Source organism: Bactrocera tryoni, chromosome 4 (assembly GCF_016617805.1).
Source record: "Bactrocera tryoni isolate S06 chromosome 4, CSIRO_BtryS06_freeze2, whole genome shotgun sequence".
Taxonomy (NCBI): domain Eukaryota; kingdom Metazoa; phylum Arthropoda; class Insecta; order Diptera; family Tephritidae; genus Bactrocera; species Bactrocera tryoni.
Genome location: NC_052502.1, coordinates 25,577,315 through 25,721,493, shown reverse-complemented (window position 1 = coordinate 25,721,493; position 144,179 = coordinate 25,577,315). Strand labels below are relative to the sequence as shown.

The 144,179-nt window shown below is 34.0% G+C and overlaps 3 protein-coding genes across 3 annotated transcripts in view; 1 reads left to right on the top strand and 2 right to left on the bottom strand.

Annotated features, from left to right (window-relative positions):
• The window catches only part of LOC120773460 (xenotropic and polytropic retrovirus receptor 1 homolog), a 3,895-nt gene extending 2,224 nt beyond the window's left edge, over positions 1-1,671 (top strand). The window contains exons 7-8 of the mRNA XM_040102360.1: positions 1,258-1,391; positions 1,470-1,671. Coding sequence (XP_039958294.1) covers positions 1,258-1,391; positions 1,470-1,671 — 336 coding nt within the window. The remainder of the gene's footprint in view (positions 1-1,257; positions 1,392-1,469) is intronic.
• Positions 1,672-1,928: 257 nt separating this feature from the next.
• Positions 1,929-21,432, bottom strand: LOC120774925 (dynein heavy chain 6, axonemal). Its single transcript, XM_040104802.1, has 39 exons — positions 21,134-21,432; positions 19,785-20,131; positions 19,607-19,714; positions 19,393-19,537; positions 17,725-17,908; positions 17,606-17,667; positions 17,436-17,540; positions 17,206-17,301; positions 17,015-17,145; positions 16,775-16,949; positions 16,197-16,596; positions 16,014-16,124; positions 15,642-15,941; positions 15,188-15,575; positions 14,659-14,935; positions 14,257-14,600; positions 13,914-14,187; positions 12,452-12,904; positions 11,561-12,384; positions 10,904-11,498; positions 10,689-10,838; positions 10,229-10,540; positions 10,044-10,166; positions 9,906-9,989; positions 9,116-9,833; positions 8,873-9,049; positions 8,542-8,808; positions 7,524-7,709; positions 7,111-7,460; positions 6,906-7,047; positions 6,498-6,839; positions 6,123-6,425; positions 5,700-6,058; positions 4,947-5,127; positions 4,327-4,887; positions 4,079-4,272; positions 2,952-4,020; positions 2,371-2,841; positions 1,929-2,285 (listed from the first exon to the last, which is right to left on the bottom strand). The coding sequence occupies exons 1-39, from the start codon at positions 21,430-21,432 to the stop codon at positions 1,929-1,931; spliced, it is 11,964 nt and encodes a 3,987-aa protein (XP_039960736.1).
• A 2,483-nt stretch (positions 21,433-23,915) lies between these two features.
• On the bottom strand, positions 23,916-122,641 carry LOC120775642. Its single transcript, XM_040105897.1, has 11 exons — positions 122,492-122,641; positions 58,192-58,368; positions 34,312-34,524; positions 32,122-32,940; positions 31,883-32,062; positions 31,435-31,815; positions 30,925-31,354; positions 27,332-27,433; positions 27,059-27,214; positions 25,341-25,408; positions 23,916-25,272 (listed from the first exon to the last, which is right to left on the bottom strand). Exons 1-11 carry the CDS (start codon positions 122,571-122,573, stop codon positions 25,154-25,156), a joined length of 2,727 nt encoding a protein of 908 aa, XP_039961831.1. The 5' UTR covers positions 122,574-122,641; the 3' UTR covers positions 23,916-25,153.
• Between the last annotated feature and the right edge of the window lie 21,538 nt (positions 122,642-144,179).

The window sequence follows — 144,179 nt, the reverse complement described above, 5'->3', positions numbered from 1 at the left end:
CCAACCAGTTTTATAGCGTCGGTTGGGCTACTTAAGTAGTTTGTTCTGAACGAAATTGGTTATAACAGCTTCAATGTTATTATGGCTTGAATGTTATATACTAAATTTGCTTGAAATGGGTAGAGCAGGTTCCGAGGTATGTGATTCCACCTAAATGTGAGCAGTGCCACTCCCTTCATCCGATTTTGATATCCGCACTAATAAAGCTGTCTCATAAATTCCAATTTTATGTCTCTGTTGTATTTATGTATTGATTTTTTAGTTGTTTTCAACAGTACCGTTATATGGGACGGAGTTATATTCCGATTTCATCAATTTGACTATGTCCGGAACGAATCTGGTTATTATAGCTTAAGCGGTTTACGAGATATGTACATTAAACCCATTACAGGGTGAAGTCACGCCCATTTTTTTAATGTTTGCTGCGCAGATGCCACTTGTTACTGCGCTCTTGTGCCAAGTTCCAGTTTCGTTTACATTTTATTGGGTCAAGGATCTTTTTGTATACATACTATGAGGTCAATGATCCTTTTTTATATTTAGCCAAGCGAACAACCTTTGTTTACATTTGGGGTCAGTGACCCTTTTGCTTACATTTTATCGGGTCATTGACCTTTTGTTTACATTTGCCTGAGATCACTGATGTTGTTAACATTTAGCCAAGTCAACAGCCATCATTTATATAATATTTAGCCGGGTTAAGAACCTTTGTTTACATTTTGGGTCAGTGACCGTTTGTTTACATTATATGAGGTCAATGAACCTTATGTTTACATATAGTCAAGTCTGCAACTTTACAATTATCCACGTCAAGAACCTTTGTCTACATTGGGGGTTAGTGATTTTTGTTTGTCAACAATCTTTATTTACATTTAGCAAAGGTCAATAAGCCTTTTTGTTTACATTTTATTTATCTTTAGTCAATCCTTTGATATTTCGGAATGTTGTCTATTTGTTCGTTTGAGTAGGTGGATGTAACCTCACATATATAATATATATGTTCATATAATCCAGCTAAATCTGTCAATTTGAAGGAATTTAAAATTTTTTTAGCACATTATACATAATTAAAAACTAACTGATCCCAATAATGCTTTCCGAAAACTCCTCTAATTTTTTGTTGAGGTGAGAAACTTCTTGGCAAGTATTATTATCAACTATTAGTATATGTATATGCAAGGATTCCAGGAGGTTTTTCGCCAATGTAACGGGTTATGCTGACTAAATTAAATTAATTTTAAAAACTTTGTATTTTAGGGCTTCTATTACTTTGCCATAATTGAGAACTTTTTTTCTCGCATATTTTGGGCTCTTAAGCTGTACATATATCAGCAGGGCTATATGACTGTTTTCCATAGCAATTCAATAGCCAGTGGACTGGAAATGTTTAGGTAGTTTCACATTATATACCCCTTGTACTTGGAAAATACTTACTATATATATGTATATGTATGTATACATTTCTTTAGACGTTATGTCTGGAATTACTTCCGTTTGGAGAATGAACATCTTTTTAATGCCGGAAAATTTCGTGCTGTGCGCGATATATTCGTAGCGCCAATTGATCCAGACGATGAAATCCAATTGCAACGCATAATGGATGAGCTCGATGGCACAACCAATCGATCTTCAGCTGAAAATGGTAATGCCATTGATATGAAGGAGGATTAAATGAGAAGGAGAGCGTAGCTACCAAAGAGCAAGGGAGATAAAAATCGTTTAAATTCTTTAAAGCGGAAGTAAACTACGGGCCCTATTCTGTATCCGAATTCGAGTAAATTTTTTTTGGAATCGAGTTACAGAATTGAGCCCCAATTCTTCTTAATGTTCACCATATTTTGTTCCTAATAAATACGAAAATATTACTCATTTAAGTTTTTTTTTATTAGATAATATAATTAAATCATATGAAAATCAACATAGCATATTCATGAAATATTATCTGCAACGCCCGAAACCAATGCGGTGCCGCGTAATATCCAGAAATCAGGTGGACTACGGCTCTCCAATAATATGGAGAGTATAAAATTGGTAGAATGGCCAGTTGTTGAGAGTACACCAGAACGTGCTTGGGTCTTATAGAGTGGCGCATCATAACGATCACCTGGTGTTAGGGATAGGCAGGGTATAAAACGTACAACTGGTAAACGGCTAAAGAGTTCGCCATGTTCGGCATCCCAGAGACCACCCTTTTGCGAGTCCCAACGTGCTGCCTCAATAAATATACCATGCACATTGACGCCAGCTTCAGTCGATTCAGGTAGTGAGCCATAAAGTGCTTCGAACTAACAGAGAGAGAGAGAGAGAGAGAATTATTAGTTTAAAGAAAATTTTCAAAATTCTTAAAGTTTTAGATATCTCTCGACCCACATCCTTTCCACTAACGCGGCGCTCAAACACCGCCTGCTGTATGATAACCCAATCGAAGACTTTAAAGTCGATCTTCAGTGAATCAATGGGCAGCACACGTTTACGCGCATGCGTCTGCAGTAAACCGGTGAGAAAAGATTGTGGAAAGTAGAAACCGCTAATCCAATATGAACGTGGTCCACCATTACGTGCCCAATTTTGTATGAATTCAATGCGACGCTGAAAATCTGTGATGTAATTTGGTAGTGGCTTGATGGAGAGAAAGCTTTTCTTAGCCCATAAATTGGGCACTACATTGGTGAGCAGAGCCTTGAAGACTTCCTCCAATTGTTCGGACATCACGACAAGACCTTTAATAGCTTTAGCGAGATTTATGAGACTGTCGTGTACCACTTTCAAGCTAATATTATAACGATCAATCTCTTGCACCAACACCGTGGTCAGGGAGGGTAATTGACCCTTGGCGTCCAACTGAAATGTTTGAAAAGAAAATTAGTAGTATTTGAAAATGTTACGTTGTACTTTGATAAACTATAAGCATCAATACTCTTACTTCCTGTTTCTTCTAAAAATTAACTTACTACTGTCAGTGATTCGTGTAGTTCATCTCGCTTTATCTTCGTCAGCAGCACGCCTTGTATATAACGAATGACATCCAACGCCGTTTCATTTTCCTCAGCTTGTCCTTCATCGGCCGCTGCGCGTGGCTGTCCCAACAACAGTGTGCTAATAAAAAAATTCGTTTCCTTCGTCTGAAATACAATATTTGCATTTTGATTCATGCCAAAGATCTCGGGATCCTCAATAGTTGGAAAGTTCTGTACATAATGTATGTATTCATCAACGGTAAATCTTTGTGGATCACAATAGTAGGGATCACCACGCGAGTATTTGTAGCCTGGTTCGATAATTCTCGGTGACGAAAATGTCTTCAATACGGTTTTCAGACAACGTTGATCCCAATAGTCGGTCACACGGCCACCCCATGTGATTTCGCCATTTATATAAAATATTGCATCCCATGGAATTTCTTCCACTTTCTGACGATTTATGAAAAACTCCAATGTTTTTAGACCACAATCACGATCACTTTCATTGAATTCGTACATAATATTCCAGCCGAGTGGACCGAATTTGCGACGTTCCAAAATGACCGCATGAAACATACATAGACCGAAGACGATAGCACGCCACTTCGCATGTAGCGCATGCTTTTCGAAGAAAGTTCTTTCCAAATCGTTGAGTGCACCCAAAACATTGGCTTTAATGCCCTTGGGTGGCTCATTTGTTAGTTTTACTGAGTTTTGTAGCACGCTGATAGGAAAGCTCTTTGTTGGCATAGACGAGAGGAATAAACGGAAATCGTCATGCGCCTTGCTTATGCCCAAAGTGATGTTGCGCACAATAGTTTCCATCTGACGCATCCACGATGTCGCCAAATGGCAGTTCTGTAAGAATACCCAGTGACCCAAACGTAGGCTCTTCTCAATCAAACTCTCGGCAATGGGTCCTTGTCCTTGTCCCAGCGAGATTGAATAGAATTTATCCATGTACTTCATTTCATCGGCAAACTTGAGGAAAGCAGCCATCGGATCGGAGCCGGTAGAGAGTACGAAGACCATAGGTGTGATGCTATTGGTATCTGCAAAACTATAAAAGCAGAAAATTTAAACAATTTCGAGTCTTTAGTTTTAAACACGCCACATACACAGTTTTAAGTTGACTGCCTGCCGCAGACGTTTCCGTGAAGTATTTACCAACGGTGGCCGTTAAGTAGAGTACAACGTGTAGCAGAAAGCGCTCGCGTCGGAAAACGCGTATAAACATGAGTTTGTGAAAAATTGTTAAACGTTTGTTCCACGTGTCGATTGGTGGTTCTCTTGAGGTAGTGAAGTTGAAAACCTGTAAACAAGTTCATCAATTCAGTAGACTAGCTTCAATATACCTAAATCGCACCTCTCTGGTTTTGAGTATTTCCAGATAGAAAGGCTTATTTAGCGCCGCCGGAAAGCCTTTGAAATATGCTGGCAATTCTTCCTCCAAAAATAGGCAAGTTTCCCAGTCTTCATCTGTTAGTGAAATATTGCTTGGCTTCTCTTTATAAGGCACGGCGCCCACACGACCGCGTGTCAGAAAATTCATGTCGGTTTGTGTTATACGACCCTCTTGTTTTTCGATTGCCGTCGCCAACAGAAAACTAAATATAATCTTATGATTCTCGAAGAGGCCACGTGAAACATTTTCGAAAATCGCCTTCAACTCATCTAATTTTAATTGATTTATGCGTTCTTCGATTGTTTGTTTCGGATGATCTTGACGTATGACATTGCAGAACACTTGCGAGAAGTACTTAAGGCTATACTGGTACATAGGATCAACATCAGCCAAACTGGCAACAACAAAGTAAAGTATGGCGCCACGTGAAGCTAGCGAACGGTACTTTTCGCGTGTGGCCGTAATGACTTTCTCTGTTTCTTCGGTGTCGATGAGCCGAGTGGCAATAATTAATGAAGTTTCCTGTAAGCTATAGTGTTAGGGGTGTGTGTCTATAAGGAGGAGTGTAAAGTGGCACTTACCTTGGCATCATTGAGCGTTTCAACCAGCTCCTCGTCATCCAAAATATTTCCTTGTGAATTGTAGAGCAATTTGAGCACCTTATCCTCCAAAGCCAATAACTGCTGCTTGTCTGTGTTTATTTTGACAATGAGATCATTACGCTGTACTTCCATAGCCGGTAGTTCAATGGCCACGATATCACTACAATGTTAAAAGAAAAGGAAAGGAAGATTAGAAAATGATAAGTTTAAGATGGACCGCAGCATTGTAAGTGGAAATTTGACGTGCACTATTTTTCGAGGCAATATTTTTTGAGGTTAAATTTGTATGATAACCTAAGGATGTGTTACTCTTTACACCAACTTTTATATGCCCGAGATTATTGCCTGATTTTCTATCTGAGTTGGTTTTAATAATAAATCGGTTTTGAACCAAGGTGAGAAGGTGAATCGACCGTTTATAGAGGATCAAGGAAGGCTTTTGCTTTGTAGACTTTCCCGATTCCCAAGTTAATTTAACAATCTCAAAATCGATATGTATTTTTTATGGAAAAAGCGTCCGATAATTACTACTCATTGTCTGGAAATTTTCTACGAATATTTATAGCTTAAGTTTAAGTGTCGCAAAACTTCAAGAATTCTTTGAAAAATAATACCCAGACGTTACTTTTAAATGCCTGTGTTAAGTTAAGCATTTTAAATATTTCCTAGTGCTGTAAACTTTGTTAATCTTAAGGAACTCACAAAGAAGTGCCAAAACTTCTAAGAACTTACGCCAGCAGTTGATCCTCCAAACCACTTTCTGTTACCAAGAAATTCACCAACGTAACATTAATACAAATCTCGGGTAGATAATGGGGGTTCGCTAATTTCGTAGTCATGTAAAGCTTGAAATGTGGATCGTAATCGATAACTACATCGCCCAACTTCAAATAGACCCGTCCTTCATGTACATATGTCTCGCGTTGCAGTATCGGACGTATCGATGGATCAATATTTTCGTCAATATCTTCAAGCAATACCGGAAATCCTTGGCGCACAGCATTTTCCAGCGTACGCAGTAAAGTGCCGTCAGTCATTTTGCATACTATAAGGCCGTTTGCCTTTTCCATATTGCGTATCCAGCGATTAGCCTGCAATTGATACGTGAAGTCACAATCTTGTACAGACAATATATTTGTATTTATTATTGCGCACCTGCTCTTGTGGATCGATCATAAGTGGCCAGCGTAGTGCACGCGTAGCGTAGAGACCGTTCTCAATTGAAACCGTGTCTTTGGGCAAGCCATCCATGGTCCATTGACGCATTTCGTATGGATCGCCGAGTACTTTGAGTAGAAAGAATTCACCGCTTGAAGGTATTTGTTGCTCCTGACATTTGGCAACCCATTGTGTGCACATTTCGTCGCGATACTCCGTCGAAAAGGCGCCAAGATAGGCGACGCAAGCCGCTGAGACCAACACATCACCCGGCACACATTGCAGATCTTGTGTTAGGGTCTGATGAAATGTGTAGAAGTGTGCCGATGTGAATAATTAAAACTTTTAAGTATAATATCAATCTATAATTACCTTCACAGTTTCTTTCCAACGTATTTCCTCTTCTGATAGCGCCGACGTTAGACGTCCAGCGCGATTGATGCGCCCATAAGTCAAGTCGACAGCGTCTTGTATGGTTTTAAATTCACGATTTTTCTCCTCCAAGTCTTCTTGTAGCGCTTGTATTTTAGCTTCAACAGCAGCTAATTCCTTTTGTTTCTGCTTGAGTACCGTCATGATGGCTTTGAGCTCAGCATCCGCCGCTTCCTTGCGCTTCAATTTCGGCTCGACCACTTTATAAACTTTGGAGAATTTATCCATAGCGATAACCCACATACAAACCGACGAAGCAACTTTGCTGACCTTTTCCAATTTCTGTAGATGAGGAAGTAAAAGATATACATAAGAGGAAGAAGTTTAAGTAGTTTTAAGTAAATTTACCGCTGGCAGAAAGTCTTTGTGCTCAATATATTTCTTTAGTTTCTTGAGCACATCTTCCTTAATGTGTTCCTTATCATACTCAAAGAGGCGTTTCAAGAAATTCACATCGGCCATGATACGCTTAGCCGAAGCCCAATCGGTTCTGAAAGTTTTTTTTTAAACTATTATATTAACTATTTTTATACTTTTTATGAGCAAATAATACTTGGAGCCCAATAAAATGCACACGGCCTCCATGGTGAACTGTACCAAAGCAGGCGGTGTGGTGAAAGACTTCAGTTCATTGATATCAGCTTTAGTCAAGTTCTTTAACGCTTCGTCAGCGTCACGCAAGGCCGGCATCGCGATTTCCAAATCTTTATTGGCATCGTCTGATATCACTTTGCAGACGGCGGCTTTCTCTTTCGCTACATTCTCATCGCGCATAACGGCCTCTTTTACTTGATCCGCTTGTTTCGTATCGAAGTTGAGACGATCAACCAACTGTTTCATAATTGCAGACTTTTCGTCTAATTGTGGCACCATTACTTCCAGTTCTTTTTGCATAACAGCAATCTAGGAAAAAAAAATTGTTCAAAGAAGTGGTTATGACGCGTCTTCATTAAGAGGCAAGCTTACAATATCGTTGGTCGCCAAAATTTTATTCAGCCCATTGGCGATACGCTTTCGTTTAGCGATTATCTCATCGGACTTAACCTTCAATAAATTTTGATACAGCTTCAGCAGTTCCAAATAGCTGCTTGGTGTGGTGTAATAGTGTCGCTTCATTTCCTTGTAAAAGCGTACTGAAGCTTCTTCAACAGTCTGTGGAAACATAATAAAAGTAATAGATTAAATTTCAAAGAACGAGCTCCAGAATTGCAATTTAGGTTAATATTTTGAAAACAGTTTGGTGATTAATTTTGGGATTTGGAGTCTTGATAGGTTCAAACCTATTACGGAGGATTTCGAAATTGATCAGATAAGTACAGAAAATGATTTAAATATGAATTCCTAGACTTGGACTGTCAAGACTTTTTCGATGAATAATTTTGGGATTTGGAGTCAAGATAAGTTCAGTCCAACCTATTGCGGAGGATTTCGAAATTCATCAGATAAGGACGGGAAAATGGTTTAAATATGACTTCATAGACTTGGTCTGTCAAACTCCGTTCCTCTTTAATGAGCAGGTCTACAGATCTGCTTAAGGTAATGGGCTATAATTTTCGAAATGAGAAAGTTTGGAGAGTTGTGAATAAGCTTTATTACAACAGAACTTTAACAAGTGACCCAGGGGGTCAAAATTCTCCAATTTTATAAAAATCGCGGTATAAGACACTTTATTCTTAAACCATTTTATGAAGAAGAAGAAAGTTCATCTTTACTGGCGTAAACTACGCTTACGCTGTATAGCCGAGTTAACTACAGCGCGACAGTTGTTTCTTCTTTTCGCAATGTGCCGCCACTTCGACATTCCAAGCGAAGCCTGGTCTTTCCAATAGAGCAGCGGGTTTCCTTCTCCTCTGCTTGCCCCAGCGAGTACAGCGTCCAAGTCTCACGAAAGGGACTTGCCTTGTCTGAAACCTCGTTTGGTATCGAACGGTTCGGAGAGGTCCTTCCCGATCCTAACGGAGCTTGGAGTTAAAAATTCACTTACTTTGTGCATAAAAACCGTCGTGCTAGCCAAGGCGACACGATCCTTTTTATCTCGCGCAATATCTTGTAACACGCCCAAAGCCACAGAATACAAGGCCTCTGTGGGCCAATTTGAGAACCAATCAATCGTAGTGCAGTTCACTAATGACGGAAACATGCGGCAACGTCGTCGAAAGGCGTCACCAACCGGACTCATAGAGAGCACGACATGTAGATTATTGCGTACGCGATTGATGAAAAACTTATAAATTTCGTCACGACTGCAGCCCTGCAAAAATAAATGATAAGAATTTTAGAAATATGGCTCAAAAAGAAACCAAAGATAAATGTACCCCAGCCATTGCGGTATTACAAGCTTCGCGTGCATCTAATATTACTTTCTCATAGTCGTCGCCCTCAAAGAGATTCGGCACCTCACCCGAGTTAAGCATGTTATTTATATCTTCTAAGAACTCTTCTTCGACAATTTGTGTGTCGATCATTAGAAAGACTACCGGATTGTTTTCAATCTGGAATATGTTTATATTTAAGGGGTTATTAATTAAAAGATCTAATACATTATTAGAGGAACTCACGCCCGCAAAACGATAGATGAGTCTCAGATCCTCGTGAAATCCATTAATATCATAGTTGCGTTTCAACTCAATTTGCAGACATTTATACTCATTAACATGGGCCGCGAGCCGTGTCAACGACTGCTTACCCATACCAGCCACGCCAACCAACAAACCATAACCGCGATCACTGCGCAGCAAACGCGCTAGACGCACAGTGTGCTCCAAAGCATCCTGAAAGAGTATCAAGCGCATACTCTTGCCCGTCATCGAGTTGTAATCCTCAATGTAGTCGTTGAGTATGCTTTCCAACTTCTTATGATCACCGATCTCTTCATAGATGCGTTCGTTTTTGGGCTTACCGAATATCATAAAATCGCCGAAGAGTATAGGTGGTTCGTCTTTCTTCAAAACTTCCTTATTGAAGTGTTTCAAACAAACTTCATGCATTATATTATTAAATATGCCCTTATCTTCATCGTTGATCAAACGATCGTGGAAGACACGTGTAGTCTCATGAAAAAAGAGACGTAAAATTTGTATCTCCTGATTATAATGCGTATTGCTCGCTTGTAGAATGCCCTGCACACACTTCGATAAATCTCTCAAGTTAAATATGTAATGTGATTTATCCGGAGTTGGCAACATTTCGTTGGCAATTCTCGAGTAAACATCGACACAAGCGTTGACTATGGGTATGGAGAGCGGACGTATGACAGATGAGAAGGAGTCCAGGAAACTAAAAAAAAAATAATAATAATTTCTTGTAGAAAAAGACTAAAAGTAAAACAAATGACAAAATTATACACACCCTGTAAGTATGCCAGCGAATATAGTCGTCAAGGTGTCATTATTCGGTTTAGGCAGTGAGAAGAGCGCAAAGTGGCGCACATAACTGCAGAAAAATATAGTTTAATGAGAGCTCTTGATACGACTATTACTTATTTACCGCGGCGTTAGAGGATTTCGACCACCACCTGGCGGCGCACAGGCGCAACCAAGTACCACATCCAATATCTCCTTCCAAAAGAGTTTCTCACGATCATATAAACCTTTGAAATCCAAAAATTGTCTATGGCAAGAAAACAATGTTATGGAAATGAGCTTTCTTGTGCACCTTCTCATGCTTTTTACCTCAAGAGCTCAATCGCTGGTTGACTGCCGTACGTATCCAACTTTGGCATATTCACATCGTCTATGAAAACGATCACCATTTTACCGAAGGGTGCACTAAGCTGTGTACGCTTACGTTTTTCTAGTTGCGCCTCAACCATTTCTTGGGTACGCAAGCTACCCGTTTGTGCCGAGAAATTCAGGAGCACTGGTACCACATTGCCTTTTGAAAGTTTCTTTAGTACTGAGATTGCTAGCACAGATTTGCCGACACCTGTGTCACCCGTAAACATAACGGGAAATCTGCGCATGAAAAGCAACTCTGAGACGTAGCTAAGGAATATGGAGAAATGGAACACTTTAACAGATCTAATTGGGTACAAAGACACTATAAGTGCCGAATTTTATATATTTTATAGCACTTGAAGAACTTCTTCACACCTCAGAACTTCAAATAAGCTTGTAAACTCACTGCACTCACCCATACTTGGTTGTATCCACAGTTGGTACTTGCATATCGAAATACTTCATTTGAGGATCAAAAACAAATGTATCAATTATGGCATTCCAGTTTTCCCACTTCATAGTCTCCATACTGATATAGTAATCCCAGAGTGTGCCAGAAGGAAAGCTGTGTACGTAGAAGATTATTCATTCATTAAAAACATGCTGCAAGACCAATGCCTGTCAACTTACTCAAAGTTCGTATCATCTGCCACAATTTCTCTAATCTTTCGTTCGAAACTGTCCTTTTCGGCGTCTTTGAAGTTTGAAGCCACCGCCCACAACACAGACCAACCAAACATTTTACTCAGCAACGGTTTATACTCATTCGGCGTGCTATTAGTCCACTTTTTCTGTTCGATTAATGAAGCCAACAGTTCACAGAGTAGACAAACCTTGGCACTTGTGACCTGATGTATCATATAGGTACCATATTTGTTGGCCCATTTCAATTTCTTATCGAAATACTTGATAAAGAGCGAGTAGAGAAATTCCATTTGTTCAGCGGTCAGTTTACTCTGAACATCGCTTGCTTTCCACGAATCGACTAAGGGCAGCCAACCCAAATCATCGGGATCAACATAAACCATGCCACAGCGTGAGACCGTAGCAGGCGAGGCTTGTGCCAAATCTTGTACTTCGAAAACCATATGTACCCAGGCGGTTAATTTGATGCGCTCGGAGTTCGCTAGACACAACATTTTATTGTCGTCCAGTACGGTATTTAAATTCTCAATCCAAACTGCATCGACGGGACCATCGCATATGATCCACTGATGTATTTCCTCTGCAAAGTAGGAAAGTATGTGTTTATGGTACATTTTTGGTGTAAGCTTTAGACCATTTTACCTTCACAATTCACCGCCGTACGCACAGCCAAGCCCAGCAAACCGTCTTGCCATTCGAGCGTCTTTGAATCAACATACCCATACAGTTCATTGATATGTACCGCTTTTGGGTTCATAGTTTGCATGGTCACTGGCCGAAAGTATGGACCGGGAACCTCATTTTCATACAAGTAATTCAATGCGAAAGCCAGGTTATGGAGTACCGCTGTTTTACCGCCTCCTGTCGGCCCCACCAACATGACACCCCAGCGTACGCACATTGTCTCATATAACTGTATGCCTTTACGCAGCGTGATTGCTACTGGCTGTAGATTCTTCAACTTAAGGCCCTCGATCATACCTTCCTCCAAATCGGGATGTGATGAATCCGGTAATTCGACACCCGGAAACAAATCGCTAAGTATGCCGCGAAAGAGCCCGGCATCCTCAGCCAAAAACTTCGGTATATTCGAGTCACGTAATGCGGCGATCAGTGTTATGTCTTCACGTTGATCGGGCGCGGCACGTTTCAGCGCTCCCGCCATGACCAATACAGACTTAACCGCACGCATGCCGAAATCGTAGTGATTCTGCTGACTGAGCTGCTCGCTACATAGTTTGTACATTTGCACCATTTTGTGTGCGAGTATTTTCGGATATTCGAAACCCTCCGAGTACAGAATAACCTCAGAGATGAGCGCATAATCCGGCACCATCATCGACATGGGACGGAAGAGCGCTTTTAGATTATCGGGCAACTCTGTGCGTCCCGCATAGCCTGGATTCATGGTGATGAAAACGGCGCAAGATTTGTTCAGCTTGATCTCACGTCCCTCAAAGATGAAACTGCGTAGATATTAAAACTCTTTAGTACATATGTATAACTAGGACACAAACTGAGACACATGATTACCGTTTGGCATTTATTACTTTGGCATTTCGTATAGTAATCAACTGCTGCGCAATGACGGACAATACTTCGATATCGATACGATTGAACTCGTCAAAGCAACACCAAGCGCCACATTGCGCCAAACCAGAGAAGAAGCGTCCCATCATTTTATAGTCCAGACCCTCCGAGCAATTGAAGACGACACATTGTTTGGCCACAGCTTTGGCTAAATCCTTAGTTGTTTCCGTTTTGCCCGTACCTGCTGGTCCCGCCGGTGCACCACCCAGGTCCATTTGTAAAGCACCCATCAAGCAGAGGTAACAGCGATCTGTTAGTGGTGTCAATACTAGTACACCACCGGCGCCCAAGTATTCATAGTAGTATGGTATATTGGCAGATGCCATGCGTGTATAGACGCTGTCGGTGTCAAAGCTCCAGTAGAAGCGCAACATCTTCAGCCAGTTGAAGTCAGTGCTGAGAAAAAAGAACTCAGTTAATGTTGGTAGAAAGAAGAGTATTAATATTTGTCGGTTATAAAATACATCCCACAAAGGGACCTTAGTTTTGACATAATATACTTATATTGGTTAGTCGAAAAAGTCTTTTCGTATTTCTAATCAAACTTCAAATTATTATTTTTTATATTTATAATGAACTTTAGTGAATCAAATGTGTACCGTTTTGGTCGACCACTTTTTTCGATTTTCCGCTAGATACAAGGAGTTCTTCATTGATTGAAAAATGATAGTCCGATGGTGCAAGGTCAGGGCTATATGGTGGATGCATCAAAACTTCACAGCCAAGCTCTCCCAGTTTTTGCCGAGTCATCAAAGATGTGTGTGGTCTAGCCTTATCCTGATGGAAGACAAAGCCCTTTCTGTTGATCAGTTTGGCCGTTCTTATTCCAATTGCTTCCTTCAATCTCATCAATTGTTGACAGTAAAATGTCGAATCAATCGTTCGACCAGGCTGGAGCAGCTTATAGTGGATGATTCCTTTCCAATCACACTAAAAACTCAGTATAACCTTTCGAGGCGTCTATATTGGCTTTGTGTTCATTTGTTGAGCTTCACCACGCTTGGACCATGATCTTTTTCGCACTTTATTGCCGTATTTGATCCACCTTTCGTCTCATGTTACTATAGGTCGACCAGAGCGAAATGCATCTCTCACATCGAAATTTCCACAATGGAAAGAAGCTTAAAATCTCATCTTTCCAACACTATATGGTATGACACAATGTGATTGGCAGTACTGGAGGTATACGACTGCAACGACATCTATTGACAAAATTCGAAAGGAGTTTTTCGACTACCCAATATTATACGAGTAGTAAAGGTCTACCAACTTTACCGCCCAAGTGGGAAATCGAGAATAGTCTCTATTCCAAAAAAAAAAGTACAGAAAGCGGTTTCTAGTAGATAACCTAAATTTGATTTTCAAGAAATCCCAAGTCTATTTTGTATATATTCTATAAACTCACTTTTTCGTCACCTCCTTATCGATTAAAAGTGTTACCGAATCCTTAGCATGCACATCGATTGTTATGAGCGCACAAAGCACTTTACGCAGCAAGGAAGTTATGTCCTTTCGAGTCAGAGCCGCTAAGGCAGCCAAATTTTTGAAACATTTCTTTTCGAATTCTTTCATTTTTTTCAGCTTCACGGATGGATCGGCTCTTGGGCTATCCAAAATAAAATGAACATCAGCAGCCCATTGTTGCTGGGATATAGTTAACACCACTTGATTTGGATGGTCTGAAAAAACAAAAATAGTTTTTATTTTTTTTAGTTTATCAAATTTAAAACTCGGAATCCAATATTTACCCTGAAACCATTCATCTCGCTCCTTAGCCGGATAACACTGATAACCGAAACGCATATACCGCTTGACGGCAATAAACATTGCCTCTTCGACCTTGCTGAGCCACTCTTCGACGGCACCGCGTGCTTTGAGTCCTTTACCGAAGAGCAGCTTTTCGCCTTCGGGCGAAATGAAGGCAATTATATCATTGGTCGGTATCATTTTGCCACCATCACCGCTCTCCTTCTGACCGAACTCCAGCCGATATATAGCGTCGAAACATTTGCGCAAATGCGGCTGTACAGCCTGTGGCACACGTGTCTGCGCCAATATCTCGAGCAGTTCATCATTGGATAAGAAGTAGAATCTGTAATGAAAAATAATAATATTTAATATCCATAAAGAAGTCATACAATTTGTATTACCTTGGAAAGACGACGCGCTTCACTTCGAGATATGCCTCCAAACCGCGGCTAATCAAGTCCAATAAGCGATTGTTTTCATTGATTTCATCAAAGGTATTACGATCGGTCATCACGGGCAGCGCTAGTGCAACCTTCTTCGCATGACGCATAATATTTTTGAAGCTCTTGTCGACAGTGAAAAACATTTTGGCCTCTTGCGGCAATTGCCGTTGTATATCAGGCGAGGAGAATATTGCTTCCAAGTAAATCCATGTTGTTTGACAATTCAACCAGACCTCTTTAGATGAAAATGAAGGGTAAATTAGTGAATGAAAAAAATAAGGAGACGGTTTGGAGACAAAAGCAAAATGGAAGGGTGGGGTTAGGGAGCAGGATTTAAACTTAGCTGGTTTTTATGTTCATGAAAGGAATAGTTGTAGTTAGATTATGCTATGGCCTTCCTTGTCTATAACTTTAAGTCGTTTACGATCCAAAGTGGTTTTATACTGGGTTCAGCAAGTTAGAAGCTGAAAAAGTGCCATATTCTTACCTAACATCTCATTGAACAACTCCATCAGCTCAATCCACTCTTCTACTTTAGATTTAATTGGTCCGACAAACTTCGAAGCCGCAATTGTGTTGATGTTCACCGTCGAATCGTCCAAGATCACTTGCAATTCCTCCGTACCGGCTAATATAAATACGTCTTTTTGATCGTGATGGTTGACGATCGCCAATTCCGTTTCCTTCCAAATATTTTCAATAGTTTTAAGCATGGCTTCGAGCTGTGACTCGCCGGTAGCCTGTGAAGAAATTTCCATCAGTATAGCGGCCTTCTCTGGTTCGAAGGCGCCAGCCGCCTCGTAGGTGGATATACGTATGCCCTCTTCTTGAAATACGCGTATGTTCAGCGCAGTCTCTATATCGGTCCAATGACGCTATGTTTAAAAAATAATTTAAATATGTAAAAGCATATCGAAACAGAAATAAATGCATAAATTTACGGCCTTTAAGTTGGGATTTCGTAGGAAACCAATAACTGGCAGCTTTTGTCTGAACTCTTCGGCGGAGTTTTTCATCTTCGGCACTATATTGTTTGGTGGTAAATATTTCTCGAACTGCAGACAGTTTTTGATTATTTTCATATTCAAATTATTCATATCTTCCACATTTAAGTTATTGAATTCGGTATCAACCCAAGTGTCTAAAGCGGCAAACCATTCGTCCAGCGATTGCCATAAATTGCTGCGTAGACGGATTTCTTGGAATGTGTTGTCCATTTCGAAAAATTGCGATATGTCAATCTGCGTTTAGAGAGTAACATTAAGAAGTTAGCCACAATATTCATAGACTTTTTATAAACCTGTTGCCATTACCTTAAACTCCTTCTGATAGCCAATATACTCTTCAGCGCGCTCTTTACAGTCGCTAAGCCGCTTGAACAACTCGTCCAACATGCTCTTTGCTTTGGCACTGCCGGTTTTTAACTATTCATGGGAGTAGAAACCAATTTAAGTTATTAAGAAAAGTCTTAATACTCTTTCTTCCTCCTTACTTACATCTAATAGTTCTGGGACTTGAACCGAAAGCGCTATTTCATGTATCTCATGATACAATATCTCAATATCGGCTAGCATGCGTTCGTCTAACTGTTTTATGAACTCGGGTCGCTTCCCTTGTGCCTCCTTCAGCATATCATTACCTCTATTCACAAGATCTTCGCAATCCATATAGTCTTCGCGCCGCTCATCATCGCATGGTATTTCGAATTCTTTAATGATCATGAAGAGATCATGCGCATAGTCGATATCGGCGAAAAGCTTAGTAAAGTCTTCATCAATACGCTCCAGCATGCGTATATGTTCGACAATTTCCAAAGTGGTTTCCGGTTCGGTGCGTATGAGGCTGATGACATCGTGTGCCTCTTGAGTAATACGATCTACCTCGTCGGCGGCTAGCCTGTAAAATATTGTAGAAGTTTTAGTAGAGGTTTTACATAAGCCAATCTGAACTTAAACGAATGTGTTTCAGAGCTGCAAGATATCGCAAAACTCTGAAGGAATATTTCGAATCTTAACCTCAAATTTCACTTGAGTTTAGTATCCACATCTTCTTTGGCTCTTGAGTCCATACTCACTTTGGTATATATGTAGCAAGCACATTTGTTAGGCTATGACAGATCGGCGTAACGGTTTCTTTGAAACTCGATTGGGTCAACTTTAAGAGCCCCAAATTAACAACCGATAATATGCCATCCAAAGCGCGTACATTATTGCAGTAGCGATTACAGTAAGCCCTCAATGCATCCAAATCTAAAGAAGGAAATAAGAATTGGAACAAAAAAATAATATAATATTTGATTTTTGAAAACACCTACCTCGCTCCGATGTAAGCAACTTCGGATCTGTCGTCATATCTATCTCATAATTGGTGCGTATAGTTTCGAAACGTTCGGCATAGAGCATCGCCTTTTCATACGCATTGCGTATGTAAGCGAATATAAGTTTACTGAGAGAGAGAGATAACCGAATTACTTCGAAACAAAATTATATGAAGTCGAATACCCACCGATCGGTTTGAAATTGGACATCGGTACGCAAGAGGAAGTTCAAATCTGGTGCGGTAATTGCTAAGCGTTCCTCCTGGCGACCCATGATGGAAGGTCTAACATAGATGTAAAGTGATTGAGAGCGAAAAACGGAGTAATAGAAGAAAGAGATATGGGATTGCAAGAGTTTAAATTAAAAAAGAGAATCACAGTGGGAGAAATCAACTTATTGAATCTTTAAGTTACACACTCTGTATATTGGTTGAAAAGCTTGTCATCCGTGTAGTTTTCCATTTCGGTAACTGTCTCCAAAATCAATGAAGATATACGTTGGAAAATATGCTTCAGTACCTCTCTAGTGAACAAAAAAACATTTGTGAGCTATAAAATAAATATTTCACTCTACAGTTTTATTCATACTCGGAGGGATCCACATCAATACGATCCGTTAGCATATATAGCTCTGCGATGAAGAATGGATTCTATAATAAAAGAAGACTACATAAATACCGACTTGGAGTTAATTTTTGTTCTAGTACCGCTGGTATATTTTCCGGGCGTGGAACTTCGATTTGTTCGTCTAGTCTTTGATTTTCTTGCAGTTCTTCCATAGTTGGTGCGATTTTGTGATGCATCGCCATGGATTCAACCAATGCTCGAAAGCTCTTTGCGGTTAGTTGATGCAACATATGATACATTAAATTGTCACAATAGCTGAGAAAGCTGAAAACGGATTAAGAATAGTGGCTTGATGCAACAGAAAGTAAAAACTATTGCCGAATAATAAAAGAGATCGCTTTTGAGATTTGAAAAAAAAAATCATGGCGTTTTTGTAGGGAATGAGTAGGAAAGTTCAAGAGTAAAACGAATCGCGATAACACATTCATCCACTTCCGAATTGGAAAGTACCTTTATGAGTCAAACGATACTAACCGAGGGTTTATGATAGATGAAAAAAAGGTTTCTATCCAATGTTAGAGAAGACCAGGTGGAGAAGGACCTGGCTTCGCTTGGCATTTCCAATATTGAAGAAACGACTGGCGCGCTGTTGTTAACTCGGCTACAATCGCGTAAGCGGTGTCTACGCCAGTAAAGAAGAAGAAGATGTTGGAGAATTGATGAAGACTATATAGCTCTAAATGAATTCAAGGCGGTAGAAGTTGGGGATGATATGACCGAGAGCCTCTTTTACTGAAGGGACCGAAATGAGAAAAGCTTGGCTTTGTTTGTTGTCTTCGATCCGTTAGATTTGGTTATGTTCGAGGGCTGATCCAGATATCGCACTTGATTATACGTGTTCCTTTGTGAAGGCATAAAAATAGAACCCGATCTAACAAATCGGTAAAGCACCTTGTGTCTAACAGAAATTTGCTAAGGCATTTAATTTCTATTCCCACCAGCTCGGTGGGATATTTGAAAGTGTGTGCTCCCGAGTGTTTAAGTCTTGATACTGCAAACGAGAGACCATGAAGAAGGAAGTGGTGATATGTTTCCACCTCGTCTTTTTACATACAGTTAATGTAGCTGGCATCTTACAAGTTTTCCAACAGTTAATGCCGTTAGAACCGCACAGCTGAGGACAAAGAGCTCACTGAATTGATCTTTGTATAGCTCAGCTATACTGTAGTAGAATATACGAGGAAATGACTCGATGCCATTAATTGAGTGGATAGTAATTTCTCAGAAGTAGGCTGCGATTCCAAGTAAATCCATTAAGGCAGTGGCATTAACCACGACTTGGAAAACATTTCAAAGGTCAGGAAGTCTGAAGCTGAAGTTGATACAGACTTTCTGACAATATATCTTTTTACCAAGCTTTGGTCCATCCATAAAGAAGTCTCTTTCTTTTAACGGATTTTTCTCATTTCATAACTCCCTCACATGTAGGTGAGACAGAGACAGACTTTGGTTTGGCGACTCCATGATCCAAACGATCGGAAATGAATTTCAGATTCTCTCAGTCTGTTAGCAACACTAAATCTAGAATAGCATTATGTGCCATGGTTGGAGTGGACCTCAGTGCAGCTCACTTGCAGATGAACATTGTTATCGATTCGAGCTAACGAGGAAAAGTTGAGGCTAAAGGTGGACTTGGCCGAAAAGAAAAAAAACCAGACTCGAAAAGAAACGATATCGGACCTTTCCAATATATTAAATTGACTTCCGAATAGATAAATATCACAACAAATACAATTTCTCGAACTTACTTCGAAAGCATTTTGCAAAAATTCCGCTTCTTCGCACGGTCCGTGAAATTCATGGCTTCCTTCATTTTCTTAATGGATGGAAAAAAATTAATTTCGTCCGTCGGAAAGAAACCGCGCTGTACTATAGCTGCAGTGCAGGCTTCAACTGTCGGCGACGAGATAAACAAAATTAAATAAAATACTCATTTTCACACTTCGGTATACGAAAACTCACATAACATCGTCTTTGAGCGATCGTGGAACTCGCGCAGTGTCGCTTTCATGCGTTCGTATACACGCATTTGCGTCTCCAGAAAATAGAACGGATGCCATTCTTCAATAACTGAAATTTTAATTAAAATAACGGTACTACTGAACACCAAAAACAGCATAAACGATATAAAAACGATTACCTGCGACATTGAGAAAGGACAACTTGTTCAACTGTACAATATCTGCGCGAAACTGTAGTATCGCCTTGGCTAGTGGTGGTATGGCAATGAAAAGATGTTCCCTCAAGTAATTGCGCGCGTCATTCTGCTTGCGCCATTTCACCGTTTTCTCCCAGACTTTGAAACCCTTCCACACACGAAACACGGCAAAGCTATGTATCTTAATGATGCTCAGAAACTGTTGAAACTCCTGCTGCCATTGTGTGAGTGGGGTGAAAAAGTTCTCGGACAAATGCCAATAGGTGACGCCATGTCGGCTCATCGTGAAGTATTGATGTTTATTCGGTAGGTCTGCATATTCCACTTCCCTGTTCGAAAGATGGTAGAAATATAAAGGGTGTATGGAATAAGAAGGTTTTTCAAATAAAGTTTTATGGGCAATGTTCAACTGAAGTGGTCGCAAAAGGTATCAATCATGCCTGAACTTTATAAATTCAGTATTCGAAATTTAAGAGTATTGTTTTATTAAAATAATGTCTATCTAAATTTATTAGACTAATATAATACATATATTTCATTCGTAGGGGTGTGAAAAAATCCAAAGATAGCACACTGTTCTTTTTCGGTACTCATAAGCCCTAAAAATCCATCTAAAACCACTTTCAGAATGTCATAAAGCATAGACTTTCCAATCACTATGGAGTACTTTATAAAATAATCTTAATATTTTAATTTCCTGAAATATCTCAGCCGCACAGAGAGGGTCTTTAAAGTTAGAATGAACATTTCGTTGTTTAAAGACCAACCTATTCTTATACGTATTATAAATAGTTTCCAGAGAAGGAACTGATTTTAGACGACCTTCACGAAATTTGTCTTTGCGTAATCCACAAACTCGATTGAATCCACCATACCATCGATAAACATTGCTTTTTAATGGAGCTTAGTTGCCAAAAATTGAATTAAGCTCATAAAAGCACTGTTTCGGAGCTAACCTATGTCGAAATTTACAAAAATAATTGACCGAAAATGTTCGCGATTTAATTCCATTTTTTCGCGGAATGAATATTTACTGTAAGCAACACAAATATTGTTCGTATGTCAAATGTCAAGGTTTACGATAAAGTTGTGGCCGTCATACTTGAATATTGGGGTTCCCAAATCCCGAAATATAAAAGGCAACCTACGTACTCAGTATAAATTAAGGCGCATATTCCTCTATAAGTTTTAACGGCAATTGCGCTTGTATACATCCTAAATGTAGGCAACATTTGAAAAAAAAAATATCCTATCTTCATTAAAATTTGAATACCTCGCGAACGTTTTAAATTTTTACCACAAACCATATTCCACTCTTTGCAAATACTCACATCAAACTGTAGGGCGTGAAGTATTCGCTCGACTTGCTGAGCATATAAGTCAAATAGACGAAGCGGTCATCGGGATATTCGCGCGCACGATTAATTAGTTTATTCAAATCCGGTATGAGCGATGCACCTGTCTTCATGGCGACTGTTGGACGTGATGTTTTGTTATCTATGGCGCTCGCGCGTCTGCTGACTTGCGGTAAATTCGCGTGAAACGTAGCCTTTTTTCCCTGTAACGGTGCATATCGTATTTGCATTTCTTTCGCTTGAGAGCGCAACTTCTCCATTTTCCTGCGATCCATGATTTGTTATACTCCTTTTTTATTTTTTTTCTTTTTTGCTGTTGCAAATATTTGCGTTATATTTATATATTTATTTGATTTTTCTTAATTTTTCCGTATATCAATATATTCTCATAATTTTTCTTTGTTGAAGAATAATTTTCTTTTTCTAACAATCAAAAATCAAATCAATCAAAATTCGATTGTCGCTTAAGTTGTACAGTGGCTTTCAGTGAAAAAATATTCTACGAATTGAAAGTATTTCTTTACAGTTGCTTTCAGTGAAAAAAAAATTTCTGAAATGAAAGCAAATAATTTCTTTCCAAGTTGGCTCGCTTATCAGTGTTCACCTCGTTTTATTGGCTTTGCTATGGCAACATTGACGTTGGGAGGCACCTGTTGATTGTTTGTTTATATTTTTGTTTATTTTTCCTGAAATTGTGTTTATTGTTTATATTTTGATGTCACTTAGGGATTGCCATAGTTACGGAAGTTTGTTTAATTTGATTTTTGGTTTTTTTAGCATTTGTTCGAAATGTGTTTATTAGGGTTTATCGTGGTTGTTTTTGGCAACTAATTACTTTTGTCTATTTATTTAACATAAAAGATTTTGAGATTCTTCAATATCTTAAGTTGATATTATTGATTCGACTATCGGCATTTACAGCTCTAACGTAGAATATTAAAAAGGGCAACAATCATCCCGCAATCTATTTCTGCTTGAGAAAATTTGAATTACATAATTATTTACATAACATTTGGGCGTATGGATTATACTCTTATACTAAAAGAGTTTTTTGTCTAAACACCATTGAACACAGGAACCAAATGTGAAAGAATGTCATATGTCGTACATATGTATGTATCTTACTTTTGATATTTCGTTAAATCTAATCGTTTTGGGAATTGGTGTGATACCTGATGTCCAAGTTTTGGGCAAAATTCCTTAACAGTTGATAGTGGAAGTCCATTTTATAACCCCAGCTATTCAAATTGACCGGCATTCCTATACTGAGTTTATACCCCTACATACAATATAATTATAACGGGTGACCCAAATAGAAGTACTTTTTTCAATAATTTTTTTTTTGACAATCACGCGTAAGTTGTTTGAACCTGTCAACCTATTTTTGTTCAGTATTATTTGGCATTTCTTCGTGGAAATGCAATTCTTCAACTTTATTACGAAAATTCATGTTCTGTAAAGAATGTGTTTCAGCGGTTCGCTCAACGCAGGGTTAACAAAATCGGCCTACTGAGATACAATACAATCAGCATTGTTGAGATCCAACATTCATTATTGGATTATATTCGACTGAATAGAACACGTCCAGCACGCAGTTAAGAAAATTTAGCAGCCGTAGCTGAGAGTGTATATGAAGACCGTTGAGATTCGATTCGGCGCTGTTCGCAGCATCCCCTCATAGAAATTTTCACCATTTACTATATGATGGAAATCGCAATCTCGATGGGTTATTGGCTTCAACTCTGTTTTTCTTGGGCTAAACCTTCCATAATTTCACTAATCGTAGTATAAAGGTGACGCTACTTGTCAACATTATCTGTAGATGGTACTACTTTCAATTATACGATGTAGGGTTCAATCATTAATTCAAGTAATTCAGTGAGCGCCGGGGACTGATGAGGGACGCTATTAAATTTAATTAATCGATACATAACTTACCTTTAAGGAGTATGCTGTTCTGCTTTGGAGGTCAAATAATTGTGCTAGTATTTATATTGTTCTAGGTTTCTTTCATATTCGAAAGTTAGTCATTCTATGCTGTATTTGATTTGGGAATTTTTCTAATAAACATATCACACTTTGAAAAACAGCTTTCGGTGATTAGTCTCTCATATATCAGACGTATTTGGCTGTTGGGTGAATTGTCTCTATCTGAATTAGCCTTCCAAATATTTAACCTGGAAGGAAATGAGGCTTATGTGTCTGAAGTCATTTACTTCGTTGTGCATTATGATCTTTTGTTGGGTTAAGAAATCCATTTAGAACGCAGAGAAAAAATTTGTATTTCTTTTTCGATCAAAAAATCCTTGGTTTCTTTAGCTCCTACAAAATTCAAGGATTTTTTCACCCAAATTAAGCTCAAATATAAATAATAAAAGAATTATTTCTGGGAGCACTTCCAATTATTATTTAAGGAATTGTTACTAATCCTGCCGCTGTAGCAGCATAGATCATCTCGAAAGCAGGAAAAAATTACAAAAAATACTTACACATCTCCCAAAAAGTTATAAATGGCTGATCGTAAAACTTTATATTTTTAAAATATATATGTATATTTATATAATTTATTATATTATTTACATAAATTTGTGTGTTAAAATTTACGACTTAAATGAAAATAAATTTTTTTACAAAAACAAAAAGGTCAAAATAAGAATTACTATTGACAAATGCATTCTCACATTAAAACTTATTGTATACATAAAATATATATTTACGCTTACATACATATTTATCTATGCATATATGTATGTATGTATGTAATAATATGTATAGCGCTTTATAATTAATGTGTAAGTTGCCGGAAATGGCACACTAATTAACAAATAAATATATATATGTATTCTCTTTTATCTAATTTGTTAACAACTAAATGCATGTGAACGTCGTATGGGTACGTGTGTGTGTGTGTGTGAAGGTTGATTGTAAATAAATACATAAAAAGATTAAATGTGGATTTTCGTTTGCTAATAAAAGACTAACAGATTTTCCTTTTTCTTGTATGGTTACTATGAATAAATCGATTCAGCTTAAAAATATGCAAAAAGGAAATTAAACTCAACCAAGCTACTCATAATTTGTGGAAAATAAAAGAAGTAGATATAAGTCGTGACAGGATATAAGAAAGTAAGCAGTAGAATGAGTGATTGGGTGTAGAGAAATTTATAGACACATTTTTGTGGAGAAAAACTTGCTGTTACAGTGACTGTCACTTTTCAGTTTCTGTTACAGATTCTGCTTCTGTTATAGTTGCTGTTTTTGCTACAGTTGTTGTTGCAGTTTCCTTTGCAGTTAAATGTTCCGTTTTAGGTACAGTTCAGAATTTGCCAAAGTTTCTGTACAATTTTGTTTTCACTTTAGTTATAGTTACAGTTACATAGTTTCAGATAGAAATCTGTTTCTGTTATAGTTTCTGTTGTTGTTATAATTTCTTTTTCTGTTACAGTTTTTGTTTCCATTTGCGTTACAGTTACATTTTTCAATGCAGTTACACATATGTTTCCGTAACAATTTCTGCTACATTTTCTGTTTCTGCTACATTTTTACATTTTCTGTTTCTATTTCTGTTTCACTTTGTGCACAAATTAAAACTAATTAAACTCGAACTAAGTTAAAACAAAAAAGTGAGCTATAAATAAAAGCACTAATCCAACAAACAAATGGAGTTGCATTTTTTCATCTCTCCTTGCAACTGCTCTACACGCCTTTTCAAACCAACGCTTTTACTCCTCCAACGTAATTTTTAGGGTAATCTACTGACTGCTTATGTTTTTCGCTTTACATATTAACTATTAGAAATGTCAGCGCTAAGCATTTGCTTTTCGTACTGCCACTCACTTAGCTTAGATTGCACATAACATAGCGGTAATATTAACAAAATACATTTACTCTTAATAATTTGTGCTTAAAATGAAATATTTTCGTTGTTCATGTGTAAATGTATCGCGTAAAAGTATCGGCTTCTCGGTCCACATTTATGGTAATCACCATGGTTGGTCAATAATGTTCGCCGCTATGTCTATGGTGCTCCCGTCTGCCAGCCGATTGATCTCGATATTCACCATTGCGTGTGCTGCTCTTGTGATGATGGTGATGGTGGCGTTTCTTTTCGCCAGCTAATGAAATAAAGTCCACATCAGATTAGGTAAGATTAATTAATTCAGCAAAATATTTATGAATGTACCTTTTAGACGGACATCGGAAACGACCATTTCAGAGTTATCACGCATGCCGTAGTTCTCACGTCCGACACTGTAAAGAAATTTAAGTTTGAGTCAAAATTAATGTTTAGGAAATGTTGTGTTGTTGAAGTGAGTGCGAGATTCTGTTCAGAAACATTTCTTTCAGAATCATAATTGTGGATTATTGTTCTTGAAGTGGACCATTTTTTATTTTAATATTTAAAGAAGCTAAATTTAAGTTAGTTTAGTTTCTTCCTGAGATACTAATAATCCTAAGATATCAATCAAAAAGACCCTCGCATATCGAAAGATCGCCTTGAGCCGTTCAGACATTTATGCAAGCTGCTAATGTTAATGCCCGTCAATTCGACGGGTTCGTCGAAAATATGCCAGCAGAGATGCTTTAACCTTAGTCTGGCAAAAGCTGGAGAATGTGCCTAGATGTTTTCACATAATCTTCCTTTTTGCGACTTCTAAAGTTTTTAGCTTCACTGCGTAAGTGCCAATGGGACAGGGTTTAATAAAGACCCCTATCAGTGCGACAATGTGAACTTTGTTAAGAATTAATAGTTCAATGAACCATTTATGTCTCACTTCGTGGCAGAAAGAATTCGCAACACCGAAAGTTCTCATTTTTGACCAACGGCTGCTGAGCTCGCGCGAAGCCCATATCATACCTCCCTAAAAGAACCCACACTTCGGAGAAGTATATACATCTGATGCAACCTTGATGACTATCACTTCAGCTTGAAAGACACTACAGTGATCCCGCAGTCTGAGGCAAGAGTTGATTGAAATCTCTTGGCAGAAGACTCCCCCCTCTAAATTACCGCTTGAGTTTCGCTCCATCCGTGAAAAAGCTCACTGCGTCTACACTCCAGCGACTAAACCCCATCACATATCTCTTTCAGGTTGTGTATGGATAAGATGTCACTAGTAGTAGGGTCCATGACGCAGTGGTTCAAGCTTTAAGAGATGCAGTCGAAGTGAGATGGTTTCGGAATGTCACTTTCTGGAACCGTGTTATTGTTGTAACGATTATCTAGTCTCCGTTAGGGTCCTAAGGTTCGGATAAGTTGTCAATGAGGTCATTAAACGGTAGGTCGTGCTGTTTCGTCGGGGTTGGACCAAAGAGAAAGAGGTATCAGATGTGTAGGGTTAGCTGTGCATGCAAAGAAGTGGTTAGAGTCATGCGAGGACTCGCTGCATGCTAGATATTTATTTGCCATTTACTAAGAGGGAGTCGGTAAGTGTTAATAGCTCTGTATGGCGGTCAGTGCATGTCTGATGTTAGTTGCGTCCGAAGTTGCTCGGCGTATTGTCTTATGTAGTCGTAATAGTTGAGGAAGGGCCTCTTGATGCTCCTAGGAGGCCTCTCTGGGACCTTAAATATGTCAGGTATTCCGGAATCTAAAAATCATACACTGAATTTAAAAAGAAGAAGAGAAGAGAAGAAAAGACAATAAGTCGGTTCTGTCGCACATGAACGAAGTGATAAACCAGGAGGGAGTTGAAGTAATTTATGACACTTCGAAATTTTGATGAGTTTAATCAATTCCATACTATGTGATTGTGGACGATGAAGATGATGGTTTAAGTATTCCTACTGACGTCTCTTTAGCTATTACTCATAAAGTTTGCCTATTTCATATTTTCGGGTTGGAAATTTGTAGCTTGCAAGCCGTCATGCTCACTCAAATTAAACAAAAAACATACTCACCGATCCAGATTCTCTCTGGAACGCTGCATATTATCGCGTAAATTGTCACGGGAATGCATAGTTGGTGGATCAAGCGTATCCTTGCGGCGTAAAGCATGTTGTGTGCTGCTCTTCGAAGCAGATTCATGTAGATTTTCCCAAGCTTGGCGGTAGTAACTGAAAATATTTTAGAATTTAAGTTAATATATTTGATAACAGTCATTGTTTTCTCATAAGAGTTCGAACCCCAACAGCGTGGAATATTTTTTTTATTGAGTATATAAAAAAACTTACCGATTTAGACCATTACGTGAACCCGAAGTAGAGCTATCAAATGAGGCCACTGTATTACAGTCGGGCGAGGCGCGATGGCGATAGTGCTGGGTAGTGCGATTTCTGAGGGAAAAAGAGAGCAAACAATGAAGGGTGCAAATTAGTGGCTAGTGTTTCACAAGTTCAACGTAAACACACATAATACAGTACACATAAGTATGCAATTAATACAGGACGTGCTGTGGTAAGTGGATAACAAACACCTTAAAAATGCAACAAAGTTAAGCACAACACATTTTTCGTGAAATACAAATATTTGTCTAGTAAATGCCATAAAAGTAGAAAAAGTACAGGGTGTTTGCGATATTTAATTATGCAGTTTCACAAGTAAGAAAGCGAGAAGCTGAATTTTTGGAACAAATTTGCTCTCTTAGTTGACTTTTCTTTAATTTTATTTGCAGAATTTTCATTAAATTGTACGTATTCTTATTTGTGGAACTGCATAACGGTACATATAATATGAGAATGGTGAGTGTTGCATGTTTGCATGCGTTCGATTTGCGTTCAGAAGCCTTTGCCATTGGGTACAGTGTTGGGTTGTGAGCTCTCAGGCCACTTTGAGCCTCTCTGGTGGTTTGATATATTTAAACATACATACACACATACATATATATATAATGGGGTTAGCATACATATACGTGCGATATGATATGATTTTTTTTTTGCTTTTTGTTGCTGGTTTGCATGGATGAGTGGGTGACTGGAATAAGTGTGGCTATGCTTGGATTATTTACTGATTGTTTGGATGGTTGGTTGTATGGTTGGATGGTTGTTTGATTGCGTGCACAGACAAGACAGCAAGGCGGCAGCATTGCATTTGCTTAATACGAGTTGTTTTTGGTTTGGCATTTTTATTTTAATTATTATTATTTTCTGTTTATTTATTTAATAATAACATTTCCCCCACTTGCATGAGTACATTTATCCTTAGTGAATCAGTGACGCTATTGTATGGTGTAGATATGTAAGTAAATGTTGTTGTAAGTGGCTTACATGTCTGGTGTGCTCTGCTTAGACTTAACGGTTGCTTCTTTTATTTCCCGTTTTTTTTTTGTTTAATTTTTCGTTGATTTTTTTTTAATTTTTTCTTCATTAAAATATGGCCTTTATGTTGTACTTAAAAATTCGTTTCGTTACTTGTCTATTTTTATATCCTTTGCTTCACATAAAATTGGTGTATACTATTTCAAGGTTCTTTGGCACGTTAACTCGATTTGCTTCCGTTCGATTGCTTATTGCTTTATACATATATATTTAGCATAACTTGCTTCAACTCGTTACTTTTTTACTATTTACTCGTTCAATTTTCTTCTCCTTTTCTATACTTTTACTCCCTTCCTCCTCCTCTACGCATATCGCTCGCTATCATCCTCATCCATGGCAATGTTCTTTTGCGTCGCGACTTTCGGCTTCTTTTCCGTTCTTTCTTGCGTTGGATAATTACTAAAGTAGCCGGCACGCGCCGTAAAACCTCGTCCATAGGTGCTTAGCTCGCGTCGTCCCAATTTCTGATCATCGAAGGGCAGCGCCAATACACTGTACCACAGTGAGGGTGGTCCGGCGTAGCGTGTGGATGAGCTGATGCTACTGCGCTGATCGTAGAAACGTTGCGGGCTGATGTAGCCATTACGTGCTATATGCGGCGGCGCTCGATGCGTTGACGCTGTACTATATTGTGTGCCAGAGGTACGTGTGTTGTTCTTGTTCTTGTTGTTGTTGTTAGGTGGTGGAGGGAATGCTAGGCGTGACCTGTGGACATGGTTGACACAATAACATTTTGCATTGTGCCGCCTGCTGTTCGTGGTGCTAAATGAATGACAACAATATACAACAACAACAATACGAGATTACAAATGCATGATTGCGAATTGTTTTTGTGATTTCTGCTTTTTTCTCTTATGGTATTTGCATTGAATTTTATTGCGTTTGTGCAGGTTTGCTTTGATTTGACGGTTTGGTTTGGTAAAGGATTCTTTTTGGGGTTCTTTGATGAGAAATTTCCAAATTAATTGTGAAATGTTTGAGGTTATGATCAATGAGCGCTAATCTAGTTTGAGTTGAAAACCTTTTCGGAGAAAAAAGAGATGCGCTGAAAAACCTTCTCGGAAGAAAAAGCGATGAAGAGGGGTACACAATATGAAGATGTGGGGTTTGGAAAAACAATGACTATGTGGAATGAACTTAATATTCTTCTGCTCCTCGTTTTTAGATGATCTCACCTCTGTGAAAGCTGGTTTGTTATTTTGTTCAAGGCAGTTATCTCGGGGTGAATTTCTAGATATGAATATTTTTGATGTGCTTTTGGGTATATAAAGCTATCAATCAGAGGTTTGACTTAGTCAGTCGAGAACTTACAGTCGTTACTAATTTCATTAATTTAGCCAAAAATCTAAATTTCTCTATATTTCTATCTCTATTCTATTTTCTATCTCTTTCTTTCTAAATATCACTTTCTCTCTATCCATCTGTGCCTTTTTCTTTACTTTTGATCCAGCAAAAGCTCGATAACCCTAAGTATTGCGTAAACTTCTATCTTTGATCGATTTAGAAGCCGATCCAGTCTAGTAGCGGATCTCTCTCTTTCTCTCTATTGATCTCTCACTTTTTCTCTCTATATTTTTCGCTTTCTCTCAATCTTTCTCTCCCTGTTTCTTAACCTTTGATCCAGTAAAAGCTTGCTAACCTTATGTCTTGCTAATGCTTGTATCTTTAATTTTTTTGATTCGTTCGAATCATATAAAAATTGTCTAAGTGAACATTGGGGCTCAGCTTTGTTCAAGAGTTAATTAAAGTAAATTAATTAGAAAAGTACTTCAACTGAACTGAAAGCTTAGCATACTCTACCACACATTTGAACGCTTAAAATACACAGACATCCCTCTTTTAGTTTTTGTTTTTTTATTTACATTGGCTACCTTATATGAAAATCATTACTAAACTGTAAAGTTTTGAATACTTCGGTTTAATTGAAGAACTGCTATAAACAGGTTGAGAATTATTAGCTGATCGGAATGAAATCTACTGAATACTTATAATGCTATTTTAAATACAGAATTTATATATTTAATACTTCCTGAAGACTACATGGGTCATATGAGTTTTGATTTACTATAAACAGGTTGAGAATTATTAGCTCATCGGAATAAAATCCACTGAACTTACTGTTAATGAAGCTGTAGTACATACCCGAACACGACTCGTCGTTGTCCCCCTCATAGCTTCCATTCAATATAATCTCATAAGTTTGCAAAAAAACGAAAACTGAGTTGGAAACCTTATCGAAACTGGGACTTGGTTAATTCGGTAATTTTTTTTTCAAAACAAAACCAAATTGGGTCTGATGAATAAAAGGAAGGGTCTCACAAAGATCTTAAAATTAAATACAAACATTATTGAGGTGCAGGGTAGAACTCTGTCAAGGGTATGTAAAACACTGGTAATCTAGTTTAGTAAACAATATTAATATTTACATATGTATTGAGAAACTCTTATATTTGAGGACATTTCTCGCAATCAATAAGAAGAGTTAAAAGTTAACAAGCTCTCTCACTCACCTTCTCACCAAAATGATAATTGTCGTGATGACGGCAGCGAGGAAAACGAAACCGCCGAAAGCGCCCAAAGCAACAATGGCGCCCAAATTGAGTTTAGCCTCCTTTGTCTCCTTGCGATCGGCATTGTCCACAGCGAACGGTACATTGACATTCGGCGATTGATTGTGTCGTATATTGACGCTATCGGCGATTTCATTATCCTGTGGATGTGCGTTAAGTATAATGTTCTGAGTGTTGCGAGTGGTGGACTCCACGGGCGCATAAGGACGTGGCCGGGCAGTTGTGGTGGTTGTAGTCGTTGTAGTTGGCGCATGATATGCCGGTGTGGTGCTGGAACGTTTCGGTATAGACACAGGTCGTAGGGTGCGACGTGGTGGGAATTCTTCACGCACCGTGCCGGGTACAACATAGGTGACCTCTTCATCAGAGTCTGTCGAGGTTGAAAAATAATAAAGAATTACGAAATTATTAAATTATTCATCGCTGAGAAGCTTTTATATGATGACTTACCGCCGCTAAGTAGATCCAATTGCGCTGTGGTGCTGGTGGTTTGGGTAGTGCTGGTTGTGGGTTTATAAGAAGGCTGTCTTGAAGTAGAGGTAATGCGTGGTTTGTAAGAAGTGGTCGACGGCGGAGCCGGTGATGCTGTGGGCGGTTGAGTTGGTGGACGTGTTGGTGGTAGCGTCGGTGCTGGTGTAGAGGGTTCGAGCCGTATGCAACGAGGTAAAGCACTGCTCCATTGCCCGGTAGCCAAGCAGGTGAGCACTTGTGGACCTTCGAGACGATAACCGGGTGGACAGGAGATCTCGGCTTTAGAACCGTAGTATGTGCCATTGGGTGCGGATATGATGGTGTTGTAGTAGTTGCCTGGCAGTGTGTCGCACTCGACGACTATGGAAAGAAGGAAAGGCACAAATTAAATATATTTTACGGAATATAACTATTTAGTAGAGCTTACTTTCACAACGTGGTGGTGGTCCGTTCCAGCGCTCGTCAAAGTCGCAAGTAAGTACGGCACGTCCGATCATCTCATAGCCCTTAGCACAAGCATACTTCACTACGCTGAGATAACCGACGGTGCCATTAATCAGATCATATGAGCCATGCGGGATAGAAGCGGGCAGTCCACATTCGATATCTGTGCAAGACGAATAATTTTACTTGCTTTTTCTTTGAATCGAGTTCCCAATTACTTACATTTACAAACCGGCGGGAATTCATTGTAGAAACCTGTCTCCAAACACGTGCGTGTAGCCGGTCCCACAAGCAAATGATTCGCATCACAAGAGTAATTGATCTGAGCACCCACTTCGAAGCCGTTTAATGCGACCATAGTTGAGTTGGGTGGCTGCTCTGGACGACCGCAGGTCTTTGGCTGATGTTGGCATATGAAATTCAGCAACATATTGCAGTTGGTGTCACTCCAGAGCCAACCCTTCGACCCGTCGAAACGTGCACAATCCTCATCACCACCTGGATGATTCCAAAATGAGACCGCTACTTCCTCACCATTGACCCACTTCCAGGTGCTACGATCTGTGCCATCACGTACAGCACCCATCCAGTATTGTGAGCTAATATCGGTACGATGACGACGCCACAATTCCCAACTAATGAAACCCTGCAGCGCCGGGTTGCTCTCGCTGATCAGTGTGCCACCGCGTGAGCGACAGAATGAAAGCGAATCCAAGAAGTTCAATGGCTGGCGATTATAGAAGATGTAACATTTGCCATTGTATGAAGCGAGCGCACCAGGTGGCTGGTCGCGGAAGGTGGGACAGCGTTCAATAGGCAACGCCTGATCGGTGTAAACGAAAGCCTCGCAAATGGACAGTTGATTTGGTGTGTTCGTCTCCAAGTGTACGGAGACAAAAGCACCGGGCATGGGTGGATTACAAGGCAAAAATAGTGGTTGACCCTCTTCGAGTAGACCCGTGAAGCGATTACAAATCGGATTAGTGCCAAGATCGGGACGATTGTTGCCGACGCGTACCACAATCGTGGCGGGTTTGTTGCCTGCAAGCAGAGAAGTGAGAAGAAATTAAAGTTAAAATAAAAACTTTGTGAATATATGTAAATAAAAGCAAGCAAGTTTCCTTGCAGTTCATTGACCGAGCTGCGCTGCTAGAGCTCAGAGCTCATACGAACTTAGTGGGTTCAACTAAGTCTTGGCGGCGCCAGCAAAATCTGCCAGCATTTGTTTTGGTGCTACTTGTTTCAGCAACTGTAATATCAACGACCACAATAACAACAACAAAATCAATGAGAAACAGCAACCACATGACCACAGCTTCATTACTTAGTGAAAGTAATCATAAATTGTGTGGAGCAACCACAGACACCGACAGTTGCGACTGCGGCTGCGGCAACTACGACAACATCCAAACTCACAAGTGGTATCGACTCGTCGCGACCTCAACACTTCATTCAGCCAACTGCGCGTATGACTCACAAACCCATAACAAAACGTAGCTTTGAAAGCGAACAGCCGGTGCAGACGACAATCGCGCAGACGGCAACCAGCAGCCAGCAGCTGCTGCTGTTGGCTTGTGGAAAATCGAATTTTTGCCATTTGAGAAAAAATTCAAAAGGCACGAAATAGGGACCAACAACAATGTCGTTGTATAGAAATGAAGCTGGTGTCGCTGGCGGAGCTCCGAAGGTAAACAAAAATCACATAACTCCGTTGACAAACTGGCTGCTTGGCTGGCTGGCGGAATTTCTGTTTGGCCGACTGTTTGTTTGGTCGCTTTGTGTGATTAAGTGAAGTGAAAGCTAAACGAACGCTTTGGTGTGCATGTCTGATAACGCTTTACAGTGTGTCAAAGGGAGATTGTTTGGACGAAATGAAGACCCGGTTCAGACCGTACGAAATGCATATTTTGGACTGCAGTGCATATATACCATGTGAAGAAACTGATGATGATCTACTAAAGAAAGTATTAGCAAGCGACTAACTATTTCTAGAAAGAATTGTTTGGATCGTGGACGGATCTTGGAAAAGCCTTGTATAGATTGATGTAGAGAGAACATGAAAGTTCTGATCTTTAGCTCTTGGTATTAAGAATAAAAAAGTATAATTTGCCTGTTTGCAATATGAAAACTTAGAATATGAAGACAAGCCGTCTATGTGAATAAACTGTGTTCGTGGACACAACGATATAAAGATGAGCGAGCATTCAGCATCCTCAAAATGTCCAAATAAATTTTCAAGTACTATCATAGATCAGATATTAAGAAAATTATTGGAGGGAAACCCAAAAATGAGAAGAAAAAAATGTGAGAGAGAGTGTCATAGCACCCAATCTCTTAACTTCAAATTTACCCAACATAAAAAGCTGCTATAGCTCTGGGAAATTTCTTGAAGGTTCTACTTCTGCTACTTACCACAGCATGACTTGCCAAAGTCCAAACGCACTAACTGCACCATATAAGGCTCCAGTAAATTCACATACCACCAGGGTGAACGTTCTGGTTTGGTAAGTGAGCAGGTTTCCGGTGTAAAGAATGCCGATGTTGAACCGTCGATAGCTTTTTGTGGTGCACCGGGGCCATCGGTAGAGATTTGCATTGGCGCTTTGCCGGCGGCGACATTGAGAACTAGAAGAAACAAGAAAATAACGGTATATTTAGTTAACAAACCAAAATAAATATATTTTAATTATTTTGAAAAACAATGTATTATTTATATATGGTATTTCTCCGAAATACTAATCTACAGATACAGTAGACTTCAACTTATGGGTATTATTACTAAAAATTAGCTAACTTATCTAAGGGTATATGTTTGAAGTTATTTCTGGACAACAGGTTAAGTTAGGTTAAGTTTGGTTAAGTTAATCTAGGCCAATAAGCCACGCATAGACCAGTTTTGGTCCTTTGCCATACCAGATGGATTTCAGTTGCTAGTTCCAAGAGGAGTAGTCATCTTATAGGATGTCTGCGCCTGACGTGAATTTTAACAGACTCTGCGGCCTCACTATTGATACCTCCTCCAGTGTATTCAATACCGTGGAAACCTCCTATGCTTACAGCGTAGTCTTGCCAATGCGGGACAAGTGCACAAAAGATGCTCCATTGGTTCTCTGCTCTAGGCATTTATTGCTCTCTTCTTATTCTATCAGCCCCATCTTGCGAGTGTGTGTCGCCACCAGTCAGTGACCAGTTAGTATTTCCATCATGTTCCTACAGTCTCTTTTATCGAGCGCCAATAAAAATTTTATGTACTTCCGATCTATATGACTTTTGCGGTTTTGCACCCAAGTAGCTCGTTCCATTCGGCTTTGATTTTCTTTACCATACTTCTGCTGAGATCGTCATACAGGCAATGAAAGGGTTTCCCAATGCTGATCACGTTTTCAGATATTAGCCGTACACCATTCTTGGTAATCTCGTCCACTATTTCATTGCTCTCAATGACCTGGCACCCAGTAGAAGTGAAGTTGCTTGCTTTTGGCAACACTTTCCACTGTTCCTGCTACCCAAGACACCTCTGGCCGATATGCGATACGAAGTTACTGCCTTGATTGATACTTGGCTGTGTATGTAGATGTTGACTCTAGAACTACCTGCAGGTGCATTAGAGGCCAGCTCTGCGGTTTCGAAGTAGCAAAGATTTCAGTTTGAAATATACTGCAGTGGTCCGGCAACTTAAAAGGTTGCCTTATGCCTAACTCTGGACAGTATATTCTCGGAGCAGCTCCATCATCCATTTTCGAGCCATCCGTATACAGAGATGTTTAGAACGTTGCGTTTAGCTAGCATACCTTCACGGCAGCCATCATTTTTTACGTTTACTTTGAACCTTCTTTCCCAGTTGAAAAGTTGGGTAATTTGTCGGCGTTTGCCCAACCGCCATTACCTACCGAGCTTTGCCCGAAGGTTCTATATGTAAATTCTCTTGCAGCCAGCAGTCGTCCCGCCGATTTTGCTGCGCCGATAGATGGTTTTTCGTAGACCTGACCACCATACTACTGCACCGTACAGCAGAATTGGCCTTACAATAGCAGTGTAGCATGAGAGAGGGAGAGAGCTCCCAGGTTGTGCAGCTTTCCTCACTCTTTCTTCCACGTTTTGCTTCCACGGCAGTTTGGTGTCCAAGTCTACCCCAAGATATTTGGTGAGGTCTTTGAGAGAGAGAGTTGTGCCTATTTTTTTGGACATTGTTAAGATTGACTGAAGAAGTACTCATGATTTATCAATTCGTCTAGAGATTTTAGAGACTAGTATCCTAATAAGCTTTTAGAATATAACTATAATCCTAACTGTTATATGGATCCTAAGATTAGACCTCGACCTTATGACTTTTTCTGAATAACATACTCTAAAGTCTCTTATAACATCCTCTGTGATTTGGACTGTTTTCTAGAATATAGTGTGGTATGTTGGATGAAGGTTGTCTTTCGATAAAATTTTCTTCAACTTTAGCCTATTGTTTCCCACTACTAGATAGCTGGGCTTCGCAGAAGCATGGTCAGCGCTAGCCCATCATCGATACATGCGCTGTGGAAAAAGTCTTTTGAGCTAAGATCAATCGCAAGAGATCTAGTGATCTCTTTGCCTGTTGCTGTATGGAAGAAGAAGAAGTGGAAACAACTCAACCCTTCCTTCTTGACTGTCCCGCGTTTGGGAGGTCTAGACTTAAGCACTCGGGAGCACATACCTTCAAACATCAACCATCGAACTGCAGGGAGTGGAAATTAAATGCCTGTGCAAATTTCTATTGGCTACTAAGGGTTTTGCTAGTGTTAAGTTCGAATACAGGAGTTCTTCTTTTCTATGGCATAATAAAGGACTGCATTTAGTAGTCCACAACCGATCTTTGGTCAGCCATCTAACCTATCCTATACTCCTAAAATTATTTTTTAATTTCTATACTGATTTGTATGAAACCACAAGGAACCCCTAATGAATTATGGTAAAAAGAAAGGTTGAAGAAAAAATTGTTAATGTAACAAGTTTTCAATGAGATAAAATTTTCAAGCTGCTCCAAAGCACTCGGTTATCAGAAGTCATAGAAGAATCTTCTAGGAAAGATAAAAAGTCTACATACGCCATTGAAGTAAGAAAAAAACCTTGCGCATATTTTTATTTTTCTTAGTAACTTTCATCCTTTACTTAAAATTTTTATTCTGAATATTTTGACTTTAGAAACTAATTTCGAAAAAAGTGAAATTACTTTCTTTACTTATGGTTCAGTTATTTGAAAAAACTCTTCCAGAAAAAAGCTGATTTTTATTGAGATGAATTTTTTATATTTCTAAAGATAAAATTTCATGGTATTACTACTTTTTCTTTTCTTTTAGTGAAATATTTTATAATTTTGAGGTTAGTTTGGTTAAGATAAGTTTACATATGTCTGAAAAGTCAGTGAAAATCGAAAACATTAAATTACAAAGCCAACAATAGCAGCGATTAATTACAATTAAATGTTTAGCTAACACATCATTAATCAGTTAGCAGCGCATAAAACTGCAGCCAAGATAGATGCTAACCACCCACAGGCCGCGTGGCTTTTTGTGCGAGTCGTAAAGCAAATCCCTATTGAATTAGTGGTGGTTGCTGCTTTTGTTGACGATGTCAAGGCTGTTTGTCATACTGAAGACAAATGTATGTATGAATATACACCTGTGCATATAAATATACAAAACCACATATGACTGCTTATTAATAATTACAGTCTGCTTGTGTTTTTTTTTTTCCTCTGCGCTCTGTCAACGCTTTTTGTCACACACTTATTCATAACTGCCATTGTTTACCGTTTCACATGATGGCTTGCAAGAATATTTTAATTTCGCTCGTTTTTTCAACAAATTTTCATTGCCAACTGTATTTTCCTTTTCATTACAATGTTTCTGCCTTATTATTGTTGTTTTTGGTTTTTGTAAATTTGTTGCGGTTTTTCTGCATGGAAAATCGCTTTGAGTGAAGCAAGCTTGCGCTTTCGCTTTTCAAGCAATGCTTCTGACCTACAGTCGAGGATGTGGCTGTGTGTGAGTGCTCACATGTCAGTGCTCATATGAGTGGATGCAAGTATTATATGTATGTATGTGTATTTTTGTGACCCATCCAAATCGCCGAAAGCGCAAGCGAAAAACGAATTGTTTAATTGTCATTTAAGTTTCCACCAATGCAAACAGACAAACAGCGTTGTCCTTGCCTCTCGTTACCTCTCGTTGCATTTATGCGTTTTGTAAACGCTTGTAATGAGCGTGTCTTCACATGTGCCCGTAATAAATGCCCCTTTAAGCGTTTATATTTCATAATTATCTGCATTTGTTTCTTAAACTTGACGAATTCAAAATTGCTTGGCTGAACTAACTAATTCCGGCTGAATTCGTGTGCTTCGTGTTTGAGGAGTGTGAAATGTGTCAGGGTTATGGGTCTCAAAATTTTAGTGTCTTGACGCGTGCTTAGCGCAATTTTCGAACTTTATGAGGCTTTAAGTGATATTTGCTATTCAAATTAATTTCTTACATATTATTACCACATTAAATGCTATTAAGAAAATAAATTGGTTAAGAAAATAATTTTAAATTTTTTGTGGATTGTAATAAAAAGTAAGGAAAAAGCTTGGCTTTGAATTTTTTAATTTTGAATAATTTCAAGAGTACTTTTACAGTGTTCTTAGAAAAAAAGTCTAAAGAATTAAGTCGAAAAAATTAAATTTTAGTATACTTGTAATATTTTACTTGTATCATTGCCTCTATTAGCGAATTAACTAGTGCGAAAGAAGTTAACAAAAAAGTCAACTTTAAAAGAAAAATTATTAAAATTAAAAAAAAGATATGAAATGATAAAATTTAAATTAAAGGTAAACATAAAATTTTATCTTATATTTTTATAAAACGAAGAATTATCATATAAAAAAATTAAAAATAATGGAAATTATAAAAATTGTATTAAAAAAATAAAAATATGTACCAAAATTTATTAAAAATAATTGTTTATTTTTTTTTTAATTTACATTTTTGGCAAAAAAAAATTATTAGATTAAAAATTTAAAAGTAATGTAAATTAGAAAAAAAATTAAACAAATTAAAATTAAATATCCAAATTTTATTAAAAATAATTTTCCAAAAAATTTAAATTGCTATAAAAACTAGAATTAGTAGAATTTTAAATATAAAAAAATATTATTAAAAAATTTTTATTAAAAGTAATTTTAAAAACATTATAAAAGATATAATATTAAAATTTAATTATTATTAAAAAAGAATTGTTGAAATTTTATTCCCTCTTCTGAAAAATTAATATCGAAAATTATAAAATTTTTTATTAAGAAAATTAAAAATATATGTATGTTAAATTTCTAATAAAAAATCGTAGTTAAAAATATTTTTTCAAATTATATTAAAATATTTATTTTTCTAAAAAGAAGAAATATTCAAATAAAAATTATAACTAATGAAAATTCCAACATTTTTATGAAAAAAATTAACAATAAATATTGAATTTCTAATAAAAAGTGTTATTTTAATTTTATAAAAATTTAAATTTTAAACGAACAATTATAAATATGTATTGAAGAAATTGAAAATAAATATGCGATTTATTTTCAATATTTTTTTTATTTGTTAAAAAATTATATATTTTATATTAGAAAATTTAAAATTTTATTAAAAAATTAAGAATAAATATTAAAATCTCAATAAAGAATATTTCTTTATAAATTTTATTAAAGTTTAAATTTTATAAAATTCGAATTATTCGAATAAAAATTGTTACTTTTGAAAATTTTAAAATTTTTATTAAAAAAACAATAAATATTAAATTTCTTTTAAAAATTATTTCGTTATTTCATAAAAATTAAAATTTTTATTAATCGAATTAATTTCAGGATAAAAAAATTAAAAATAATGAAAATTATAAACTTGTATTGAAAAAGTTTAAAATAAATATTTAATTTCTTTAATTTTTTTTATAAAGAAATAGTATATTTCGTATTAGATAATTGTTTAAATAGTATTTAAATGAATTTGATCTTTTTTGAAAGAAAACAAATGGTTTGGCGTATATTGGCATAAAATATTTTGAATACTGTTTTGAGAGGTTGAAAAATGGAAAAATTTTGATAATATAAGGTTTTCAAAATGGATAAAATTTATTTTAAAATTTTTTCAATATTTTTCTATTTGTTCTTATGGAAATATTTTAAAATTTTGGAATTTGTTTGTGCAGATTAAATTTTATAAATTTTAAATTGGTTAAAACTTAAAGTTTTTCATTTTGTTGTCATTTTAAAATATTAAAATAAAAATTGGATATATCTTTTTATCGATACATATTCTTAGAGCATAAAGTTTACCAACTTGCAAAATTTTAATATTTAATAAAAGAGCATTTTGTAACAAAAACTTTAAGGGAAAAAATTTTCTTTGAACTCTATGCTAAGCCTTCCTATAAAATGGATTAAATAAACTGTCTTGATGGAACTTGCTGGTTGTCTAGCGGTTATGATAAATTTACAGTTCGTTTATATCAGAAGTCAAACATCAAAATGTGAAATTGGTTCTTCGAAGATCATTTGTAGTAAGTTCGCTGCTTAAGTCGTTTGTTTGTACTAAGAAAATTAAATTTTATATGTTAGTGGAAAAACTGGAAGTGTGTGTTTCTTCATTACTTTAGTTTATTTTAGACATTTATATAAATTTTCGAATTGATATTGGTAAGCTTTCAGCTTATACATATTTCTACTGAGTTTACTCTTCAAATATTTATTAACAAAATTCTTTGACCGATTCAGCACTTATACGCAGGCAAAAATTAAAGCTTAATCCCACACAGCTGACATTTGCCGCTCCATAATTTATTACTAAATAACCGTTATTAATTAATTCCACATAAAGTCTGACTAATTCGCCTAAAATGCGTATTAACCCATTTCACCTCCGCAAATCCGCATAATTTGCATATTTTCTCTTTGACAGAATAAAAAAATCAATTTATTTTCTTCACTGCGCGCCAACAAAATAAATTTATTTAATTATTAAACTACTTCTTCCACACAAATGCAGTTGAGATCACCACTGGCCGCACATTTTAGCCGCTAAGGCGCCACAGCTGCCGTCTAACCACCGCTTTAAGCCAAATTTGTGTTGGATTAAGTTGAGCAGCAGATTTGTCATTGCCAACGGTGTCACACTCGTCGTAATTCGTTACGGAAATTAATATCAAAACCATACAAAACCACGCAAATTAAAAAAAAACACCAACAAATTGTGCAAAAATGCGCTCAAGCCAAACACAAGTGAGGAAAATGACGAAGATAAGCGACCGTGAATTTCGGCTTGCATGACGAATTGCGAAGCGTAGTGCGAGGCAGAGTGGCAATGAAAAGAAATTTCCATTTTCGTAAATAAGCAAAGCGAGGCAGTTGCGAAATGTGTGCGCAAAGAAGAAAGGCGGTGTGTCAAAATATGTCAACGACAAATACAAAAGTGACTGAAAATAATAAAAAAATCACAACAACAATGTTGGTAAATGAAGTAGTCACAGCGCAGTTGACATGGAAACGTCAGCAATTAAGCACAACGCAGGGCCTGCGCAGCCGCAACACTTTATAAGCTCTTGGACCGCATTCATTGTGACGCATACAATACTTACAAAACATTTGCTGGTGTATGTGGAAATAAATAATAATACATGTATTGGCAGAAAAACTTTGTAAAGTATGTTGTTGTTGCAAGTGACATGCCGGAAAGCAGCAATGAAATAGTTTCCTATATAACTATAACAAGTGTATGTATATCTGTGTATTTGTAAACATTTATGTGTCAGCTGTTAGAAAAAACTTTGAGCAAATTTCACTTTTATGCGAAGCTAATTTTTTTATATGCCTATTGCACTTTTCCGCCATTTTGCTCATTGCGCTTTTTCATGCGCTCCTATTTTTTCGCGCTGCCACAACTGTGCATCTTAATAACAAACACATATTATAGTTTGAGTCAAACTACGAGAAAATGTGTGCAGAAACGTACTACTTTGGAATGGAGAAAATTATTTGAAAATGTAACGGTACCTGAAAAATTTTTATTTTTTAACTAAAACAAAAGTTCAACTCAAATTTCAAAATTTGTTTGTATTTGTGTATTAAACAGTTCTTTTCTTCTTCTTCTTTTATTATGTCAATTGTATGTACTTCTGCAATAAAATAGATCTCGCTTGTAAAAATATTATATTTAAGGCTCGAAAGTGGGTGTCAAAACTGAAAAAAAAAACAAACAGTTTTGTTCTAAAAAAGCGAATTACGATAGTATTAGACACTAAGTTTTACTAGCAAAGAGAGAAATCTTCTTTAGTATATGTATTTCTAAACCTTTATGTCAATATCGAACTACCCAAATGTGAAAAATTATTTTAGAATTTGCATTTGTAACAAGTTCGCTGCTTAAGTCTTTTGTTTCTACTAAGAAAATTAAGTTTGAACTGCTATTAGTGGAAAAACTGTAAGTGAGCATGTTTCTTCATTACTTTAGTATATCTTATACAGATATGTTAATTTTCGAATTGATTTTGGAAAGCTTTCAGATTATACTTTTACATATATGCCAATATTGAACTACCCTAATGTGAAAAACTATTTCAGAATTTGAATTTAAATAAATTTTATGGAAAGATCACAGCCATACAAAATGTGTTCCAAAAACAAAAAAGAGAATAGTAGATTTATTAGATTTAAAGAACCTTCTATTTAAGTTATGAGGTATTTTAAAGAATACAGAGCTCTGGTGCATTGTCCACTGGCCATGAAAATTACGTCCTAGGTGAAAACGCTGCTTAAAACATTTTTCCTTGTTCTAGTAACCCTCGATCTCACTTCATACTATGGAGGGACCACAACTATACCGGTCTATTCGCTGGTGCATGCTTAATAATGTTCTTAAATAAATTGTTATCCTCTACTTAACTCATAGTGGAGGGATTTTAATGAACTTTCTAGTCTATAGGTAAGGAGGGAAGCAGCATATTCAATTGGAAGCAATTTTTCGTCTTCTGATTCTTTTTTAAAACTATTAGGTTACTTCAGTAAATATTTTTAAAAATTTTACTTTGTTTACTTATTTGCATAACCTAAAAATTTAATTTGACTTGAAAGTTGGTCCAAAAATCTATAACTATACAAAAGCCTTTTTATCAAACAGAACTTTTATGGTCAACGTAAACGGATATAAATCAAATTTAAAGAAATTAGAAAATGGAGTACCACAGGGTTCTCCCCTATCGGTGACGTTATTTCTAATTGCATTTGAAAAAATTAATGCTTTAATGAGAAAAGTTAATAACATATCACACTATTTATACGCGGATGACATCTATTTTGTTTCGAAGATTAATGATGTAAATACTAACATTCATGATTTGGAAAAGTTGTCTACTTTATTTACAAATTGGTCCTTAACATCGGGTGCTTCTGTTAATTTTGAAAAGTGTAAGCACCTACATATATGCAAGAAGCGGAACTGCAATCTTCCAGATCCAGTATTTCAAAATCATTTAATAGAAAATGTGCGCTATCTTAAAATCCTTGGAATAACCTTTGATCAAAAACTGACTTGGAAATACCAAATTGAAGACTTATGTCAAGACCTCTCAAAACGTATAAATCTACTCAAAATCATATGCAGCTTGATAAGTGGTGCACATACAAAGTCTCTATTAAATATTATGAAAGCTTTGATATTGGGGAAAATCTACTATGGCCTTATTATATATGGCAAAACATCCAAACGCTGTCTGCAGAAAATCAAAAAATATTACCACATGGCAGCGCGCATAATTAGTCTCGCGTTTCGAACAACTCCAATTGCAAACATACTTTTTGAACTGAAACTCCCTACTATTGAAGACTGCATTTTTAAATTAACTGGGAATAAAATATATAACTGCATACAAAACTCGGATAACATCCTGTACAAAGACTTTAAGGCTTTAGCTCACTCGAAAAGATACTTAAAAATTAATTCTACAATCTCGGAATTCTTCAAAATGGCAAAGAAGATGGATATAGATTTTTCGAAGCTAAAAACTTACAAAGTTTTCAGTCCTCCCTGGAAATCTGCAGAATCTCTTTTCATCTCCAGTGGTTTTACCAAAAATAGCACGAACCCACTTGCTTTAAGGCAACTACAAGCTGAGGAAGTGCAAAAATGAAAGCAAAAGAACTGGCTATTTTGGTACTGTGATGGTTCAGAGAAAGTTGAAAACACTTTTGCTATTACAACAGAATCTAAAGAACTAATCAAAAATGGACTTTTGCCTAGCTACACCGCTATATTCACCTCGGAAATTACAGCAATTGAAGAAGCTGCAAAATTAAAACCTAAAGGCTGTAAACTAATAATATGCACCGATAGTCTCTCATCTATAAACGCTTTAAAATCTGCAAATATTAGTGATATTCTCACACGTAGGGTTAAGGAGACTCTCATACGAGGCAAAAATATAAAAATTTTATATACGCCAGCGCATGTAAACATTACGGGTAATGAAAATGCCGATCAATTAGCAAAAGACGCACACTCTCATCCTACTTTTTTATTAAATAACTACACCGAAAAAGATATTAAAAGGTGCCTCGCAAACTTCATCAAAAAACAACGTGTCTCTAATTATGAAAACAAAATTAATGCTCATTATAAAACTATGCACCAGTTATCTCAACAGCATGGCAGTAAATCGAATTTTAAAACAAAACACCAGCAACTTGTTTTGATGAGACTTAAACTCGGCCACACAAAATTAACGCACGGATATTTACTTTCAAAAGATTCACCACCACTTTGCATGAACTGCAATGATACCCTGACCATGCAACATCTAATAAACTGCTACAATGACACATCGCAAAATGTTGATTTGCATACCGCTATAGCCACACTGGACTACGTAAATATAAGAAAACATCTACCTGCTATATTATTAAAATTAATTTAATATTGAAATGTTTATATAAGTAAATTAATATGTACTAAATGGGACGAAGGCCTAAGCAGCCAGTTCCTTTTTTTTTTCTAGTATGTTTGTAAATTGATTTACAAGTCATATTATAATAAATAAATAAATAAATAATTTGACTTGAATTTCATATCCCTAAATGTATGCTACATTTTTTAAAATGATATAATACAACTTTGCCTACATCTAGGATCCTCTGATTTTTTTATTAGGCGTCTTCAGTAAATAATTTCCAAACGTATTACAGTACTTACTTCATTTCATACCTAAAAATCGAATTCAGCTAGAATTTCTTATCAATACATGTATGCTACAATTTTTAAATTAATATAAAATTACGTTGCCTACATTTAGGAGCATTGTTAAAGTATATTAGCATTTATATTAGCAGCAAATGATAGTTAAATTTTAATATAAAAAGTAACAAAATATGGCAAAAATATATATAAAAAAATGTTTAATGTTTCTAAAAATATATGAGTTTTTTAAAAACATTTCAAAAATGCTTAAAAGTCGATATTAAGGAATTCCAAAACATTTTTTTAAATACCAGAATGTGGAATTTGGCAAATGTTATACAATTTCTATAGAGGTTTTAGAAATATTGTTTTTCTTGGATAATAATCTAAAATGACTTCTTCGAAAATTTTTAAAATTTTTAAGTAATTTTTTTTCAAAATATTTTCGACATAATTATAATTGTAACTGCTTACTATAAGTGAGTAAATTGCACCGTGTATTTTCCTAAAATTCGGATTCAATGTAAAACATTTAAAAACATGTCATAAAAATGATTTTTTAATTCTCTCTAATATTTATCTAATAATTTTTTTTTTAATTTATATAACTTTATTTTTATATTGTCACAAAAATATTAAATATTTTTTAATTCTTATTAATATCCGATTATTGTGTATATGATTTGTTTATTTAATTAATTTAATAAATTATTTTTAATTCAAAATTTATTTTTTCACCAAACAAAAAAATTGTAATTCTATTATCGATTTTGTTTATATTGGTTTAAAATGCCTTAAATTAAAGCAATAAGAACTATTGAATTAAAGAAAAATGCATAAAAATGCATATCCAACTCTCTGTGCTCCGAAAACGCCATAAAAAGAAGAAAAATCTATCTCCTTCCTTCAATTATAATTTCCCATCATCTTCTCCACATTAGATTGCTGCATTTACAGAAGAATCTCTCCATCACCGCGGCGTTATATTATAATTATATGAATTTGCCATATCTCCAGCTGATATTTAGACAACTTATTGTCTGATTGTTTGTTGTTATTTGTGCGGCACAAAAGAGCGGTTAGAAAATCGTGCGCGCTTGAACAATTTCATTGTCAATGGCCATGCACTGCTGTCTATTATAAATAACAGACGTAAGTGTGGCAACATGTTGAGGCAACAAAGCAATGTTGCTAAGCTGCCATTTACTCCAGCAGATCTAAGATATAAATTTTCTTTGACCAGCTACTTTGACTTGCTCTTATTATGCATTCCGCCACTGCATAAGCAGTTAGATTACTTTACTTATATAAAATAAATATGTATATCTACACATGTATGTATAGCAAAGATATATTGCACAAGCTTCTTGCACTTGCTTCTTGCTTCTTGTACGCAACCACTTACAATCTCCTAACACATTTTTATTGCAATGCCAGACAGTCGCTACCACCGACTTGTTGCCACTTTGCTGCTCGGCAGCATTACCTGCTATGCATAGTTGTTGTTTTATTGCTGCTTTGCCCACCGTTGGCGTTTGTGCTTTGCACTTGCAAGCCATTTGAATTGTTCGCATACTTTTCGCGCTGTGCAACATTCGCCATATATGTTCTAATGCTAGACTGTAGAGTCAACTTGATTATTATTCAATACTTTCTGGTTTAAATACCGTTAATTGCATTCTTATCTAACCGTTTGGATTTGGTCAACAATGCCATGCGTCGGCAAGCAACCGCTCGCTACGAGACTGGTGTATTATATACTAACATACTTATGTATTATATTTGTAAATATGCTTGCTCCTGCTTTCTTCAGTTAATGGCAATTTATGTTTGTTGAGAGAGGCGGTTGTTTTCAGAAATTGCAACTCTTCTGATGTCTCAATACTTTATAATAGAAAATTGTGCTTAACTATTTTTAACTAATTTATATATTTTGATACTTCATATTTGAAATATATAGTGTTTTTCATTGGAAATATCGTTTTTTAATTCGATGTCTTCGTTTAAGTTGGAGGAGCGCTTAAGTTCTGCTTTAATTTTGGGTGATTTTGTATATAAAAGAGAGTTCCAGGACTAGATTGACTTCAAAAATTTTTAAATAATTGCAAAAAAGTAAAAATTTTTGGTAAAAAAAAATGTATTTAAATATGTATATTATTATAATATGTATTAAAAAATTTGAAAATATTTTTAAAATTTAAGTTAGAACTTTATAAATATTTATTAAAATTTTAGTAAAAAATTTTAATCTAAAAATATTTATTATAAATTTTAAGTAAAAACATTTTACTTTTAATATAAAAATTGTAAAATTTTACACATAATTGAACAAAGCTATAATTATTAATTTATTTAGTCAAATCACAAATCTAGCGAGTTCGTTGCTTAAGTTTTTTATATATTTCTCTTATGAGCACCTTTAAGAAAATACAAACAGTTTTTAACCTATTTTCAATAGTAAAAATTTGCTTTTTTGTTATTTTATGAACATATTTAAATAAATATATTTATAAAATGAGAATCGCCTGCTTGTAAGGATAAAAGTAATACTATATATGGGTAAGGGAAAGGTTATAATATCAGCTGTGGTCTTAGCCTACTAGAATATTAGAAAGACAAGTCAGAAGTATCAACAGTTGATATTAAACTTTCAACAATGCCGATTCGAAATTAAATATTGCAATAAATATCTAAGAGGACTTTACCGCCTATTCAGAATCTGTGTAAGCTGTTACTTTTGAAGAAATTTACACCCCAACTTACAGCACGAATGTGAAAAGAACTTTGGTCAAGTGTACACAAAATTTTAAGTACATCCTAGAATAATATAGACAAGAAACTACGATGAGAATCATCATCATCATAATCAGTGTTGAGATAATGCCTCATGCAATAAGAAAACAACTTTCCTCCTGATATCTTCATTTCTAACGTCTCAACAAAGCAAAAATAATGTTTTATATATGAAAAATTATCCGTCTCGAGATTTCTACCCATAATTCACACATTCAATTCTTTTCTTCTTAAAAATGTATAACATAAGATATATATATTTTACTCTCTATCCGCTTAAAATTTTTTATTAAATATTATATATTTAGGAAAATCGGCACCGGCACTATTGATATACATCAATCTTCGACCAAAACTATATGATTATGTTCCGTCCTGTTGTAACAATGGGTGAGTAATAAACCAATACTATATTTTTCTTTGAGATGTTCAACAATGTTTTTCTTACATAAAAAATTAAATATTTTGTTAGAATTTTTTATTGTTGCAAACATACACTATTAACAAAGAAATTTTGAAATTTTTTGAAAAAAATATTATAAACTCGGTTATTGCGAAGCCATTTACGGTGACCCCTCGATAAAAAGATGGGCCCGCGTTGGCAGAATAACTTCTTACAGGATTTTTATTCTACAATAGAATTTTTTTCACATATCATGAGGTATATCGTGGAGTGTATAAACAATTTTTTTCGGAATGTTTCGATGACATCTGTAGGAGAAATGGCTAGATGCGTTTTTTCACTGGCGGACACGATTTCTCATGTTTGAATCATCTGAAACACAGAAACCCAATTTATTCTTAAGAAGTACGTGAATGGTTATCGTCCCTACTAGAATCATAAAAAAAAATTTGATAAATAAAAAAGTAATTAACGTTTTTTATTTTAATTTTTCCCCATGTTTTTTTACATAAATTTTGTCATTTGATTTTTGGCAGACATTTTTTTACAGAAAAATGAAAATTTCTATGAAAATTTGGCGACAGTTTTTTTGTAAATAGTTGTAATCGAAAAAAATCCTCCTTCGGTTGATTAGTTCTCGATAAATCTTGCCAACCAACTTCAAAAACACTGTTTCGAGAAAAATGCGTTTAAAGACGGCGCACTTATCCTTGCTAGCCTCTAGCGCACAAGTTCTCAAAGCTGTATCTCCGAAACTATTACTCAGATAAACTTGAAACATTAGGACAATATTCTAGGATTGTGGAATTTAATAAGACAATAAAAAATTTGATTTTTTGGAACCCGCAAACCTATGTAACCCCTTAAATTACAGCAATGTTTATATGAGAATCTTCTGGATCAGCTATTATGATTTGCTGGTCATTCTATACTAATCCTCTACTTGATATACAAGATTTGTTATTTCACAAAATTATTGAATATTTTATTAAATTTATATACCTATATACAATAAAAAATATATTCAAATAAAGATTTCATCTCCCTGTGAGTGCAATAGTTGACTCTCCACTCAGTTAATGTAGTTACCATAGGTAATGACAAACGCCTGCAAAGATGGATATGTAAAATGAGCCAAAAAAATTCAGCAACAACAACAATTCTTTTACAGTTGTGTTCTCAAAATGTCGCCGATATATTATTGCTACTCTTATTGACAATTTCATAGTTGCCGCATTTTCGACTCTAACTGTTGATTGAGCGATACTTGAATGAGCACTTGATTGCTCCACTAAAGCTGCGTAATATTTAGATATTCTATTTTAACTTTTTGGCTGTTGTTCTTATTACTATTGCACGGAAAATGTAGGCCGCAATCTCAATGCAATTTTAAGCAGTCATTTAAGCATTTGCTGTTGCCGACTTATTTTAAAGTTAGTTAAACCGCTTAAGAGTGGCAACAATGCGCGGCAAGTGCTGGCTGGTCAGTTTGTTCCAAGTTATTTATGTGTGTTACTTTGAAAGAAATATAATTTTTTGCAACTTTCTTCATTCTCTTTTCTTTACATTTCCCGTTTTTATTGAATTTCTTATGATTTCTTCTTTTATTACTTTCTGCTTTCCACATTTCTTATACTTTCCTGCACATAATTTTTTAATGTGTAGATTTATTATTTTTTCTTTATTATTTCATTATTATTGTATCTTACATTCTTCTTTCGTGTTACCATGTATCTATTTGCTCTCTCAGCTGCATTAGACGACCTCTTTCTTTTTTGCTTTTTTTCTGCTTTTTTTCTAATTTATTTCCGCCACTTCCTCCACATCCGCATCTTCTCTCATCCTCTTTTTTTGTTGTCTTCCGTCTTTTTTCACTTAAATTTTTTTCTTGTCTTCATGCACTTGCTCCAATTTGTTCTTAATTGCCAACTTGTCTCTGTTCTCCATTTATTTTATTTATTTTGCTGCCGCTTTAGTGCGCACTTGCAATTCTGTTTTTGTTGTTTACTTCTTCTGTATTATTGTTGTTGTTGTTGTTCATGTTTCGTCTGTAATCGATTTTCGTTGTTCTCCAAAGCACACACTTAATAAACATATTTACAATTGGTGTTGTGCGCTGTTCTTCGTTTCTGGTTCTATGTTAGCTGTCAAGTTGCTTAGTTGTTGTTTAGAAACATTGTTGCACTGTTGACAGCAACACGTATGCGATTGAAATTGTGTTTTTGGTATAATGGATTGTTTTTGTTCTTTTGTGATTTTGGATAATCTACCTCTGGGATGATTTGAGTGTTTTTTTAATGTTAAACATTTTTATTTGGAATTTTGTATTATTTATTTATTTTTTATGAAAAAGTTATTGCGAAAAAGAAGTTGTGTTTATTCCGAAAGAAAAATAGTTGGTTAATATGATCTTTTGATAATTAAATTAGGTGAACTTTTGGAACACCATACAATACCTTTTGAACATATATTCTTGTATGAGAACTTTGAGATTGTTTCTAGAATCCAAAACGATGCCTTATATCAGAAAAAAATAAGAACCAGGGGTTCCCAATCTTGACAACCACCTTCACACAATAATCGAAACTACACAGTAGATCCGCAAAGCAAGAGAGGAGATGCTTTGATCGGTATTTCTTGGAAATAAGGCAAGAGAGCAGAAGCTTGGGCCCAAAATGGTCTGGCAATACTTTGGATTAAACAGCAGCGATTTTAGTTCTTAAAATAAAACAAAGAATTAGTATGAATCATACTAAACCCCTACCATAGTTTATATCTAAATTTTTCACTCTTACCTTCATGTAGTGGGTAAAACTAAAAAAATATTATTTTGATTCTGGGGACTTTATTATTTTTGTTATATAGAAGCTCTGAGGTTTTTAGTAATATTTTTGTGATATGCCTACGGACAGACACTTTCCGATTGCGTTTGTTAAAGTAGGAAGAATTTTTAGAAAAGTTGGGGCTCTGTGTAAGGATTTTAATGAAACTTCTTTCCATCCCAGGCAAATTTATGTAAAAGTTTGCTAATTTTGATACGACCCTAGAATTTCTTTTATTTTAAACCACGGCATGACCCAATGTTAAGGTTTTGTCATCAATTATATTATTTCTTGAGTTCAATAAAGTTTTTGATGCTAGTTATGCTACACTTTTCTTTTCTGAATATCATTGGTACAGATGAAGCTTTAAGCTCCTTCAGAAACTTTAAGCTTTTATATGACCCAATGGGCGCTTAAAGTTTTGATATCATTATTTTTCGTGGTCATTATTGATTTTACTGCTGGAGAGGCTGGACTATGTTTTTTAACAGAGTCGTGGCTTAGGAGCAGCAAAAAAATATATTAAAATATATAAAATATATTCGAAAGCTTTTAGCTTTTTTAGGATCCAATGGACGCTCAAAGATTTGATAACATTACTTCTTTTAGGACTTTTTGAATCTAGCGCCCCCTGCTAGCGCCATCTATATGTCGACTGCGTTTGAATCTGCTATCTTTATCGATTTTTCAGTGAGAATTTCATGACATTTCATCGATTAGAAGTGAAGTTATTGCGTTTTAAGTGTCAGTATGTTTGTGTTATCGGTGCGAAAATGAGCTTCGAACAAAGATCCAACATTAAATTGTATTTTAAAATTGGTAAAACTTTTACCGAAACGTTTCAATTGAATAAACAAGTTTATGGCGATGATTGCCTATCCCGTAGCGGAGTGCACGAGTGGTTTCAACGTTTTCAAAGTGGTTGTGAGCACACAAATGACGATCAACATGTGGGCCAATCAAAATCTGTAATCACCGGAAGTTCCATCGAAACTGTGCCTGAATTCATCAAAAGTCAGCCGAAATCGTCATTGAAATTCATTGAAATGGAATTGAACATCTCCAACACATCGATTTATCGCATTTTGACCGAACATTTGGGCTTACGAAAGGTGTGTGCACGGTTTATTCCGCACAAATTGACTGAGGACCAAAAATTGCTCAGAATCCAATATTCGAAGGACTGATTATTTGACCAAAAATCACATTTTAACCATTAACCACTCCCCGTATTCACCTGATATGGCACGGTGAGACTTATACCTTTTTGGAAAAATGCATTTGCCCATGAAAGGAAAGCGTTATGCAGACGTAGAGGGCATTCGAAAGGCATGCACCGGCATACTGGTGGCCATACCAGGCAACGAGGTAAAACACTCGTTCGACATGCTTTTGGACCGTGCAAAAAACTGTACTGAAGCAGAAGGAAACTATTTTGAATAAAATAAATTGATTTTTCCGAAAAAGCAATTTGTTCTGTTTTTGTTTTAAGTCCTTTGGAACGTACTGTATTTCGATGCTATATAAGATATACTTTATTCTGATCCCTGGTGTAGGAAATGAGACATTTTTTCGGAAGCTTTAACATTATATGCCCGTGGTCACTATGCTAGATAAGCTAAGCTATGCTTTCGAGTAGAATCGTTGTATAAAGAGAGTAGACAATTATCTTCGGCAGCTTTAAGCTTACATATGACTAAAGTTTTTTTGTGGTTTTGGCGACAAGTCCAGAATTCCTCGAGATGGTTGAATATTTGAATGTTAGGTGGGTTAGACTTTACTTTTAAGAAGAGCCGTGAAAGAATCTTTCAGAGACATTTATATACACCAGTAGTAGGGTGGGTCAAAAATAACGAATACTTGTTTTTCGCTTGGTACTCTGAAAAACAATGTTTCTAGATATGAGTGTGTAGGAAAATTTAGCGAAAAATGCATTGAAAAAAAGTTCTCTCATTTTTCCTATTTCACCAAATAAAAAAGTCTAATCTAATAACTCACTTTGATGGCAATTTGGCTTATACTCAGCTTAACTATTACTGCCAAAGCTATTATTAAGGCATTAGGACTCATCATTACCCAAACAAAACACCACAAATTATCCGTTGTTGAAGATCATTGCAAATTTTCATGATTTTGACTCAAAGGCAAGCAGATTTGTTTTTGAAAGTTCTCATAATTCCGACCTAAACGCAAACAGATTTTTTCCCATACAATTTTAGGCGGATTTTACTTTCTAAAAACAATAACAGAAGATAAATAGGCAATAACAACGCAAGAATCGACAGAATTCACATAAAGGCAAAACATTCACTGTGCCACTTGCCACATTCGCCAAAGAACATTAATAAATTTATGCATACAAAGGCAGCTGCGTCTAAGCAGTGATGTGCTGTTAGGAAGCATAACAACAACAAGCATGAAAGTAACCGAGAGGCACGCTTGCATTCCCACAAAGCATAAATAATTGAGTGGGAGTTATTGTTGTTGGCGACACAGCAAGCGCTGGCAGCACTGCAAGACAACAACACGACAACATAAAAGCTGCAATTGAAAAGCAACAACAACAACAATAGCGGTAAATACAAACAACGGCATCTGCATATCAACCTTGACCTTTTTCGAGGCTTGCACGTAACGGTGCATTTGTATCTAACTGCCTGACGACAAGTACTTTCGAATTAACTGCGCTAATCCCGCAATTCTTCACTCAATTCTTCTCTCTTTCTTTGTACTTATGATTGTTGTTGCTGGTGTTGGCAATGTGTGCCGATTTCTGCCCAACGCGACTGCCTGCTCGCTGTGCCACTACTGACCTACTGCAGCCCGCCTCCGGGCGACACAGCATCGTTTTGTACATTTTCATGCTACTTAGAATAATTATATGCAACATACGAGCACACGAATGCAGCTGAGTGCAAGTGCATGTGTGTGTGTTGCAGCATTGATGGTTACAAAGTGTCAGCGCGGTCCTTCGTTATTTGTATTCATGCCGTCAGGTTCGGCACTGTTTGTCTGCTTGTGGTGTAATGTCGCCGTGACAGATGCTTTGATGGCTTATCTGTTGCATGCAACATGATTATCAACACCATCAACGGTGTAAGCTTAACGGTTGTGCTTGAATGCAAGTGCAATTTATGTGCATAATTTGCGAAATTTTCTATCTGAAGCGTATATTTTAGGTTACATTTTTTTTTGTCTGGATAAAGTGGGAGTTTCTTGGAGGGAGCAAATGCTTTTAGGTGTGGCAAACATAATTGAAATTTTTTTTCGTTCAAAAATTGTTAATGATTTTTTTTCTGTAAAATTATAAGATTTTGGCTTTTGACTTGGAAGACGAAAAATGTGCTGAACGGCCAAACATGTTTGTAGATGAGTAATTGAAAGCATTACTCGATGAAGACTGTTAACAAGCAAAAGGAGAGCTCGCAGAAGCTTTGGAAGTCACTTAAGCCACCATTTCAGAACAATAAAGGCACCCAAATATATTCAAAAGCAAAGAAATTGGGTGCCATATTCATTAAGGTGATACTGAACCTCCATTTTGCATATCAGAAATGCCGCTTGAACACCAAAAAAAGTCGTTTGCGTATCGGATTATAGCTGGTGATGAAAAATGGATCCATTACGACAGCCCTGAAGCAAAGAAACATATGTGAAACCGTGACACCAAGGTATATTTGGTGAAAACAGCATGGTGTGCTGTTCCTTTAAACTTCTATAACTGGGTGAAAACTTTAATGGTGGACGTTACTGACAACAACTCAACAAATTGTTGCTAAGATTGCCGCTTATTGTGCGGATTTGCGAATAGACAATAGGGCAATAATTTTTCATCATAACAACGCTTGGCCTCATTTTGAAAGATCCTTTAAAAGCTATTTGGAAAACAGAGGCTGGGAAGTTTCGCATCAGCTACTATATAGCGCATATCTTTCGCCTTCGGAGAACCATTCATTCCGTTCGACGCAGAATCGCTTAGCTGGCATACGGTTCATAAAGAAGAGGGTATAAAAGATTCGTTTGATTATTTTGAAGCTTAAAAATGTATAAAGTAACCCTTTTGGAATATAAAAACGGGTTTACACTTTTTTCATTTTCATAAAATCATTTAAAAATTAAGAATTAATAAAAACATACAAATATTAATATATTTTTTGCTTAAATGTTTTAATTTTTTTAATTACTTTTACGATAGCAGAAGCCGAAAAATTACAAAAAAAATACAAAACCAATTGCCACAAAAATACAATTATCATTGAGATTTTTATATGCATTACAATAAATTATGTTTCCGTTTGCTCTTTAATCATCCACTTAAGCTTAATTGCGCAATTAATTGATGCTTCAAAACATTTAAAAATTTACTTGCTCTACAAGTTTCCCCTACTTCCACCTGTACACCTCATTTTTTTGCATATTTTTTGTATTTTGAAATCCATTCGTTACTGTTTTGAGCTCATGCATCTCATAAAATTTCTTACACTCACTATCTCCGCTCGCTGTGGTGAATCGCCACCTGATTGAAAGCTTTAAAACGAAACCAGCATACACATGTGTTTGTCTGCAGTGAATCAACTGCCTTCCGCAATCACTTTGCATTTAGCACATTTAACACCTTTTCGCTTTTAGCGTAAACTCAAAAGACATTCTTTTCTGCTTTTTAACATGCTTCTTCGCCAAGCAATTGCATTCTATTAAAAAGCCAGCAACAAATTGGCCTCTTTTAACATATTTACATATGAATACGAGCGCAAACGAAAATTTTGTGTACCAGTAATCTAATTCTGGCCAGACACGAGTGAAATATTTAACACATTTTCAAAGGCGTTTATGTATTTGTGTGTGTGTGTGTATTTGTGCGTGTCCACATACTTAAGTTTTCAATTGGCGCTGTTCTAGTTTCGGCTGGCAGGCAGCGTGGCTCAGAAAATTGTTTTTGCGTGCATGCTCTTTTATCCTTGACACTTTGATTGCAAATATTTGTGTTAATCAAGCCAACAAATAAGTCAAGTGGATGTAGAAATGGCAGCAACAAATTGTGGAAGAGCAACACATGTAAGTTTATTTGGCTACTTTGCGTGATAAGTGTGCTACGTTGTTATTGCATTGCTGTGGCCCGTTAACTGATCCGTTAACGGAAGACAAAATTGCATTTAGATTTGTGGCACTTGCGTGTGGCCAGCACAAAAAGTAAAGAAATTAAAATAAGTCTGTAAAAATTTGTACGATTTATGGTGCGTGTGGCGACAATTGTCCTCTTTCTGCCACTCAAATATCTGAACAACTAATTGCTAGTTTCATTGCCTCAAGTGGCGAATATTTCATAGTAATATTTGTTTGCTCATATATATGTATGTAGGAGTTTTTAGTTAATATATATGTATATATATGTATATGTATGTTATATATGTATATATATATATTCTTTATCATAAGAGAGATTTTAAATTTTATTTGCAAATGAATTTTGAATTGACATCGCTGGAGGAAGTTGGTATTTTTCTCCCTCAATATTTGTGGGTCTAATTTATCTGATTGCCTTTGGTTAGTTTTTAAGTTTATATTATTTATTTGAATTTTATATATCACATTTTACGATTTAAAATATTTATTATTTTCTCTTTTTCTTTATTTAAAGGATTTTTAAATATTACTTTGGTAATTTATCGATTGTTTATTCGATAAAATTGATATTTAAATAATCTCAGTAGAATTATTGCCCTATCAAAGGTTTAATGTACATTTTGCGGTAGAAGTATCAGTTTAACATCGATAACTTATCGATTTTTTATTCGATAACGGCAATAATTAAGAAATCTCAGTAGAATCAGTAGAATCAACAGTTTCATGAGGATTTTGCGAAAAAAGTATCAATTTATCATCGATAATTTATCGATTTTTTATTCGATAACAGCGATATTTAAATAATCCAGTAAAATTATTGCCCTATCAAATGTTTAATGTAGATTTTGCGATATAAGTATCAATTTAACATCGGTAATTTATCGATTTTTGTTTGATTATTGCGATATTCTCAAAATTTCAGTAAAATTGTAACATTATTCAACGATTTATGAAGATTTCGGGATACAAGTATGAAAATGGTGAAAGCATATCAAAAATATGTTTTTTTTGTGAATAACCGATAAAATATAGATATTTCGATAAATTTCCAATTTCAGATTGACATTTCGTCATAAACATAACACTGATAAATGAATTTATCTGCATACAAAATATCGATCCAAAAAAAAAAAAAATTTTGAAAAGTCCAAAAATATAAATTCATTATGCTTTCTTGTCAATTATTTTTCCATACATTAATTTTTTCATCGGCAAATTCTTTTTATATCATTTATCGATAATATTGTCGTATGAGATATATACATAATATCTGATTAAAAATATTGTCATATCTATGCGCACCCTATATATTTTAAAGAGCTTTAAAAATAGAAGAAAAAGTAAAATAAAATTTATAAGAATAATCGGTTTATAGCTTTTTTCCGATACATATCGTTTGTTTCATTGAATTTCAACATTTTGAGTATCTCTACATTGTTTAGCTTAGTTTAAAACCCGCAAATTTTGAACAGTTTAATTATCGATTATTCCCACAAATATGAGTTGTATCGATATTAATTTTTATGCTTCCAAACTTACTAATTACTAAATAAAAAATATATTATGTTAATTTTTTTTCGATAAATATCGTTTGTTCTGTTGATTTGTTTTTTTTTTTGGATTTTTCAACAAATTTGTAAGTTCATACTTCAAAATATAGAAGTTGTTTTTTAATATTTTAGTATCGATTATTTCGATAAATAAGTGTTATCGATATACATAGTATAACATTTGTTGATATAATCGATAATTTCCATAAATATGATCTTAAGCAATGCTTAAATTGTACATTTTAAGCATTTTGATGTTATCAATTATCTCGTTAAACAATAATTTTTCGATATCTTTAGTGTAAAATTTCTATTTTATCGATAATTTCGATACATATTTGTATGTGTATGTAATTAATTTTTGTTGTATTTTAACTTACCACAAAACGGTATGCCGTCTGGCACCCAAGTGCCTTTATCGCAAACACGTCGCGCCGGTCCCAGCAGCTCGAAACCGCGTTCGCATGTATAGGAAGCAACAGTGCCATGCGTCAAGTTCGCGCTGGAAAATACGACTGTGCTGTGGGCTGGTGAACCAGGAAAACTACAAGGTGGTTCTGCAATAAGAAAAATGAAATAAGATATTGATTATTAAAATTTGTTGGTATGCAAGCGACAAATGAAAAAATTATATAAAGCAAGTCATCAAGTAATTTAAAAAGCCAGAAATTTAAAAATTAAATAAAATAAAGAAAATCCGCACACAATTTTTATTTCGCTGACTAAAAATTGTGAATCCAGTACTTGTAATTCAATTATGATTACCATTGCAGCACTTCCTTATAGGTACCCATAAATTTTGACATAAATCCACGCAAGTCAATTTCTAAAATAAAAATTAAAAATTCCACACGAATAAAGTCACTTCTCAGTCGCAATGTGTGTCCAATGCATAAATTTCACTTTTCCTGATGAATTACGCATAAAGTTGCGTAACAACGCACAGCACACAGCTGGTTTCGGCGCAGAAGTGAACTTCCTTGTGGCTGTCAGCAGTAAAGCTTTTAAGCTGTGCAACATACACCCAACTCGAATTAATGGTAGTTGCTGACGCTAACACACTAACTGACTGACAGACAACGCGAGCATTAAAAATCCTGCCTTGGAAGTGCGCCACGCGGCGCTAACATGCATTTGGAGCGATAAAACAGGGAAATTATGCACACAGGTATACCCTACATTAATCGAGAAATAATTTGGTTGTTTTAGACTTTCGTTATGTAAGTCATATTAGGCATAAAAGTCGTGCATACGCAGTAGTATACGCTAATTTTGAAAATTTCCCACGCCCCTTGGCGCTGGCGCAGCAGGGCATATATGTATGTATACTTTACAACTTTGAATATGCATATATATCTGTGTGTGTGTGTGATAGATGTGCGCAATAGTCATGCGCGCAGCAGTAACTGCGAGGTGATTAAGTCCAAGCAATTAGTTGGTATTGTCAAGCAACCCAAGCAAATTGCAGCAACAGTTGGACTAAGTACTACATACATATGTATACATAATTTACAAAAGTATATATACATAGCTATACATTATAGTCTCATAAGTCTCATATGCCTACCAACTGCTTTGGCTTTCAATTTCGTAATAACTAATTTGACTGCCTACTGACCATTTTGACCTGTGGGCCGCCACTGCGTATGAGTAATCATACGATTTTGCAATAGTAAAGTATAAATTTCATATATCAACAATAAAATTTAGTTTCTTTGTATTTTTCATATATTTTCAGCATTTTATTATAGTTAGTTCCTCTTGAGTCTAACTCCAATGCATTTGCTCGGTTTCACTGCAATTTTTTAAGCTCTTTTGGTCTGCTGCGGCAATCGTTTGTTCAAGCTTCTTCAATTCACTGCCTTGCTGTGCATCGTAATTGCTCGTAACTAGCACGGAAGTGAGTTGTATAAGCTGATAAGTTATAGGTTATAAAAAGAAATACAAGTTTGTGAATATTAAAAGATAAGTTTGTTACTTAGTTGAATTTTCTAATTCTTCGATTTTAATTTTTAGTTTTTATTATGAATGTTATGGGATTTATTGTGAAATTTAATGGTTGGTCAGGTAGCAAATTATTTATGGTGAATGATAAAGACAACTGAAAGGCTTTAGAAGAATAAAAGAAGGTTATCAAGCGCCAATTGAGCATGAAGGGTAGCGCTTTTTTCTTATTATATGTAAAGGTATTGCACGGTTCCTATTTGAAATGAGGGAATATATATTTTTGTGTTCAGATATGGTAGATATATTGGATAGTCGAAAAAGTCTTTTCGTATTTTGTCAATAGATGTCGTTGCAGTCGTATATTTCCATATGCTACCTATCGCATTGTATCATACAATATAGCGTTGAAAAGGTGAGATTTTAAGCTTCTTTTAACCCGGAAACAATTAAATTCGAGGAAGTTCAAAAAAAAGTTACAGCTGTTCAAAAATGAGTGAAAATAATGAAGAATTTCGCTACATTTTGAAATTTTTGTATAAAAAAGGGAAGAATGCCACGCTAGTCACCAATGAAATTTGTGACGTTTTGGGAGACGATGCTGTATCAGGTCGTGTAGCACAACAATGGTTCGCTCGTTTCCGTTCTGGAAATTTCGATTTTCACTGATAAAAAAAATTGCAAAAAGTGGTCGACCTAAAATAGTACATATTTGTTTATTTAGTTTTTAGTATTAATATAAACAAATTAGTCGAAGTTTGATTAGAAATACGAAATACGAAAAGACTTTTTCGACTACCCAATATTTAGTAAAAAAATATAAATAATTGTTCATATTTTTAAGAAGTAATGGCGATTTGAGAATATAAAAGCTTCTAGGGCTGGTCATTTGAGCTTATTTCCAGTATCAATTATGGAACCGAATATAAAATTTGTGAATGAAGTAGGTTTATAAATTTCTACTACAATTAGTGTTCTTGAATTTCTACTACTTAAAAATTATCAAGAATTTTTTTTATTTATGGTCAATTACCCCAAATAAGTATGTCTGCGCAATGTTGGGCTGCAAATGAGATAATTATTAGTTTAGAAACACTTAAAAGGCACCGTCAGCTATATACTTCCAGCAAATTACAGAACTTGCTTAAGTTTTTGTCTAGGCTCCTAAATGTAGGCAAGATTTTTTTGCTTGTAAATTTTGATTATTATTCAATTATGTCAATTCTAATAATTCAGAAAACGGATACCAATTTTTTATAGATTTACGCTATTTTTTATTTATTATTTTGCCTTGACGTTGTTTCCACGCCCCTGAGTTTAGGCAATATCTTACTAGTTTTCTGATTACTACACTCCCGAAATAACACTAAAGATAACTCACTAATAATAGTTCTGGAAAATTTTTATAAGGTTGTTATTAAGAATTTAAGATATTTAAAATATATAAATTTTTGGAATTGTACAGATTTATACTATATTTTTTTTTTATATTTCTTTTGTGCTCAGATGTTGTCTAGGCTTCTAAATGTAGCGAAGACTTTGTTGTTCGCCAGATTTAATTATTATACACTGTACCCCGAATCTATACCATAACTATTTGGATTCTAGTAAATCTGAAATCTCAATCTGAACTAGTTTTTAAGATTTTAGAATTTTTTAAAATATATTCTTTGAAATGTTTGAGATTTATAAAATATTTTCTCTGTTATTTTGTCTTTAAATATTGCCTAAGTGTAGGCCAAAAATTATGGCTAGCCAGATTTGAATACTATACTCCCGAATTTGCGAAAGTTTTAAAATAAATTTTTTCGTAATTTTTGATATTTATATTATATTTTATCCTTTATTTTGTTTCGAGATTTCATATAGGCTCCTAAATATAGACAAGAGGTCATTTATTGCCAGATTTCAGAACTATACTCCCAAATTTGAAAATTTGTTTAGGTTCCTAAATGTAGGCAAACTATTATTGGTTGCCAGATTTAATTACTAAAACATATTATAAATATTTAAATTTTGATAGGTTTGTTGACACAATCACTTTTTTATTTCAAGTTTAGAAGAAGAATATATAATAAATATATTTTTCTTGGAAATTCTAGGGATTTTTATAGGCAAAGTAGCTTTTTATAAAATAATCCAACTTTTTTGTTATTTTTTTTTTATTATGCTATCTTATAATGAATAAAATTTGCGTAATTTAATCACCCGCATATACTAAAAATACAATAAACCACTCAGTCTTTATTATAACATAATATTTCTATGAAGGAATGCAGAAATGTTACATTTCATCCACCAAGCACTGCCATAAACCTTAACAGCAGCAGTTTGTACTTAATTCAGCAATAACTTGTAAAGTATTTAGCTTGTAATGTTTCCCGCGCAAATAGTAAATATTCACTGTTACACAATAAAATACTTAACCAATGAGTGGTGAGCATTTCTGCACACATAGTTCGAGTAATACATACCTTCACTCGTATATATGTATATTTTTATTAGAGTTTGTGTAGAAATTCATTTCCTCCTACCAACCGGGCACTAAAGACTTAAGACACAAACTTTCAACAACAAAAAATATGTACGTTTGTTTGCTGTAAACTGGAAATTAATTGCAAACCGGCAAACGATTAGCTTCGCCGCCATGAGCTGTTAAGCGTTGCAAGCCATACCCGTGCCATGGCGGTGCTGCAAGAAAATGCTGATCGGCTATGGCTGCGCGCACATTTTCAAGAGCAGCTAGGGGAAGAGCAAATTTACCGTTGCGTGTACAAATGTTAGCGTGTTGTTGCTGTTGTTTTTTGTAGTACTGCCCATGACGCCGTCATTGGCACATGTTCTCGCCAACCTGATGGGCGATCAGTGTGTCTTCGTAGACATACACTCATAACAATATGTTTGTATGTTGTGTGCGTTGTAACCGTTATGCAGTTATTGATTGCTTGATAGCGGAAAAATAATTGTTGTGAAAAATTTATTACCGAAAGTTCAACAATAAAAATTATTAATAATAATTCACTTCATTCTTAAGCGTTGGGTGGCACGGTATTTGGGCTGAATAGAGTGATTGGCACTGAAAATAATTTATATTTATATAAATTTGAGAAATCGCTTGTGCGGTAGAGGGCAATTAATTCGATAAAAGATGATTTAATAGAAAAAACTTTTGTGTAAAATTTTTATTTTGAAAAAAAAAAAACATTATTTTTTGTTAAAAATTTTTACTTTGACAAAAAAAAGTTATTTTTTGTTAAAAGCTTTATTTTGACAAAAAAAATATTGTTTGCTCTGTAAAAATTTTTACTTTGACAAAAAAAAGTTATTTTTTGTAAAAAGCTTTATTTTGACAAAAAAAATATTGTTTGCTCTGTAAAAATTTTTATTTTGAAAAAATATTATTTTTTGTAAACAAGTAAAAAAAAAATTATTTTGAAAATAATTTAATTAAAAAAAATTTTGTTGAACAATATATTTGTTTCCATTTTATAAATTTACGGAAAGATGATTATTGTAAAATAATTATTTTAGTAAAACAAAGCAATTTGTAAAAACTTGACAAATTTACCAAAATATTTTTTACATTTTACAAAAAAAAATATTCTGTAAAAAATGTGATTTTGTAACAATTTAACAAAACATATTTTTCTAACAATTTATTTTTTGAAAAAAAATGTAAAAAAAATTCAATTTAAAATTTTTGTAAGAAATTTTATTTTAAAAAACTTGTTTTTCGTGAAAATTTCTATTTTGCAAATTATAAATATATGATTTTATATATAAAATATATAACATATTGTTAAAAATTTGACAAACTTAATATATTAATATTTAAAATGTTAAAATGTATTTAAAAAAATTGTAAACAATTTAACTAGTTCAAAAATAATTTTTATTAACTATTTTGTTTTGTAAAACATTATATTCATATAAATGACAAATTTAGCATAAGATAATTTTGGAAGTTCGTTTTGAAAAAAAAAGAACTTGAATGTATGTATGTATATTGTAAAAAAATTAATAAAAAACAATTTATTTTACAAGGAAAAGTTTAAAAAATTTGGCAACATTACAAGAAAATAATTTGTTTGTAAATTTTTTTTTCATCAAATATTATTTTTTTGTAAAAATCTTACAACAACATAATTTTTTGTAAAGTTTCTTAGAAACGTAATTTTTGTAAAAGTTTTCTAAAACAATTTTTTATAAAACAATTTATTTTGCAAAAAAAATTAAAACTATTTGGCAACTTTACAGAAAACAAATTTTTTGGTAAAATTTTTGAAACAAATATTATATTTTGTAATTTTTCTTAGTTAAAAAATTTTACAATTTTACGAAAACATTTTATATAAAACAATTTATTTTGCATAAAAAAAATTTCAATAATTTTACCAACACAATTTTTTCCTGAAATTTTATTTCTTGTAAAAAATTTTATTTTAAAATAAAAAAATATTTTATTTGTAAAAAATTGACAAATTTACCGGAACATATACATATGTAACAAAAAAATAAAAAAAATTTTTTGTTAAAAAATAAATTTTCCTGAAAACTCTCTGATTTATTGCATTGCCTGTTTACCAACTTTCAAAATTTTAATTTTTTTTTCTTCATTGAAAATTTCCTTAAAATAATTACACAAATCATTTATTCGAGTCCTAATTACCAAACTGAAATCCAAACCCGCAATCAAACGATATTTGAATTTAGAGAAAAATAGTGCAATAAAATGTTTTTTGTTGAAAAACATGCAACACTCGCCCGAAAACCCAATATTTTCCGCCTTTTACACTAATCACGTGTATCAGCCTACACACACATACACACATGCACGCGCACACATCAAATCCAACCCGCTAAGCCCGTTCGCCATTCACTAAGTACGCGCAGTAACCACCGATAAAGGCAATTAAGCCGCTATTTATTATTATGTAAAGCACTTGCACTACTAGACGTTGGTCGCCACATTAATGGGGACGACAAGTGGCCACTAGCCGCCGCCATCGTGGCATAAACGCCACCGCTGACTTGTTACAATTCTTTTGTTTTACTTATGTGCATTGCTAAATTTTGCTGTTGGCATTCCGGTGTTGAGGTTATTGCTTGGGTGTTTGTTGTTTTTCTTTTTGTTGTGCGCTTGCTCCTTATTTGATGTAAGCGGCGCTGAATATCAGGTTACACTACTTTTCCAGCCAAGTACTTGCGGTGGTTGGGATTTTTTAGTGCCTGTTATTGTTGATTTTGTTGTTGTAACAAGCCTGCGGCAATTTAGTGTCTGCACTAGTTTTAGCCACTTCTGGTTTGCCGTTAATCGGAGCGGCGCAAGTGTTTGATGGCATTTCACGTTGATGGTGCTTTCGTGTTGTTTTTTTTATTACTTTTTTTGTTGTTTCTACGTTTTTTGCGTTTTTGATTGCGGTGATTGTGCTAACTAAAGGTGACTAAGAGTAGGTTGTATGGTAGTCAGCATCGCTGAAATTGCTGCTTTTGATTATCTTAAAATGAAAGTTGAGTCAATTTGATTGGTTGATTATGCTGAAGTTGCATAGATACATACATATATGGTGCTGTCCTGCTGATTTAGTGCTAATCTTATATAAGTGCGGTATTATCTGAAAAAATACATTCTGCTCATCTAAACCACTTATTTGCTGCGTATAAAATGTGGTTGTCTACTTTTGAAAACCTTTTATATGCATAAATGGATTTTTGAATTAAAAAAAAATTCCCTGAGTTTGAACTTTTAGGAAATCTGAAGCTCTATAAGAATCCTCAATTAACGAAAATATTTGCAATATTTTCAAATATTATATTATAAATTTTTTTACACTTATATGCAATATTAGTTTTTTTGGGCTCACCCTAATAAGTATTTTTTCCTTTCTCTTTTTTCTTTGAGCTTATAATCTTTAATCTATTACATGTTATCTTTTACCCAAGTTGAATGTATTATGCCATTTACTGTTAGGCACTAAAAACTGTGTTTTACTTTTAGAATATAATTTATTGTTACATTTTGATCCTAAATGTATACTACGAAAAATATTTAAAAAATTTGTATAAAAAAAATGGACAAAAATATATTTAAATCCTCTTTAAGTTGATAAGTAAAGATTTTTCAGCGATTTGGAAATAATTTTGTGCTTTCTAAGCGGCTTCTCATATTTTGTAATCGTAAAGTAGACATTATTATTTTTTTGTGCGTATAAGGAGGAAACTCCTAGATGTATACTACGAGAAATATTAGAAAAATGTTTATAGCTAAAAAAAAATTAAATAGGTATTATTGGTAAATTCTTTCCCCAGTCTGTTAAAATTACTAAGCCTTCAAAAGGGTTGCCTAATAATTGTGATTTTGTAAATTTAACGCTAAACAAGCATTGGGCAGTATAATTTTTAAACACGAATGTATGTATGTATGTTTTGAAAATAAATATTTATTTTTAACAAATTAGTTTGTAAAATTGTTATGTGCATTCACAAAGGTCTACATATACCAGTCGACGTGCGATCTTCGATCAGCCATCTAACCTAACCTAACCTATTGATGACATTTTAGTTCTACCTAATCCTTTTCTTTCTAAAAATAATTGCCATTACGGCGATTAGTAAAGTCAAAGGCCATAGAAATGTATTAGCACATCGTTTTAGGAATGTATGATATAAAAGTTTCTAGTAATTTTGAATCAATATGCAATTTTTCTAATTATAATTAGGCTACTTGACATTGAAGGACTGCTAACCACAAGTTTCAGCCCTCAGCGATCAGTCAAGTAGGCCTTCTGCACGTAGAATTTCATTACGTTCATTGTTACATTAGTGCAACCTCTAACCATATGCAAGTACTATATATTATTGTTTTAAATACGATTAATCGACTGAGAAGTTCTATAATGTACTACGAATGACATTTTTACATGTCGCCTAAAGGTATGCTTTGTGTATCGAGATATACTTTATTTAGTATATATACGTATAGATTTGATGGTATCTTCAGCACAAATGCCGTAAATAAGCATCTAATGATAAAAGCTCTGAATATTACTGTAAAATTTAGAACTTTTTAAAATTTCAAAAAATTTAAATTTTTTGTTATTTTTTAATATTGTGATATGTCTAGAATATTTTCTCAAGATTTCAAAGCAACCACAGTAAAAGTGGAGGAGATAGAACCTTTGCAAGAGTGGCCCGCCAGGCTAGACCAGTCGGCTGCTTCAATCTTTGATCGTGTTTTTCACGAAACTTTATTTTCTAATTCCGTGATCAGCAGCTAGTAAAGCGATCTTATTGAAATTTTTACAAAAAACAAGATGACCTTGTGATTTAGTGCAGAATTTTTTTCGAATACAACCAATTTTTTCAATGGAATTCGCGATAAGTGTTAGATTTAGAAGTATATTGTTTCATTTGCCGCTTTTACAAAAATTATTTTTTCTTAAAACTTGCTATTAATCACGACCTACCACATATCCATCTACTAACCAATAAAGTTTGATATTTTGGTTTTAGATGAATCCTTCGTCTGTTACACCGACCACCGCCAGGAGACGTTTCTGAGTGGTGTCTCTGGAAACCAGCTGTGAATGCTTGAATTTCCAAAAAATTTAGGAAATATTAATGAAATATTATTCAAATGCATATCTTTGAAATGCTTAGAAGTTGTAATAAAGTAACTCTTTTATTATATGAAAAAATGGTGAAAATTGCATTTTTTGGGCGTTAAAACTCACGTAATCCCTTAAGTGGAATTATTTCATAGGAGGCATTGTGCATACTTCACATCTCTAATGAAATCAAATATACAAATTTTTTTAAACTTAACTCGAATTTAGTTTTTCTGGTATGTAGGTTGCCTGCCTACGTTCAAATATGTAGAGAATTTGATTGAGAATATTTTAAAAACAATAAAGCCCTTTGCGAGGATTAAAATTTGTTTTTGTTCTCTAATCCCGAAATATAAAGGCAACCTATGTACTTAAATTCTTAGTAAGATTTTTTCGGATACTAAAAATTCTACCAAAAAAAGCAAAATTGAGAATATTAAATTAACGAATGAAAAAAATTTAAATACAAAAAAAAAAATATTTGGGCTAATTTAAATTCGAAATTAGTTACAGTTCTGATGTTCAAATTACAAAGCTTCCACTTGCCCTGATCTGATATGCTTGCTGTTGTTGAGCATACACTGTGGAAATTAATTACATTTGTAATCGTAAATTTCTGACAGCAACTCCCACGCTGTGCAGTCACTGAAGCATTTAGATAGCCAGCAACAGACAAACTATGTTTAAGGGAGATGAAAAGTAAATGGTGAACACAGGGGTTCCAAAAATATTTATTATTAATTTACAAAAGTATATGTAAATTAAAAACTATCGTTCTAAGCGATATTTCTGCTAAAAGGTTACAGCACTGACAAGTCAGAAAAGCGTGTTTTTGTGAATTTTGTTTGAAGAGGCTTTATAAAAAATAAAAGTAGTATACATTTACGCAATTTAGTGAGCTTTAATAATCGGCTATGAGTTTTAAAAAAATTTTTGATTGCCCTGATGCCATAGCCGATATCCAAGAAGACTACCGAAAAAGGTGTTTAGCGGTGAGCAAGATTTTTCTGGTCAAAGTTATCTCCAATACAAAAAAATTTATTACTAAATGTGAATATTATATTATTGATCAAAGCACTTTTCAAAATTTTGAATTTTGAAAAAATGTTGGCTGATGTCGATTTTGCTTAAACAATTTACATTTTAGAGTATCCAAAAAGTTCTTATCCACAAAATCTTCTGTCCTCAATCATTATCCGACAAATTTATCTTACAAAGTCATTTAGGAATTCAAGTCTTTCGGTCCAGTCATTTCGGAGAAACTTTTCTCACAGACTCTGAAAACAGCGTTTCGAAAAAAAATCTACCAAACCATTTTGTGGTTTCGATGAAGCTACTAATGTCAGATATGCTTTTTGTAGACATCCAATTGGTTTGGTGCTTGATGGATTCGAATTGTTCTGTGTCGGATCTGCGATAGGGCTGGACATTCACAGACAAAGTTCCACTTGGTGATTTCCTTATTCTGTACTATTTCGCAGCCTCGGCAGATATTGTTGTAGGGCATACCCATTTTGGACGCATGTTTAAAATGGCCAATGCCCTGTTATGGTAGCAGTTAGTCTGCAGGTACTTTTCCTGGACCTATTAATAAGTCATTAGTTCTTTTCTTGTCATATATTGGCCACAATTGTTTAGTTATATTGCACTTTGTTCTGTTTTTTCCTTCTGTTATTTGCAACTTGTTGAAATTTTATATTGAGCTCTCTCCTAATTGATCCTAGCGGGCTTGGTATCATCTCTGCCTCGGATTCGTTTAGAAAAGCTCCTGCCTTTGCCAACTCGTCTGCCGTTTCGTTGACCCAGATCAAGCCTAGGTAGATCTTGTCTTCTTGTGCGCTCAGTGCTTTTTTGCAGTTAAGTACTATGCTGGAGTTAGTCATGGGCGACGACAAGGCCAAGAGAGCCGCCTGGCTATCCGTGTATATTTCTGCTTTTTGTATCCTTTCGTAGTTATTCAATAGAGCTCCGTAGGCCTTCTCTATATCCAGTGCAAATACAAAAATACACTCATACCTTCAAGACTATTTGCCTCAACATCAAATTGTTTGAGAATATTTTTAAATATTTGTTCTTTTGATATACTACTTGTATGTACGTTAGAGCGGGTTGGTTTACACGGAGCCAAAAAAAACGAAAACATCTCGTATGTGGAAAATGTTCAACAGATCACTCTGCGATTTTCAATGCAGGTGCTTTTTGTCCGAATCAGATCATCATCATTAGAGTCAGATCGTACAACTATAACATGTATCTCTTATATAACCGATTATTCCGATTTTTGAAACTTCGTCATAAAAAGCGCTGGCTCGAAACTGGTTTCAGACCCATAGTTTCTTATGCAAAGTTGTTTATAATGAACATAGAAAATTTATCGAATACGCGATTTTAATCAAAAAATAATCGACAAGGTCTTATGTACAGGTATATTCAAAAAAAAAAGTTTGAAATTAACTAGTGGATATAATCCTGCAAACTATATATTGAAATTAGGAAAAAAAAATTGAATTAACTAATCCCACAAAAATGTTGATAAAAATGTTCTTTCAAATAAAGATTTTCAAATTTTTTATTTTAGTCGATATTAGTCCACTAGGTAAATAACCAAATAAACTCCAAACGTTGAGCTTTCTTCGATATGATAGATATGTATATAAATATATCTCAAAATTTCTCATTTCACTTTATTTCAACTCCGCATTCATAAATACAGACAAACAAACATACGTGTGCGCATGCAGATATTTCCCTTTTTATTGAACCGAACCTAAACTTGTTGCCACACAAAGATCACATCAGTAAAATCATCACACTGATGACTGCGCAGATGGTACTTGCTCGAACACAAAAATATTCCCAACTCAATCGCGATGTGAAGCAGCAGTGAAAGTGATATCTACACCAGAGAAAACAACAAAAAAAGAATCTACAGAAACAACCAGCAGGAGAAATAAAAGAAAAATGGAAATGAAGAAGAAAAAAAGCAACTACAAAGTCTTGTACAACTCAGAAATAAACTGGAAAAGACAACAACTGCACAGCCATAACGAAAGACGCACAACAACAACAATGCGAGAGAGAGAGGTAATACTAATTATGATTGTTAACCTACGCAGCTTTCTTATTACCCACCGAGACGACTGCAGCTGGATTGTTGGCTGCCAGACACAAACACAAGCACACACACAAACATTTGCTGCTTTCGTATTTGTAATGCTAAAGCAGTTACTTTTCATTCTGCTGTTGTTGCATTTTCTAGTTTTTTTTTTGGTTTCTTTTTCATTATTGCGTTTGTGAAAAGCTTTGTGCTTATGTGTTTAGGTTAGCTAACGGTAAGGTGACGATTGCTATTGGATTTCGGTCAGCAAGTGCTGGCTTACACACACAATCGCCTATAAATAGACGTTGACAAAACGGTACATATGAGCTTAATTTTTTTATGTGCGACGTGTATTTGTTGTACACGCATTCCATAATGTGTATCGAAGTATTTGCATAAATTATTCTCGTATAGGCTTTTATTTAAGGAATTTGATTTGAGGGGGGCATTTTGAAAGGAAATTTCTGACAATTTCTTTCTTCGCGAAATGAAGCCAAATTTTATTAGATATGTATTAAATCTAAGAAATTTTGTGGATTATTGTGTATCATATACATTAGGGTGCACCCAAAGCCAACTTATCGAATTCATCGATGAAAATGAACAGAGAAAAAAAAATATCCCTAAAAGAAAATTACTATTTTGTTAATTTTAGAGTGCGCTTAAAGCAAACTTATCGAATTCATCGGTGAAAATGAGCAGATAAAAAATTTCCCTGAAAGGAAATTATTATTTTTTCAGTCTTAGGGGTGCGCCTAATGCAAAATTACCGAATTCGTCGGTAAAAAACAACAGAGAAAAAATATCCCTGAATGGGAATTATTGTTTTATTACTTTTAAGGCTTTGCCTAAAGAAAACTTATCGAATTTATGGGAGAAAATAAATAAAGAAAAAATATCCCTGAAATGAAATTATTATTTTATTAATTTTAAAAGATATCGATAATCGTTCAAAGGTTTCATATATAAATAACAGGTAAAAAATCTGTTTTCTTTACAAATACCGCAACTTTTTGTTAGTTCGGAATTTTTGGGACATACATACATACATATATGTATGTATTCTAAATTATTTTAAAAATTTTATATGAGAAATTTTGTTTGCTCACCGATACCTTTTATAATTAAGTGCAAAATTTGCCTCTGCAGGAATATTTTTTTTTAATTCTTTTCTGATGTAAATATTTACCTTAAATCAAGAAATTTCATGAGACATATTTTTTGCTCACCGAAACCATTTACACTTAAGTTTAAAAAGTTTCCCTGCAGGGATATTTTTTTCAAATTATTTTCTTAAATGTATGTATGTATGTCTCAATTCAAAACTTTATATGAGAAGTTTTGTTTGCTCACCAATTTCCAATGCAGGGATATTTTATTTCATTCTTTTCTAAAATATATACCACAATTCAAATATTTATACGAGAAATTTCGTTTGCTCACCGACACCTTTTACAATTAAACTAAAAAATTTCCCTGTAGGGTTATTTTTTTTTTAATTCTTTTCTTAAATATATACCTCAAATCAAAAATTTATATCAGAAAATTTGTTCAACACCTTTTACAATTAAGTTTAAAAATTTCCACTGAAGGGATATTTTTTTCTCTATATACGTTAATTTTAAGTAAATTTTCTGCATAACCTTATTTCATAATTTCAAAATAATGCATCAAATCTCATCTTCATTGCTCTCAATGTAAGCTCACGTTTGTTTTTTGCTTTAAAACCAAACAAAAAGAGAAGCAACAACAAACAATTAAATGCGCACATGTAAATTTCGCAGTCCTCAAAACTAAAAAAAAAATCTTTATTTACCAAACCGAACAAATGATAAAAGTAAAAAACGGCATTGCTTCGCTGATTACTTTCTTTTACCTCGTTGATCTCGAACGCACACCGAATCGGGTCAACAACTGGGTCGGCACTTGCACTTTTCAAGAAGCTAAATTGCAGACACACTCCACGACGACGAAACCACACAGCCTAGCCAAGCATTTGAAGTATAAAAAACCACATCAGATAACCAAAAGTAGACTAAGACATTGGAATCAATTTGGCCGCACAAACCAAAAGAACAAAGCTGCCTCTTGCTGGCGGGCATAATAAAGTTCAAGCAGTTTAATTGCGCCAACTGTGCAGACAAATTGCCGGCGAGTAAACACAATGGACTTGCCTGTGTATGTAGGAGAATTAGAATAAGTGCGGGAGGGGCTCAAGTCGCACAACAACGAAATTAATTGTGGGAAGTATGATTGTTGTTTGTATTTAAGGTATTTCATATGAAGTTGAAATATAAAAAAAAATATTTGTTTTATATGCTTTTATTTTTATTTTTTAAAGAATTTTCTGGCGAAACTTTAATGGTAAATATTAAAAATTAGGATAATTTTACAATTCAATAGAGTTTTTTTTAATTGTTCAAATACTTAACTCTAAAATACCGGTTACTTTACCATATATATAAATCCCTGGTATCAGTGCTTTGAGTTAATATTTAAGAATTTACATGCTTTTGGATCCATAAATCCAAATAAGTCCCTCCGAATTTGGAGTTTCAGTTTATAATCGTCTTGGATTAATTACGACAACGCTTCTTCTTCAATTCAAAGCACTTTTTGGTATATGTATATTTTCTAAGTGAATAAGTTCCCACACATTCTTGACTTTTCGAACATAACCCGATTGGACGTTTTTACTTAGGTTTCAATATTAGAATTATACATTTCTCTTTCTACTATATATGATGGTTTTTCTGATCGAAATTTGGAGTTTCAAAACTGAGAAATGCCTCCGACGCAAAGCAGTTGCAATGCCAGTATCATCAAAAACTTCTTTACTGAATATTGAATGATTTCTGAATAATATATTTACACTCGTTCAAGATTTTCAGTACTTACTGTTATGACGTGGTAGCCAATATTAACTTCCGAAAGGTTACGTTCACGAAAAAATTGTTTTAGGCTTTTTAGGTGAGCATTCAATTTCGACCAAAAGATCTACATTATTCTGTTTGATAATAAGAACAAAATAGAAGTCTGTTAGGTGGAAGACTTACTCGTTACAATTAAAACTTCATACTTGGAGTGCATTTCTTAGAGGTGTCTATCAGCTAACTTTTCAAAATACCAGTAGAAAAAAGACATTTGTATTTTTAGATATTATTATACCCGTTATTATACCCTTCTTAGTATACGTTATTGTAACCGTTATTATACCCGTTAATATTATGACATATTTGTCAGTTAGTATGTGTTTTCCGAAAATTAATATATTATTTCCATAGCTGTAGCTAAATCTAGGCTATTTCTAACCAGCCATTTAATAATTTTGCTTTTGAAACTGAAAACAAAGTATAAATTTCAACTCCTTTCAACGGTGCTCTCCTGTACCAAAATTAGTTAATTAAATTAATTATACATTTCTTTCTTGCCCTGCTTACATGCCTTTCTTGCCTGCGTAACCACCTACTTAAGCAAATAGTGGTTTATGGCTTCATGCCCCTCTTTCAACTATTGTTGTTCCACATTTTTGTATTTCCACTTTGATGAGTAGCGCCTAATTACCGACATTGACCACACAAACCGGGCGCCCATCGAAGTAAAAATAAAAAAAAAAAATCAGCACGTGTGTTAGTAATTTAGAGTTATATAGTTTTGTATAAAGGCACATTGAGGTAAGTTCTTGCAACACGCCTTTTGGCCACCAAACCACAGACGGCAACACAGCGTTTGCGGTTAAATGGGTGAATGCGGCGCAACAAGTGAGCGAATGAATGTGATTGTGCAATATTATTAGTGCATAACGTGCTGTACATTTGATAGAGAGAAGTGAGAGGCGGCAAGAAGGAAAGTTGGATGAAGCAGAAGGCGGTGAAGGAGAAGAAAAACGCAATTACTAAATGAAAACATTAGTGACTGTGAGGTGTGCAAAGAAAGTCATTGCAATATGAGCGCATAAAAACATACACCCACACATCTACATATAAAGATATATACACATATATATATAAAGCAAGTCTTGGAGCATATGGAGTAAGCGAGCATGCGCTGGATACTAGAAGGAGCCAGCCGCAGCGGTGAAGTGCAATAAAATGAATTTGCAGTTGCGATTGTTTAGGTTTACTGCTTTGTATTTATTCATGTTGTGGGTGCTTCCGTTGAATATATGCAATTTGCTTAATAAATAGTTTGCTCGCTACTAATTGCGGTAATTAAAATAACTGATTTATGAATCATATATGCACAGTTAAGAGTTTCCTATGAGTGTGTAAGTAATTAGAATGAAATTTCACACTTATTAGACGGATATTTATTATATGTATGTATATTTATTTATATCTACATATTTGGCATAGAATTAAGGTTAAGTGCATTATAAATTATTAACATAATAAAATATAAAAACACTTAGATCTGATTATAAAAATAATATTTTTAAAATATAAAAAAAAAACTTCTGTTGAACCTTCAAAGCTACAAAAGATTCCATATAAGAACATTGATCGGCCAGTTTTTTCTTTCAGCTGCATGCTATAGTGACTCGATCTCAACAATTTCTTTGTAGAATGTAGCATTGCTTTATGCAATAATCCCTGCCAAATTTAGTGCAAATATCTTGTCAAATGAAAAAGTTGTCCATACAAGCTCTTTATTTCAATTATTCTGTTTGTATGGCAGCTATATGGTATAGTAAACCGATCTGAATAATTTCTTCGCATATTGCTCCTCTGCCGTAGGCAACAATCCCTGCCAAATTTAGTGAAAATATCCCGCCAAGTGAAAAAGTTTTCCATACAAGCTCTTGATTCCGAATATTCATTTTGTGTGGCAGCTATATGCTATAGTAGCCCGATATCGGCAGTTCTGGCATATACACAACTTCTTCTGGAGAAAAGGACGTTCGCAAAATTTCAGATCGATGTCTCAAAAATGAAGGGAGTAGTTCGCTTATATACAGATAGGCAGTCGAACATAACTAAATTGGACGGATGTGCTTTTTAGACTTGTGGTTTTTAATAAGATGGTATTTTTGATTGCTATTACTTTATTTGTACTTAGTTTGTTTGCCATTTCAAAATTAACAGACTTAGTCCGGAACAACTGTCGAAATTTATTACCAAAATCATGATTAGACTGTGACCAGTAATCGGTGAACATAATCGTCCAGCAAAGTTCGTAATTCGACTTTTTAATCGATTTCGTACCACGTTTACTCGAGTGAATAATAGTTATTCGCAGTAACATCGTACAGTGCGCACCGAAGACGCTAATGCTTCTGCGGAACAGAGTATCGAAGAAGACCAGAACGAGTTCATCCGCCATCCCTCGCAACAACTTCATGGGAAATTTTGCGAAAGGATCTTTTGCAAGAATTGAAGTTCAAAGACCAAAAAAGATCCGAACGGGTCCATCCGCCCTCCCACGTAATAATCTAGTTTGAGGCCATTCACTTCATGGAAGATTTTGTGGAAGGATCTTTTACAATGGGCCCAAAACGAGATGTTATTTTCACAAGAAAACTATGTTCAGCGATAAAGCTTACTTTTGGCTTAATGGATATGTTAATAAATCAAATTGTCGCATGTGGATGGATGATAATCCACGAGCCCTTGTTGAGACGCCGTTACTACATCTTCAAAAAATCATTGTTTGGGGGGCAGAGCGATATTTCTTCAAAAATGTAGCGAAATGAATGTTATAGTCAATGGGGAACGCTATAGAGCCATGATTTAATTATTTTTCGTGCCTGAATTCGTAAATGTTGTGAGTATAGTGATGTTGACGACCTTTTGTTTCAACAAGACGGCGCTATATGCCTCACAGCCAACGAAATCATCAATTTATTGAAGGAAACTTTTGCTGAGCGAATTATTTGGCATCGTGGGCCTGTGCCGTATCGTATGATTTAAGACTGTTGTACTACTTTTTGAGATGTTATGTTAAGTTACTTGTGTACGCAGATAGGTCTGAGAGGATATCGTCTTGGAAAAGGTATCATTTGCTGCAAAAAGTGGTCTAAAATTCCACTTGACTAGAGTTTATACGAAAAAAGGTTAGAACAAATTTAAGCGAAGCATCATTCTACCATATCAGTATGAGTTGAATGCTTTCGATCATTTACCAAACAGTTAATAGGTTCAAAGAATTGTAGAAGCAATAATTTCTGTCCAATTTTTGCCACTTTAGCATATATCCATCCATCCTTATAGGTAGAAATAATAACTCGTGCTTGAAAAATTTTTAAAATTCATTTAGGAACTTTGATGAGGCCAACTTTCATCAGCGATGAGGATAATAAAAATATAAATGTCTAAATCGATACTATCCTATGATTTTGCAGGTAACTTATTCACTATAAAAAGTAGACTAATAAGCTTATACTATTTTCAGCTTTGTCCTATCAGTATCTCAGTAACGCCTTAAAAAAGACGCTCTCTATGGGAATTGTTTATAATACTATAAATGAAGATCTAGTAGTTATAGCAAAATATATAGTTTAAATGATGGATAACCAAAAAATTAGAGAAAAAAGAGAAACGACTTAAATAAGTTAAAATTGTCTTTTATAAAAAAATTTATTCTTACTTACATAAATGGTTACAAAATGGTTATAAAATTGTTATAAGGTGGTTATATATTGGTTATATACTTTTTACAGGTAGATTATCATGCACTCATATTGATAAGAAATTTGAGTTTTGCTATATATTGGTTATTATATCTGACAGCGATTTTTGATTGCTGTTTTTTTTGATAATACGTTGTTTTGCTTCTTAGGTGACAATAAACAGGTAGGCTATATTGTATGAAAAGCCTATTTAATTTCATGAGATATCTTCTTACTTAGTATGGCTTATTCCCTAATGCAACAGTTAATTTCCAAAGAAATTCTTCAGAACGTTTTTGGTATGTCAAAAAACTTAAAAATGAAATTGCATCCAGCACAAACCCTCCTCAAAAATTACTAAATAAATGTAGCCAATAAAAAGAGAAAAAAATTGTGTCAATTAACTTTCCATTGCAACTAATTCTATTCAGCAAATAAACGCATTTATTGAAATCTGCTAACAAAACCCAAATTAACCCATTTCGTAGCGCTGCTAATTGGATAAATGCTTTAAGTTTATATACATTTTGTACTGCCGACAAACGAGTCGTGGTGCTAATGAACTTCCATAATTGTCGGTAAACACTCACACACACACAGCCACACATACACGCTACCGTGTTTATTGACGTTACTCCGCGCCTATAATTGAGGCAAAGATGGATTTCCGGAGCAAATGCACATGCACTTGTCGCTTGCCATCAGCTGACAGCTGTCAGTTGTTGGCCAACAGCAAGCGTTTGGCACTTGCGCAAGCACACGAGGAGGAAGCAGAACAAGAAGCAAATAAGAAGTTGCCGCAATAAAAGAATAAACAAACAAGTGAACGTCAGCCAGCAGCCAATTCACGCCTCTAAAGTGAAAAACATATACATATGTACATCCAAACACACCAACAAAAATGTTAGCATGCACGGTACTAAAGCCAAGAAAGAAGCTAGAACGCATTAAAAGCAAAAAAGCTGAAAAAAAGAAACAAAGACAACAACAACAAAACTGCTAAAAATCACACACAACTAACAACAATGCTTAAGTCGTGCTTAAGCACCACCAGCGCCACAGGCAATAAAGTCTGAAGAAGACTTGGAAGACACGGTAAGAAGCGGCAGCAGCAGCAGCAGTCTCCGAACCGCTACAGCTGCAGCACGTCAGCGGCAGTGGCAGCGTTGGTATGAGTAGATGACTGTCGGTTGGACAGCTGGCTAAGTAGGTCAACTGGTGCGCGCGCCGGCAACAGCAAGCTGCGAAGAGCACAGCAAAAGAATAAAAATAAATATGCGCGAATACATGCAAGTGCGCACAGCGATGAGCTGGCGGCTGTTTGGGGGGAGCAGCGTGGAGTAGTGATGTTAAGAAAGAAAACGGTGAAATAAGAAAAGACATTTGTAGCATGTTTGTGGCTTGGAGGCACTCGGCATAAGCTGGAGAACGTCATACCTGCATACAATGTTGTCTAATATGCAAAGAATTCCAGCTTTGCATTTACTAAGAGATTGCATGGGTTTCCTCGAGTAAAAAATGGCCCATTTGCAATATTTTTTTTTTCATATAAAAATAAAGTATTTTTTCAACATTTTTTATAATGCCAAAGATAACATATTTGTGAAAGATTTTGTAAAATTTCCAAAGGTAATTACTGAAATCGGTAAAAAGGTGCCTCCGCGTTGACAATAGAGCTTTCTATAGGATCATAAAAAGTAAAAAATGCCATTTTAACTACTTAAGATCATAAACGCGATATTAGACAAAGGAAAAAACAAAAAAAATAAATATTGCATTTTTTGAAGATTTTTTTTTCAAAAAAAGAAAAAACAGAAATTGGAATTTCGAATTTCGACATTTTTTTTTAAAAATGCTTTCGAAATTCGAATTTCAAAAAAACGAAAAAACATTTTTGAAAAATTTTCGAAATTCGAATTTCGAAATTTTTTTAAAAGTTGTTTTCGAAATTCGAATTTCAAAATAAATACTGCATTTTTTGAAGATTTTTTTTCGACATTTTTTAAAAAAATGTTTTCGAAATTCGAATTTCAAAAAAAGAAAAAAAAATTTCGAAATTCGAATTTTTTCAACCGATTTGGCAAGCACAGTTTGGAGAAAAACGACTTTAAAGTTGTAAATGACTATAAGTATAGCTGACCTTGAGCGCGCAACTTTTTAAGGACGTATTACCATAATTATTATCCCCATTTAGGACAATATTCTAGGGGTGTTGTAGAATTAAATGAGATATTTAAAAACCTTCATTTTCAAGCCGTGAATGCCATGAGCCCGATTAATTTAATCAGGTTTTGGACATTATTTCTGGTGACTTAATTGGGTCTTTCATCTCGGTTAGACTACTTTCGGTATACAAATTTCCCGACTTTTTGTGGCAAGCTTTTTCATCATCTGTAGGTATCTCACCTTCCTTCAGCCTATAAGCGAAAAAGCTATGGAGGTATACAACTATTTATTGCTTATAAAATCGGCTGAAAAAAAATGATGGCGACTCGGGCCTTTTGGTCGAATCGTGACTTTAGCCCAAAAATAGATAATGATTTGTTCTGGTCGAGCGAGTCGAACTCGGTTGGAACCATTGATTTTTAGTCATATTTTTTCTAAATTGAGATACTTTCGTGTTTACTAATAAGCCAAATGAAATAATGACATAATTCATCAAAAAACCGTGAAAATAAAGAATCTTTTAGCAGGACATGCACTCGAAAATGGGTTTCCGAAGTTAATAAATCTTAAATTCATTATTATTATACCCAAAACTACCTAAAATTTTGCTAGTTTCTATAAGAATTTCCCTCTGCTTAGTCAGAAGCTTATGTTTTACTCTTCAGCGAAATTTTAATTTTAGTTTTTTTGTGTTCTGTCTTTTGTTTTCTTCTTTCTCGCTTTATTACTTTTTGCTCATATTTTTTATAGTCTCTTCATTTATATACTTTCTATAGCTTAATATGAAAGTGTTATGTGTTGGCAAAATCATATGTCTTGGCCGCCAATATGTTTACTTTCCGCTGAAATGTCGGCTTAGCATCTATTGTGTGTAGTCAACGGTAAAAGACAGTTAGCCATGACTTTGAATATGTCTGCTGTGATAAGTAGTTTGGTGAAGTCATTTTTATTTATTGCGCTCTAAAAGCAGCTTAGCAAAATCGTTTTACACTTTATTGCGAAGGTGTGTTTATTTGTATTCATTTACAAAAAACATTGTATTTGTTTTTTTATTATTATTATTTTTTTTATGTAATTTTGACTAAATATTTTATTTGAATTTTTATATTCTTGCACTCAATTAATTTTGCATCACTCATAACCTTAAAATGGATTACCTTTTATATATGTACATATATGCATATGCGAAAAATTGCCTGCAAAAACAGTCATCAAAATAAATGATTGTCCCCTTTTATTCTGCTTTTTTGTTCTCCAAACGTTGCTCAAAAAATATTTACCAAATAGCTCTTTAAGCCCTTTTGCTCACTCTTAAACACGTATAAATCACTTAGTTTGCATGGCTCAGCGAATTTGAAGGAAATCCATCACTTTACCGCTAACAAAGCTAGCGGCAACAATTTTTGCGGCTTCGCTTGTTATTTTGCCACTTAATTTGCGCGAGGAATGTAACACCTCATTCATTCAAACACTCAAAGCGACACATGTGAAGTTACCCAGTAAGCGATTTGGAGATATATTCTGTAATATTTCTAAAAATAAGTATTAATAAATAATAGTAAGAAAATTTTATATTTTTCTCAAAGCCTGAAAAAAATTTGTCAAGCAGTTTAAATTTACAATATTCAAGAGTCTTGAGATGATTTGAGAAATATTAAAAGTGGAATGAAAAATTCCATCAGGACAACTCAAAGACAACAAATTTGATGAATCGGTAAAAACTGGGAGAGCTTGGCAGAGAAGTTTTGATGCATCCACGATAGAGCCTTGACCATGCATCATCGGACTACCATTTGTTTCGGTTAATGCAGAACTCCCTTAATGAACTAAAGTTAGCTTCAAGAGAAGCCTGTGAAAATTACCTGTCGCAGTTTTTCGCTGAGAAACCAGAAAAGTTTAACACTGATGGAAAAATGTCCCTAGCAAAAAGTGGTCGACCAAAATGATACAAATGTGGTTCATTAAAGTTTATTATAAATATAAAAAAATAATTTGAAGTTTGGTTAGAAATACGAACATATTTTTTCGACTACCTTATATTTCCGATAAATTTAAGGATTTAGCGATAAGTCTGACTTAATTATTAAATTCTTGAAAGGAAAAACAATGAAGTTTAACTGGAAAGGCTACTAAAAATGTAAAAGAACCATGTAAGATAAATTAAGAAGTGATGCTCTTATTACAATGAAGAAGTTAGGAATTTTTTAAAATATTGAGAATATATTTTCTTTTGTTAAATCAATTTCACAAGCGAATGAAACTTAAAAACAAAAAACAAATAGGTGGAATCTGTTAAAAAATAGTGGTTTTAGAAAATGTTTAGTAACAACAATTTTCTCACCTCATATAATTCATGAAATCAATTAAAGTGGTACTTAGGAGGGTAGAAAATAAATCTAAAGGACTTGAGAATAAAAAAAAACAACGCTTGAGCAATTTATTGCCAATAACAAAATTCTCAAAGCCAGACAAATCAATTATTTGTCGCTTGTGGGGTAAATCAATGCGCTAAAACTCATATGTGAACACTTGCTCTGCATATCAACCGTTTATGCTTGGAGCAGCTAAGCGTTGAAAAGATTCACACGCTGTCCAAACGTGCCACGATCAACTTTATCAAGCGCTAAACAGATTTATTCGAATTTGCAAATTAATTGCGCATAAAAACTTGTGATACATCTCTGTTAAATGCAGGCTTGGCGAGCAAGTGGACTGACCACAACAATGGCAATAACTACATTAATAATAGAAACAACAAAAACAACAACAGCAACAACAATAATAATAGCCACAACAACAATAACAACAAAACCAACACTAATGACAGCAACAAATTCAGTTGAAATAAATGCCAAAACAAAGCAACAATTTCGAAAAGCAGCTGTAAATAGACAAGTGACTGAGTGCCGCGCAGAAGCAGAAGACGTGAAATATTTAGCCAGCGTCATTGGCCGTTAAAACAAACGAATTCATCATCGTAATGGGCAGTGCGACAGCTTAGTAACGGTACGTTAGCGTCCGAACACCTGCAGACGGTTTTCGTGGACACAGTTGTGGGCTTGTGTGTGTGTGTTTGTAGCTGTGGCGGCATATGAGAGAATGCTTAGCGCCACAGGCTCTTCACTGCTGACAGAGGCTTCTCTATACTTTCCGCTACAGTTCCCTCTAAACTCCGCTCTATACTCTACTCTACCCTCTTTTCTACACTCCTCTCTTCACTTCCCTCTATACTCTACTCTTGTTTACGTTTCTTGCCAAGTGTCTACAGCTTTATTTAGCAGCATGTTATTAATGTTTTGCAGCGTTAGAAATGTTCTACCATTCTGTGGCACCTGCACACACCGCTTGCTCCGCATTTCGTGCCGCATCCACCTGCTGGCTGGCTGGCTAGCGGTCAGTTTCAATAAGCATAAATATTTCGCAAACAACAGTTACATAAAGTGTTCGAGCAGAAATAATGGCATTTCACGTTGTGCCTCTTTTGTTTGTTTGAGCGCATGCGCGTGTTTGCGGACGCGTGTAAGCAAACGGTAGCAGAACAGAAAAGCACTGGAATGTGTGTGTATATTTGCAGCAACAATAACAACAAGAAAAAACGTTAACTTCGTTTGCATCAAAGCTATTATACCCTTTACAAATAAAAAAGTGACAAAAATTAATTTGGATCGATCAGTTTGTATGGCAGCTATATGCTATAGTTGTTCGATCTGAACAATTTGCACGGAGATTTTATTGTTTCGTTGGACAATAATTTGTGCGAGTTTTCGTAGAAAAATCTTGTCAAATAAAAAGTTTTCCATACCAAGGCTTGATTATTATTGGTCAGTTTGTATGGCAGCTATATGCTAAAGACAGCGGATCTGAAGAATTATTTCGGAGATTATATTGTGATCTTAGACAATAATTTATGCCAGTTTTCGTAAAGATATATTGGACAATAAAAAAGTTTTCCATACAAGAACTTGTTTTTCATCTACCAGTTTGTATGGCGGCTGTATGTTATAGTTATCCTATCTAAACAATTTCTTCGGAGATTGCGGTATTTTGTTACATAATAACTTGCAATAAATTTCGAGAAGATATCTTGCCAAATGAAAAAGTTTTCCATACAAAAATTTGGTTTTCGCCTACAAGTTTGTATGGCAGCTATATGTTTTGGTAAGCCGATCTAGAAAATTTATTAAGATATATGTACCTTTACTTTGGAAAATAATCTGTGACTAGTTTCGTGAAGAAAGCTTGCCAAATAAAAAAGTTTTTCATACAAGGACAAAATTTGTATAAGCCAGTTTGTATGGCAGCTATGTATGTATGTGTTATAGCAGTCCGATATCGCTGGTTCCGACAAGTGTATATATTTTTAAGAATCTTGATTTTTTTTCTTCGGTAAACTTTGCTGCAAAGTAAACATACCCTATTCAGGGTATAACAAGCACCACCATCAATAAGCACCAATAGCAACATGTTGCCGGCAGAATGTTGCTGATGGCTTAACTACTGTGTTTTGTCTGCTTCTGCCGCTGTTATTTTATTATTATCGTTTTTGACATTTGTTGTTGTTTGGTTGTTGCCAATGTTGCTTGCCATAAAAGTCTACGCATAAATAAGCGGCGAATTCGATGCAACAACGCTGGGTGACCAGCCGCGGCATGCTAGTAAATGGCTGGTCAACCAGAGGCCAGAGCGTCCAGCGCTATTGAGTAACAGGTTCCTTGCAACAGCTGCAATTGTCAATGATTTTGCATTGCCAATTCTGTTTGTTGTTGCGTTTGCTGTTGTTGTAATGGCATGTGCTGTAATCAGCAAACGAAGTGGTAATCGACAGCGGCAAACAAACACACGAACACGAAGTCAAACGATATGGATGCACGAATACGCACAAACACACACATGCATACAGTCACATATACACATATAAAAATAAGCCTATATACATACAATCATACACATCTGCAGATACTACAAACCTTGCAGCTATCTACACATTAGCAACCGTCTGTTGTCTTTGCAAACAGGCTTCTAACGCCGATTTCGGTCATTGGATGCGGTAAATTGGATTTGACCGCATTTTCCCGTTTAAGAACGGTGCGCGCGCCGCCGCGAAACAGCTTTAATAGCGGTGCATGTACGCATGCTGTGCAATGCCAGTGAAACAACAACAAAACAAACAGCAAAAGGTATAAATAAACGCGCGCTACAACAACAAAGCAGCGTGGAATACAGTAGGCGCTTAAAAAATGAAAATAAACACAAATGCGCGCTGGCACATGAAACGACTTTTATTGCGCCAATAAATTTTTACTCTTCGCAGATTAATAGATTTAGTTGGATTTAATTTAGCAAAAGAAATCAAGTTTAATTACCGTTATTTATTTTGTAGTCTATTTTTAACTAAATAATTTATGAAAAAAAAGATATTCGTAGTAACGAGTGAAAGATACCTTTTTCAGTAGCTTTTTTTGAGTCGAGTCAAGCTGTCATGTTATTTTTGTTCAGTATTGTTTGGCATTTTATCATGGAAAGACTTACGCCTGAACAAAGTCAGCGATGAGAACAATTTTTGGCTCAATGGGTATGGGAAACAAGCAAAATTGCTGCATTTGAGACGAAGAGCAAACTGAAGAGATTCAACTCAACTTTTTCATTCAGAAAAAAACAACGGTTTGTTGTGGTTTGTAGGCCGGTGGAATCATCGGTCCTTTTTTTCCAAAAATGCTGCCGAGGAAAACAGAGCCTGAAATTGAAGCTTTTGATCTCGGCGGCATTTCGATTCAACAAGCCCACTTCACACATATCCCATCAATAAATGGTTTTATTGACAGAAAACTTCTGTGAGGAGAAAATGTAACATTTTGAGACGGTCGATTGGCCACCAAGATCATGTCATATCGCAACGTTAGACTTTTTCCTGTGAGGATAGGTAAAGTCTAAAGTCCTTGCGGCCAATCGCACTTCAATTTAGGCCTTGGAGCAAAACATCACGCGTGTCATTCGCCAACTACCATTCAAAATGCTTGAACAAGTCATCGAAAATTGGACTCAACGGATGAAAAATCTGAGACGTAGCCGCGTCCAGCATTTGAAAGAGATAATCTTCAATATATAAATGCCAAAGAATGTCCTTTCGAATGATAATAAACATTCCCCATTAAATTTGAAGTTTTGATATTTTTTCTTTCAAAAAGTAGGAAACGATTATGGAAATGGATTACCCTTTATATTGAAACCCATCGGTAAGGAAAGATAAACAAGCGGACTTATAATTAAAAGTTAATTTTCTCTTAATGATAATGTAAGGATGCACTGAGGTCGGAAAAAGGAAGCGAAGGGGCGTAAATCAATTTTTAAGGTTTGATAATTTTTCATCTCAATTTTCATCAAATCTACGGGTCCTATAGAAAAAAGTTTTATGACAATGTTGGAGGTAATGAAAATATCTATAGTTTTTATATACAGGCTTTTTTCACATAATTTCAAAATTTATGTTTTTTGGAATTATTATTTTTATTTTGTACAGAAAGTAGTATTCTTGCATGAAATTTGGTAGTAGTATTCTTGCATGAAATTTGGGTGTGAAATTTCATTCATGTCCCGGGTACACTGTATTATTTACTATAGTTTAAATTAAATCATTCTGAATGGTCTGAAGATAAGTCGAGTTTTATTTAAAAATGTCGAACTGACAAAGTTTAACAAAGTTTTCTCTATAATTATTGAACTGAATATAAATTAATATATGTAAAACTCTTCTTACATTAACCTAATATCGAAAAAAACAAAAAAAAAAACAAATTTTCAAACAAAAATTTTCAAGTCAAAATATCTAATTTTATTTTTAAAGTCAGTATTATGTTCGCAAAAATCCATAATTTCTAAGAGAATTAATTATGCATGCCTCATATAACGTAATTCGGTAGGCTGTTCATAACTGGCATAAACTCTTTTTGATTTTTGCATTGATATAGACAAATTTTCGAAGTCTTATTACATTTTGAACTTGAATGCCGTAAAAATTTTTGTATATTTGTTGTTTTAAATTGTTTTTAAAGTTAGGTATTGTTTAGGTTACCTTTCATTAAGAAATAAATGACCAAGTTGTGGCTCGAAACATACCTGTAAAGAAAAGAAGCAAAAGTTAGTATCTTTTGACAGAGATAGGTTTAAATCACTGGAAACCAGTTCAAAATTATATATATTGAATAAAAATTATAGTAATTGAACGCAACTTGTGTGTTGACTATAAGATATTATGCATAGTTTCAAATATAAATAAGCAGGGCTGTGTTAAATAACCAGTGTTAAGAAGTTTACTAGTAATGTCTTAAAATAATAAACTGTAAAGCATTTTTTTTTAATTTTTTATGCATATCACATACATAAGGAACCAGCGTGACACTTCCAAAAAATCGATTTGTTTTTCTTTGCTTTTTCGATAGTTTATATTTTCAGAAATATCATGTGAAATCGGCAAGACCGTATCTTGGATGAAATTTGAATGGCAGTGTTCTAAAGAGCGACCTTTCACGGGTATAAATCGATAGTTGAAACTTCAAACGCATTTTTCTCAAAACGACAGAATTGCGGACATCATAACTCAACCAGACATTGACCGATCACTTCAAATTGAAACTGAGTATTTTTAAATATATTTATTATAAAATGACATACAATTTTTTGATTGGTTGAAAATTGTCAATTTGGCACTAAAAAAACGACCAATTTTACCTAAAACATTTTTTTGAAAAGTCGTAAGTCATTGTATAGAAAATATTTCAACTTTAATAACGTTTTGAATTTCTTTGTTTTAGCTGCTCACTCGGCCGGAATCATGCCAGTTGGGGCACTTTTTTTTGGCCCCTCCGAAGACAGCACTTAACTCCGTTATTTTCAATATTTTTGTAAAAAAAAATCTTAAAATATAGTTGAAAATATACCTTATTATGTCCAAAAAACTTCGAAACATACGATACTCTCTTTTGAAAAAATTCCCAAAAATCGCGTAATTTTTCATGGGTTACAAGGGTATAGCCCCTTAATAATACAATGTTTCCATATTCTATATTCTATATGTAGTATATTTATTATTTAATTTATTTTTAAGCGTATTTTATTTAAAAAAAATTTATTTTTCCAATTTTCTTTCAGGGTTAAATCGGAAGTGAAAATTTGTGTGAAAATTGTGGAAACTAAATATTTCTAATAAGATTAGGTTAAGTGTAAAATGAAAGTTATGTTGTTTTGAAATTAGTGTTATAGTGTGAAAAATTCCAAAGTGTGTGCAAGGTTTTTTTTCATTTGTGATAACAGTTTATGGAAATTATGGATTTTGAGTGAAAATCGCATAAGAATGGATTGGACACCATGTAACTTAAGGACTAGAATATTCATAATTGGCGATCATCAAAGGTGAGTGTTTTAAGTTACAGTACATATATTAGTTTCTCGTAAATATTATTCTCAGGTTTGAGGGTAAAATAATTAAAAAATAAATAACTACAACAACCTATTTTGCAAAAACCTTTTAATGGTAACAAAACTAAATCACAACTAAATTATTGGCAAACATACGATTCTTATGCAGAAAATTCTTATGTTTAACACCCCTAAATCCTCTTATAACGGTGCTGTCAAAAACTACATTAAATTTTCCCCCGATATAATATGATAGGGCTTTAATGGTTCGACATTGGACGACGGGTGCGGCACCCACTTTTAGACGAAATCATATATCCCGAGTCCCGTCCGCCTACTTCCCATATAACACAATTTCAAGTTTCATCAGCTTCTTTCCTTTCTGTTGTACAAATCAAGAAACAGTTAATATAACGGGATAAACGTTGCACGAAAAATGCCTTATGTCCAAAACTTATCCAAATCCAACCAAAACTGTTCAAGCCTCTGGGTACCAAATATGTAGACCCCAGTGCTTAAAGTTGACTTTTTACCGAAAACATCGGTCAATGCATAAGGTTGTATATCATTGAAATTCAGAGAGACTCTTTTCCTGATAGTATTATAGTAAGTCTGTGTGCTAGGAATGTGTTGAATTGGGTAATAGTTCCCTTAGCTCCCATATACCTAATACAAAGATTTTCGAATTTCCAGTTGTCCAGGAGTTATCTTAATAAAGGAGCTTATATTTCTTATAACGGTGCATATTTGTGCTTAGAATGAGGAAAATTGAATGGAAACTCCTCCTAGACCCTATATAACTAACAGGTCAAGTGTTATGTATCTGAAGGTATTACCCCGACTTTAATCCTTGCAAGTTGTAAGAGTATGGAATTTCGGTTATAATCGAACTTAGCTCTCCCTCACTTTTTTTTAATTTATTTTAATACAAACATTTATCATTAGAAACGAGTTTTTTAAAGAATTATAATTCACTATTATTGCTTATGAAATTGTTAGGTTCAGGCAAAAGACTTAAGCGACAAACTTCTTCTGTTTTTTGTATTGGAAGGTGCATATTTTATATTACTCAGTAGTGATATGCTTTGTGGCTTTTCAGTTTAGAATTTTTCTTTTGATTATGAATAATTTTAAACTAAAGACTTAATTTACAATCTTGAATAATTTTTAATGAAATTTTAATTATTTCTTATTAATTTTTTTCCAATAAATTTTATTACCACATGTTTCCAGTATAGCAAAATCGTATAAAAGCTCCCAACAATGCCACATATTATGTAAATAATTACTTATTTCTGCATTAGTATGTCATTTCTTATATAAATCCGTAACTTGTTTGCGCTAATTATGCACTTCAGCTGTCAACTGTCAAACAGCGTATACAACAGTAACAGCTTCATGATATAATAGAATATTTTTATTACTTGCAATAATGGCTTTTTGCACGCGCAAACATAAATACCACTTCAATGGCAATGCAAAGAATGTGCAAACATGACACTCAAAGCCAACAGCAAAGCTGAGAACGGTGCACGAACCGGCGGAGGAAGCTGAAAAGTATACAAAATCAATAATTAAAGAAAACTAAAGCACTGGACATGTGTGCTGACATGTGAGCAGCGGCAGTCAATCGCCATAAATGCGATGCGATGGGAATGCAAAGCCAGAGCAACGTCTAATAAAGGTGCCTGGGAAAATCTTCGACGAGAATGTGATTAATTTTAATTTTCTATTATTGATTATTTTTCTCGTTTTATGCTTGCGTTGATTTGTGGTTGTGCGCCGTCAAACGATTGCAGCTGACCACAGATGCACCCCTCTCCTCTCTAGTGCTTCAATGTAAAGCGTTGATGTTGCCATATTTTGCGTTTTTTATTTAGTTTTTAATTTTTGAAATTTTCGCATTTTTCAACTTACTTGGCTTGCCGCCTACCTTGACAGCGGCAAATTGGCTCTGCTGCGAAAACCGGCCGCCAAATAGTTGCCAAGGCAGCGCATTCCGCGATTTGTTGTTTTTTCTCGCTTTTTCTCACTTAGCCTTACGGTTTTCATTGATGCTTCGCGTGCGCACACACACACTCATGCACGCGCCTGCCTGAAAACACCTACTTATTTGCGTTGACTTGCACACTCTTGTGGCATGCCGCAAACATTTGCAACAAAGTCTAAGCAAAGATTCTAGCGCATTCTACTCGTTTGCTTACATAAGCTTGATTTTGTTGTTGGCAGTGTGTGTGTGAAATTTTCGCAGGTGGCTTGAATTGACGGCAACAGCGTAGTTGCTGACCTAGTTTTCTCCCGATATGCATTTTTTCATAAAATATTTGCGAAGTGGCTTTAGCATGAGCATAGAAATATTTATGGATATGTTTATGCATAAACATTTATTAGCACATACATATATAAATATTTCATATTATATACATATATGAATATACATTTGTGTATTAATGCAGATTTGTCTGATTTAAATTATTAGAAGGCAATAAATATTCAACAATTAAGGTTGCCATGTCGCATAAATAAATGTTTCACTACGAATATCATATTTAATATTTTTTTATAAGTAATTTTTGTCTTTAATTTTGTTAGTGTATTGAAAAATTTTAATAATAATTGAAAAGGGTTGCCATATGTATACAAAATTCAACCTAAAACTAAACAGGCGTAAATAAAGCAATTCGGCCTTAACCTTTAACTGGTGACATGGTTTTTGTGTAATTTAACTGGTGACAAGCGGCCGCGGTTAAGTTGATTTCTTTAGTTTTCATAGTGAAGTTTTAAATTCGAAAAAAAAACAGAGTTGCCACTTATTTAATAATTGTAACATGTTTTTCATTGTAAAAGCTCAAAGATCACTGCTTACAATATTTAATATTGAAAAATGGTTTTTATTTAAAATTAAAAAACTAAATAAATTTGAATTTTTTAATTAAACAATTAAAAAAAAATTATAAAAACTTTTTTATTTATCTAAGACATATTTTCATACAGAGTTGTCAAAAAAAATTAGAGTTTTTGAATTAATTTTTTTTTAATTCAATTTTTTTTTTATTAATTAATTTAATAAAAATAATAAAAAAAAATTTAATTTTTTGTAAAAGATATTTTTTTGTACAGATTTTCAAAAAAAATGTAATTTTTAAATTAAAATTAGTTATTTTTTTTTACTAATTTTTGTTTTTAATAAATTTTTTAAATTATTAAAATAAAAATAATAAATTTTCGTATATTCTAGTACAGAGTTGTCAAATATGACGGAAAATTATTTTACTTGAGATTTTAAATTGAAAAGGTTTAGTAAACAAAATTTAATTTAAATTTTAATTTAAAATAAAAACAAATTTTAATTTATGTTTTAGTATTAGATAATTTAGTTTTAAGTTTATTTTATTTATTTTTTTTTATTTAGGATATAGTATTTTCATACAGGAAATTCAAGTACATTTTGTAAATAATTTTTTTTTTAATTTGGTTTTAGTTTTATTTAATTAAAGTTTTTTTTATTTAGGACATATTTTTATACAGAGATTCAAGTTCAGTTTTTAATTTAATTTTTAAATTAAATAAAATTATTTTAATAAAATAATTTAAAAAACTCGTACAGAGTTGTCAAAAAAAAAAATTAATTTTTAAATTAAAATTAAATATTTTTTATATTAAAATGTTTTCTTAGATTTTTAAATAATTTAAATAAAAATTATAATTTCTTTTGTTTGTAATTTTTTTAAATTTAATTTTTGTTATTAAGTTTTTTTATTATTTAAATAAAAATAATAAATTATTTTGTAAATTTTTATTTAAGTAATATTTTTATAAAGAGTTGTCAATTGAATTTAAAAAATTAAATAAGAAAATTTTATTTAAATTTAAATTATAAAAAAGTGAGTTTTATTTTAAATGTTGTATTTAAAAGTATGGTTAGGTAGCTTTTCTTAGCAGTCTAAGATAAAAAACCTACATATTAAATTATTTATCATAATATTTTTAAAATAAGCATATAAAATAGTCAAACTTAGCATAAAACATCGTTTTCTAGCTAACCGCATATTAGACTAATCTTCGAATAAAAAAAAAATAATCTAAAACTTCCCTCTTCATATTCGCCGGCATCGAGTAACCAACTTTCTCGCGCTTATTAATAATCTTTCAAAGCAATAAATTGGTTCGAAAACTTAGCAACTAACAAAAAATAAGAATATTCTAACCGATTTAGGACACACAGACGTACTACTGCACACATACAAACACACATAAACAAAAATTCCAAATATATTAAACTGCTTTACACTGCTTGCCCAAATACTTTTATTTCTCACACTTGCTTGATGACTTTTAATTGGCTTTGGAAGCTGCGACACAAACGAAGCTCGCTCTTTTTGGACTCACTTGTGGCTTGTGGCAAAAGCTAATGTCCACTCTAGCTATGCTGGCAAGCTACTTAATTATTACACCCATAAGTGTGCTAAGCTAATCGATATGTATACATACATATATTTACACACAGGTAGTAGTTTTGAAGACATGTGTAGTTTAAGTAGATTTGGGTGTAGAAGAACGAGGCGGCATTTAAAATAGCGACGGAGGAATTTTTTTTTTTCAAAAGTGAAGATAGAAAAATATGTAAATTAGCGTCGATTGGGTGACATACATATATGAGGTGAAGAAGAAAGCAATGGAAGAGTTGAAGAAAGAAGGTGAGTAAGGGGAGTAGCAGGTATATATGTACATGTATATTTATTAAGGTGTGTTTAGTTAGAAATGCCTATTGCAGATATGGACTCTTATAGGTTGAAGTATATGTTTAAGCTGTTTAGAACTTTCTTCGGCAATGAAGTAAGAAATTTATTATTTTAAGACTATTTTCTTATGAATATTTTCTCTATAAGCTCATTAGAAAACAGTTATTCACAGTAGGGAATAACTTATGAGCTCTGCTTTCCTCAATTCATTCGTTAAAATGTTCGTGATTATAATAAAAATTGAATATTTTGAATCTAAGGAAATTTTGGTTTGTTTGGCTGAAAGTGGATGTTGATAGGGCAACTGTAGTCAGAGCACCGAAGTCATTGGTAAGGCGAAGCAACTTTAATAATCAATTTGGATATATGTAGCTCAACTAGTTTGTGAATTAATTTCATCAATATATGCTTATTTAGAATTCTTTAGTTGACGCCACGTAAAATTTCATATGTAGACTCATGAAAATGATTTTTTAGTTGAGAAGGCACTTGCATACATATATAGTAGAGCAATTTCAAGTTGCTCCTTAAAGGAAAAGAACTAAAAAGATCAGAAGCATTACTTGTAATAATTCCTATGTAACTTGTATTATTATATCACTCGATTTTAGTTTCGCCCTTTTCATAGCCTTACGTACAGACATATCGTCAACTAAAATATTGTTCATTTTTACTGCCGGGCATATTTTTGGTCTTACCGAAAATGTAACATGCTTACACTTCTGTTCACTTCCATTTATACGCCAGTTGGTTAGCCATACTTCGACAAAACTTGAGTGCTCCGCTGATATTCTTGATGCTATAATGAGGCATTTGTTAGGGCTTAATAAAGCTGTGCCATCCGCAAAAGTGGATGTCAATACGTTCTTAGTATTGGAAGATCTGCTGGAAGAGCCACATTTGAACAGTACTCCCTGTGCTCAAACGCTTTTCTTATTTCGTTAGTAATTCTATTTACTTAATCTATCGTGGCATGTTTCACACGAAATCCAAATTGGTGTATTGGTATTGTATTATTTTCATGGAAGAAAGGAGTATAATAATAATACTTTTTTCAATATTTTAGAAGGACAGGGTAGAAGACTGATTGGTCTGTATGAAGACGACTGTGTTAAGTCTTTCCCAGGTTTATCTATCACGATAATATGCGACTTTTTCCATGAAATTTGATAGTGTCCAATGCTAAGAATTGCATTGAAGAGCAAAAAGAGCAGCCTTACAATAATATCTCGTAACTCAATTAGCATTTTTAAGTAATATTATCCTCTCCTGGCGACCTTTTTGGATTGAGTTCTTTTATTCTAATAATTTAAGAAGGTGAACTCGAGCGACTCGTTAGCCGTGTTCGGTAAGATGGATTGCTTAAAGTTATTCTTTGGTCAATTAGGTTAAAGTACTTTTTGTAGGCGATTTGCAAAGCAATTAACTTTTTTCTAGTTACTTCGAGCCAAATTTCCACTCAAGTCTCGTATAGGCATGTTGAAGTCGACTGTTGGCTTCACGAACTTTTGGGCTTTCCCAACAGAATTTTGCTTGATTGAATTTGGACACAGCTTCTTTACAAACAGTTTATTATTGAATTGTTCCTCGCGTTTAGGCGCTTAATTTAATTTACGTACTGCAGATTTCAATTGAAGCTAATTGGTCAATCTCTCAAATCTGTCGATCTCGTTTTGCTTTTCATTAACGAGCTTTTCTGTTTCTCTGTTAGTGATTTTAAGGAGGCATTCCAGTATAGAAATAAAAAAATCGTCCTCTTTATAGATCTGTCCAAGTCAACAATAATTTTTTATTTAAATTTTTACTACAAAAATTGTTTTTTTTAGACAGTGGTCACTGAAAAAAAATTTTTCTTAAAATAAACAAATTTTAACGGTTAATATGTCTTACCCGGTTACGTTTACGGAAAAGCCGTGTATGACAACAAAACCCATGAAACGAAATATATTTTCAAGTAGTTGGCAGTTTGATAGTAAGAAAATCATAGAAACCTGTAAGGCGAAGAACCTATCCGTTACAATTAAGAGCTCATTAGAACATATTTTTCAGAGTAGCAAACGAAAAACAATTTAACCTTTTTGACTAACACTGATATACATTGTGACAAAAGAGTAACTAAAGATATGACAAAGATCTCGAGCTCTGTTGCCATCTCTCTAACACTTCCTTGACGATTTTCAAGCACTATATTTTTCACTTTTGTAATATTTTCAGCAGTTGGAGAGATCGAAGGTCGTGCAGAACGAGAAGAATTTAATTACAATTTTCGGGTGCTTTTTTGTCACTGTATATAATAGAATATGTTTTGTTTTAAATGAGTAAGTTGTTAACTTCTCTAAACATCGGTGGCTGCTTGAGTCTTCAAATCAAAAATTTTCTTGTTTCTTATATCTCGCTGATATTATGTAAAGTTGTGGTAACTAAATAGCTTCAATATCATTTGCAAGTTTTCCACAATTTTGTCTATTACCAATTGATATTCAGCCCCAAATTGCCTAGCACGCTTCCGTTTCCACTTGAGCGCTGCGCATTTATTGAGCAATAAGCCAAAGTGGCACTCAACGCAAAGCGGTTTCTCCGCAAAATGCAATTTAGAGAGCTTTGCGCTTTAAAAAAAAATAAAATATATATATGTATGTATCTAATTGCATATCATAAACATTATTTATATATATAAGTACATATATTTAAATGCATATAAGGCAATATATATCTACATTTCAAATATTTTCCTACCTTCACATATATTCATATATACGTATTTAAAGCCAAATGCTTCACTATCAAAGCAATCCACACCAGAGCAATCAGTTATAACGGTACTTTATTGTTAATTACCACCACACTTTTGCTTCCTGCAATTTGATGCCAACAAACGATTTTCAATGCATGCAATGAAATTTAAATGGAAATTACATCGTTAACACCAATCGCCCGAGTGAATGTGCGAGTTGGAGTAAAAGTGAAGCAAATTACAAAAACAATAGGAAATAATGAATGAAGCATTTATTATTGATACAGTTTAACTGACATGCACACATGTTAACACATATTCGTATATAGATATAACATATAATATATATGAATATGCATGCAGCAGTTTGCCATAAAAAAATAATACAAATGCTCGAATTCCAATAGAAAACTTTGAATAATTATCTGCAATACATATTTTAAAAACTTTTATTTTGGCTAATGGCCTCGCTGATTACTTAGTTTGCTGGTTTAAGACATAATAAATTGTTTTTTTTTCATAAATATTTCCTTGCCTTAAATAATATTGAGTTATTACGCTAAAATTGTGCGTGTGAGCTCGCCTACTCATAACTCAGACCCAATAAATTGTTGCACGCACATAAAAAGCGCTGCAATTGAAGATTTCTTTGAGTAAAATATTTATATAAAAACTATTTATTATAGTACTTTGATATTTATGCGCACTTTCAGGTATGATTGGTTGGTAATAAATTAAAAATATGTCCTGCTTAAAAATTCTGAAAATTTTTTTAATTACAATCTCTTAAATTTCCAAGTTTTTTGCAAAATGTTGATGGATATATTAGGGAAAATTATATAACAAGTATAATAAGAAGTACATGTGGTTATGTTGGAGGCATGACATTTTTTGGATTTTTTGAAATGAAATTTTTCTTGACTCTTATATAATATATAAAATATTGAGTAGTCGAAAAAGTCTTTTCGTATTTTGTCAATGGATGTAGTTGAAGTCGTATATCTTCAGTGCCGCCAATCACATTGTGTCATACCATATAATGTTAGAAAAGTGGGATTTTAAGCTTCATTTAACCGAAAAAAGTTATTATTCTGGGAAGTTGAAAACAAGTTACAGCTGTTCAAAAATGAGTGAAAATAATGAAGAAATTCGCTTTATTTTGAAATTTTTGTATAAAAAAGGAAAGAATGCCACCAATGGAATTTGTGAAGTTTGTGGAGGCGACGCGGTATCAGGTCGTTCTGGAAATTTCGAAATTTCGATTTACACTGATGAAAGCTTTACACTGGTGGAATAAAGTCTCTAGCGGAAAAATGGCAAAAAGTGGTCGACCAAAATGGTACATGTTTGTTTATTTATTTATTTTTATAAATATAAAAGAAAAAAATAATTTGATGTTTGATTAAAAATACGAAAAGACTTTTTCGACTACCCAATATATAGCAAAATCCTTTTTCGAAAAATTTAGGTATACAATCCATATCTACGCTATATCGATGACTCATAAAAACCTATTCTCCAAATTTGTGAGGAAATAAACAGCTTTTTGTCTCGCCTTGAGTTCAGCTGTCCATAAGTGCCACGACTAGCCACTAGGCCTTCTATTATTACATATTAAACACCTCTTTACATGCATTGTCTTGTAATTCTATTTATGGCCATCTTTGTTTGTTCTTGTTGTTGTTCGTAGACCGCTGCAAACGGCGTGTGAAGTGTGATTTCCATTTCAATTGCTTAGAAAAGCGCAAAACTGCGTTGCTGTTAGGGACAGCAAGTAATGAACATGCATGTACAACAATAAAGGCAACAAACAATTATTTTTGTAAAGTGCAACAACCATCATATGAGGCGCCTTGGTGCCAAATGCAACAAAGTGCAATTATTGTGTGCACCAAACTCCGCACATGGCTTGCAATGAAAAGTGCTTATCGTTCGCGCAGTGCAATGAACCTACACTAACAAATACGAAGAAATAAAATAAAATGAGAAAATTAGATGCATATGTATGTATGTATATATACAAGTACAAATGTGTAAATCCTTCGCAATTTATTTGCGCACAATTTCAATGCGCATGCGCCAAAGCAGGCATAAGCAAATAGACTTTTATGACTGAAGAAGCCTTGATCGCTGATTTTCTAGGCTTTTCTTGGTTTTTCTATGATGTCTATTTTTTTTTTTTAATATTTTTAAAAATATTTATTTATAGTACACGTAATAATTCTTTTATTCGTTAGCTTTGAGTTATATATTTATATATAGTGCCTTAACTAATTCAAAAAATATTAGTTATAACATATTTATTCCGATTTGGAAATACAAAATTTCATTCACAAAATTATCTATAAGTTTTTGAGTTATAGATCTGAAATTTTGCGTACGTCCTTCCCACCAGAAGCAGCTTGTTATAATCTACGCTTACTATTGCGTATGGCTGACATACAAATTGTCAATTCAAAATCAAATTTTTGTATGGAAAACTATTTTATTTGGCAAGATATTTTTATCAAAGTTGCCACAGTTTATTATTTAAGACAGCTCTATATTCTCCGGTTATATTGTACAGATCGGACCACTATAGCGTAACGCTGTCATACAAACTGACTGTTTAAAATAAAAAAAAAATACTTCTTTGTAATATTTCATTCTATAAAAGTTGCACCAGTGAAGGTTATTATAGCTACGCTGAAGCCGCAGTTAACATTTTTTATTATTTTTGTAATAATTAAATACACTTGCAAATTACCCATAAATATTTACAATAAATTTCGCATTATACATTTATTTATTCAAATTATTTTTACTTGCTATTATCAAGCAGCCTTTCATTTTTATTACCATTTGCTCTATAATATCACACACACACATCATTAATTTCTTTTATCGAATGTTTACTTTTATATTTCCATTGCACAATTATTTGAATTTGTGACTTTCATGCCATTTCTTTTCATTAATTGTTTACAAAAAAAAAATATTGTTATAAATTAATTGTTATAGTTTGCAATAAAATATGTAGCATATTCATTATTATATGTACATACATATTTATTACTTATAGAAAGTGAAAACTGCTTGTACCTGCTTGGATAACAGTTTCTAATGAAAGACTTAAGACACGAACCCGATAGTACTTCTGGTATATTATATGAGCGTAGAAATTAAAATTGGACACTTTCATATTTACGACGCTTGATTCGCTTTAACAAAGTGCAATTAAATGAAAGTACATTATAACTGTTCATTTAACTGTATTTACGTGTGTCTAAACGGCGACTCTGGTCACTGAACATTTATGTAAACATGTGCAAATATAATTGTTATACATAAATTATTGCAACGAAATTATTGCTTAGTGACTTTTTGTTCGACGTGAGAGTATATCGTCGCCAAAAATGCAAAATAACGTAATATCACTTTTCATAAGTTTACAGGCGAAGGAAAACTGATATAATAGAAACCACTAATATTGAAAAAAATTTGAGGTGTTGGTTATAAAATGGTTATAAAAAGCTTATAAAATGGTGATAAAATGGTTATATATTGGTTATATCTGATAGCGGAAGCCGAAAATTTTATTCTACATATATATATGCAATATGATCTAGTGAATCGGTAGCAATGAAAAATTCAATTTCGGTTTATTTGATGATACGTTCTTTTGCATTTAAGGTGAAAATATGATTAGTAAGGAAAACATTTTTTTTGATATAATTTCTTTATAATCATATTATTATATTTTCTTGAAATTAAATTACTTTCAGAAGTAAGTTATATTTATTTATTATTTTAAGCAGAAAATACCGAATTTACGAGGTTTTGGCATTAAAATCTACTTTTGAAATATTTGTATTTGCTTATAAATTACAAATACATTTTAGTTGGTATTTACGTCAATATTATTTCGCTTAATTATCACTACTTAGGCGACGTCGGCACGCAATTTAATAATTATACAACGCAATTAAAGTGTTAGTATGCTTATAAAATAATGTTCGCTTAGATGGTTAATATGGAATTTATTTGCTCGCTGGCTATTTTGTATATATATATTTTTTAATTTAAACAAACACTTTTTTTTTATTTTTTTCATATTTATTCCTTTTTTTTGAAAATTTAAAATTAAAAATTTTTTTTTTAATTATTTACATTTTTTGAAATTTATTTTTATTTTAAATTTTTTAATTTTTGTAATATTTTTATATTTTCTTTTAAGAATATCTCAGTTAAATGACTAGCCTGAAAATTTTCACTCTCATTAGTACCTATATATGTATGTATATATATATATATGTATACTATGTTCACAAGTAGTAAACAGTACTGGTTTTTAGATGTTACTATCAAACGGCAACACCCCTCAATATACCATTCTGTAACTCCACTAACTGAATTGTTTACTTATGACTTAAGGCATGCCTTAGAAGTAGTTTTATTTATAAAAAAATACTCATATTTATTAAAATGGTACTATTCTACTTAGTCTTTCATATGCATTATGTTTTCGAGAATGTTTTTTTACCACTTGGTCGTTGTTTCTACATTTTCGTCTACAGTTTAGAATAGCAAAAGAAGTGGTCGTCCTTGCGTTGTCCGAACTAATTCAGTCGTAAAAACTGTTCGCGAACACACTCGCAGAAATTATCTTAGATAACAAAAAATTATGCTTAGGGAAATGTTTATGTCGACCAGATCAATGTCAAGATATACAAGTTGGTCTCCACATGAAAGACTACTACTGCTACTCTTCGTACAATGCTCTTGAAATAAATGCAGACTTCTTGAGTGGCACGGTGGGAAATTAACCTCAACAGTTACAAGCGGCTTCTTCAGAGGCACGCGGTCAACGACAATGGCAGTATCCTTTTTATAGTTGAAATTTTTTTAAAGAAGTTTTTAATAGACGAAGCGGCAAAATCTATCCGAAAGCTACCAAAGACGTATGCCAAGGATTCAACGTGCTCACATCCAATTGTCTAAATGGCTTGGTGAGGAGTCTCCTGTTAAGCCTTTCACCTCTACACTTCTGTGAAAAAATGGTTAGCAGGATGTTTAGAAGGCGTGGTAAGGTAGTTGAGCAATAATCCTGCTATGTAGAGCAATGTATCTTCAAGCAAAATTTTGCTCTAACACACAAAGTAAAAACTATCCCGAAGGCTTAAAAGCAATATTCCTGAATTCATGGCTGCAGATGATTGATTTTCTGGAATTCCAAATATGAAACCATTGGAACACAGTTTGTGCTCAAAGAACAGTGTCAATCGAATATCTTACAGAAATTTAAAGAATTTTAAAAAATCTTTGCTTCCGTCGTCAATATCTGTAGAAGCTGCTTGTGCCACTATTGATCAACGGCCAAATCGTTTGCGGGCTTTTCGGAGAGCAAAAAGTCAACATTTTGAGACAAATTTTGTTTATCGCTCATTTAGTTATTGTTTATCGGTCATTTAGTATAAGTGTTATGAAATGAGACAAACTTCATTAAAAAAGTTTAAAGTTTCACTTTTCTAATTGTCTGAACTTGTAGCAGAACTTATGGCGGGATTTGGTAGAACAAACACGATCTTAAAAATTTGAATTTCTTTTAATTATTTGGCCTCGATGTAGCTCATAACCTCATTTCAATATGATTAGTCTGATTTATTAGTTTATCTCGGTCTGTTATGGAATTATAGAAATATTATTTAGCATATAATGAAAAAAAATTCTATTGAACAAGAAAAAAAGATTGTGTTATTTAAAAAATATTTAAAATTAAAATCCTAAAATGTTTTTGTTTTTTTTCAGTATGTTGTATAAATGACATCATTAATCATAGTCAAAATTAAACAAGTAGATTAAATTTGTTGCTTAATTTATGCAGCAATCACTCAACTTTGCTTCACCTTTGCATTAACTTTGAAGCAATGAAATTTCATGCATCTGCTTCGTTAAGCTATCAATCTCAACTTGATCTAGGCTGCCTGTTTGCTTGGCTCACTTTTGGCTGAGTTGAAGTTTTTGAATTTTTAAAAATTTTTTAAATTCTTTTAAATTTTTATTTCAATTTTTATTTGATTTTTTTTTAATTTTTAGATTTTTTTTTTTTTTTTATATTAATTAATTTTTTAATTTGTTCTTTAATTTTTTTTTTTTTTAATTTGTTCTCTAATTTTTTTAATTTTTTAGTATATTTTTTTCTATATTTTAAAATTTAATATTTTTTTAATTTTTTTAAAGATCTTGATCAATTTTTTTTTATATTTTTTACTCTTTTTGTGTTTTATGATATTTTTCCGTATTTTTTTTTTCTTTTTTGTTGTAATTTTTTGGCTTAATATTGCAACACAAAACGTGCAAAGTGCACCAAATTCCAGTTTCAAGCTTGTTACTGCTGTCAAAAACCAAAAAACGTCCGACCTGAGTGGTGCCAAAAACCAAAAGCGGCTTAAACGAAGTGTTTTCGGTGTTTTTTTCCAATTACCATTTATATACTTTTGTTCATTTGCCCAACTGCGTTCGTTTAGTTTCGAGTTGGTTGTAGAAACGCTTACGCAACTCGACGTTTTGCGACTTGTAAGTGGTGTGATGCGGCAACTCGCTACTTGAATTCGACTTCTGTTCATAATATTTGTTTTTTGTGCAGCGTGTACTTGCGGTGCACCCAAAATATTTACCGCTGCGCTTCTTCGTATTTGACGAGGCACTTAATTTGTCTGCCGTTTTATAGCTCATTGTTTTTAATGCGTTTTTGTTGTTTTAATTTAATTTAATTTTTTTTTTATATTTTTGGTGTTTTATTTTTAATTTTTTTTTTACGTTTTGTTGGTCTGTTGCAAGCATCCGTTGCTTGATTTTGAATGATTCAAAAAAATAACGAACTGTTGCACCAATCACTGTCAGCAGTTGAAGGGCATGCGCTGCAACTTGAACAGTTGAGAAGCCGCGGTGCACATTTTATTTGCTCTTTACTATTTACACAGTTGATTATGCGACCTTTCAAAGCGACCGTGCGTTCAACGCTCATTCACTTAGCACGCAGCTGCTTTTGTTTTGACTTCTTTATTAATTATGTTTTAGGTCCATGTCTGCTTGTTTGCATAATAAAATATAGGTCATCTTTATTAATAATAACAACAATAAGACTAAAAATTTTCGGTAGCCTTATAGATTGTCTCATGTAATCTGTTCATATTTGACGAATGTTTTGTGTGGTCAACTGCTCACTGCTCACTTTCAAGCTGCGCTGCGGCAACCTTGTGCGCCTATTTTGCATGATTTTTATTTGATTTTCCCATAGTAATGTTGGCAATTATATTCATTTGAGTGGAGGTTATTCAAATGCAATCATTCATTTATTTATTTACATATATTTCTCGCTTTCAATATTTTGAAATTCTCAGACAATTATGAAAATTTTCAGAAGCAAATTTTCCTAATTACCTTCTCGATGTTCAAAACTGAATTTTATTCGAAAACAAATACTTATTTGCATACTTCAATAGAAAATATTTCTTAAATTGAATTTTTTTTTCATTTTAAAGGTGCATTTATTTCCTGGAAATACCAAAAGAATTCATAAACCGTATTTCTGTGTTTTTTTTTATTTCAATTTGTTTAGAATCAGTGTAAATGTATAAAAGAATAACTAAATTTCATGAAAACACAATGACACGCATTAAGTAAAAAAAACCAAAAAAATAAAATAAAATTTTAAACATAAATCAAACCGAAAGGTGAGGTCTAGCGAGTGGTATCTTTTCAATCTTCTACGTGGTAAACAATAGCCTACCAGATATATTTTCATGATTCTCCAAACGAAAGACGTAACATCTACTAAATTTTTCGATTGTACAATTTTTGATCCCGGTCCTCCATCGTTTCTCACATAGACAGGAGTCCCCACTATGGTGCGCAGAATGTTAATTTGAAAAGTTTAAATTACTTTTAAATATGATTTTACTCCACTACCAGATCGGTCTAAGCATTAGAATATAAAATAGCAACTTATTCTTCAGGCTGAAGCGGGATCTACGTCTAAGGAGGCAGTATAGCAGCGCCTACTGTAATATTAGCTCTTCTTCTTATTTTTACGTAATCTTTAATGCGTCCCCAAATATTTTGCGCATGTGTTTGTTGGTAACAACTAACCTTATAAAGCCACTTGAAAGCAATTTTCGTGCTTCAGGCTATATACTACTGGTATGGACTTTTCGGTATTGATACTAATGATCCATTTGGTGGGCCACGGTGCTAGATCATTCAATTGCATCTGCAGTTTTCTGGAAGCAATATTAGTATTGCCTCTTGATGCTAGCAGTGCAATATCATCAGCAAAAGTTGCCGTAAATATGGAGTCAGGGTTAACCACTGGACGGTCTGTTGTACTATAAATAATGTGGAGAACATGTGCGAGGCACGCCAGCATGAACAGGTCTCAAATCCGACGCAGCATCGCGGCATCTAACGTACAATGGCCGATTGTGCAAGTAAGACTTTAGCAGCAAATAATAAGGCATTGGTAGTTTTTTTTAATTTGAATAATAGGCCTGGATTCCACACTTTGTCAAATGCAGAGAAGTATTCATTATTTTCTATAACATTAGTTATAAAGTGTGCTACCCTATTACATTGTGCAATTGTGCCATGAGATAACATTTGTTGTGAGCGTTAATTATTTTCTGTTAACCATACAGTCATTGAACAAATAACATAATATTTTTTCATTATGATGAAATTTTGTGTGTGTTGTGTTGAAATTTTGTACCGAAAAGTTATGATGATTTGAAAACATCCATCAACATTGACGTCGACTGCACCGACTGCAGATCGGTTCGGTAAGAAGGCAATGACCTGACTTTGGTGGGATCAAGAGAATGTGGTATATCATGAGCTTTTAAAACCTTGTAAAACTGTTAATACTAATCGCTACAGGCAACAAATGATCAACTCGAATTATGCATTGAATGAAAGCGAGCAGGATGAGGCAGAAGACAAGGCAAAGTAATTTTGTTACACGGCACAAAGCAAAATCGGTTCAAGATAAATGCAAAGTACGTGGCTGGAAGCTGTTAACCCAACCGTCGTATTCACCAGACTTAGTACCCTCCTATTACCATCGGATTACATGGTTTCATCGTTGTGACACCCTAAGCATTATTTCGATTCTTACACGGAAGCCAATAGTTGGGTGTCAGATTTGTTTGTTTCAAAAACGAACATTTTTATTGGCATGATATCCACAAATTACCAGAAAGGTAGTCAAAATGTGCAAAAGACAATGGTCTTTACTTTGAATATTTGTTTTTTTACTTCTCCATTTAAAACTAGTTTTTCATTATCACTGAGGAACGCTCATTTCATACCGGTTCACTTAGTAAAGTCAACTGGAAGTTTGAAAATCTTTATATATTAACAGGTATATGGAAGCTAGCGGAATTTTAGAATACCAATATTTTCAGTAATAGGTCAGCCATAGGCACTGGGGTTTACAACTTGGTTATCTGGGGACTGTAACAGTTGTGGTCCGTTTTTGAGCATTTTAAAAGTCAAGATGGCATACCTTAAAACACAATTTTTATAAAGTTTTATCTCGATCTATGCATTGGCGTTTGATTTATGTACTGTAAAGTGAAGCATTCTTATGGAATTTAGATTGTTTTATATGAGAAATAGGTGTGGTTGTGGTATACTTTGGCACATTTTTGTAATAATTTTATATTATAAGTAAATGTACTGTTACACTTAACTGTTGGTCACTGTTCGACTAGTTATTTTCAAGGAAACTGGAACATACCTGTAAGAGAAGATAAAAAAGTTGTTGTTGAATAAATTGTTTAATTACTAATTTGGAAAATAAATTATAATATATTTATGCACTCATATATATCAGTAAACTTTTGACTAGACAAATTATTCGAAATTATATGGAATAATAATACCTATCTATATGCAACAAAAGTACAAATAATTTTTTAAGTTATTGTTTTTTTTTTTAAGTTTTTTTTTAAGTTCTTATAAAGCATTAATTCTATTTACAGCTTGAAAGTATAAAACAACTAAGTCGAAATAATGTGTCTTATAAAATTTTCACAATTATGCACTTCAAATAATTTCTAGCTGCCTATTTGCATAAAATTGTAAAAACGCACAAGCCTTGTAATTCACCTTTGAGCTGACCTCGTATTATGCAGGTACCGCCATCAACATTTCTTTACCAATATTACTTATGGTATTTTGCATGCAGAAGACGTCTGCAAGAATTGCAAATTTTCATTAGTTATTTATTGCTTGTTTATTGACTACATATTTTAGTAATTTTTGTTTTTTTTTTTTTAATTTTTGTGCTAATAAGCCACTCATAAGGCTTGGGCAACACTTCGTTTGCTAAGCTTCACATTTATATGCAGCGTATAGCTTGCAGGTGTAATATTTACAGCCAAGCCCAGATATGAGCATATGAATAATGGTTACATATTCATACACTTGCACGTGATTATATGAATGTATGAAAATTCGATTTTGTTAACGGTCACTTAGTGGAAATTTTAAGATAGGAATATAATATAGTCATACATAAGTTCTGTTACAACGTCAGGCCGTTATAAAAATGAAGATATAATAAATTTTTGCGTCAGTTTTAATTCAAAACACCTTTACAATAGACTCCCCACCAAACCATTAAAGCAGCTGGACCATTGAACCGTTAGAATAACATTGATTTGAAAAAAAAAAACTACATACTATTTTAGAAGGGAAATTAGTAGTGATTCCTTGGATTCATTAAACCAATCATGTAGTATTTACTGATTTTTTCATTCTTTTAAAATATAAGCTTTAAGAAATGCGCCTATTTGCCTAGCGAAAGTAAACCTTTCAAATATACAATGTAAAAAAAAATTGCACTTTGCATAAACAGGGTTGCCAACTGTACTTAAAACAAGTTTAAAAAAATATGAAATAAGTCAATATCAATTTTCTTCGACATATTGATTTCCCGAACTATTACTAAATTTTTGAAAACAGAGTTGCCACCTAACAGAAAAATTAATCTTATATAAATTGTCATGAATATAATAAAATGGTATTTAAAAGCAAAAACTCTTTGGATAATTTATTAAATAAATAAATTGCAGGGTTGCCACTTTACAGAATATTAAAACGTTTTGTTTTCGCAGCATTAAAAGCATAAATAAAAAAATTATCTTGAAACGACCTGCTACTATACAATATAGCAAAAATCAATTTTTTTAGTGATGCCATTTTACTACATTTTAAAAAGTTTTATGGCTAAAGTCGCATAAGAAGATTTACTTTGTAATATTATATATTTAAACGTTAATTTACTGGAAGTAATAATATTTTCTATATAGGGTTGCCGTGTCTCATATAATATATACAGTTTGAAAACACTGAAAGCAAAATTTAAAATATTACTTAGAATAACATTTTCTGCGTCTTTGGCAGTTTTTACATAGATTTTTTTCTTTTTCTTATTAAAAGGCACTTTAACAGTGAAAATTTGTTTCAACCCAAAAAATGATACTTTCATGGCCGTTAATCGCGTGTCGCTGTGGAAGTAACTTGCATATGTTGATTATATTTTGTTTCAAGTGCGTTACCTGAGGATGAGCAGCTGAGCAACGGTAGACTTTCATATGGAAATCATCTCGAATAAGTCTTGACAGTCTGATCTAAATAGTCAATATGTGCATTTTCTATAAATTTTCTATTTTCTAAGGAGATTCCTGCGAATGAATTAGTGGGAACCGCTTCTCTTACTGTCATAATCTTTCGAAGAATTGAAAAAACAATCAATACTGCGGTATCTTCGAAATATTATATTTCCGGAGCAGCTCATAAATTTTATTTGCGCTTTTCCACTCTTCAAGCCTTAAACATAATGTCATAAACTAATTAAAAGTATCAAACAAGATATCGCAAAAAAATAGTTTCCCTAAATATTTTCTGATACATGGCGGCCCTCAACCAGAAATATAGATATTTGATCTAAACGTTGCTCTAACTTCATTGGTACCAATTGAGCAGCTCCGCCCTTATAATATAATACGTGTTTACAGCCATTTAGCAGTCCTCCCTCAATAATATTTCCTCATACCGCCACAGCTCACACTCAAGCCACTATTTGCATGCAACAACCTCAAACGCAAACACAAATATAAACACAAGTGTCGGCGACTTCTGAGCGAAATAATTTCATAATTTTTCATTTGCTTAAAGCCGAAATGTTGCCAAAATGAGTGAGTGTGTGTGTGTGTGTGTGTGCGTGAACTAAATGTTTCCATGTTAATTAAGCGCGCAGCAGCAGGTGTGAGGGCAAATACTTTGTGCAGCAACAAACCACAAAAATAAGTGTGTGTATGTAAATATATTATATTTATGTACATAATATGTGCGTATGTATGTGTGCAAACAAAAGCATTGCACAAAATTATGTGTGAAGAATGCAAAGAAACTTTTACTTATTTACACACGTGTTTTTTTACCTTAGCATAGCGACATACATATTATGCATACCTACACACTTGCATACACACAGACATACATATGTATGTTGCAAGTGTACACATGCGCTCGCATATACCGCTAATTAAGCTTAAAGCGGGCGTTACGAGCGCCATGCGCTGGACAAAAACATGTTACATAGCAGCGGCCCGAGTGAGCCACAGCGAATTTCGAAAATATTTTCGACGGCACAAAACCTAACAACAACAACAATACAAATATTTTAAAACATATTAAAATGAAAAGAAAGCAACTAAAAAGCGGCATTGTTTACGCTGAAGCAAACTAAAGTAAATAGCGCCGACTTGAAAGCCTGAGAATATCACAACGAAAGACTTAAGCAACGAACCCGCCAAGTACTTGGGGCACTATAGCAATGCATTGACACAAAAAGCGCTGAATTTCGTGCAGCGTTATGGTTTTTCAATTGCATTTTTAAGTCGGTTATTTCCTTGCGGCTGGCTTGGTTTTTATTTATTTTCGATTTTTGTTTTTTTGTAATTTATTTTAAGTTTATTTATTTAATATTTATGTATATACCCTGCTCAAAATTATGTTCTTGCATAGAAAACTTTTTTATTTGAAAAGTTGTGTTTATTAAATTTTGGTACATGTTATTGTTTAGTAAAAATCTATAATCTGCGTAAAAATTTTTTAGATCCGACCACTATAACATATAGCTCACATACAAATTGTTTGATTAAAATCAAGTCTTTATATGGAAAACTTTTTTATTTGACGAGATATCTTCACGAAATTTAACATTGACTATTACCAAAAGCAAAGCTATAATCTCCCGTTAAATGGAACAGATCGGATTACAAAAGCATATGGCTGCCATACAAACCGAACAATGAAAATTTAATCCTTATGTGGAAAACTTTTTTATTTGACGAGATATCTTCATAAAATTCTCCTGGGATTATTTTCAAGAGTAACGGTACAATATTAAAATAAATTGTTCAGATCGTACTACTATAGCACATGGCTGTCATACAAACTGAACAATCAACATAATTTTTTTTTTGAAAAACTGTTTTATTTGAGGCGATGTGTCCATGAAATTTACCAAGGATTACCGTCAAAAAAAACGGCATTGTATTTTAATAAATTGTTCAGTTCGAACTATTCTAACATATAGCCGCCAAACAAACTGGTTGCTCAAAATAAAGTTCTTGCATGGAAACTATTTTATTTGTGAAGGGTATTTTAGCTTCGTTGCAACCGAAGTTTAATTTTTTTTCTTTTTTCTAATTTTTTCTGATTTTTTTTTTTTAAATTTCTTTTAATATAAAATTACTTTTTAAATTTTTTTTTGTTAATTTTCAATTAAACTTTTCTTAATTTTTTCTAAATTTTGTATACATTTTTTGTAATTTTTTTGCTTATTTTTTTGTGGTTTTTTAACTTTTTTGTTAATTTTTTCAAATTTTTTTAAATTTTAACAGTTTCTTTTAATTTTTTTTACTAACACTTCTTTTAATTTATAAATTTTTTTCTATTTTTTTTTTCTAACTCCATTGTTACATATTTATTTCTTTTGCTGTCGTTTTTTTCTTTTTCCCTTTTTTTCTCTCAATGATCTCTCTCACTCATTAACTTGACACACAATCCGCAACTGCAAAAGCAAAGCGAACGCAACTGCCTTAACCGCCTTTTCCTTGTTGCAACTTCCTCGTTGCTCGGCGTCGCGCTGTTCACACTTTTCCGTCAGCAATTCAACTGTAACAATAAAATTCGTATCGAGTTTTCCTGCTGCCAGTGCCATTGTTGTTGCAGCGCGTATTTGCTTTCATTTTCATGCATTTAATTGCATTTCCCCGTCTCTCGGCTCACAGCTAATTTGAAATCATCCGAGAGCAGTGCTTGCCACGACGCGGCCGCAGAAGGGCTCAATCGCGCCGCAAACCATAACATTTCCGGTTAAAAAAGAAACAAATTATGTGGTGTATTTATAATTTGTTGAAAATAAAAGTGGATAACAATCAAATAAATAAAAGTGCACTTGAGAAAGGAAAAAGGAAAAAAAAACAAATGTTCACGCTTGCTCATTTGAAGTTATTTAGAAGTGAAGATGAGAAAATAATGTGTTTCCTATGCTTTGTGCTCACACACAAACACACATGCTTGCAGACACAAAGTGGCTACAATCGCTAATTTGCGGCTTGTTGAGTTGTTGTTTTCACACACAGCTTTTCACTTTCGAAATCGCAGTTGACAATTTTCGCGCATTCGCCATGCTTATGTGACGGCGTGGTCGTGGTCATTTAATGGCGGATAAAGTGGAAATTCGAAAGCACAACAATTTTAATTAAAAATACTTTTTTTTTGTAACTTGCTGAGCAATTTACACTTACTTGAGAAGAATGATGCTTACATGTGTTTAAACAAAGTTTGTGTAATTTATTAGGAAAGATTTCTATAATTGTAAGTTTATGCTTATAAAAAAAATACATAGTAAATTAGATGGGAAATTGGTAGTGATGCATTGACTTCATTTAAGCCTGTGACCAGTTCTGCAGTACCTATTTATTGACTTTTGCAATTTTATAAATAATAAAGCTTAAAAAAGTTCACGAATTTGTCTATCGAAGTTAAAAGTTTCAAATATATGTACATACATAATATGTACCTACATATGTACATATGTACATAGTACATATATATTTTTTGCATATACAATTCAAAAAATTTGAATAAGTAAATATTAATTTTCTTTTGATATTTTGTTTTGGAGAACGTTTAATAAATGAAAACCGAGTTGCCACCTAACAGAAAAATTAATGTTATGAAAATTGTCATTAATTCAATAAACTGATATTTGAAATTCTAGAACGATTACGAAATTTTTTGAAAACAGCGTTGCCACCTAACAGAAAAATTATTACCATAAAAATTGTCATTATTTCAATAAACTGATATTTAAAACTAAACCCTGTCTATTAGGATAGACTATAAATTAAAAGAAAAATTTGCAGGGTTGCCACTTAACCAAATATTGAAAGGTAATATTTTTATGGCCTTAATGGCTTCAATAAAATAATATTTTATTTTAAAACCCATCTGTTACGATTAAAAATAAACAATGTAAAATTTTTTAGGATTGCCACGTATCTTAATTTTAAAAAGGCATCTTGTTAAAGTATCATAGTAAAATTTAGTTTGAAATATTATATATTTATTATTTAGGGAAGATAATTTACTGGAAATAAAACATACATACATATGTATATGTATGGTTTTTGTTTAGGGTTGCCATCTGTCATAAACTTTTTAATTTGAGAACATTGAAGGCTAAATTCAAATATTATAAAATCCGTCTGATACGAAAAAATATAACAAAAATAAATTTTTCTATGGTTGCCACTTAACTAAATTTTAAAAAAGTTATCTTGTTAAAGCATTATAGGAAGATTAAGGTGGAATATTACATATGTACTTCTTATTAAAGGAAGATAAACGTTAATATATCGGTAAGAATACAAATATGTTTAATGTATGTTTTGTAAAAAAAAATTAAAATGGCAACCCTATTTTCAAAAAGTACCATGATTTGCAGGTAATTACAATATTGCCTCTTTGTTACTATAATTAAAGTATTAAAATACATTTAAATGAAAAGAAAAACTTCTAACAGGGTTGCCATATTTTTTTTTGTTTTTTTGTAAGTAATCTGTAACAGATGTTTCTATGTCAAATGACTCTAACGGTATTAAAATGCTGGGAGGCTTTTGGAAATGGTTTAAAACCTTATAATTTGTAACAGGGTTGCCGTTTATTTATTTAATAATTTTTATTTTTATGCGAAATTTTTTTTTATTTCTTTATTTTTGGAGCCAGGGTTGCCATATTTGTTTATGTTTTGTACCTATTTAAATTTTTTCTTTAGTCTAAAATCCTCCCTACCGGAAATCATTACTCAAAAATGCATCTCATAAAATACATTATTCTTTATTGTCTCATTACGCTTAGTAATACGTTTTCGAACACTATAAAAACCCGAAAAAATTCAACTCCTCTCCATTAAAAGCGTGTTCACACATTGTCGTTGTAATTGGAAGCGCACGAATTGCACTGGTTTTGCTGCCGAAACTGCACAACGCATGTTGCATGCAACATTAACGTAAGATTTACAACACGACACGCATGCGCTGTGCTGAATTTCCCATCCAGCTACCAACTCTCACACAAATGTACAAGTATATATGTACATATACACACATACATACATATATACATGCAACCATGCGCTAAGGCAATAAAAAGAATTTTAATTACCCCAACACAACAAAAAGCTGCAAACTATGTATTTGGACGACACTTTTTAGAGCAATAAAAGCATAAGACAAACGCGAAGTAATCGCTACACGAAAGTGTTGTTGTAGTTTTGCTTGCTTTTCCTACTTTTCTGTGCCATCTTGCCGAAGTACTCGCATGTCTGTCGACTGTGAATTATTGCTTCAGCACGCAGTGGGAGCAACACGATTGGGAGACATGTCTCAAATACGAAATTATTGACGAAATCAATTCTAGCAAATATGGGAGCGAAAATGGAGTACGAAGAAGCAGCAATAAGTCGGAGTTAATGGTGTAAATTATACTGCGATTTAGGTACGAGAATTGATGGATTGTTTTTTGCCAAAAACTGTACCGTACTCAATGTAGTCTTAAAACAGAAATCACCTTCTGTAGCCCTTAATTACCTTAGGTCTTTTATTATGGAATAATCCTACAGGCAGCGTGTCAAATTTCGATACTTAGTTATAGTAAAAAAATCTCTGGCGGCAGCATTCGAACAAAGAAAAAAAGAAATCATAGAAAATCAGAAGTGTAAAAGTAAATGAGAAAGTACATCGCAGCTTAGATTGGCCGAAGAGTGGGTAGCGTTTCGTCAGAGAGGAAAAATATAATTATGAAGAAAATAATATTTGAAAAGTAAAAGTAAGAAAGAAAAGAGTGTGACTAAATTTGCTGTAGCTGGAAATTACGAAAATTACTTTTATTTTTAAATTTGGTTTACTTCTATTGTTTTGCTATTTATTCAACACAAAAATTGTGAGCTTGTAGAGTTGCCAAGTGTTATTATACCTTTATATAACATTATTAAAAAAAATTAAAAGTAGGAAATTGAAAATACTGAGTTAGTGCGTAGTTTAAATTACTATTAAGAATTGGTTGGGTAGAGGTTGCCACCTTATTATAATTTTTTCTTGAAAATGGGTTTATCTATGAAAAAATGCGAAAATTTTTATGAAATGAATATTTATTTTTAAAATATTGCCTCAATTGAAATTAGTTCAATATGGGTTGCCACCTTATTGTTTTTCATTTTTAAAACACGATTAAATTCTCAAAAAAAAAAAATAAATAAAAAAAATATGAAATTAAATACTAAAATGAAATATAAGAATCAGTTGAAATTTGGAAAAAAAAATTTCGAAATTATTAACATAAAATACTTTATAGAGTTGTCAATTGCATTCGAATAAAATTTGTTTAAAATATTTTAAAATTTGGTAATTTTAAGCGTTGAAACTATATAGTTCTCATCGAATTGTTTACTTGGCATAATAAGTTAGAACAGCGTTGCCAGCTTGTTGAACTTCGAATAAAATTTGTTTAAAATAAATAAAAATGTGACCGTTATAAATGTTGAATTGATATAGATTTTTCTAAAACGTTTAATTTGTATAATAAATTAGAACAGGGTTGCCAGCTCGTTTAACTTTTTATTTTTTAAATAATGTATTAAAAAATGGTTGTAAATTACTCTAAGACTTATTTTTTTAATAATAGTTAGAACAGGGTGGCCAGCTCATTGCATGATTTAGATTATAATTATTAAATTAAATTAAATTAAGAAAAGGAGTTGAAAATTACACTGACAATTGGCAGTTAGCTGTAAATCTTTCCAGACCGTTTAATTTAAATAAAAATTGCAACGGAGTTGCCACCTTTTTAACTTTTTAATTTAATTATTAATTTTAATTATTAAATTTATAAAACAAAGATGACGCACATCACCATCACCTACGAACCAATTGCTAAATACGATAAATTTACTAAAACAAAACATTAAGTAAAGTGTTTGAATAAAATAAAATAAAGTAATGTTAGATTTTTATCTAAAAATATTTTTAAATTTAATTTTAACTTGAAAAATAATAAATAAAATTTAAAAAAAAAGAGAGGTAAAAAATATGTCAGAATATTTTATTATTTGCTCTCAAGCAATTTATTAATATACATATATATATATATATATAAAATATATAAAATATATAAATAAATATATAAATTAATAATTAAAATAATTTGTAATTTAGTTCCAATTTTTTATAAATTTTTCAGAGTTCAGAATGCCATAACCAAAAGTTGACTTTACATTAGTCATAATTTATTCATGTTTCCACATATAACACTTAAACATATGGAAATATCTTTTAATCTAATATAAACCGTTACTGGCTTAATTACAATGCCATGAAATCATTTATTCTACACTGCACTATTTTACCTACACATACAGACACAAATATGACACTGAACTGACAAATGCTTTGCTTTTCCTGTGTTTCATTCTCAAAATTACTAAATGCATTTCTCTGCAACGCAAGCACCGTTATTCCAATATATCCCATTCAAAACATTGCTTCTTAAATTTTTCTTTACCTTGAGCTATAAACATATGTATATGTATACATATATACGTACATACCTATATATACATATATACACATACTATACTTATTATTATCACAATAAAAAATTCTTTGGCCATGCCCCTTCCAATAAATTCATATCAACTATTTATTTACACATTATCTTCGTATTGTCTGCGACTGCTTTGTTAATGCTCGAAATTCTTTCATTGCTCATTTGCATAAAAATCTCGTAAAGCTGCCACAACGTTCTGCATTCAATTGATTATACAATGATTGGAATTTAATGTGCGAGTGTCGATTCTAAAGAATGCCACTTGTTGAATAATAAAACATAGAAGAGACAGCAGAGTTAGAGAAGTAGAAGAAATAGAAAAGTAGTGAAGAATTTCTGTAAGTACAGTTAGTGTATTAATTGGGTATATTTTTGATTTTTATTCATTTAAGTGGTTATGGATTATTGAATATTTGTGAGGTTCTTTGTATTAAAAAATTTATATGGAAATGATTAGTAGCTAAAAATAATAGAAAGCTGTGTAGATAGATAATATATTAATATAAGTAGAGTAAATGGATTTTAGCAAAGTGGAATTTCTTTTTGTTGATTCTTCTTCATCTTCTTTATTGGCATATACACCACTTACGCAGTTAAAGCCGAGCATTTTGTTAATTACACATAAAATTAAAATTCAATGCTGCTAGTCACTAAAGACTTAAGCGACGAACTTGAGCAAACGTTTTGGGCTTCGCAGTATTCTAGGTAAGAAATTTGAAAAAATTAAATTTTGTTTTCATATTTCGTTGATTTAGACATTTCAAAATGTTTAAAATTTTTTTTATTAAATTATTTGCAAAGTTGAAATTTCAGACACATTTTTCTTTTTTTCCTACTTTTTACGAAATAAGGGTCGCGATATCTCAAGTTCTCAACAGTTAAAATACATAAAATTTAACATTAATATTTTTAAGATATCTATAAATCGTAGAAAATAACGAAAACTTAAAATGTATAGTTTCTAATATTTTTAAAATTTTTTACAAAATTCGAGAAAGCTAAAAAGGTGTGTAAAATTGACCATTAGCTTCGAATAACCGTGCTTTTATGAGTTTTTTCAGGTTTTCCATTCATACGATAATGGAATTCGCACTGTGATATATTCAATAATCTATTTTTCTTCTTTATTGGCTTAGACACCGTTTACACGGTTATAGCCGAATTTACAACAGAGCGCCAGTCGTATACTCAACAATCTATCCTTATTTCATTTATCAGTCCAGCACAAGGGTATAGATCGTGCCGATGAGACCGCAGACTTTTTTACCTCCTCAACTTTAATGACTTATTTTTTAATTAATAAATCATAAAAAAATTTAAAGTAAAAGTATCGAATATTTTTTTTATCAATTGTCAAAACGCTAGAAATTTGAGCCTCTTTTTTCTAGTAACCTGCTAACTGGTGCGTTGATAAATAATATTGAGAACTTTGAATTGCGAGAGGCCAAAAAATTGGGCAAAATTTTTGATAGGAAAATCATATCAAGCAATGAAGCTGTCTATTGGCCTCTTAATCGATGTGATTTGATTAAGGCAAAGAATCGAAAATGCTCGAAATACCAGTCAAATCTTATAGCAGGCCTTTATAAGAGACATTCTAAATAACTATAAGATAATATAGCGAAAATATTGGTAATTTCACTAAAGTGTTGCCATTTTATTGGAAATAAGAGTTCTATGCTTCTATAAAATAGGCCTTAGGTTTAAAGTGTGAAAGAAGTGACTGCTACATAGCAGTTATAGACGCTGTTTGGAAGAAAAAGGGGTGAAAATATCTTCAGATTTTTTTCTTGACTGTGCTGCCTTTGAGAGATCAATGTTTTAATACTTGGGAGCGCACAATTTCCGACACTCCGGTGGAGAAAAGGTTAGGGTAAATTTCAACAGACTCTGTGGCCTCACAATCGATACCTCCTCCAATGTATCATACCGTGGGGACTCCAGAATGCTTACACTGTAGTCTTGCCAATGCGGGTCAAGTGCACAAGAGATGCTCCATTGTTTCCCTGGTGCTTTGCTTTAGACATTTCCTGTTCCTATAGTCTCTTCTGTCGAGACCCGAGTGCCAATAGGAATTTTGTGTACTGCCGATATTTCTTTTTCTTCTTTACTTCTGCAGTTTTGCACCCAGACAATGCACGGATTTCCAATTGTTGACCGGTGGAGAAAAAGCGAAATAAAACATCTAAGCAGATTGGCATTGCCCTCAGAACGTATTATCGACTTCCACATAAGATCATTATAAAGGAGTTATATTCCATGGCTTCCTAAACAACTGTATATGCCCTAGGGCGATCTTGAGAATCAGCCAGCGAACCAACATAACTCAACATAAGTTGACTGATGAAATTGTCAATTGTGTAATTACAAATAGTTTTCGAAACAAAATTTGGAAAATTCTCGGGAGAACGAGAGATATTGCGTTTTTTACAACGGAATATATAATAGCTATGTATATCAAATATGTCAAATAATAAAAATCAACCGCTTCATATTAAACCACTTACTACTATTTTATAATTTTTTTCTTTATAAAAATGGAATTAATTTCCGAACACGCCCAGCACTGACTTTGGCCATAAACTTGAGCTGCTGACAGCTGGAGGAATTTGCCAACAATAAATTCCTGCGATGATTAATTTCAACTTTTTTCATGCAAACATTAGATTGAATTTCGACGACACGACCAACGTGCAAATGGCAAAGAAAAAGTAAAAAATAGAAAAATTAAAATCATGAGAAAATTAAAAATAAATGAACGTTGAAAAAAAACAGCGGTAAAGCATTGTAAACTTGCGAACAGTAGTAATTCGATATGGCAGCATCGCACCAGTTAACTGTAATATATCAATGGACAACCGGTGTTTGGCAGCAAAGCTGAAGGAGTGCCACTGCCGAGCGCCAGCTGCCGCGCTGCAGCATGACAAAGCACAACACCACGCTATGTTGTTGTTGTTATTGGCACGCTGTGCGCAATTCAAGTTCAAGGCGCGCACATTGCCACCGAGCTGGTGGATATTAGTGCATTGCTATCAGCCCCTTTGATGCGCTGGGGGCCAACGCAAGCAATGTGTGCCCGTGTGTATGTGCGTGTAATTGCAGCAGCCACACACATACACATACACATAGGTGCAATAATAATAAACAATATTGCTGCACATTTGCACTTTGTTAGGCGAGTGCAACAGCCCGCCAACAACAACAACGCCATAAACAACAGTCTACCATGGCACCCATTCATCGCCGTTTGCGTTTTTCATTTCAAATGCGGCACCTTCATGGTCGTCGGCCGCCTGGTCGGGAAGTGTTGCTGTGGAAATCGGATACAGTCGACCATAGAGCGCTGCACTCCACCACACTGACTGCACCTTTGTTGTGGTTGTTGCAGTTGCTGTTGCATGCTGTTGTTGCTGCTCTGCTTGAGTGCATCGTGCAATGTCTAGGGTGTGCAACAATCGTGCCGCTAACTGTTGCACTGGCTGGCAGTTTAAGAATCACGGAACTGAAAGTATGTGCTTCAGCGCCATTTGGGCAAAAACAACAATAACATACATATTATTATATACATATATGTATGTAGTATGTATAGTATATGAGTCACGTGTGGCAAGTGTTTATGATGTTTGTGGTTCTATGCTGTTATGTGGTGTTGCAGGTGTCGATTTGTGTGCAACAAGTGGCAATAGCGGCGAAATGTTTTCGTTTTATATTTTTTTGTGTTTTCTAATTCGCACCACTTTGGCTTTAAAGCAGAATTTTGAAATTTGAAAAAAGCTGGCGTTCGAAAAAAAAAATTGGCCTCAGGATGGCTACTGAATTTTTCCAATTAACAAATTTTCGATTAAGAATTGATTTTTCAAAAAAAAAAAATTGGAATTGAAATATTCTTTTATTTTATTTTTATTTCTAAAGTAGAAAAATTACATAAATAAATAATAATTTTCAAATTTGAAATGGATGAAAGAGAAAGTATTTACATATGAGAAAAGTGAAGAGTGAAACACTGTTACTAAAAGTAATTGAATTTAAGAAAAACAAAGGTTGTTAAGCTGTGTTGATATTTATTTAAAAATAACTTTTCTCAAACATAACACTACTCAGCAAATCTGAAGGCAGAATTCGCGACTGATGTGCCAAGAGGTCTGTGCTGTATTTGGGGTGTCGTGATTATGAATTTGCATTCAAAAGTTTACCATCACGTACAGTTATTTTTGTAAGTAAATGGTGGTGGTGGTACATACCTCGACTACAACACAGAAAATCCTACGTGTTGTAAAATTTGCTCTTATTTTCGGTTTTAATAAAACGAAATTAGCAAGAAACAACCTTTAACGTTACAGTCGCTGAAGACTGCAAAGTAGTGTAACAAAAATTGTGAAACACGAAGTAAGAAGGCGAAAAATAATTTAAAATACAAAAACAGATTTTTTTCAAATTTTTCGAATTTTTGTTTATGAGCTTTTTTTCAGCATTTTCATCAGACTTTTATCCGGTACTTACAAGTATGACCAAAATTTTTCGTTTTAGAGATTAAAAATTAATTATTAGTTTTTTCCAGTTGATATAATGAAATAATTAAAATTTTATGTTTCATTTTGAATCCAACTTTTGGAACGTTGGAACTTTATTTTTTTTTATTTTTTTAGAATTATTATAATTTTTTTTCAACTCTTGGGACGTTGGAACTTTAATTTTTTTAGAATTATTAAAATTTTTTTTTTTCAAAAGTTGAATTAATTCCAAAAATTTTAATTTTTTCAGTTTTAAAAAGGCTTCAGGCGTACATTATTAATGAAAGTTGTGGTAATTTTTTTAAAAACATTTTTGTTTTAAAATTTTTATTGAGATTTTAAAATTAAACTGTTTTTTCATTTTTTCTGCATTCGAAGTTACGGTTACTTTTTTCCAAATATTTTTTGTTGTTATCTTTTTGATAATTTTTAAAATTCAAATTTTTTAATTTTTTTCATTCATTGATTTGCTTCAGAGAAATATAGTTTGATTGAATGTATTACACTGTTATAATTCGGAAATGCTTTCGTTTCAATTTTCACACGCTATTTTATTTTTCTTTTGATCTTTTTATATTATTTTTAATTTTGCAAACCGGTACTTGTGAGTAGGAGTTGATAAATTTTTATTTATTAAAATGTAAATTAAATTTTTTTTGATGGTTTGCTTGCTACGCTGGTTTCGGGTTTATTCAACAATTTTACGTGCAGTGTCCAGATATTTAGACATCACATACTGCAATATTTTCTATTTTTAAGAAGAAAGTTTTTTTAATCAAAAACTATAATTTTTCCCAATTTTGAATATAATTTGAAATCTTGAAAATAACTGAAAATCTAGAGCCTTTGAGTGTAGAAGCCATTTATATTTAATTGTACATAATATTCCATTATTTAATTTTCTTTGTTTAGAATTTTAGATTTCACTGATCTTTTCACTGTGCAAAAGTTTGTTTTAAATTATAAAAATTAATAAATGTGCTTTTATTATACTCGCACTTTTATTTAATTTTGCGTTCAATTAAGTCTTCTACTTGCATTATTTATTAACGGCTAACCAATCATCTTAAGCGCTTTACAAAAAATCACTTTGTTCACATATATAATCATATATAATTAGAAATTTGTAATGACAAAGCCCACTTTATTAAAGTGGTATAAATTAATATATAATCTTATTAATTATTTACTTAAAACTTTCGCCATCTACAGTGACGATTCTAGCAATCACAATTATTCAGTTTTTACTTTCATTTTAATTCTTATTATATCGAATTGAAATATTAAAGTTTTATAAATATTTTCAATACATGGTTGCTCACTAAACACTAATTCGCAGGAGAGAGTCAAATCGATTTTTTTTGTTTGTAACTTGACATGACTTTTTTAGCAAAAGTGACTAGCAAACTTTTGTTTATATAGTAATGCTTTTTTCTTAGCGAAATATAACATACTTATATATGAATCACAGTTTAACAACTGAAAATTGTCATGAAAACCAACAAAACATACATATTAATATGAGCAAAATATTACAAATGTTCAAAATTTGGAAAAAACTTAATCAAATTAAAACTCAATCCCAAATAGGCAATTATGCAATTGTTGCTGCTTTAAAGAAAATTGTATAAGCTGTAGAACTAGAGACGCTTATATAAAATTAAATACTGTTAAAAAACTGATCAACTTGATACGACGACACAACACCATACTACTGTGAACAAAAACAATTGTTTCGAGAATTGGAAATAGCGTTGGCGCAAATAAATTGGTGCCAAGAGGGGCTAGTTGGAGGGAACGACATTGATTTTGAAAAATAAATATAAAAAGTTTTACTATTTTTTGCTCATAGCAGTATGTATGTCCTATTTCACATGTACAACAAAATACGGATGTTCTGATTTTGGCAAATATGTAGAAATATTTTGCAGGAAAAAAAGTGAAAATAGTGTAAAAAGTAAAACTACGCAACAATTTGTGCATTGAACATTGAAATTTGTAAACTGAAAGAGAAAAGATTTTTCATACTGTGATTTTTGGGAATTTAAGTTTAATAAAATAATATAGATTTTTGTAAAATTTCACTATCATGCCAGTTTCGAGCTGAGGTTTAAAAATACATTTCCGTGTTTGTAAATATTATTATGATATATTCCTTCAGCATCTATTAGTCTCTTTTATATTTGGAGATCCATTAAAAAAATATTTTTTCCCTTACCACATATGAAATTAAAGGTTTCAGGTAAAAAGTGAGCTATTGTCATTGTTGGAATATGCTTCAAAAAAGCAAATATTTTCCATAAATAATATTTAAGCTTGTAAAATTGTATTTCGTGCTCTACCTTTTTTGAAGTAGTAATCGCACAGAGCCACAGCCACAGAGCTAGACAATCCAAATTTTCTTAAGGAAAAAATCCGCAACCCTCTTTGGGTCACAATATTTGGAGGCTTTCAAAAAGTTTGTTTTTATACAGATAGCCGTTTAAAGTAGAATCGAAAAAATTTAAGAAAGACATGTGCTTCTATATATTTGGTTGTCAAAAAAGTTCTGCGGTATTTTCGCTAGTGGGCGCTGAAAGCGCGTAGTTCTAGTTTTATTCGTCGCATCGGGTCATGCTATACCTTTTTGGAAAGCTCATTTCACGCGCTAACACGTGTTTGGTTGATTGTCGTTTCTTTTAAGTCGTTCGTGAGTTATAGCGTCGCAAACATTGAGCAAAATAAAGAGAAAATACGGCATATTTTACAGTACTACTACGATAAAGGCAAAAATGCATCTCAAGCCGCCAATAAAATTTGTGCAGTTTATGGACCCTATACAGTTTTCATTTCCACCGTACAACGATGGTTTCAACGTTTTCGTTCTGGTGTAGAGGTGGTCGAAGTTGGTGGCCACGCTCCGGAAGGCCTGTCGTCGAAAATTGCGATAAAATCGCTGAATTGGTCGAAGGAGACCGGCATAGTAGCAGCCGTAGCATCGGTCAAGAGCTGGGCATGAGTCATCAAAAATACATTTCAATTTCAATAAAAAAAAAAAATTCAATAAAAATACCGCAAGACTTTTTTGACAACCCATTATTTTATATTTGTATTGTTATTAAATAATTTTTTTATTAAATTACGATTTTTTTTTCCTTTTTAGATATTTTTCTTAATTATATTTTATCTATATTTTTTTTATTTATTCATTTAAAAGTCGACATAGAAATGTTTTTTACAGTTCGCGGGGAACATATTCCATTTTTTTTAATATTTTTTTTTTTGAATAATAAACTTTTTGTAGTAATTTTATTGCATACAAGGCTTTGAACTGTTGTTGCATAAGAATCTGTGGGCAATTTTTTATAGTCAGGCAAATATTTTTCAGTTTAGTGTTTTCTCTATACTAATTATTTATAGTTATCTGGTCAAAATAGACTAATTGGTTATTTAATTTAAAGCTTTGTATTTTAAAAGAGTTCGTAAGGAACTAAACATAATGAAATTAAACAAGTTATTTCAATAGAAATATTATTCACTTAAGGCAATTTTTCATCCTATACTACGCTCCTTTTAAATAAAAAAAATAAAATAATTTTTCTATCACTTATTCTTCGGCTAAATGTTTTATTCCATACTCTGTAAAGGGAAACTCACCTGTATTTTGTGCATCGATGCGTGCGTGATAGCCCAAAAGACTGATGATCACAAGGATCAGTTGTGTGCGTATGTGTGGCATTGCAGCTTAGTTGTAGTTTTTGTAGTTTAATTGCGTAACACTGATAACGTTGAATTAATATTTATTAAAAAACAATTTTTTTTTAATTTTCAAAAATTTTTAACTTTGAAAAAATATTTTACAAAAGTTTCACTAAAAGTTTTTTGTTCGTTTTTAAGACTTGAAAAATACTAAAAAAAAATACAAAATTGAATAAAAATAAAATATAAACAAAAGTTAAAAAAATTATATTATAATCCACTGAAGTCCACTGAACGAACAAGCAAGTTTTTAAAATTTTCGCGTAAAAAATTTTTTTCGCGCATATAAAGAAATGTATATGAAAATCAGTGTACAAGTTTGTTATATAAAAGTATGCACACATATATGTAGATCGTTTTGTTTTATTTATTTCTTGTTCTTGTTCTTGTTCTTTGCACCACACAGTTGCGGCGCGCGACCGCAAATTCTGCGCCAACTTGTTTCTTGAATGAACTCTTTATTATTGCTGTTGTTGTTGCTATTTTTTTCTTTCAAATATCTTTTCTGTTCTTTTTTCGCACACACCTTCGTTCTGCAATTCTATAATTTAATATTTTTTGTTGTAATTTTTCTGTGTCTGCTGCCGTGTGCGCGTTCGCCAGCGAACAGGTGAAGTTGGCGGCGGCAAAAACCCGTAGTGGTAAGTATGTCACCGTTACATGTGGCGGCAGCAAAAGCAGCAAAAAAGCGCTAACACTGAAAACACCAACAAATGCTGCAGCAGCACCAGCAACAACAACAATAATAACAACGAAACAATCTGTGACGAGCGATTTCAGTGTTATTTTTGATGTTTCATATTTTGCGTTGCTGCTTTTGCGCTTTCTGCCCCATTCAAGTGTTTGCGCCAACTTTCTTTACAGTTGCGGCGTTGTGTTGTGTGTTTTTGTAACTCGTATTTAGTTTATTGTTTGGTTAAATATATATGAAAAAAATCTGTTTTTTGAATTTTTTTGTGTTTTTGATTCGAAAGTGTTTTGAAAATTAAGAATATTCCAGTTTTGCAACGGTGTCGGACAGATAGTGTTAGTAAAAAATAATTTTTTTCAAACATTTTTTTTCAGTTTTTTTTTTGAATTTTTTTTTTTGGATTCAAACTTTGAATTAATTCCAAAAATTTAAATTTTTCCAGTTTTGCAAAGCCTTCAGGCGTAGAGTGTTAATAATTTTTTCACAATTTTTAAAATTTTTGAATTTTTTTGATAATTCTTATTTTTAGGCTTCAGGCGTATAGTGTCAATGGAAGTTATAACAATCTTATTAATTAGTTGTTTTTGTTTTTAATTTATAATTTTTTTTTAATATGTACACTGTTTTTATATATTTGAAAATAATTTTTTTTCAGTCCGAAAGTTGTTCGAGGTTTCAAAACTAAAATTTTTTTAGTTTTTCAGCATTTGAAATAACGGTAACTTTTTGTCAAATATTTGTTTTTGATATTTTTTGAGTTTATTTTTGATATTTTTGTAAATAAATTTTTTGTTATATTTAAAAAAATTATTTTTCATTAAATATATTATAACTACATTTATTACACTTTTATAACTCAAAAATGCTTTCGTTTCAATTTTCACACGCTAGTTTCTTTTTTTTATGTATTTTTCTGTGGTAAACTTTTCAATTGCGTCTGCGCATGCGCACCCGTTCATTTGCCTCGCTCAACTAAAGTCAACTCCAACTTTTTGTAACTTTCGTTAAACCAAATTGGCTACAACCGCGTTGTTGTTGTTGTGTTCGATTGCCGAAGCTTTGGCGTCTCTCGAAAGACTGAGCTGTTGCAACAGCTGTTAAAGCATACCGTATAAGACGCCACCAAACTACTGTGTACGGCCACAGGAAAGCAGGAATAGCGACAAAACGAAACGGAAACGTTCAAACGGTAAACGGCGGTCAAAGTCGCGCTTAAGCGTTGCAGCCAACCGACACGTTCAGGTGGTAAAAGTCAACTGAAAGCTGTCGGACACCTTCGTAGTAGTTGCGCTTAGCGTGCGGCGCGTGTGGAGCTTGGCGCTCAGCCGTGTGTTGGCTGTGGTCTTACGGTAAACTTGGCTTACAACGTCGAACTTGGTTCAAACCTAACCTGCGCGTGCTCACACTCTCGCGCGCTCTCTTTGAAACAGCAAACATGTTGTCAACGCTTTTTCTCTCCGTTTCATTTGCTGCTCTCATTATATTTCATTGTTCGTGGCTTAACGTTGCGCTCAGCGCACTATTTCACCTGCTTAAAGCGTTTCTCAAGCTCTATGCTGAGGCTGGCTTGCAGCGTGTGCATTTTCTTTTGCCAGCGGCTTCGTCTATTTTTATCCATTATTTGCCACATTTTGTTTATTTGGCTTTTTTTCTTGCCACTCGACTTTTTCTCTTTACACACTGCGCCAATTCCGATTGCAATTCAACCGCAAATTCGACTGTTTTAATTTATTTTTATTGCTTCTTTGGTAATTTTGTTTTTATTTTTTTTTTTCACAATTTATTTTTCAGTTTTTCTTTGCCACAAATGCTTTCTTTAGTTTCAGCTCTTTCAGCTTAATAGTTTAGTAACAATATTAATTACGTTTGCTGGAAATTGTGTTAAGTGGTTTAATCCAATAATTTGCAAATGACGCTGAAATCGTTTTCACAGTTAACGCCGAGACGCTTTAGCGCCGTTCGCTTGCTATTTGTGAGTTGTTTAGTTGAATATGTAGACGTTGTGACTAGTTTAGCGGCGAATCCACGTTTTGTAATTGCATTAATATGGTTGGTTTTAAATTTTAAGCTACTGAATTTAGAAGGCTTTGTATGTGATAAATATTGGTTAAAAATTTGCAAGAACTGTATTTATATTATCGCAACATGTTGTACATAAAAAATTTTTATGCACAGCGGATCTTATTAACACTTGTACCTAATAAATAAAAACATACATATGTATACATATGATGTTATAAGGTCAAATACTTAGTATATCACTAAGGAAAGAATATTTCGTGTACGACAACATTTTAAATTTCATTACATTAATTTCCTTTATGATAGATAAGCCAAGTAGTGCATGAAAGGTATGAAATTGCCATTTATACAGAGGTTTCCAAGTGATATATTTTTTTTGAAGAAAAAACACACTAATTGGTAAGATAATTCAAGTGTTTTTTCAATTAATGTGAACTACAATCAAGACAATCAAGCTATGAACTTCGATGAACCCAATTTTCGGGTACTTTTTCCACTACATCAACTCGTATGTCATGAAAAGCATGTTCAATATTGACTTCTAAATCTTGAAGAGAGTCTGGTTTATTTCTAAAGACCTATATCTTCAGATAACACCACAAGAAATAGTGTAATGGTATTAACTCACAACTTCTTAAATGACACAATTTCTTGAAATAGTCGAATCTTCAAGCTTTTCTTACAATAATTCGGTTGTTGCACGCGCTGTGTAGCACGTAGCCCCGTCTTGTTGGTACCAGATGTTGTCAAGATCAACTTCATCCAATTGTGGCCATAAAAAATAGATAATAATATTAATACTGCTCTTCATTGACAATAACGGTGTCATTTGTTTCATTTCTAAACAAGTACGGACCGATGATTCCACCAGACCAAAAACATACACTATGAGCTATGAGCATTAATGGGACTGACAATATTGACAATATTGTATTGTACGGAGATTTCATTGCACAAAAATGATGTACTCGTTGAAGTCCACACATTCTATCTAACGTTAAAAAAAGGCTTCTGCCGATTGGCCGAAAGAAATGTTAAAAAATACGATAGCGAAGTTTCGAAACACGCCTATGTCTTCGAGACAGAAAAACTGTTCATCACGAGTATACGAGTTCTCACACATCGACAAAAACAACTCCATTTTTGAGCACTAAAAACATCGAGTTGACTGGTCAACCACCATAAAGTTTCGACTTGGCACCAAATGACTTATTTTTATTTCTGTGCGAAAAAAATAAACTAAGTGGTCAACATTTTTCGATTCGGTCAATATGTCTGATACCTTTTTTTGTCCAGTTTCAGTGTCGTTTCCATATAAATAATTTTTGTAAAGTCGTATAAGTAAGTCCTGGACTTAGACGAATAAAAACTCGAAAAACTCTTTAGTCGGTTGACCCTGGTTGACGGTCAGATAGCTTTTGCAATCGGTCTGGTGAAGTTGACTGGTAATATTTTAGTATGAGCTGCTCTCCTTCGTTAGGCCACCCATATCGATAGTGACACGGCGGGGTGGGTTCTTATGCAATCACCTTATAGTCCAGACCTTTAGTTAGATAATTAATTATCTGTTTCTGTTAATGACGAATAAATGAAAACATTATCTTAAAAGATGCTTGTGAAAATGTCTGTACCAGTTTTTTCCCCAATAGAGTCAATGGTTTTTATGAAAAATGTCATCATTTAATGAAACTGATTTGATGATTTTATATTTTACATGTTGCTCTGGTGTAAACTGATTTTTTTTTTGGAAAAATAAAAGGTAAAGAATTTTTGGAAATCCTTTCAACGAAACACGTGCAAAATTTGTCGCTTGTAAACGAACAAAGAATATTATTCTTCCTTATTGGCGTAGACACCGCTAACGAGATTATAGCAGCAAAAATGTCTTACCGACTTAATTTCTGGAGCTATAAAAAGTTTACATGAACACCTATAAGGTCAGACGCAGTTTAGGTAGGTATTGTTATAGTTTCGCTAGGCGTGCTAATATACTTTTCTGCCTTTCTGGAGAGAGTAAAAATGTCTGCTATAAAGATGTAGCAAATAATGACAGTTCAAATAAAATTTTAACAACAAAAACAGTATATATAAATTTCTCAGGAAACAATTTGAATTGATCAAACATCAATTTCCTATGTAATGTAAGAAAGCATATTCAATTCCTACCAGATTCAGGAAAAAATTGCTAGGTAAACGTGTAGGCACAATGGAGCTTAAAACTGTGACCAGTTATTGTTTTCCGATTTGAGGCGTAAATTTTCATTAAACATGAATAACTGAAAATTGCAGTTTTAAAATTGTTGCCACACTGAAATTTGACTCGAATGTTTTATTAATATTGACTAAAGAAACTGTTTTGTGAACTTCGAAAGCTTATCTTTACATCCATAATTTCCTAAGATTTAGATTTCGAAACGAAAATTTTAAACTTTTTTGTATTGATGAAAATATTTCTGTGACATATTTTGCTAATAGTAAATGAAATGTTATTATACCCTGAATAGGGTATATTAAGTTTGTCACGAAGTTTGTAACACCCAGAAGGAAGATTCGGAGACCCTATAAAATATGTATATACATAAATGATCAGTATGTTGAGCTGAGTCGATTTAGCCATGTCTGTCTGTCTGTATATACATATACGAACTAGTCCCTCAGTTTTTAAGATATCGTTTTGAAATTTTGCAAACGTCATTTTCTCTTCAAGAAGCTGCTCCTTTGTCGGAACTGCCGATATCGGACCATTATAACATATAGCTACCATACAAACTGAACGATCGGAATCAAGTTCTTGTATGGAAACCTTTCACATTTGACGTGGTATTTTCACAAAATTTGACATGGTTTACTGCTTACGGTAGCAATATAATCTCCCAAAGACTGTTCAGATCAGATTACTATAGCATATAGCTTCCATACAAACTGAACTGGTTAGTAAAAGAAATGCAACTGAGAAGGGTACATTAGCTTCGGTGCAGCCGAAGTTAACGTTTTTTCTTGTTTTTATATTAAGTTTTGAAATTTTCGTAATTTGCTAAAAAGACTTCAAACTGCCAAAAGCATATTTCCAAGCATATCTAACTTTGATATCACTATTAACTTCAAATCTCAGGTATTTTATTATGATTTGGAAACCTCAAGCGGCCAAACAGTAATTACCTAAATCTGCGCACAAGAGCCCAAAAATGCAAAAGCTCAGTTAGGGATATAAAAAATGTATATATAGTATAAAAGTATACGTGGAAACACTGTGTATGTGCATGAGCTTAATAGAATTTTAAACTTGTATACAGTTTTGGTCTGATTTTTTGCTTAACGCAAATTCTTTTTGCAAAAAAGTGTGGCATATTTTTAATTTTTCCAGTTTTTCTCGCAGCCAAATAGTCGAAAAATTCACCGAACGACTAAGTTAAATAAAAAGCAATAAAAACAACAATCACAAACAGCGCTGCTGCTTACATGCAGCGCGACAATTGCAAGCGCCGCATATGCCCTCATGTATATACATACATGCATTTATATGTATGTGTTTGCGCATAAGTTGCAAGCAATAATTTTGACAACTCGAGCTCGCATATAACCGCGTTAACGGTATTTTGCAAATAAAATCGCAATTTTAATATGTGACATATGAGAAAAAGAGCAAGCCGAAAAGGTGGTGCGCCTAAAAACCAGTGGCACAGTGGCAGGCACTGGCAGGCAGTGGCAACACCGTCACAATGCGATTTTGTGTCAAGCAGCAAAGGCGTTATATGTAGCGTGTGTTGGCTGAAAAATAAAAACACACAGAAAACAAGGCAATCGCAATTAACAATTGGCTTTACATACTGGCGCAGAGGAAATAGTTATTTTGGCATTAATTGTGCACTTGCAACACGCCGTAAATAAATATAGGCTGCATTCGACAGCGATTCATGTTGTGGCATGTGAACGCGGACAGGTTGAGCGGGTTTGTTGCTCAAGTCTTTTTGCATTGATCATTCGCATTTTTTCGCTGCGCACGGCGACAGTGTGAAATTGCCAGGGGGCATAACAAACAAACACACACATATGTATTTAAATATATTCAAGTGGCAACACCTTTTTTATTCGAATTCTGCGTAATCGATTGCTTTGATTAGTGAGTTGTCAAATTATTGATTGTTTTATGCATTGTTTGTTGAATTTTTCTTTTGAAAGGTGTCGAAACGAGACAGAAGTTTGAATGTAAAGGAAATTGATTATGGAATAGGCGAGTTTATGCTTTGAATTTTGGTTCGTATTTAAATTTTTGTAATTAGTCTGAGGCGATCTTTCTTTTCTTCCTTTTCAACAGTAAACAGTATATGAATCTGATCGCTAATATGAGGTTAATAAACTGTCTAATATTACATTATTTCACTCTATACCTTATTTTGTGTAAAAATTCGTCAATTTTGGCAGAATTCCAAACTAAAATTTTTATGTTTATTTTTCTGTTCCTTAGAAATCTTTAAAATACCAGTTCATATTTGTATAAAATATGCAGCTACCAAACATGTTGAAAAAGTCGTATTATTACAAAACTCAAAAGTTTCAGTTAGTCATACCCAAATGTTTCAGTTAGTCACACAGAAAAGTTCAAGTTAGTCACACAGAAAAGTTCAAGTTAGTCATACGCAAATGTTTCAGTTAATCACACACAAGTATTTCAATTAGTAACACACAAATGCTTTAATTAGCCCTATAACGGGATAATTTCATCATATGTAATAAGTTACTGTGAGTTAAGTTAAAACTTCGTTCGATGACAAAAATGTTGCAGATACCCTAAAGTCGCTTGGCGCGTATTGTTCTTCATTTTACAGAAGAAAACATATAAAAAAGCGCAAATAATTTGTCAAATGAAGTTGATCGATATAAAAGAGTGCAAAAGTTGTAGAAATGTTGAGCACGTTCCGCCAAAACCAAACGTAAATTGATGGTTTTAAAATGAGTTTGAAGTAACTCATTTATGTATATTAAACCCGAACTTTTACATCAGTTTTATGAAACATGTATCGGAGCTAACTCGTTAATAATCTGAGTGCAAAATAGTTGTAGCCATATATTTGAAATTTTTATTTAAAGTCAGGAAATTTGGCTCGGACTGAACTTCATCGAAGAAAAATAATGAGATAATTAATTAGGTAGGAGTGTTGCCATCCTGGGCTCAAAAAGCGCTCTATGCGTAATTTGATATAGCATCATTGGAGCTTTATAATCTTACTTTCTCGTTTGTTTCATTGCGGCGCTTAAACCATTTGATGCCCTCGGGGATCCTACTTATATCCGCTATGCTTTTTGAGGACAGCCATTCAAGTTTTGCTGCCTGATGGGTTCCAAGTATCGTTATGCAAGTCGGTGAATACTTAGTTTTAGTCTTGTCATACTTGGGCCATATCTGTTTAGTTATCTCACCGTTGGTTATTGATATCTATCTGCTCTGATATATTTGTTTAAAATGAGTATAAAGCTTTCGTTTGATCGTTGCAATGGACATGATTAACTTCGCCTCGTACCCGTCTAAAGCGGCCCATAGCTTTAAAATTCGACCGTTTTATCGTTGCCAAAAATATTCCAGCGATCGGAAACCCAAATTATGGACAAGTAAATTTGACCTGAGAGCGACTTTAAAGTCTTCTTGATTTTTGACTATTCTGGAATTTATCTATGGCGTCGACAAGGCCAGCAATGCTGCCTGCTTATCCCTGTGTATGTTTGCTTTCTGCATCCTCCCGTAGTAATTCAATAGAAAATTACAGGCCTTTGCCATACCTAGCATTTCTGTTGTGAAGCTGCTGAGTGAGTTTGATAGTCAGATGGAGAGAGAAATTGAGCAGCACACTAACTTTGGGAGAAAATACTCGAATTTTCTTAAATAAACTGGTTCAGCATGGTACTATATCAGTAATCCTTCTTGTTCCAACCTTCTAATTCCTTTATTATAATAGCAGAACTTGCTACTTCTGTCCTCTTGATGGAGATATACATTAGTGCGGGTCGGTTTTTTTTATTATAAAATCGCGTAAGCGGGAAATGTTCTACGAGTCATACTGAACAACTTTTTCTCAGGCACTATGGGTTAAAAAATGTGAATAATCTGTTGTTTGCGAGTTATGAGATATAATTGTTCGATCTGCCCAATTTCGGCAAATCATAATTCTATGTATATATTAATATCAAAATGCACCTATTTTCATAACCCCGAATAAACTAAATTTCATCCTAAAAATCGCTGGCTCAAAACCGGTTTTAGAGCCATGGCCTCTTTGGCAAAGTTATTCAGAATAATTCTTAGAATATTTCCCGCATTTGAGATTTTTCCTTTTTTTTTGCTCCCTGTAAATCGACCCGCTCTAGTATATAATAACATGACTATATTTGGTTTAAAGTCCTAGTTATAAGTATACTATTTATTTATTCGTACGGATCAGTTTCGTTTTACTATGGTTTATATCTAATCCGTTGTTCGTGCCCAATAGCTGCAACTTTCGTAGACTTTCCTCTATAATCTCACTAATTGTGGAAGAAACCATCTCTAATAGTGTCAACACTATGTGGTTTGCTTATGATACTGCTGTCACCCCTTCTCCATTGAATGAAAGTGATATTCTATTCAGGACCAGCACCAGAAAGCAAAAAAAACACGGAAACGGAAACGGAAAGAAACCTCTTTGAGGAGTGCCTCTGCTTACGTGACTTAAAAGCCGTTTGATGTACATATAGTAAACAGTATTTTCTTTTTGCTATTGGTTATGGCTGACATGTGCTCAAGCAATGATGACTCACGAAATTAAAAAATTTGCTTGAGAAGTTTTTTTTATTACATAATCTTGACTTTCTTAGGCAATATAGCGTTCCCCTTATACAATATTATTAAAACCAACTATTGGAATGTATATAGGCGATCAAAAAATACTTACTGATCAATTGAAGTCTGCCAATATCGAAGTATTTTCCTCATTCAAATGAATACAATTACCGCAAATCAAGGACTTCCATGAAGAGAGAACTGGGTTATTGGCCCATTTGTCATGAGTCTCAATCTTACTGATTGTTGGTAAAACCTCAGACGATTGAAGTCGAAATGCTGTTAGCTTTTACAACAATAAAGGTTCCGTCGTAAATAAAGGTTTCATAAGGCTTGGTGACCACGTCTCAGGTACACCAGATTGAAGCTCTTTGGTAGTATAACTCACACTTCCCTGCAAATCAAAACATTTTTGATACAAAACGTCAACCTGCCATGAATATAATGTAAAATAAACTAATAGGGGACCGCAATGAACTAGTACTGTTCCACAATGAACCAGTACTTGACCTGTAACAAAGGCGTAGCAAGTAAAATTAGTAAATTTTTTTTGTAGATTTTCATCGACCCCTGCAGTGACCACACAAATGGCATACATTTTCTGGAGTATGCCTTATGCGGTCGACTGATAACAGGAAAATATAATATTATTAATTATGATAATAATAATAATAATAATCGACGCACCTTCCGTGCGATAGAAGAAGGCGAGTGCGCTTTCCTGTACGTGCTGCCGCAGAAACACCGTAATCTTCGGAGCCTTATGTAGTAACACATATGCTAGCTGTTGTTTTTGTAATTGTTGTAAAGTTGTTGTCGCTGCTTGCAACTCTGCTGGAAAAACTAGATCGACACGGCCGACGTCGCTGCTGCAAATGCAGGTCAACCAACACCCAATGTAATATGACAACAACAACAACAAGAACAACTGAGATAGGAACAACAACAAAGGCAAGAATAACAAACACAATAACAACACACATGTAAGCCGCAAACGCACTACAAATAGCTAACAACAACTTATGACGGCAATCAACTTGCACCAGTTTTGCATTGTGCACCAATTGGCTGGTGAATTAGTCGCTCGGTTGCCTGGTTGGTGTCGGTGTGTCGGTTGGTTGGCAACGCATAACCGGCTAAATGGCGCGCTTGCGTCTTGTGATAACAACTACGAAATCAGGTTATGCAATTGCGCCAAACAAGGAAACAAAAACAAACAACAACAAAAGCAACAACAATAACACCAGTACTCATTGCAAACAAATTGCACTTTTAGTTGCTGGCACAACAACAAAGATGTGCTACCACTTTTTTTCTTTACGTTGTTCTTGTTGTTCTTGCCACGACTATAACCATGTTGACACGCATTTCGCGTTGCACAATTGTAGAGAGGGGAGGGGGTCGAAGATTGTTGGAAAATAAATGAATGTGGCAGGGGCAGGTTGCCAGGCGGCAGAACACATGCGAGCGACACGCATGAATGGCGCAGAGCATAGAAGTGGAAACTGATACGAGAAATTTGCATGCACCCATATGTATGGGTGTGTGTATGTGTTGAAACAAAATCATAACTGTGAAACAAGTCCAAAACTGTCTGTCTGGCTCGCTCACCTTGCAACAGATGTGTAACAGATTCATTGCATATTAACAGTTATACTAATTGAAGTAAGCCAAATGGTCGCACAAAGCTGGAAAAGAGCAAACAAGTTGCTGCTATAAATGTTGCAACAACAAAAAAATTTATAATAATATAATAAAAGAAGAAAACGACATTAATTATACCCTTCTCAGCCGCATTTCTTATGACACAAAAGCGTATTGATTTTGACTGGTCGCTTTTAATGGCAGCTATATGCTCTGAAGATCTGAAATCGGCGATCCCGACAAATGAGCAGCTTCTAAGGGAAACAAGGTTGGGTTAGATGGCTAATCGCACATGGACTGATATATCTAGTCCGTTGCGGTGATATGTTGTTGAGTTGTTTCCACCTCATCTTCTTCCATACAGCTTCTGCAAATGGGGTCGGATGAGATTCCTAGCCTTACAGCATGGACGCTAATAAGGCAATGGCCTGTTAAAAGCCCCACAACTAAAGAGAGTCTACCCTTACCGAGGGCAAAAAAGATCACTAGATCTCCTGCGACCAACCTTGAGCTAGTATCGCCTCTCTGCTATCTGAGTGAATGGTGACTTCTCTAAAGGCGGCTGCACTTCGAAGCAGCAGATCTACTGCTATTTTAATAACTGCAACATCAGCTTGGAAGATACTGCAATAGTCAGGAAGTCTGAAGCTGGAGTTGACAGAGAGCTCTCGACAGTAAACCACTCCACCAACCTGCTCCCAAGCTTTGACCCCTCCGTAACGAAGTTCACTGCTCCTCTCCTCCAACGGCTTCTTCCCACCCATAGCTCCCTTGTCGGTGTATAAGCATAAAAGGAGCCGCCAGAGTTCAGTTTGGCGACTCCATGATCTAAGTGATCAGGTATGAAGTCAAAGTGTGTGTGGATATGCGTGTGTTCAGATACGTGTTTTTTCAACAACCCAGATTCTCTTAGTCTGATAGACACTTTGGCAGCCATACACCTTCCGACGATGTCTGCGGCCTCTATATGCAAGATAGCGTTAAGCGCCATGGTTGGAGTAGATCTTAGTACACACATGCTCGTGAGCGCCACCCGTTGAACGCTCAGGGAAACAAGGACGTGTGTAAAATTTCAGATCGATATTTCAAAAACTGAGGGAGGAGCTAGTTTGCGTATATAGAGGCAGACGGAAAGAGCGATCGGGCTAAATTGACTCAGTTCATCATGCTGCTCATTCATTACTTTATAGCATTTCCGAAATTTCCTTCCGGGAGTTGCAAACTTCGTGCCAAACTTAACTATCGTATTCAGGGCATAAATATAATAAAAAAATCAAAAATAAATATTAAAAAAATATCACAAAAAAATGCAATAAATATAAACAATGTATATAAGTTTGAAGGTATCAACCACGTCGTCTGCATTAGCCTTCAGCAATCATTAGACGAGCGATCGATGCGTTTCGATTTAATGGTTTTACTCGTATGCAAAAATTGGGACGCACTACTTGTGCTGTTGCAAAGAACTTGACGTTTAGACATATTGACAAACATAAAAATAAAAGTATATATATATTTATGTTTATACATAGATATGTGTGTATATATTTGTTTGAAAAAAATCGTAGCATCAAATAGTGGCATATGAATATCAAAGCAGCAATATGTCAGCCATGAAGAAAAGCAACTAACTGTACTCATACATGCCACATGTAGGCACATCTATACTTGAAATGCTCTGCCAGCGTGTACTGTCTCCTCCATTACTATTCTTGTAGACTGTAAATGATTGTGATACTCACAAATAGCGACATTTGCGTGAAGGTAACCCCGAGCCAGTTTAGATGCATAGGCAGAGTTTTCGACGGTGTTGGTAATTTTACATGCCGTGGTTTGGAAAGACAGAGCAAAGCTGGATTAGCGTATGAATGTGTTATTTGTGTTGAATTCAGCTGATGACCAATAAAGGCAGTATAATCTCGAGATTACATAAGTCAAATTTATCATGATAAATAATAATATAATAACTTTAAACTTAAAGCCATGCTATAACAGCTAGCTTGGTGTGATCAATTTAGTTTCTGTTTGAGTTCAGGAAGTAGTCATTCTATAATAATATGATAATAATATGGGAATATATCGGGTGATTTTTTAAGAGCTTGATAACTTTTTTTAAAAAAAAAACGCATAAAATTTGCAAAATCTCATCGGTTCTTTATTTGAAACGTTAGATTGGTTCATGACATTTACTTTTTGAAGATAATTTCATTTAAATGTTGACCGCGACTGCGTCTTAGGTGGTCCATTCGGAAAGTCCAATTTTGGGCAACTTTTTCGAGCATTTCGGCCGGAATAGCCCGAATTTCTTCGGAAATGTTGTCTTCCAAAGCTGGAATAGTTGCTGGCTTATTTCTGTAGACTTTAGACTTGACGTAGCCCCACAAAAAATAGTCTAAAGGCGTTAAATCGCATGATCTTGGTGGCCAACTGCCCATGCATCCCGAAAAATGCACTGTTTGGTGTGGTTTGTACGCTGGTGGAATCATTGGACCGTATTTTTTCAAAGATGCTGTTGGACGCAACGTTACGGTGAATGGCGATCGCTATCGTTCGATGCTAACAAACTTTTTGTTGCCAAAAATGGAAGAACTGAACTTGGTTGACATGTGGTTTCAACAAGATGGCGCTACATGCCACACAGCTCGCGGTTCTATGGCCATTTTGAGGGAAAACTTCGGAGAACAATTCATCTCAAGAAATGGACCCGTAAGTTGGCCACCAAGATCATGCGATTTAACGCCTTTAGACTATTTTTTGTGGGGCTACGTCAAGTCTAAAGTCTACAGAAATAAGCCAGCAACTATTCCAGCTTTGGAAGACAACATTTCCGAAGAAATTCGGGCTATTCCGGCCGAAATGCTCGAAAAAGTTGCCCAAAATTGGACTTTCCGAATGGACCACCTAAGACGCAGTCGCGGTCAACATTTAAATGAAATTATCTTCAAAAAGTAAATGTCATGAACCAATCTAACGTTTCAAATAAAGAACCGATGAGATTTTGCAAATTTTATGCGTTTTTTTTTTTAAAAAAGTTATCAAGCTCTTAAAAAATCACCCGATAGAACCGAACTGAGCTAAAAATAATACATAGCGACGGTAGCTAAGCTTCTCACTCATCTTAAAGCCACATTAAAGGTCTGTTTCAGAAAGTTTCTTATCTCGAAATGTAGTCTTGTAAAATATCAAAATAAAATATCTTTTTAGAGTAATAGTAATTAGTAAGTGTAAGCACTCTTATAGACAATATATTCGACGCAATCCATACTGTAAGCGACAGAAAATTTAAACCAAAAGATCTTATTCCTTTGTATTTTGAATGCGATCATCTGCTCCGTTATTTAAATTAGATGCTCACGATACCTCTAAACACTTTTTATAAACCTCTGCAACACTTAAGTGACTCACGAGACATTCATCTCCACCTTCACCATCTTCGGTGCTCATTTTACCACGCCTTAAGCATACCATAACCAATCCATTAAGAATGATTTTTTTGGGTCAGTTTTTGGTTCAACTATTTTTTTCCCTTCAAAAAGTAATATTTTAATTCCTTATTGTAATTTTCAATTTCACAATCTAAGTTTAGTTATTTTCTTGTTTTTGGCCAACTTCTATCCATTACAACATTGTATCCACTAAAAATGGAGCTCCGGTTAATATTGCAACTTTGTATGCCCCAATAGTTAGTCAGTCGTGCACTCCCCACAATAACATACTCTGCTTAGCAATTGACTGCAATTATTTGTGACGCATATCATTAGACGCAGTTGATGGGTCTTCGATTCTTGTAGTCGCTTTTTTGACACACTTATTTCCACATCAAATGCGTCTAACTAGTTGCATACTATACTAATTCTATATATTTACTTTCTGCTTTTCTTCCAGTTGATTGAGATTTATTGACCTTGATTATGCATAAGAGACAGTCAGTGGGCGAAAAAGGCGACATTATATGGTGAGTTTTTTTTTTTTTTGATATTTTAGTTGCATTTGTGTAGTGATTTCGGTTGTCTGTATTTATAACTGAAAAGTAGATAATATTAAAATTTACTGATAAATCCATAACTAACATGTACGAATATCTTCTGAAATTAAAATAATTGGTAGTACATCTGAAAATAGAAAATACAGTCCTTAAATCTGTTGGCTCAATTGTTCATCTCACAACATATAGGTCACTTCCTGTAATGTCAAAACTTACTGTGATTGTAAGCTCTTTGTCCATTTGAGACGATTCTTGAATGTTTTCCTGTTCGACACCTTATCCTTAACCTATTAATTAAAACAAAAATCTGAAAAGGTTGCCAGCTGTTAATAATTAAAAAGAAAATGCAAAGAGGACAAAGAAAATTATGGATATTTATACACAAAATTTTGAGAGTTAAGAAAGCTGACAGTTAAAAATATTTTTGCTGGGTTGCCACCTGTTAGAAAATTAAAATTTTACATATCCTCATATTTGATTATTATTTAATTATACTATACTAAAATTCAAATCCTGTTCAAAGACTAAAACAAATATGAGATCTTATGACGTTGCCACCGGTTGGCAAATTAAAATTTTAAATACCTTCAAATTTAACTTTTATTTAATTATACGGAAATTTAAATACTGTTTAAAGACTAATATAAATATGCGACCTTGTGAGGTTGCCACCTTTTGGAAAATTTTAAATATCCTCAAATTTATTTTTTATTTAATTTACTGAAATTTAGACATTGTTTAAAGACAAATATAAACATGATACCTTGTGAGGTTGCCACCTGTTGGAAAATTTTAAATGTCCTCAAATTTATTTTTTATTTAATTTACTGAAATTTAGACATTGTTTAAAGACAAATATAAATATGATACCTTGTGAGGTTGCCACCTGTTGGAAAATTAAAATTTTAAATACCCTCAAATTTTACCTTTATTAAACTTCAGTGAAATTTATGGTAGTTAATGCCTAAAGACAAATATAAATAAATTGTAAATGAAATTAAATTAAATAAAATAATAAAATTAAACATTAAGCCGATTATCTTCATATCATAACAAAAGTCCAACTAATAGTCTGCCTGAATTTGGCAAATCATTGATTAACTTATCGAATATGAACAGTTATTTACTTTGGCTGGAACTATTCATCATAGCGTGAAGCGTAACTGTTGAAACAGTTAGTCGTTGAGAAAGATAATGATATTAATTTACTACTCACAGCTGCGAAAACATTAATGACAACTGGTTATATTATGGTTATTTATATATATATAATGCATGTAATAATAAAAAATATGTAGTTATTAAACTATTGACTAAATGAGTGTTTAATAATTGAGTAATGAGCAGATCGGTTTTTTGTGTGAAAGTTGCGGTTTAGTTATTGATTTGTAGTTAACAAAACAATGATAATTTTAATAACATTAATATCTAATATTTTTTTATATAAATATGTCAGTCAAAAATTAAAGAAACCAAGGAGACTATATTTTTATCGGAATAAATCATTTCATTACTGACACTTTCCAAATTGGTTATAGCTCTCTGTAGATATATATATGTATATATATTCTTTTAAAACTACATATTATGAAATATCTATTTTTTTTTATTTTCCCCAAACTACTTCCGTTTGCAGACTTTCCAGGCGCTTTGTTATACAAAAAACATTTCGCAAGCGAATTGTTGCGTATACGCCCTGCTACCATTTTCACTAACCTACACAAAATGGCAAAGAAAGCATGTAAACAAAAAATTCACCAAACAATTATATAATACATTACATTTCTCCGCACCTTCAGTCTTTCAAATTGTGTGTGCGTGTGTGACTTTTTCTTGTGAATTTTGCAATCCAGCGAAATTGTTATGTGAAAATAAATTAGTGAATTGTACAGTATGTTCGCAAAATCGCACTGTTACTTCAGTGCCAAATTAAATGCAGCTCAATGATGTATGAGCAATTATTATTTATGGCCACTAATGGCTGTAGGTGCAGACACACTTAAGTATGATCATGTCTATGTGTGATTATGTAGACAGCAGCACAACAGTTGTACCACAAATGTATATGTACAGGTACACAACTATGCGCAGGTAACTGCTTTTCAGCTACATTTAACTCAAATTAATTTGAATGGCAGTTTTGCAAGGTGCACAAATATAACATATATGACTGAGTGTTGGTAAGAAATGAGTGTGACGAAAGCAAAATTTGATGTTTTGGTTGTTGTATATAATAGTATAATCAGCTGGTGAATTTTAGTTAAGCGTGTAAAATATTAATTAAGAGACAGATATCTTAATTATAATTATTAAAGTAGCGAGGTTTGGAAATATATATTGACATCTTTTGTTACTTTCGTCTTTCTTATATACACCCTTGGGTTGAATGAAGTAAAAGTAGCTAAAGTATTGGCTTTTTGTGGCTGCTAGCCTACTTTATCTCTTTTTGTTTAATGTAAAATGTAAAATTATAAATATTCGGAAATAAATAAAAATAGAAGATAACATATAAATAAAGCTAAGAGATAAAAGCTCGGTTGTGTAAAAATCGACTTCTTCGAATTTGATGCTTGTCCATAAGTTTAGATCTCCTATTAGTCCGGTCGTCCATCTGCCGAGACTCTCATTCTCCCACCTTCGTTGCCATGTGTTTATTGTATCTTTCTTTATTTGTTCTATTGCGCTCTTGTTCTTTGCGGATATTTTCTTTACCTCCCACAGATTTTTCCTTTCGTATGCTAGAAGGTCAATTGGGTCTTTGCCGCTGTTCGGTAGGCTGATGCAACTTTGAGATCTACGGTGCGGTGCACTCTGGCCACCACCTTACGCCGGTTTTCCTTTTTAAGCACATCTGCCCCGATCACAACTCCGCATAATAGGACACTGATTGATATTTTCCTGCCTGCAGCCTCCTATGTTGGCCATTAATCTGCTTAGTTGGGAGGGGATTTTCGTTCCCTTTCCTGCGGCCTGCTGAATTTGTACCCAGAATGTTAGTTTAGGGTCCAGTTGTACGCTGGACTCTTTGGTAGTAGGCATGCTTATCTCTAGGAGTATATGCTGTTTTGTTAGCAGTAGTAGCTCTGTTCTCTCCGTAGCGAGCTGGAGACTGTGTGAGTCGAGCCATGATTCAGCTTTATTCGCGCTTCTTCTGTATCCCTTGCAGTGATTGCTGCTGCAATGTCGTCAGAGTAGTCAATTAAATAGGATTCATTTGGCATTTAGAGTTTTGCCCCTGAGCTACTCCTGACGTGTCCACTATCTGTCGTGATCACTCTCCAGTTTGGTACAACAGTATTGTGTTACTAAGGTAGCTCCGCACCACAGCTCTGAGGTAGTCCGGATATTAAAGCTTTTTTCGAGAGCGTCGATCATATCCACCCATCTAGCGCTGTTGAATTCTATTCATTTGTATTTATGCCAACAACGCTGTGCGACTTCTCCACTTTCAGTGACGCATTTTATGGTCTACTGGGTCTAAAGCCGTGTTGCCTAGAGAAAAGCCCTCCAACTTCATTGATAGCTGCTTCTGAGTCTGGGTTTCAGTAGCCTTTCATAGGACCTTCCTGTTGTATCAGGCATGCATAGTGGACGAAATTCTGGTAGTAAGTTGGGGTCTCCTTTTCCCTTGCTAATTAGCACCAGCCCTTGCTTTTTCCATGTTTCAAGGAATATTCCGGCCTCGAGGCAGGTGCTGTGCATGTTCAATAGTACTGCCGGTCGCTCTGCAGCGATTACTTTCAGGATTTCTGCTGGTAATCCGTCCGGGTCGGGTGTTTTGTTAGCCTTGAGCTTGCCAGTGGCTACTTGCAGCTCTTCGAGAGTAAACTAGATGATTTGGGGATACATTAGAGTCTGAATCAAATCATGTGATCCATTTTGGCAGCGTTAAGTCAGGTGGTGTTTCTCAAGCGCCGATATTCTTCATTACTATTCTATACCCAAGTCCCCAGGGGTTTTTTAATATCCTCGCGTACTTCCTGCCATTTTTGCTATCATCGATGGCGTGCTTTAGCTCCTTTTTTGCTCCTTTGTATTGCTCGGCTTCTCGGAAAGCTGTGGGAAATCTTGGGCATTGTTTTTTGACAGGCTCTTGTTATATTAAGCATTGTGTTAAAGAAGGTATTTTGATAACCAAACGAACATATGTGACCAAGAAAGATATGCAGAGACAGCAAGGCAAAAATTAAAAGTAATAAATATCTCCCTCTCTCTGTGGCACTCTCATGTATTAGTGTGTTTAGTGAAAAATTGAATTAAATCCAGAGTAATAACAAGTCAAATTGAAGCTTTCGGAAATTGATTTCTTATGAGGTCAAACACTCGCCTATACCTTGCCGTATCGGCTCACATTTTCTGCTCAAAAAACCATTCAGAACTCAATGTGCACCCAGCTACCGCTAGTTGTACTTGCAAGGCGGTCAGGCGGAGCAAATCGAATGAGCGCCTAAAAATCAAGTGAACCTCAACTACAACAACAAATAAAAAAAATAAAATCAAATATTTATTAAGCATAAATATAAGTCATAAATGAAAGTTTGGCCTTCATTGCACGCTGTCTAAGTCAGGCAACAACAATAACAACTAGTCGCCTTATTTTTAGTTTCTTCAAATTACTATTATTACTATTTATTTTGGTAGCCTATGTGAGTGCAGCGCAAGTAAGTTAATAGTTGAACTCTAACAACAACAACTACAAATATTAAACGTGAGCTAACAAAGCGGAAGCAGCCAGTGCAGTTCAGCATGTATTTATATATATGTATGTACGTGCGTGTGCGTGCCTATTCTCGTGTGTATTCACACGTTCAATTTCAGTTTCAAACGCTCGGCTTAGCAGTTGGTATCGCACCACTCGCCGGTATACTCACTTGCCTCAACCTGCCCGATTGGACATAGCAGGTTGTATTGCTGCCATAAGTTCTTTTCACTTTACTTTGACTTCTAGTATGCGAATGCATGTTCGTGTGTGTGTGTGCGTAAGCATAGTAGTTACGCTTAATTTCTCTTTTCACTTTATAATAAGCATTCGCTTTTGCTACCGTTGTTATTGCTTCTACATACAATACCTATATCGGGTTGCTCTTTTCAGACTTGTTGTTGTTTGCTAGTTAGTTGCTACCAGAATTACCGGTGTATTGGTGAATATGCAAGTGCACGCATATTAATTTGAAAATTTTCGACGACGGCCAAAAGGACAATTGGCACTTGTGCATAAGCGAGCAGCTTGTTGAACGAAGGAAAGCGTGAGCTTGTGGGTTTACAAATATTTGTACCTTGACCATGTAAGCGGTCGGTAGGAAATTTAGTGTTGGGCTAGTTTAAATATAGAAAACATTTACAATATATATATGTAACTGTACAAAAATTGTATGCTTATTGGATGAAAAAATATTCCAGAGATTGGGTCCTAAGTATTATTATTATATTAATATTAGGTTGTCAAAAAAGTCTTGCGGTATTTCCGCTAGTTGGCGCTGAAAGCGCGTAGTTCTAGTTTCATTCGTCGCATCGGGTCATGCTATACCTTTTTGGAAAGCTCATTTCACGCGCTAACACGTGTTTGATTGATTGTACGGCATATTTTACAGTACTACTACGATAAAGGCAAAAATGCATCTCAAGCCGCCAATAAAATTTCTGCAGTTTATGGACCCGATACAGTTTCCATTTCCCCCGCACAACGATGGTTTACGTTTTCGTTTTGGTGTAGAGGTGGTCGAAGATGCGCCACGCTCCGGAAGGCCTGTCGTCGAAAATTGCGATAAAATCGCTGAATTGGTCGAAAGAGACCGGATTAGTAGCAGCCGTAGCATCGGTCAAGAGCTGGGCATGAGTCATCAAAAATTTTAATTTCAATAAAAAAAATAAAAAAATTCAATAAAAATACCGCAAGACTTTTTTGACAACCCATTATTTAATTATTCATCAATATTTGATTTGTCGCCTTCAAAGAAATCCCCATCGATTTTTTCAGTCCTCGAAACCCTTTTCATATGCGCTTTTGGAATGGACTTTAGCCCATGCAGCAAATTATGTTTTTTCCCTCCATTCTAATCATTGTTGACTTGCTTGCATGTCAAACTCATAAACCCAAGTCTCATCGGCAGTTATAATGCTCTCCATGAATGTGGGATCGGAATTCGCACCAGCAAACATGTCCAAAGAGACATATTTACGGAGCTATTTTTGAAAAAATTTCAGTTTTTTCGGAAGGAGTCGAGCAAGAACGCGTTTTATACCCAAAATATCCACCAAAACGATTTGAACGGACTTGCGAGATGGGTCAAGCTCTGTTGCCATCTCTCTAATACTTGCCGAATTTCAAGCACCAAATCTTTCACTTTTGTAATAATTTCATCAGTTTAAGAGGTCAAAGGTCGTACAGAACGAGGTATATTTTCAAGGATCTCTCGACCGTTTTTGAAGGCTT

Bases quoted from the DNA above. Each gene is read 5' to 3' on its own strand.
- LOC120774925 (XM_040104802.1), bottom strand. From the start codon at position 21,432: ATGGATCGCAGGAAAATGGAGAAGTTGCGCTCTCAAGCGAAAGAAATG. The intron at 17,668-17,724 runs GTACTAGAACAA...CTTTTATTATAG, and splicing joins GCCCGGAAAATATACCAGCG to AATCCATTCTTCATCGCAGA. The intron at 15,942-16,013 runs GTAATGGCAACA...CTCTAAACGCAG, and splicing joins GCTATCAGAAGGAGTTTAAG to ATTGACATATCGCAATTTTT.
- LOC120775642 (XM_040105897.1), bottom strand. From the start codon at position 122,573: ATGCCACACATACGCACACAACTGATCCTTGTGATCATCAGTCTTTTG. The intron at 25,409-27,058 runs GTGAGTATGTTT...ATTTCTTTACAG, and splicing joins TCCAGAGAGAATCTGGATCG to TGTCGGACGTGAGAACTACG. The intron at 25,273-25,340 runs GTACATTCATAA...TTATTTCATTAG, and splicing joins TTCCGATGTCCGTCTAAAAG to CTGGCGAAAAGAAACGCCAC.